This window comes from Abramis brama, assembly GCF_963993115.1.
Source record: "Abramis brama genome assembly, chromosome: 23".
In the NCBI taxonomy this organism is placed as follows: Eukaryota; Metazoa; Chordata; class Actinopteri; order Cypriniformes; family Leuciscidae; genus Abramis; species Abramis brama.
This window is the reverse complement of record NC_139985.1, coordinates 25,987,024-26,092,987: the sequence shown is the minus strand read 5'-3', so window position 1 is coordinate 26,092,987 and position 105,964 is coordinate 25,987,024. Positions and strand designations below refer to the sequence as shown.

The window sequence follows — 105,964 nt, the reverse complement described above, 5'->3', positions numbered from 1 at the left end:
CACTATATATATATATATATATATATATACATATGAACAGTACAAGGATAGACATGAAACTGCTCTTTTAATCCTTTCAAATACACGATATTAAATTTCATTAATTATTCTTGAACTGATCAAAGTATTTAAAGGGAGAAGGACATTAGACGTTACAATATTCAATCCACTATTGTTTTGTTCTAAAGCCTGTCTATACAGCATTTAATGCAATTAGTTCAAAAGTAACTACAGTTCAGAAAAATAGAGTAATTCCTTCCTTTACTTTTTCAAGGGAAATGTGATTAAATTACAGTAATTGAGTAATTACTTTGAAATGCACTACACACTGCATTTTTATGTATTTGAACATATTCACTTATATCAACAAAGAGATCGAGGGACAGCAGGAGAGATTTTTTTAAACAAACGTCCCCATCAGCACATCCTGAGCTCTAAGGAATAAGGATATCGGATAATTCCAGCTATTAGATCAAATTCTGGGAACAGCGAGTCAGACAGACATAACCCCGCCTCTATTACCTGATTCAGCGATGTCTGTCCTCTGATTGGCGCAGAGCTGTAGAGTGTCCGTGACGTCAGTCGCGCGCTGAGACTGGGTGAGCGCGAGGAACCAGCAGTCAGTCAGATCTCTCTCTGTCTGCGAGTGACTCTAGCGCGAGCGTGAACGCGTTCATATTACAGCACGAGACGCTCCTCACACCTCTCCGACACACAGCACAGGTACCCACATTTACAATTGACTTTGTATTTCACACGTAATGTTCAGGACAGCCGTGCACGATCGATAACTGCTGCTGTTTTTTTCGCTGTCTTTTTAGTAGCCTGTAATGCTGGTTTTATGTATTGATGTCATGTAATGTATGTATGCATGCATGCATGTGCACAATGTGCATTCAACTTTTAATATTATTAATAATGATGCACATTAATAATAACCCTGCACTTCGCAAATGCAGGCTGGTCCACCAGATTAAGAGCTTACAGTTTTGTATTAGAGCTGGTTGACTTTATGATGCGTTATCTCACTCTGTCATTCAGAGGGTGGATGTGGTTTACCACTCTTAAGTCTTTGAACGCACTGAAACTTTGACAGCTGATTGCTTGAAAGAATACCAAAGAAAGAAGAACAGAAACAATAAACGGTTTTGATTAAGTTGTCATATGAGGCATCAAATGCTCTTTTTTTTCCCAGATAAAAAAGATTTTACTATTGTATTGAATACTCTGCAAGTTTAAAACTCAAAACATATCCTCAAATAATTTTTTGTTGCAAAAATGACTCTTTTGAACTTCCGCAGCATTGTGACGTCAGACGAATGAAGATTCAGCAAATTATCATTTGCGTTTATCAGCCAGCATGCTTTGTTGTTAGTAGTATAAAAACTGATTTGCTGACAGTCCATGTCATTCCATGTTGACATCTTAGCGGTTATAGTTTTCATAACACCTAATATTACGACAACCATATTATGACACCTAATGCAATGTCAAAGTCGCTGGTTTGTGAACAATGCTTTATTCCTAATATCAGAATAGGCTAACTAATAATAACAATAAAAGTAAAATGTGGGACATGGTCATATTTTGTGCTGTTTCTCGCACCACACATCCTTTTGAAGAATCACAATGGGAGAAATATATCCTGACAAGCCAGACCCACATCAAGATGTTGGGTCTGGGAACACACCATTGGCAGGGCTCAATCCGAGGGGCGGATAAATGGTTGTCTTTCAAATTCCCTCTGCACGCAATAGGACAGCGCTACAACCAACCAGAGCGTTTTCCCACCAGCGGAGCTAGTTGATAGATTAAACTTTGCCGTATCCGTTTTTGGTTTTGGTCCGGTTTTGGTTTTGGCAAAACTCCGAACACATCTTCCTTTTTTAAGAATGACTTAAGTGCCGTTCTTTGTTCTTTTCTCAAAGAAAAGCTTAACTCCAAGTCTTCCAGAGTCGCGGCCAAAGCCGATTGGAAAGACCCGTCGTCTTTGTTTTCAAGTAGCAGGGAATTCACGCGGAACCGTCGCAACTCTGCCGTCATTATGTTAAGGCCGCCCACCGACTCCATACACGATGTGATTGGCCTGACTAGACTTTGGTTTTTCCAGCTCACAAGCCAACGGAGAGTTGCTAGACCACCCTGGCTGCAAAATAAAATTTGCTGCCGCTAAGGTGCGTCTAGATTTCTAGGCTAGGAGAAATAAGCAATTGAAGTTATTTTTAGAGTTGAACAGTTTGAGTGGCACATTTCTTCACATTTTGTTTTTCCTTCAAAAATGGCGCAGTTAAAATCTATATCCAACTCGACCGCAAACCCACAGCACAGTGCTTTATCTCTTCACATTTGACATTTACAAAGAAACCTTAAAGACAAAGCAGCAAAAATGGACTGTTCCTCTCTAAAAGTTAGAGAGATACTAAAATATTAGCGGTGCATCGATAGGGAACTTTTGGTTGATATGATAACCAATCATTCTTTATATTTGGAAGCCAACAGACGATATATACACCGATAAATATTTTTTTTATATTACAAAACAAAAGGCTCACATACCGCAACAGCATAATGTCCAAGACTTCAAATTATATCAAACATATAGTGTGTACTACTGCCTTTATTTGGAAATCTTAACAGCAAAAAATATTTTTTATATTTTCTTTTTACAAAATTTTTTTTTTTTCACCCCAAAAAATATTTGACCTAATGTAGTCTATTTGAACCAGTTAAAGATTTCTTAACTTTTAAAACTCTTCTAATATATATCAACCTAATTTAAAAATATTAAACATTAAATATATATATGCGCCGATACCAATATGACCACCAATATATTGCTCATCCCAATAAAAAATGAATTTAGAAGAAAAGGGAAATAAAACTGTATTACATGACTTCTTTAAAATATATGCACCGTACTGCAGTTTCTGACCATAAAAGGACAAACTTAGCTTGTAATAGTCTGAAACGGCTTAATATTTTGGTTTCATTACTGTTATCTTATCTCAACATAGCATCTGTGTCTTTTAAGCAGTCATTCAAGTGGTTCCACATGTGTGCACTTTCTCTTTCCGCCTCTTAGCATTTCTTTCTTGTTTTCTCGTGCTATTTCTTCCTCTTTGCCACACAGCACAGCCAATGCTGGCATTATTTAGAGCACTTTGGCTGATTGATTCCCTCATTTGCACGTTTTTAGGGATCAGACAGCCCGTCGGTTTTAGCAATTCATTATATCACATGTAGTCAATAACAGTCTCTTGTTTGACCAGTTTCTGTACGAGAATAGATCTCGTCTTTATCAGCTGTTGTGGGCTGCTCTGACAGTCAGAATGTGATTGTGATGTGTAGATGCGTTAATGTGAGGGCTGGTTAGAAGGGACGTCTTCCTCTTTGCAAAGCCTTCGTTTGCATTGTCATGTGTGCAGTTCTGTACTAGGCTGTAGAAGGAAATAAAGTCATGCATTTTAAGTGTTCTGAAACTATAACAATGTGGCAGTTGAACTTCCCTGTGCTTTCACATTGCATGCACTTCCCTTTAGTGTCGTGTTGAGGGTGCCGCGCTTCAGTGGAAGCCTCTGGGAGGAAAAAATAAATGTATAGCTAGTCGTGATGGTGCTGTGAAGCTGTGCTGGATGGTGCCGTGAAGAGCTGAACTTTGAACCTGTCTGCAAATAGCTTGTGGATCACACACTTGATAAGTTAACTGTCCCAAGCAACCATATGGCATTTGTGTATCTGTAAGCATCTCAGCCATGCTTAAAGAGACAGTGCATCAAAAATGAAAATTGTGTAATTATTTTCTCACCCTCATGTCATTTCAAACCCGAATTACTTTCTTTCTTATGTGGAAGAAAAACTGTCTCAGTGTTGTTGTTTTGTTCTCCATATAATGTTAAATCATTGAGATCCAATGAGTTTTGGACCCCATTGACATTCAATGTATGGGCAAAAACAGTTAAAACATTTTTTAAAATATAATTTATTCCAAATAATTGGTATGTAGCAGTGCTGGGTATTGATTGTATTTGATTTCAATTCACAAACTCAATTTGATTCTGATCTCAATTTGATTAATTTGGATAGTTTTTTAAGGGGGAAAAAATTTCTTTAATCTGAATCAGTGAGCTATACAGGGAACCCTGCCAGTTGGTACATTAATATTGGTTCAGATTAGTCCAAACTACTAATTCAACTGCTGTTTATTTTTAAATATAATAATCAACAATAAAAGATTGAGTTTTATACAAACATTTAAATGGCACATAAGGCAGTTTCTAAATGTAAAATTTCAACTCCATTAATATAATCATTTAAACACTAGCTATGTTTCCATCCACACGTTTTGATCAGAATTAAGTGATATCGAATGAAAAATGCCTTATGGAAACAGTAAAATTCGATTGAATTTCATGAATATCGACTCAAATGAAATGCGTTCGGTCTCATCGGATTTTATCTTGATCGATATACGGCTTATGCGATAAACGCTGATGGAAACGTTATTTGTATAAATCCATTTTGTCTAGCAAAACTTTGTTCGCAAATGTTTGCTTGAATGTTGTGCGATTCATTGCGAAAATGAATGGAAACACCTTAAAATGTCTCAAATCAATTCGATATACCAATCTGATCGCAAAACAGCATGTGACGTCATTACGCACAGGTTTTTATTTGCTTTAAAGCCATTGGATGGAAACACACTTTCACCAGCTTTATTCGCATGAGTTTTTTTTTTACCAAACTTCAGATAATTCGATTGAAAAGTGGATGGAAACTTAGCTACTACTGTCATAAAAACGTTGGAAAGATGGCTTTCCTGAGGTAAATGTAATATTATGTGACATTGTTCACAAGCTTTTTTTAATGACGTCCTTCTGCTTTTGAAACACTGATTGAACGATTACATGAGACATAGTACATTTCAGTTTTTCAACATACATTCTGATGTTCATTCATGTGTATTTCGTGCTGTAACTAGTAAAGAGGAAGAGATTATCAGTTCTGAATCTGCCACTTGATCTCAGATGGCCACATCGATCTGTCACAACAAAGGAAACGCCACAAAACGTCATTTACTGTTTAAATGTCATGGTAAAATTTACATAATCTGAAAGCTGAGACTTTGTTCCATATCGGAAGTGTAAAGCGCAAAGCTTATTGTGATTAATGGATGACTGGCACGCTACAAGTAATGTTTAGTGAAGTTTTTAAAACTGCATGAAAACGGCGATTGATTCTTGGGATTAAATCATTGATATCAGTTCATCAAAATGTAGTTTGATTAAAATTATGCAGCTTCATTGTTACACTCTCAGAAACTAAAGTACATAATTGTACCATTAGGGGTACAATGGCTTGTCACTGGGGCTGTACCCTCAAGGGTACAATATTGTACCTTAACCTTTAAAAGAAACGGTACATGTACCTTTTAATGCTTTTTGACCCTCAAAAAGGTACATATATGTACCTTGAGGTCCAATAATAAGCCCTATGGGATACGTTAGTGTAGATTGTACCTTGGGGGACAGAAATGGACTCCTACTGTACCCCTATTTCTGACAGTGTGCCATGTCTATTAAACTCCATACGACTTATGATATTCGCGTAAGGGAACAGGCCAAAACTTGAGTTATTATTCACAGATAATCTTCCCCAATTTTCAGGAGTATATTCATTGGTTTAATTTCTCACTGATCACTGTAGGTTTCGAAAGCTTATAAACAGAAAGACTGAGTCATTCCTGTAGCCTGATTTTGCACATCCTGTAGTGGAGGCCTTTTTCAGGGTGAGAGAACACTCGCTTCGGTTACCTCCATGTGTGTATATAAGCTCTATACTTCCTGAGTTTGAGTTATGGTGTGGTTAGATAGCTCACCTTTAAAGGGGAAGCACAGTTTGTGGTTATGAACACCCATGACAGACTCTGTCAGCACGAACCATGAATCGTTCTGAGTGTGATGTGACCTACTGAAGGTTTAGGTGTCACTCTGTATCTCTTCTGTCCTCTTCTGAGCAGCCATGGGAAACCAGTGAGTATCTCCATCGTCTGTCTGATGAACTCAAAACATTATGAATGCTGCATGATGATCTAGATGGTAGCGTTGTATGGATGTGTCTGTTTTCAATACTTCAAGCTTGCCTTATGATTCTCCTCCTTTGTACGTGGGTTAGTTTATAGCTTTTCTACATCTATTTCCTGACCTCTATGTGGTTCCTCACTAACAAACGATGAATTGAAACCCCTTTCTACTGCTGGACCTGCATGTGTAGTGATCCAAAATACCTACCGGGCCTTTGTTATGATATAAGGTGCCTATGTATACGACTCTTAAAACTTCTTGCCTGAGATTTTGGATGCCTTTGAGTCTTTGGTGTATGTTCATATTTTGCTTGCCTGGAGAGCATTGGATGAAGTTTAGTCTAACTCAGTGATGTGACTGGATGCTCCGGTGATTCTCAACGAGAAAATAAGTTTGTAAATGGAGGGAATTTAATGTCTCCCATCTCCTTTGCATGTGTTCATGTTAGATGTCAGCCCGGTCATCACGTTTAATTCCTGCACTCCTTCTTTGCTGTTTTGAGCTTGCCATCTGTCTGTAATGCAGAAGTTTTAAGGAAGTATACCAGTCCGGTTTTAAAAAGAAATTTCCAGCATTTACTTAAATGAACATTCTTGGTTCAATTCTATTGACAACTTTTGTGATATGCTTTTGATTACAGACGTACTCATACCTTTGTTTGAGTACGATCATTGTACCACTACATTAATTTATATCTGTTTTTATACACTATGTAGCCCATTTAAATGTGGCCATTAGCTAATTGGATTTCTTGGTTTTGATTAGACCAACAAAGTCTTCCACAATAAAAGGATCCATTTATATGATGAATGTTAAAGCAAAATTGCACCATTTATAAACCAATTTGGATTTCAATTATTATGCTAATGTACTTTGTGAAATCAATATTTATTGAGTCTGTTTAGTTATGCAGTGACTTCAAGTATTTCCTAATATACCAAATCCTGCGGTCTACTGAATAATGAATGTTCAGTCTGTGAGGATCCAGATCCAGATCCAGTCCAGTGAACTAAAACAGAGCCTTCCATGGAAAGCTATGGTGCAACATACAATTATTATCCTATAAACTTTAGGGAAATCTCTTTTAAAAATTTTTGGTGTGTTTTTGGGTCAGGATTTTCTAGAAGAAAAGAAAAATGGTCAAAAAGATGTTTTTTTCAGTCAAAAAGGTGGTCAAAAGGGTGGTTTTTCAGTCTAAATGTAGAGTATAAAAAATATTTGATGTAAAAAATAACATATCCTCACATTTTGAATACATGTGAATGCTGGGTTGTTTTAACTCAAATTTGGGTAAAATGTGGACAAACCCAACCGTTGGGTTAAACATTTAAAAAAACGACTGGGTTTGTCCATATTTGACCCAAATTTGGGTTGAAACAACCCAGCATTTTTTAGAGTGCACATCTTAATCATTATTTTTATCATGAATTATTATTTCATAAATATCATTACGTTTTTTGAGGGGTTGTAGCATATACAATATGCAAACCTGAACTTATTTTGCACTGTCATATAAAGTTCAAATGATCAGATATTTAGGAGAACTATTGTCCATGAGGGCCATAGGATGTCCTCATCTCGATTACAAATTTTCTGTTTTACGTTTTTATTTCCTGCATGTTTTTGCACGTTGGTTGCATCACAGGACTTTGTTGGTCACAACACATTTCCCATTGCATGATTTGGTGGGGTGGGGTTGGGGGGGCTGGATGGTTTTTAAACATTTGCTTCACTATAAAAATAAAAGACCAAACATTTTCTTTTCAGGTATTTTTTTTCTTTAAACAAGGCTTATTTTCTTCATCTTCATGTCAGGATAGTGTTGGTGACATATTTGACTTTATGCCTCTTCAAAATTTGAATTCAGAAATGAAAAACATTTGCATCATAAAAGAGGTGTCTATAATTTGAATGTATGAATTGCATGTTAATGTATTTTTAAATACAATAATGGATTGGGATGAAAATGAGCTTCATGTCATTGACATTTGTGTAAGGTGCTGGTCTATTTTCTGTGGTAACGCACAGCAAGCTACAGTTGCTGTCGATAGAGTTTAACTTACTGAACCCGGAACATTCTTTTATGTAGGACAGATTTAGCTATATGACTTTATGGCAGCAAACTTTAAATGTTCAGATGTCTGATAGGTGTAACATGGCTGTGACATTGCTCAATATATTGCTACAGTTTTGCAACACTTCTGTTTTAGGAAAGAGGAAATGTACTATCTCCCGATTAAGAATCAATTAACACAGAGGTTTACTGGTGAGACAGCCTTCCCTAAACACAAACATTCAAACAGTTTAGAGTGTTTACCCAAACTGAACGCCTAAACCACCCGAGATCCCAACGCAGCTGCTCTGTTAGCTTGCCATTTGGATCCAGACGCACCGTGGATCACCGGGTTCCCATGGAAACATTGTCATCACATAAAAAGAATACAGTAGACCACGTAGCCAAAAACAGCACAGTAGACGGTTATGGTTGACATTAGGTAACAAGTTTTGGCATGAGCCATCTCCTTAAGTTCCTTAGATAAAGGACAAGTAAGCTGGTTGTTTCAGACCACAGAGCCTTGATTGTTGTCTATGAGAGGCATGTAGTGGGGTGGATTGATGGTGGCAACACTTATCATGAAGAAATGCTTTTGCACTGACTCTCTAAATTAGACAAGACTTACAGGGCCACCGTTTGTCCCTAAGGCTGTTTGGAGTAAAAGTAACATTCACAAAAGCTGTTTGGTGACTTGTAAAGCGTACCGTTGAAAATCAAATGGCAAAACAAAACGGTATTTAAAGATTTACAAAGTCACACATTTTACGTTTTATGAAAGCCATATTTCTACTTGTACTATTTCAGAATTGTTACATTGTATCTTTCCAGTGTAATATTGTAAATTAAAGCTGGATATTGAAAATATTTTAGGGATGCGATACTAAAATGTACTCTAGCCTATTTTGTCTAAATAAATTCTAAAAATGTAAAATGATAAAATAATAGAAAAAACTAAAATCAGTTGTTACAAGTAAATTTAAGCATCAGAAAATGTTCGATGATGGCAATTTAATGGTTATCTAAATATAAAATGAGAGCAAACTAACAATTAAATGTCTTGATATCTAATGGTGGATGGCAAATTATATAATTATAATTAATGTTATTATTATGGCTGTCGAGCGATTTCAAATTTTTCATCTAATTAATTTTGCTGATTAATTAATATAATTAATCACAAATAAATCACACATCGAGTTTGGCTGAGAAATTACCCCCAAAAGATCATTAAAGTTATTATCGTGTTAAATGGGAAAAGCATAATAGACATTATAGATTCAACAGAATTTATTACACATAAACTTTTAAGCTTCAACGGCCATGAGAGTAAATGATGACAGAATTTAACTTTTTTTGGTGAACTATTCCTTTAATGTGGTTTTTTTTTATTAATATGGAAATATGAAATAATTTTTAATGAAACAATACTCTAAATAAGAAACTAAAACTGCCAATAGGTGGCGGTAAATGTCTAAATAAGTAAGTCATTGGGCCCTATTTTAACGATCTAAGCGCATGGTCTAAAGCGCGCGGCGCAAGTGCACTTAGGACGTGTCTGAATCCACGTTTGCTAGTTTAACGATGGGAAAAATGGTTGGCGCTCCCGGTGCATGTTCTAAAAGTAGGGCTGCACGATTAATCACAATCAAACCGCACGCAATTTGGTAAAGGCTGTCAGTGCAGCGGCTGATCGGTAGTAAATGATTCTCCAACTCAACACCAGATGGCGTCTCACGCAGACACGCCAAATATGCCCCGCTGCAGAAGTACGATAACGCACATCATTCCAGGAAATCCCTATCCTTGTAGCTGAATAAACAGATTGAAACGCTTTGATTGATTAAACATGACTAATAAACACACGACTGCCTTATTCATCTGCCACATCATCTCACAGAAGGATGCTCAACTGTCGTTATGAAGTGAGTTTGGAGTAAAAGCATGTTAGTAAATGTTGTCTTTTGTTGGACAAGAGCTTCATAAATGCTTCTTGTGTTTGGAAAGATGTTTGACGTGTGTTGCTTTTTAAAATGCACGTTATAAGTGATAAGTTATAGGTTATAAGTTTCAGATGGAGCAGCGTTTACAGAGCCGTACATCAATGACAAACTGCGCATAAAAAATAATCGCAGCCTTTGCAATTTCATAATCGCTATAAGCCAAATCGGTTTAAGTGCGATTTCATGTAAGTTGTGATTAATCATGCAGCCCTGTCTAGTGGTCGACCAATATATCGCCAAGGCCGATATATCGCCAAGGCCGATATATCGGCCGATATTTGGCATTTTTGAAATATCGGCATCGGCCGATAAGTTTTTCTTATTGGCCGATGTGTTGAAAGCGGGACTTTTATTTTGACGGCGCTCCAGACTTTTATTTTGACGGGCGGCGCTGAGAGAACACCAGCGCCAGAAGAGAACGGCAGCTCCTCAGATGATGTCAGATCAAACAGCGCTCACTCACATTCTATTCTCCGTCTTCATTAATTTACGATCTCTGTCATAGGCCGCTGTGCGTGAGCTGTATCGTTCAGTTTCGTTCCGACAAACGAGGCACTACTTTTTCTTTTGCTCAATATGTTCAACGTTAATATCCAAGCAAAAAGTTCTCCACGCATTATCCTGCAGTTAATGAGAAAAGTGTAATTTATTGGCGCACTATATTGACTGCGTATTGAGACATATAACTGTTTAGCTAGATTTTCAACCAATCAGCATCGAAAATGTAAGTAGGTCAGAGCCGAAATCAAGCCAATATCACTACGCACATGTAAACATGGAGGAGGACATAAGCAGCGCATCTTCATCTGATAGCGGCGATCAAGGTCGATTAACACCCGTAAAGTGTATTCTTCATGTCGGAAAAGATGGTGGGAAAGGTCCGCAGCCCTTTACTGAAGTCCGATGGGAAAAAAATCAAGCATTGTGCGTAGGAATGGCTCAAAACGTCGGACACTACGGAGCTAACGTTAGCTATTGCTAATAAACATGTTGCCCTCCTGGACAAACCGGTCTCTGATGTCCCAACAACTACGGGTTTCACCCGGCCTGCTATCGGCGTTTTATAGACAAAAAACGCTTGACTTGTGTGTATGTGTGTGATGGGTAGGTTTAGGGGTCGGGTTAGTGTGTGTGTGTGTGAGAGAGAGAGAGATGGGTAGGTTTAGGGGTCGGGTTAGTGTGTGTGTGTGTGTGTGTGTGAGAGAGAGAGAGATGGGTAGGTTTAGGGGTTGGGTTAGTGTGTGTGTGTGTGTGTGTGTGTGTGAGAGAGAGAGAGAGATGGGTAGGTTTAGGGGTCGGGTTAGTGTGTGTGTGTGTGTGTGTGAGAGAGAGAGAGAGATGGGTAGGTTTAGGGGTCGGGTTAGTGTGTGTGTGTGTGTGTGTGTGTGTGTGAGAGAGAGAGATGGGTAGGTTTAGGGGTCGGGTTAGTGTGTGTGTGTGTGTGAGAGAGAGAGAGAGAGAGAGAGAGATGGGTAGGTTTAGGGGTCGGGTTAGTGTGTGTGTGTGTGAGTGTGTGAGAGAGAGAGAGAGAGAGAGATGGGTAGGTTTAGGGGTCGGGTTAGTGTGTGTGTGTGTGTGTGAGAGAGATGGGTAGGTTTAGGGGTCGGGTTAGTGTGTGTGTGTGTGTGAGAGAGATGGGTAGGTTTAGGGGTCGGGTTAGTGTGTGTGTGTGTGTGTGTGTGTGTGAGTGAGAGAGATGGGTAGGTTTAGGGGTCGGGTTAGTGTGTGTGTGTGTGAGAGAGAGAGATGGGTAGGTTTAGGGGTCGGGTTAGTGTGTGTGTGTGTGTGTGTGAGAGAGAGAGATGGGTAGGTTTAGGGGTCGGGTTAGTGTGTGTGTGTGTGTGAGAGAGAGAGATGGGTAGGTTTAGGGGTCGGGTTAGTGTGTGTGTGTGTGAGAGAGAGAGATGGGTAGGTTTAGGGGTCGGGTTAGTGTGTGTGTGTGTGAGAGAGAGATGGGTAGGTTTAGGGGTCGGGTTAGTGTGTGTGTGTGTGTGAGAGAGAGATGGGTAGGTAAATAAATAAATCAAAATTAAATCTTGTTTACAATAATCATTCCTGTGAATATGTACATGTAGTGCAGTTACTGCTCGTGTATGCAAATTAACAATTCACCATTAAATGTGTTATTTTTAAAAGTGTTTTTTTTTTAAACATATATATATATACTTTTGAGTTTAACTTGGAGTGAGATTTGGGGAGATTGGGGGGGTGGTTGCAAAAAAAACTTGCATCACAATAAGTGTATTGTGATTGTCAAAACATTTTAGTAACTAAACTGAATTTTATTAGGTTTAATGACATGTTACAATGTTTATATGGTACAATTTCTGGTAAGCTACGTTTTTTTTTTTTTTACAAATTTTTTGAAACAAATTTCACGATTTCAATTCAGTTCTTGTGATTTGATTTAATATTGACTCATTTGGATAAATATTAGGTACACAAGATAGGCGTTCATTTTTCTCAAGAAAAAAAAATACATAGGCTACATACAGCCCTATCAGCTGGTAGTATTATTTAAGGTTAAAAATAACTCAAATTAAATATAATGCGTTTTTTATTATAATAACAACTTTAAATTTAATGATATAAGTACAAATATAATAAATATGTAATATAGTGCACATATTTAGCAAAATACTCTCTATAGCTCTTTTTCTAGCCAACTAAGTAACGTGCCTATATTATGGTCATTAAATGGCTTTCCTGAGGTAGGCTAAATGTTACGTGACATAATTGTTCTCCAGCTGTTTTATTGACCCCTTTGTTTGATTGATTGATCGATATTATGTATGAAGAATATAGGCTACATTTCGGTAAGCTGTACTGTTTCTTTCAACATTGTTCATTCGTGTTTATTTACTATTAGCTAGTAGAGATGATCGGGTCACGTGCGCTAGGGATCTGTCGCGTCACAATTACAAGCGCCAAAACGGTATTTATTGTTTGAATTTCGTAATAAAATTGACAGAATCTGAGAGCTGAGATTTTTTTCATATCATAACTAACCTGCTCTGTCTAGTCTGTCGGTCTCCATGTCCTCTTTGCTTCGCGATTTTTCTGTGCGTGAGAAAATGGATGTGTGGCGTGAGAGCGTGTGAAAAGTGTCAATAGCGTGAGTCTCACGGTGAATGCGTGAGAGTTGGCAGCTCTGTTATTATATTTTGGCTTAATTCTATTTGTTATTCAGATTTTACCTCAAATATTACCTTTGAATTGGAACAACATAATGAGAAGTAATTGGGATGTTAATGCTACAGTAGAAGTTTTCTTGATAATCTTATCATGTTTACTGTCCCTAGATAGCAACTTCAGGTATATCACACATTTCAAACTGGTTTATTTTGTACTTCAAGTGGTAATTCGGCATTTTTGGGTTTATATGATAAACAGGTTTGAAAGTGCAAAATTCCCTATTTCCCTTTTTTTCAAAATGGGCACCTTTAGCATCATTTTTCTCAAAAACTGCAAGGTTGTGTGTGGAGAACTTTTTCCTAAGGAATCTCTATATATTTCTGATGTTAAATATAAAAAAAGTAGGTAGTGCCCCACTTGGTGGAACGAAACCCTATTTCTAGGCCTCTTTTAGGCTACCGACAGCGGCCTATCAGTCATATCTAATACTTTGTTAGACAGAACTGGTAAACAAAGTAAGTAAATGGTAACTTATGCCAAGTAAGTAAAGTAAAGCGTTTGCTTTTATATTATTTGTAACAGAAAAGGCAAACAATCAGGCTAAAATACTTTCTCATTTGCCGTCAACATTCAGCAAATGCGCATCTACGTAATTTAAACGAATCTCTGAATATCTAATAAACATTTAATTTCACAAACCTTGCAGATTTAATCGAATCCAGCTGTGATATCTTGTGAAGTGTGCATTACTGTCAGCAAGTGACGGTCGGTCCGTGCGAAGTGAGTGAATGCGAACAGAAGATCAGCTTCACAGGAGACGCGATCGAAAAACTTTAAATCCTTCATTTTAAAATATGCTGATATATAACCAGTTGCCAACTGTGTCATATTCATATCATTTTCACTGTGCTGTATGTAAAATTAGCATTACCTTGTCTTTATTTGAAAAAAATATGATTACCAGCACGAAATTACCAGAATACTGAGAGCCCTGTTATAGTGTTTACTTTCTTTTTATTCACATATTCATATATTTCTAAACAATTACTTTGTGAAAAATACTGTAATAGGATTGCAAATTTAAGAAGTTGCCATCTAAAGTATAAAAGCATGTTTATTTTAAAATTTTGTTTTATAATTTATTAAATATTGATTAAAATAAATATATATAAAAAATATCGGCTTTATATCGGCCATCGGCCACCCTGCTCTCCAAGATATCGGCATCGGCCATCAAAAAACCAATATCGGTCGACCACTAGCCCTGTCTAAAAGGGTTGTCCCTTTTCTCTTAATGAGTAATGGGTGTGTTTTGGGTGTAACGTGCAATAAACCAATCAGAGTCTCATCTCGCATTCCCTTTAAAAGCCAGTTGCACTCGCACCATGTTGGATTCGCTATTTACATGCCAGAATTTGCAAGCGGAAAAACTGAACGCTTCGAGCAGACCATCTACGGGACAGTGTACGCACGTTGTGGACCTGACTATAGGCGCACATTACTAACGCGCTCTTTAAATAAAAAAATATATATTTCAGTTGCCTCAAAATAGCAACGCGCCAACAATGCGCCTGAACACAACCCATTTTCAGACCAGCACGCTCATGGCCGCACAAATGGGCGCAAATGCATTTGCTATTTAAACAACGTGGCACAGGACGTGAAAATGATAACTGCGTCGGGCTGAAACTAGCAAAAAACACTTGCGTCGCGCCTGGCGCTGGGTGTATGATAGGGCCCATTGATTAATCGTGCAGCCCTATCTAAAAGGGTTGTCCCTTTTCTCTTAATGAGTAATGGGTGTGTTTTGGGTGTAACGTGCAATAAACCAATCAGAGTCTCATCTCCCATTCCCTTTAAAAGCCAGTTGCACTCGCGCCATGTTGGATTCGCTATTTACATGGCGGAATTTGCAAGCAGAAAAAATGAATGCTTCGAGCAGACCATCTACGGGACAGTGTACGTGTGTTGTGGACCTGACTATAGGCGCATATTACTAACGCGCTCTTTAAATAACAACAAAAAAAATTCAGTTGCCTCAAAATAGCAACGCACCAACAATACGCCTGAACACAACCCATTTTCAGACCAGCACGCTCATAGCTCACGCTATTTAAACAACGTGGCGCAGGACGTGAAAATGATAACTGCGTCGAGCTGAAACTAGCAAAAAACACTTGCGCCGGGTGTATGATAGGGCCCATTGATTTTTCACTCATTCATTCGATTCGTTCAAACAGCTGATTCATTCAGGAATTAAATAAATGGCTCTCTTTATGAATGGAGAATTGAATCATTGGTTCACCCGATTGATTCGCTCAACACCATACTGACATGGAAAGAGCCTTTTTTGTTCTGGTGGAAGCTTTGATCAGGTATAGAACAGGTAAGTTAAATAACTTATGTTAAGTCTTAAATAAACACATGGTGAGAATATGTCAGACTTAATAATTCATTACATTTCCGCCATGCTTAAGCAACTAAGCGACAAACTTTCCTATTTGTCTTTGTACAAATGAACAACCTATTAAAAAGCACTTTCTCTGTTAAGATACACCCATGTGGACAAACAGGTGTTGCAAGATTCTTTAAGTAACTGCGGCTGTCTCAATTTACATTCTCATGTCTTATTGAAGCCTGAGCTAAATGAAACTGGCCTGGCTGATATTGTTAGTGTGTTTTCAGACCCCTTGCTTTGAAATGCTCAAGGAAAAACTGACAGCTGGGGAGAACTTGCTGTGACATCATGGTGTTTTAATAGTAATCTCAACTGACACATAGTAAAAGGTCTTAATTCATAAAAGGCACATCATGTGTCTTCATGTGACTTATAAATTATACCACAGTCATTTAAGCCTGAAGATTTCCACATGGCGAGGTCAAGGTCCAAGTGAATAGCCCTATACGTCAAAGGTTTAAAGGATTCAGCTGAAGATCAGTTAGTTTCCGGTTAGTTTCCCTAAAAATCTTTAGGGATGTTTTGCATAGCCTTTATTGTATAGTAATTGAATGGTTTCCTCTTCCTCTCTCAGTTTTTCCATCATTGACCGCAGCAAAATGCCATTGGGAGAGGAAGGACACTCTTGGAAAAAGAAAACATCGCACATCAAGGAAATCTATGACTTCAAAGATGTTTTGGGAACGTGAGTATAAGAACATTTTACTTCCAGCTCAGCAGCTACAAAGATACCGCTGATGTTTGCATTTCTGCTGATGGCAGCTGTTTCTTCCTGACATTAATCATATTTATATGTAGTCAATTATGCTACAATTTTGGGCTGAGGATCTTTTTGTGTTGACCTATGTGGACGTGGCACTTCCCTTTGATTCCAAGTGCATGTTCATAGAAAGTCAAGCTTTTAATGGATTTTTAATGGGGAACATTCAGTATTTAGTGACTTGGCCCACCCTGATGAATACTGTACGTGGAAATTAGCTGCCATAACAGAGATCATTTACGAATAGAAGTCTTAAAGGTACAGTAGCAAATGCAGGCTTTTTATTTCAAAGGTTTTGGTGTAAGAAACCTTGATGAACATTTTTTCAGAGATAAAGACAGAAAATACTGTAAATTAGGGGTATAACGATATACGATTTTTTACGCATCGATTACAAATCCTGCCGATGCATATTCATCGATCTTGAAACATGGATTGTTAAATCATGAATAGTTTGTTTAGGTCAAAGAAAAAAATTTTTTTACTGAGTAATGTTAATTAACTACATGTACTTACTATCGGGTTAGGATTAGGGTTTGGATTCGAAAATCAAAGGAATTGTAAAGTTTACTGTAAAGTTTAGTTTACTGACTCATTAATTAAAATCGAATCAAATCAAATCTCATTGTGAATTGGACTGAATCTTTCTGAATTTGCAAAAATCGTTCCTGAATTGAAAACCTGTGAATCATGAATCAGTTCGATGGCATCAAATCCTGTCTACCCAAAGATACACACCCCTACTAAAATATGTAGAATATAGCTCTTTTAAACAAACCAGATATTCAGATTTCAACAGGGAACAACAACAATTCCTACAACTTCTCACATGTGACTGTCATTCCAATATGAAACTGTCCAGGCCATTTTACGTTGAGTTCATGTTACTACAAAGATGCTTTCTGGACTGGTTATCCATTATTCTGGTTCTGATCCTTCTTATTGTTTTGGCTCTTAAACTATTTAATTAAAGGGATAGTTCACCCACAAATTAAAATTCTGTCATTAATTTCTCACCCTCATGTCGATTCAAACCCGTAAGACTTTCGTTCTTCTTCGGAACACAAATGAAGATCTTTTTAATGAAATCTGAGAGCTTTCTGTCCCTCCATTGACAGCTACATAACTACAGTTTTGACTCTTCAAAAAGTTAATAAAGACATCATAAAACAAATTTTCTGAAGAGACACAATCGCTTTATATGATGAAAAGATTGAATTTAGGCTTTTTTTCCACATTTAAACATTGATCAGTGAACATAAACAGAAGCTCAACCGAACCTGCTTGACATGCGAGAACAAACCTCATTGGTTCTTGCTGAAGCTTAAACGTGATGCGTAACACGAGAATGAACCTCATTGGTTCTTGCTGAAGCTTAAACGTGATGCGTAACACGAGAATGAACCTCATTGGTTCTTGCTGAAGCTCAAACGTGATGCATAACACGAGAATGAACCTCACTGGTTCTTGCTGAAGCTCAAACGTGATGCGTAACACGAGAATGAACCTCATTGGTTCTTGCTGAAACTCAAACGTGATGCGTAACACGAGAATGAACCTCATTGGTTCTTGCTGAAGCTCAAACGTTATGTGTAACACGAGACTGAACCTCATTGGTTCTTGCTGAAGCTCAAACGTGATGCGTAACACGAGAATGAACCTCATTGGTTCTTGCTGAAACTCAAACGTGATGCGTAACACGAGAATGAACCTCATTGGTTCTTGCTGAAGCTCAAACGTGATGCGTAACACGAGAATGAACCTCATTGGTTCTTGCTGAAACTCAAACGTGACAAACCTCATTGGTTCTCACACGTCAAGCGAACATGCTTGAGCTTACGTTCTGTGAGTTGATGAACGTTTATATGTGAAATAAATAAATACCTAAATGCAATCTGTTCATCATATAAAGCGATCGTGTCTCTTCAGAAAATTTGGACTATACCGTTCGATTCATATGGATTAGTTTTACGATCTCTTTATGAACTTTTTGAAACATCAAAGTGGTAGTTGAGTAGCTGTCAATGGAGGGACAGAAATCTCTCAGATTTCATCAAAAAGATCTTCATTTGTGTTTTGAATATGAACGAAAGTGATATGAGGGCGAGTAAATGATGACAGAATTTTCATTTTTGGGTGAACTATCCCTTTAATAAATTAGTTTAGTCCCCTTTGAAAAAACCCATTCCACATATTTGGTGCTATCTACTAAACAAAATAACTGCTATTTTCTATATATGTATCTTTAACTATGAACAACAAGTCAGTTATTACAATCTTTTGAAGCGCAGATTCATTCACATTCAAATTCTTTGTCCATTTTGTGTTGGACTTGATGAAATAAAAATTTGCTGATTGGTAAAGAAAAAATTGGTAAGATTAGAACCATTTGATGCGGCTCACAGGAGTAATTTGTTCAAACTACACCACATGCAAACTGTATGTTTTTTGTTTTTCTGTAGCACTGTAGATTGAGTAGCAGACGGTGCAGCACTGCTCCCAAAACATTAACCATTTTTTAGAGTCGGAACCGGATCTGAACAGGAACACATTCTAAATTCCAAACTCCAGACCCTCATTAAACACTTCCACATGCTTTACTCAGAGCCAGTTTAAAGGCGGCTATTGTTCGGGCTATAGCGGCGGCTTGCTTCGATTTTGTGTGTGTGAGATGACCTTTGGCCTCTGCTCACACAGTGCGAGAGTGGGAATACTCAGGGCCCATATCCTAGGCCTGGACTCAGTGTTAATGGAATCTTCAGTGACATCATGTCTGCAGGAACGGTTTGGGACAGAGAGAAGGGGAAATTGTGCTTTCATTTATTTAACTAGAGTTTTAAGATGGTCTGGTTTTCTCTGTAGGTTTAATGCAGGAAGACATTATGTTTTAAACAGTCCCAGAATCCAATTGGAACAAATGTTAAAATAAGTCTTTTTTGGTACTGCAAATCTCAACAAGATTCTCTTTCTCAAGATTTCAATATTGACTAAACTCTATTCGTAAGGTCAGTTTTGTATGTTGTCCAGGCTTGTTTGGGGAAAGATCAACAGCTCTCTACATCGTTCAACTGCGAGCTCATCGTGGGTTGGTTGTCTTGGCAACAGGAGGAGACACTTTCCATATGGACTATTACTGTTGCTATGGAAACAAAGTTTTTATTTTCTATTAATAATCTGCCGAGTAAATGTGTAAGGATTGAGAGCCTCAATTTTCAGTCTAGTGGAAAAGATTTTTGGGGGCATTTTGTCCAGTCGTGATGCTCTGCTGAATTTCCTTAGGCTTTCCCATGCATGTTTGACTTTGTGCTGCGGTGGACGGACGCTCAGCGCTCTGAGGGATGTTACACTGATCCTCATAAAACCTCATCAACCTGAACAAACTCTTTAAACATACACTCAGCCAGCCTCATAAAATCTAGTTCATAAACTGGAGAACATGTCGATACAATGGCAAACTGTTAATGTGCTTCACTAAAACCGCTATTGATTAATTGAGCAAGTGAGAGACTCTGGAAATGTAAGTTGATGCATCTTTGAAAAACCAAAGCCATTTCCTTTGGCATGGAGTCAAATTAGCCTACTGTAAAATACAACTTATGACCATCAGGATCAAGCTGGAAGGCCATTTTTGACAAGCAATAAACCAAGGTGGTTAAGCTAAATTTATGAACGTGGAAATGGCCAGCTAGAAACCCGCTAAAATGCTCTAAAACACAGCTAGCATCAACCTTAAGATGCATTTTCCAGCAGGCAATTCAGTCAGCCTGAAGTTCATGGATATATGGTTCAGTTGAGTCCATTCATCATTCATAGTTTTTATTTAGATATTTTCCAGATTCTGCAGTAGCACAGTGGCACATTTAACGTTTGCGGTAATTTCGGTTACACTTTATTTTAAGGTGTCAATGCATTGTAATTATGCATTTATGTACCGGGTAATAATAATTAATAGGGCTGGGTATTGACACAAATTTCACAATTCAATTCGATTTCGATTCACAAGCTTGCAATTCGATTCGATTCAATATTGATTATTTTGGATATCAAGTACAATACATGGCAAATTTTCTTAAGGAAAACAAATCTCTTAACTAATGCTGTAAACTATGGGAGTCAGTTGTAGCCTATAGGCTTCATTAGCCTACTATAATATTGAAGGTAAAAATTAACAGATTTTTTTATACAAACACTTAAATTACACTTTTATTTATTTTTATAATAATAAAGTTATGTGAAATATAAACATTTAAATGGTGGCTGTAATAAAAACCTGCCAGATTTATCCAAACATAAAAATTTAAGAACATTAAAAATTATAATGATTATGTAATATGGTGCATATATTTAGCAAAATGCTCCTCTGTAGAGTTTTCTAGCTGACTAACGAGTTTATGGTCACTGGATTGAAATGTGACGTTACATGACGTTGTTTACAAGCTGATTTACTGACGTCTTTCCACGGTTGAAACACTGATTGATCGACTCCATGTCACATGATACGGATTTCGATAAGTTGTACTCTATCTTTTAACACACTTTCAGATGCTCATTCGTGTTTATTTCGCGCTGTAACTGGTATTAAGGCGGAAGAGAAGATCATGTGCTGCTGCTTCTCTAGAGCTGAGCCAGAGCGATCTCACACCACAGCGCCAAAACGGTAATTATGTTTTTGAATTTCGTAAGAAAATGGACGTAATTTGAAATCTGAGACTTTGTTTCATATCAAAAGTAACAAAGCACAAAGATTATTGCGATTTATTGGATGGGATGCACGCTACAATCTTACATTAATTCATCAACTGAAAACAGGATGACTAATCGATTCTTGGGATTAAAATCGAGAAATCGATATTTTTTACCCAGCCCTAATAATTAACTACATGTACTTACTATAGAGTTAAAGTTAGGATTGGGGTTTGGTTTAGGGTTAGTTGCATGTGATTATGCATAATCTATGTGTTATTTCCATGTAACGTGTAACAAGGACACTGTAAAATAAAGTGTTACCGTAATTTCATGCATTTCATCACTATTTACTTTGAAGCAGTTTTACAGTGTGTATTTAATCTGGTGGACCATAAAACAAGAAGAAATCCCATAGACTTAAGGCCTGTTCACACCCAAAATTATAACTATAACCAGGGCTTGACCTTGACTTTTTTGCTCAGCAGCCACTGTTGCTAGTGGTTTTTCAAAGTTCTAGCCACTCAGCATTTTCACTAGCCACAATTTTGACATCGATACCATGGGGAAAAACTGCCATATAGATATTTTTAATATTATCTCATAATTTGGCAGCAGATATATTAGGCTGCTGTCACTTTAAGACCTGACACACAGATCCATTATACTGTTACACATGCGTTTTCTTTCTCAACTGTTTACGTTCACTTTAAATATAACTGTTTATGTGAATACTCTCGCCACGACGGGCATTTTGACATTATTATGTGTGTATTTGACTGCTTAAGCACAATAAGATACTAGTGGGTCAGTAAGCAAACACCCAGAACACCTTAGCAACGGCATAGCAATATGCTAGAAACCATAGTTCTGATATCTTTGTGGTTTCGTCTCCACATCTGTTGTGCTTTTATTTGAGGACTCGATTCTGATCAAACAGGATCTTGACGCATTTCACACGCTTACGTTGGCATGCAATACGTTACAGATATATTTCAGCACGTTACAGATATGTTACGGTATTCCTGATGTATTCCGATTCTCATGAAAGCGATGTTTGTTGTTTGATCTGCTTGTATCCAAGAGCAACAGACTGTGTATTTAGCTTTTGGGTGGACGCTGTTTGTTCCATGTTGATTTAACAGTTGTTGATGTGTTCAGTGCTAAAAAACCGTCATGCTTCGTCACCCCCACCCAATCCCTCATGCCCCTGCTCTCACGTAGTTACTCTACGAACTCTGTTTATCAACACCATAATAACTTCCTTTAGTAAATGTTTGACAAAGTGACTCCTGTGGACACTCTTTCAGATTAAACAGACTGTTTTCTGAGGATGTCATTAAGAGGGTTGGGTAATCTTCGATAAGTACACATAATTGCAATGCTTAGCAAATGTACATTAGACTTACATTTTTGTCACGGCAGTGTCAGTGTGTATGTGTGTTATTCAAAGTTCCCGAATACAGTTTCAGTTACAAGGGTGCATTTATTTGATTCAAAATTATAAGTAAAAATATTAATATTGTGAAATATTATTACAATTTAAAATAACTGTTTTCTCTTCAGTTATATTTTAAAATGTAATTTATTCCTGTGATCAAAGCTGAATTTTCAGCATCATTACTCCAGTCTTCAGAGTCACATGATCCTTCAGAAATCATTCGAATGTGATGAGTTGCTGCTCAATTATTATTTGTAGGCCTACTGAATGGTTCTTCTTATTATCAATGGTTCTTATATTATCTGTTGAAAAGAGTTTTTGTTGCTTAATATATTTGTGGAAATCATGATATATACGTTTTTTTCAGGATTATTTGATGAATAAAAAAAAAGAAAAACAGCATTTATTTAAAATAGAAATGTTTTGTAAGATTATGCACTTTTGTGTCTTTTGTTCACAACTCAATTCAATTCAACTCAACTTTTTTTTTTTAATTTTGATGGTAGTGTATCATAGTTTCCACAAAAAATACTAAGCAGCACAACTGTTTTCAAAATTGATAATAATAAGAAGTTTTTTGAGCAGCAAATCTTCAAATTAGAATGAAAAGTGATCTCTATTTTTACATCTTTGTACATTGTATCTTTTACATTTGGCTTTCTTTTCTTTTGCATGATTTGTTCCTGGTTTGAAAACCTGAAAAACCTAAAGATTTTAAAACAATGTTCCAAAAATAGGTGGTGTAAATAGGAAGTAAAACTGTGACTGAAGCAGTTTTCCATTAACTAAGAGAGAGCCGCTGGCCAGTAGCCAGAGCTATTTTTGGTTAATAGAGTAGGGTTGGCAGTTTTTGAACCACTAATCAAAAGATTTATTTACACAACATTTTTATGTGAAAGGATGCTGTGCAGGACATATTTATATAACAGCCTAAAATAGAATAGGTGGTGGGAGCAAATGCTTTGGGTTGTTACTATAGGGTCTTCTGGGCCAAAAAGAGCCCAAGAGTCTCTATGATATTGGGATCCCTAGCTATGGCTTTTGACAATAAAACAGGTGGAACGTGCTTAAGTTAATACTACTCTTCAATAGTTTGGGGTAGGGCTGTAGTACTCGAGTCCGGTCTTGGACTCGAGACCGCTTTTCTATGGTCTCGGACTTGTCTCGGACTCGCTGGTATTCGGACTCGGACTTGTCTCGGTCTCGGCCACTGGTCTTGCCAAATATGGCTTTTGGTCTCGACCGAGTCCAGGTGTCTTTATTATGTTCCCAGTAATCACACATACGTCGCCGCGATATTAAAACAAAATATTATTGGAGGGAAAGTGAAACACTGGCCACCTAATAACTATGGGCATTTCGGCTCTTTTTCGTGAGCCGGTTCGTTTCACTCAGCTCACTGAAAGAGCCGGCTCTTTTGACTCATAAACGGCTCTATAAAAAATAAATGTTTAAATAAACTCGCTGAAAGTCCACCGCTAGTGCAACGTGAATATTCACATTTTTAATTGTCCATAACACCCTGAAAACTAGCCTGCTTGCCTTGCACATCTAATTAATGGGCAAAGGTTTCCTACTTTTTTTCTTACCTTTCTTTCTTTGCCTATTCCACGAGTGGTAGGCTAAAATATTATTTTTCGTCACGTCATCCGCCTGATCCGCGGTTTATCCGCATCTCTTGTGTGTGTGTGTGTGTGTGTGTGTGTGTGTCTGTGAGTTGTCTCGGTCCTCCCTCATGCAGTTTAATTGGTTGACATCGCGTGTATGATTGACAGGAACAGAATGTAAGGCTGATCAGACAGTCGAAACGAATGTGTGTGCTCCTTTAAGCCTATATAATTATTTTTTTGTTGTTCTTTGAATTAGTCAATTATTTGAAATAAAATTAAAATTATTCATTATTTCATTATTACATGATTTAATTTCTATAGGCTAGCCTATATTTTTTTTAGCAGACTGCTTTTTTTTTTTTCCTGTCCTGGACTCGGTCTTGACTCGGACTCGAACCTCTTTGGACTCGGTATTGACTTGGACTCGACTAGTCCTGGTCTTGGACTTGTCTTGGACTCGACAAAGGTGGTCTTGACTACAGCCCTAGTTTGGGGTCTAAATTTTTTTTAAATGTTAAGTCTATTTTACTCACCAAGGCTGCATTTATTTGATTGAAAATACAGTACTATTGTGAAATATTATTACAATTTAAAATAGCTGTTTTCTATGTCATTGAAATGTCATTTATTCCTATGATGCAAAACTCCATCACGAATGCATCATTACTCCAGTCTTCTGTGTCACATGATCCTTGATATATGGACACATGATACATGGTCACATGATATATATATATATGACCTCAAACTTTTGAACCTTTTTTTCACCTGCTTTATTTTCTACATTAAGTTACTAAGTTAGCCTAATGTTTTTGACTTTGTGTGTTTTTTTTGCATTTCATTCTGCTCCACAACATTCATGCCCAACCTTATTAGTGGCACTGTGCGAACTATGACTCTTCCCAGCGTGCTTTGCGGGGGCTGGTGGTTTGTGGGCGCTTTAAAAAGCACTGGAATAATCTAAAATCAATTGGGAGTATGGATCGCCTGTGCCCGCTTCTGCTGTTGCTGCTGACCCCGTGCTCTCTCATACTCTCATTTCAGTGATTGATAGACAGTAAGAGCACAGGACGGTCAGCAGTTTGACAAATTTCTGTCAGGTCAGCATAGTTGTGCGAGATCTGCTTAGCTTTATGCGCCTCTGGACAAGCAAGACTGCATTTGGGGTTTCTCAGGAAGACATATGGCCCTGTTTCCTATAACATGAATCGCACTCGTTCTCCCAAACGAAAGAGTCACACCGGGGCACAGCAGGAGGTGGCCTGTTTATCACCAGGTCTACAGGACACAGTGAAGTGTGCTCCGATGTCTTACAAACGTGCATGGAGGTCCATTCAGCTGCTGTCCAATGCCAGAAGTCCATTAAACCATTGTGAAAACTGATCATTCAATGAAAGAGCCGTATAAATATTCAATTTAAATGTACCACATCAATGTTGATGGTCAAAACATTACTTTCTAATAATAAAAAAAAGAAAAGAAAAAAAAAGTATGCTTTCTTTGAAAATTAAACCCATTTCATTGGGATTACTAGTACCATCTGTATTGTCTTAGCTACAAGAAATGTTGGTGCAAATGCAGTGTCCCACTCCCAAGTCAGTGTTATTTTAGGATTATTTGTATGCTAAAGGGGTGTGTGATATACCAGTAGACATGATTGACCCGGAGAAATTTGTCAGCCGGTTAAACTGTTAAATACACTTACCAAATTGTGTTAAATACACTTACCACTTGTGTGAAATTGACCATGTATTTGCAAGTAAACACAGTAATTTATGTCTTAAGTGAACGTAAACAGTAAACAGAAAGAAAACACACGCGTGTATTCGGTCTTAAAGTGACAGCAGCCTAATAAACCTGCTGTCGTTATTGATGTTAATCAAACAACAGCATCACAACAAGAGAAAATCTCTCTCTACTCTTGACTGAATAACTTTTGCAACTTTAATAAGAATAAATGTATATTTAATTTATACAGTAAAGACTACGCATTTGTTTTGTTTTTATAAATTTGACTTGTCATTGTTCTATTGTAGTTTGTTTTCTTTGCTCTTTCTTTATCACTGTTTATTTTTCTTCAATAAGCTTGAGAGTTTTTTTTTTAGGCTAGTATTAGTTTTTTAAATGATATTGAAAAGGGTTAAAAGAATTATGAAATTTCAATGGAATCAAAAATCTTGACCTTATTTAAAGCAAAAATAACTATATACTGATATATATCGTTATCGTGAAATATAAATACTCATATCGTGATATAAGATTTTATTATTATATTATTATTACTATTAACTATTTTATGGTCCACACAAGAAAGTCTATAGCAGACAAGGAAAGTCCATTTCGTGTTTGTCCATGCTTTTAAGAGTCCACAAGAAAAAGAAAATCGATTCTGAACACTGTAGTCCAGTGTTGTTTTAGTATTATTTATACTGTATGGTTATTCATATTTTGAATTAGCTGCTTTTTATTTGATATATTCAGCTTTAGTTTAATTTTTGTTTAAGTTTTAGCAATTTTGTTATGTGCTTACTTTAGTTTTAGTTTTTATTTAATTTTCATAATTAGCTTAAATTTATGTATTTCAGTTTTAGTTTTATCAATTTTAGTTCTTCAACTTATTTCATTTCAGTTACTCGACCTTGGCAACATTTCTAATTTTCTTTTAAATTTTTCAATTATTTTATATATATTTATAACAATATATTTGATTTTTTTTTTTTTTTTTAGGTTTCAGTTTTAGTTACCAATAACAATGCTGATCTATATAATATAATTATACAACAATTTTCTGTGATTAATGTTATCAGAATCAATGTCTACTTTTGAATAGCCACAGAAACATAAAATTCAAAGATCGCTCAATAAGCCACAGTGTACTTAGTTAGGGGATTGTTCAAATTCCTTACACTAAGTATGAGCAATAGTAATAATGATGCTTGTTTTCGCTTTGTTTTGCTATACTGTAACATTATCCTGTTTAACAGCAGAATGTTTCGGTTCTGGGATACCCAGTTATGAGGCACCGTTTCCTCCAGGTATACTTGATTTGATTATGAAGAACCCATAATCCCTCAGAAAAGGCCAAATCACTGCTGAGTTGCCATAGCGATTTAATGGTTTCCCTTTCATTGATGTGAAGCACACTAGGGCATGTTGAATTTCCATTAGCTGCTTATTAGCAGATGCAGTTACAGGCTGTTGTGAGTGTTGGTTTAACCCAAGACGAGATGAGCATGGCGTGTCATCCGGAGTGTTGTCAGAGCAGTTTAGGTGGCAGCGCAAATATTTAAAGTGAAAGCCACATGCTTGGGATTAATGGTAATTTGACATTGACGTTTGATGTTTGTTTTTCTCTGTAAAGAGAGAAAAAATTAAAGGGATAGTTCAACTAAAAATGAAAATTAGCCCATGATTTACTCAAGTCATCCTAGGTGTATATGACATTCTTCTTTCAGATGAATACAATCAGAGTTATATATAAAATTGTCCTGGCTCTTCCAAGCTTTATAATGGCAGTGAATGGCCGTTTCTGTTTTGAAGTCCATAAAAGTGCATCTATCCATCATGAAAATACTCCACACGGCATCGGGGGGTTAATAAAGGCCTTCTGAAGCAAAGCAATGCGTTTGTGTTAGAAAAATGTCCATATTTAAAACTTTATAAAGTAAAATAACTAGCTTCCGGCCAAACGAACATACGGATTCGACTTAAGTACAAGCGCAACTTATGCGAGTAATGCGCCGTACTGCTGATATTTACGCTACGCCATGACACACTACGCTACTTCTGACGTCACAAGTTGTGCTTTATACGCAAGTAAACTGCATATGGCCGTTTGGGTGGAAGCTAGAATTTTACTTTGTAATGTGTTAAATATGGATATTTTTCTTACACAAACACATCGCTTCACTTCAGAAGGCCTTTATTAACCCCCCGGAGAAGTGTGTAGTTCGTTTATGATGGATAGATGCACTTTTATGGACTTCAAAACAGAAACAGCCATTCATTGCCATTATAAAGCTTGGAAGAGACTTATCCCTTTAAGTCTTCGATTGTGTCGCGTGAACACTTTGTTATTTACATTTTTTCAAAAACAGATTGCACAGTCTGGGTTTTAATTGTTTGTTATGTTCTAGTGGAGGTGTGGACGGTAACTGAAAGTGTGTGTGTGTGTGTGTGTGTGTGTGTGGGAGAGCAGGTGTTTCTACCAGGCTGGTAAACACCATGAGGTGTCCCTGTGCATTTATTATTCAATCACCAATCCTTTTGCACACACCCATACACACACACACACACACATTTGCAAGCATATACACCCACAAACACAATCGAGGTGTGTCTTCTGCCGCGTTTATGCCTGGAATGAAAGGTTAATCTCCTGATTGCTGTCGCTTGTCATCCCCCCCCCCCCCCCCAAATACCCATTTCACAGGAAAGATGTTTCTACTCTTGTTTTTCTCACTGCAAGTGATGATTTGCAGAGAGTAGAGTGTGCTCTTCATATCAGCCATGCACATCCCACCCACTGCATCTTGTTTTTAGGCCCCTATTTTAAGAACTGTGAAAAAACAAGGTCTAGAGACACTTTTTTTTTTTTTTTGTGCAAGGTGCCGCAAAAGACGCAAAATGCATGCACAGTGTTCAAACACGTCAATCTATCACATATTTACATGGGGAAACAATAGAAAAGCACTGTAATGCAATGCAAAAACGCATTGGCTTGAAAGGCAGCTGCAACTTAAACTGCTTTTTAACTTAAAAAAGTAAGTTGCCTGGCTGCCTTAAAATTTTGAGTTCATTGAAATTAAAATTTTGAGTTAATACTATGAAGGAGATTGGTTTAGCTCAAAATATTATGTTATCTGAACCACAATATATATGTATAAGTTGAATTGACAAAAGATAAAAAGTTGTGATAACAAATCATGCAAATAATTGTTTACAGTGAAAGGTAGCTCACTAGTTTTTGGAACAGAATAAATGTGCCTTGTTTGTACGTATAGGTCATTACGACTTTATTTTGAATAGTAAAGTTACTTTTTTTGATTGACTGTTGTAAATAAAACAAATGTGGTTTACAAAAACCTGAAAATGTCAAAAATTCGGAATACTTTTGAGATTAGTAATGAGGGTTTTGAAAGCCAAAACCTTTGCAAGGTATCACTACTCACATCATGTTATGATAAAACGAAATTTTGTGGCAAAAAATATCCAATATCAAATAGGTAATGTTATCTCAAATAATGAAATTCGGACGATCACTTCATTAAAGGCCATGTGGAAGTGAACCTCTGTGAAGGGTCCCTATACAAATAGTGTTCTCTTTCCACAGTGTATAAATAGCATTTGGAATTGGCTGTTAGTGTGTCACATCTCTCTATCTAGTCTTGTAGTCTAGTCATCACAGATATTGTCTGTTCATGTTGAGTGGTATTGTCTGCAGGCTATCCTCCGGGCTCGGCCGACGGCCAGGTGTGAGGTCGCAACTCCTGCTTTGGAAACAGAAATATCCCAGGAGATCAATCAGTGCTGCTGTTTGAGCATGTTTGTGCGCGACCCTGATCGACCACATTATAAGTGCTCTTCTCTGAATCACATGCCTAGTGGAACTGTTCCCATCAACTGTGTGCCAGAAACGTATAGCGACACTATCGCAAAACAAGACAAAACTTGACAGGCGTCTGCTTAGAAGTTCCCATAGCACCTCTATGCTAACTTGATGGATAGTGCACAAACCAATCAGTAATTGTGTGCATCGTATTTAGCCAATTTCCAACAAAAGTGTGTTTATGAATTGGAGTTACATTACAGCTGTATGATTTCCATCTTGTTGCAAATTTTCTTTTTGTAAATAATGTTTTTATTGTTAACTAACTATTAAAAATGTTTATATAAAATGTGTTTATATAATATGTGGGTGTATATATATATTGTGTGTATATATATATATATATATATATATATATATACACTGAAAAAATGATTTGTTGAATTTAATAAATTTTTTATCGTAAGTGGTTGCACAAAATTGATTTTAGCTACATTTAAACAAATGCATTAAAGTTGAACAAAAATGTATTAAGTTCAACTTAATGCATTTGTTTAAATGTAGCTGAAATCAATTATGTGCAACCACTTACGATAATTTTTTTAATTAAATTCCACAAATCTTTTTTTCAGTGTATATATATATATATATAATATATTATATAAACAAAACTTTTTATGCTTGTTGCGATTAATCTATTTGACAGCCATAATTAAAATGAAGCTGAAATAAAATAATAATAATATAATATTAGACAAAAACGTTAAAAAAAACTTTTTGCAACTAACTAAAAATTAATAGGTACTAAAATGACTAAAACTGAAATGAAATAAATTAAGGCTAAATAGAAATATTTTAATAAACAAAAACTAATAAAAATTACAAAAGCACATAACAACATGACTAAAACTTGCATATAAAGAAAAAATAATTCTAAATGTTAATAAATACTACAATAACATAAAATATTTAAATAAAAACATATAAATACAATTTTCCATTTAAGGAAAAATATTAATATTTTTAGCAAATTTAAAATCTTGCTAAAATTTAAAATGGATCACTCTTTTGCGGTGTGGACAGTGAAACAGGCCATTTGTTAAAGAAGACCTAATATTTAATGAAAATATAATTTTTTCTAGCAAATACAGTGTTTGGTATTCTAACATCAGTTAACATGGTTAAGAATCAATGCATTTTACAAGCAAACATGTTTATGCAGGAAGTCCCTACTTGTACTGTACTGTAAATAATTTGTTCACCCAAAAATGCGGTAAAGAACCAGTTCACCAATATGGCATGTTTTGGATCAGTCTGCCTAGTCCAAATCCAGATTATGATGTTAAAATGTATAATACACAATGCTGTTCTCAGATCAGCTGATAAGGCAGCTATTAAGGGTAGCCTGAGTTAAGCTGAGATATATTGCATCCGTCCAGAGACACTGAGCCATCTGACTCGATTCACACAACTCTGACTCAGTCTGGCCTCCAGCACATGAGCTGCACCTGCTTTTTGTTTATTTTAGGGAACGTTACATAATGCAGTCCGCAGAAATGACGGTTCCGTGTCGACTCTGTGGGACCTGCGCTAACCTGAATTTAGGCTGAGCACTGCCTCAGGAAGAAAGATGTCATGTGGCGTCGGTCTCTTGAGAGATGAATTATTAAATTGTTTGTGGTATTTAATTAGACTGAATTAATAGTTTTCTAAAGAATGTCACACCCTGTGTAATTTGTTTGCCTAAGTGCTCTAATTTCAATTATACTACGGGGCGGTTGAATGCTTGAATCTGATTGGTTGATGAACGTTCTAAGGTGTGTGATTATTTTCAAGGAAATGCATGGCTAAAGTAGTTCCAGGCAGGTCTTGACCGCATTACAGTTCCATATCACTTTGCCAAATGATTTTAAAGATCCTCACACAGCCGACAACAGCAAAAGAACCAAAACCCACAACGACACTGACCAAGCAAATAAATATAGTACATAATAGGATAAAAATCATATATCATATATCATATCAGTCAGTATGTAATTCTGATTCCCCTTCAATCAGACTAAAATTCTCTAATTATGTTGTACATTAAAATGAATTGATATCTGCAATACATTCATGTTGGTTCTGTTCTGTTACCCTAAGGAGGGTTATTGTGCTCTCCCTGCTCTTATCCATGCTAGGCTGCTAGGATGCGCAGGCGCAGATGTCTCTTCCACTCAAATGCACAGAAACACACTCGCACAGAAACGTGTTATCAAAGCGATTTTATCAGTAAAAGAGTTTAACAACTTAAAAGCTACAAGACATTTCTCACTAGCGATGTAAAACGGCTATGTTCTTGAAGCAAATAAACATTCGCTATTAGTAGAGATGCTGCTGCCGAACACTGTTGAGAAACGCACTGACTCGGGTAATTCAAACATGCTTAATTTCTCTCTCTCTCTCTCTCTCTCTCTCTCTCTCTCTCTCTCTCTCTCTCTCTCTCTACCTAATAACTGCATTAGTCTGTTAACAGCGGCTCAAACCTCCGTTACTAGCTCTAAAATTACGTTTTTTTTATTAGAAACGGAGGCTTGGGATTTAATGCGTAAGAATTTTGTCCTACACACAAGAGCGTTTTAAGGACAAAAACTGTCAAACTTCTGGAAATACATAATCTGAACAATGTACCGTAGTATAAGCGGAATAATTAACTCTGGGCCATTGAATTATTGAAAAATAATTAACATCCGAGGTGTAACATTACCACCTCGGGTGTGCATTATTTTTCCATAATTCAACGGCCTGTCATCAATTATTCCTTACATGACTTAGAATTAGTTCACTCAAAAATGAACTCAGATGAAGAAATCTTTAATAGTGGTGCAAAAATGGCGCAAACACTAGTAAATTGACTAGCACAAACCTTAGTAAATCACATTACATGATTCATTTAAATATTCAAATTTTTTACTGCGTGTCTTTAGGAAATCTTTACATAACTTTTTGGCATTAAAAAACTATTTGCGCTGGCGCAAGCTGTTAGTAAATCTGGCCCATAATTCCCTGATATACTTCAAGCAAACAAAGTACAAAGTTGTATGATGTCATTTTGAAAAAAAATCGGGCTCTCATTTGGAGCTTTCCAAAGCGAACTTGAGGAATATTTTGCTCTCTCTAGTAAACACCTTCAAACTACCATTGGTCCATGGGGATTTCGTGATAGGTAGATGTGCTCTGTGGCTCCGCCTCCTTTGACATGAAAATCTTCTCCGTTTTCTGTCTTCTGTTCAGTCCATCGAGGTCAGGCACGAGCAAAAACATGAACACACTGAAAAGTAAATTTTAAGTTATAATTCTAAATGAAAGTGACACTGACACTGTTTTAATACCGTAAAGCTGCTTGCTTTAAAGCAATTTGTTGTATAAAGTAATATATAAATAAACATGATGTGACTTCACTGGAGTGCCTCATTGCAGAACTAGTGCAAACATCCACGTCACTGTGATCAGATGCTTTCTTAACTGCTGTTTTCTCACGCTGTCATTTTTGTTGTTTATTTTGTTATTGAGAGGAAATCACATATATTTGCATATTCATCTAAACAGGATGTTCGCTAACAGCACATTACTGCTCAGGCCTTTCTTTTTACCCCTAAGTGAAGAACATGAAGGGCCATTACATTTCCAGAAGGACACCAAAGCACCATAAATGTATCATACAATTAGCCATATGATAACTTGGTGAAAATCTTTTTCAAAGAATTGGTTAAAAAAATGACTAATTGGACTGATACAGTTCTGACTCCATGATCTGGTTGCAGTGGTTATTGAACTATTCCTTTAAAATGTCTTTCCGAGAAGGCTTTCTCTTCTAAAGTGAGATGTGAGAGTCACTCGCCCCTCTGCATTGCTCCTGACCTCTTGTTTCCTCTCAGGGAAACCACAATTTCTCCAGCGGCCAAACCAAGCAAAAGTGTGTTTTTAATGGTACATGAGAAAGAAGGAGAGAGAAATGGAAAGTGTGTTAAGGGGAAAGAGTGCTTAATGGAGGAAAAGAAAAGATAAAGGATAGAGAATGTGACAGTATTATTGACATTATCACGATGTCAATGATTGTTCCTAATGGTACTCAGAAACATAATTCAATTCAAGAGTGCATTGTGACAAGCTTGGTGAACAAATGACTAAAATAAACTGGCTTATTTTTCCAATAATGAAAAGTGCAGCTGACAGTCAATCACGAATTGGGTTTAGCGTTAATCAAAATGACATTCTTTCAGGCATAAAGTTATAATTCCTGATAGATCATGTTTTGGAGTCCATCTCTGCCCCCAGCGTCCCTCTCTCTGTCCTCTTTGTATTTCGGAAAATATAATGAGGAAGCCACAACAGACAGCCTGTGTTGTAATCTAGTCCACATCCCCTGGTTCCAGCAGATGGCCGTCCTCTTGTGTCTCTGACCGGAGAGGAATGTGCTGCTCTGCCCCAGTTCCCCAGCTCTGAACTGTTGCTCTTACTGAAGGCAAGGATCACTAAAACTAATAATCATACTTACAGGCTCTTTTGACTTGGACTAGTAAGCAACCTCCTAGCAATAACCTAGAAACTGTGTAGCAGGCAACACACTAAATAATAATTGATAATCCCAATAAGGTGATGATTATTTTCATGTTATGTCTAGGGCTGGGCAATATGCCCAAAAAATTAAATCTCGATTTTTTTTTTTTCTTTTTCTTTTTCTTTCAGAACGACTGATTTGTTTTATGTTTAACTAGTCAACTTAAAAACGTTACTACAATATGATTCAAGTAGCATTCTCTTCATTAACCATCTGGTTAAAAATGTTCTATTCCAAGTGGACCACACCTGAAGTGATCAGCATGGTGTAAATGTATAAAATATACATGAAATATAAAAGGCAAATATTGTATAAACGTATCCTATATACTCAGAAATAATATAAAATAAAATAAAACGCTAAATATTTCTTAGCCAAAAAGTAATTGCAATAAATAACAGCAGTATTAGGCTATTATAAACAGCAAATGCTTTGTAAAACTGAAAATAACAGCACCTTTCACCTTTCATGCAAACATGAGATATCACACATACAGTAGTCGTTCTTTACAGGTTTCCATTGCGCTATTTTACTATGGATGCAATGATATGAAAATTTTGGCCGAGGCCGATAACCGATAATTATTTATATTTGAAAGCTGATAACCAATGTATTGGCTGATAAATCTAAATCCAGATTTTTATATAAATTTTGAGAGCCTGATTACAAAAGCAAAAATCTCACCATTAAAACCAATGTCCTAAGCACACAATTATAACGTTCTCATTTGTAATTTTATGTAGCCTATATGACAGACTTGCGCTGCACATGTTGCACTTAACTGTATTTTCCTTTTTTGAAGTGATTTCAATCATATTTCAAGCAATTCAGTATCGTCAAAATTTTCTTATCGGGCCGATAACGATAAGATTAAAAATGAACATATATCGGCCACCATATCAGTATCGGCCGATATATGTTCATTTTTTATGTTATCGTTATCGGCCCAATAAGAAATTTGGACGATATTGAATTGCTAAGTTCCTATATTTTACCTATTGTTTTTATGTTTGGCGGAAGTGTTTGGCTGTTGCACTCGTGTCTCGCGTCTTTTGCAGCGACTCACCCATGAAACTGCATTCTAAAAATGTGGCACTCAAGTTAAAAAAGGTTTAACTCGCATCTAATAACTGAACTTTTTTCCCATTCCACTGCTCGCGTCTTATTTCTTTCAAAGCAATAACGCATTTCTCAGTGAAGCCGCTTAAGACTAGCGATGTGTTCATAATGTGGTCGGATTTTCTTGTCTTAACTGTTATCAAAGCTGAATTGTCAACATGTCTAATTGTAACATTTGCCAACGTTTTCATTCAAAACCGCAATTTCTCGATTTAAAAATAATAAAATCGTGGCAAAACATTAAATTCGAATTCATCTAAAAAAAAACGTGAAAATCGCCCAGCCCTAGTTACGGGCATTAAAACTGATAACAGCTCTTCCGAGCGTCGTTCACATTTGTTCACTTTCATGTTCTCACAATTTTGCATTGTTAGAATTCATAAAATTGTTACTGGCCAAATGGCAGTTGACTCAAATACTCACCAACACCGATTTTAACTCTCATTTGGCGCTTGGCGAGTGTTCATTTTAGGCCCTGCCTGCATGTGTTAGTCGTGTGCATTTTCTTACAGTAGAGCGACTGATTCCAGTTGTCGAACCACATTGAGTTTGATGAGGTCACATTACATGACTGAAACAAAGATGTCTGACATATGCACTGTTTGCCGTTTTACGCTTGTCATGCCAATATCTGTGTGCCATGTTCAGTTGTGTGTGAGCACTAGTGTGGCATTGCTGTACTCGAGCGTGTGCATGGGCTGATGGGATATGTTGTGAGTGTGTCCTCTCAGGGTCAGCGTCAGCGGTTTAGCCCACAGTCTTCCCCTGTCCTCTGGTCATGTGCCGAGGACACGCGTACGTGTGCCGGCTTAACTATGCATCATATCAGTGTTTGTCCTCCATGAGCTCTCTGGGATAAGGTTGCCTGGCCGGATCTGTGCCGCTGAGGAGTGATAATCACATCCTGTTTAATAATGAGTTTGCTCTTAATCTTCATTCCATTCTCAAATATTGAGCAGGCTGGGTGGTTTGCTGATGTTATCAGTGCTTTTAGGCCTGATCACAGATCCTCTGTTCATTATGTCTTGTGACTGGATCTCTGTGTGCAGTGGTATAAAGCCAACTGAAACAACTGAAGTTGAATCGACACTCAGTAAATCATTTTTCATACCTTTTGGCTTGCTTAGTTGGGGTTTAAAAGACAATTAATGTTCAGTAATATCATCGGTTTGACTGCACTGACACTATCGGATGAGTGCAAAACTTGAACTGAATTAAGCTGGATGATGACATCCCTGTCTTCTGTAGAGCTGTTTTATAGCTCAATCAAATTTGTTTCATAATTGACTCGAGATGAATAACGACACTGTTGTCTTCTGTAGAGCTTCTTGGAGATGAATTGATCTCATTTCATAATTGATGAACTTTACACAGTTACTGAACTGAATAATGACACTATTGGGTAACACTTTCAATTTCAATGGTCCACTTTAGACATTCTACTAACTATAAGTAACTTTGCAACTACATATCAACTAGCAGTCATTAGAGTATTAGTAGACTGTCTGCTTAATATCTGTTAACACTTTGGGCCCTATTTTAACGATATGAAATGCAAGTATCAAGCGCGAAACGCAAGTAACTTTGTGGGCGGATCTCGCAAATCTAAAATGGGTTGGTCTGAAGTAGCTTCATTACTCATAGGTGTGGTTTGGGCGTAACGTGAAATAAACCAATCAGAGCAACATCTCACATTCCCTTTAAGAGCAGGCGTGCTTGTTCTAAAGCGGATTCCTATTATAACGGCGGATTTGCCAGACGCGCGCCAGGAGCGGTTCACAGCCGAGGAGACCGACGTTCTCGTCAGGGCCATAAAACACAGAGAAGTGACATTGTATGGGGATGGAGAAACACACCCAAATTAGCTTCGGTTAAACAGGCGTATGATAATTTGGGTAAATGTGTAAGCTAGATGTATCTATCTATCTATCTATCTATCTATCGTAATAATGTATGATTTGCAAAAATGAAAACTGCTGCTTCTGTGTAGATGAGAGAATCAAAGTGTATGCGCGTTGTGCACACGCTACATTGATTATGGCCCTTAAAATAGCATATGAATAACATGCGCAACGCGCCACTGACTTTAAACTGTTTTTTTTCGGTCAGTGGCGGAATTGTTTTCTAAACCTGCAAAATAGCATGAGGGAACGTTTGCGCCGGAACACGCCTCCTTTTTGCGCTGAACCGCCCCGGGAGCGCAAGTGTATTTCTTAGTTAACCGACGTGCGTCTGTGGAGGGAAAAGTCCGCTTTGCACGGGTGCAAAATAGGAATGACACATGCGTCGGTGTACAAAGTCAATTGCGCTGGGTGCAAGATAGGGCCCTTTATTTTGATGCTCCCAACAGACATTCTACTTACTATAAGTAACTTTGCAAGTACATCTACTGCTAGCTGACATGTAGTTGCAAAGTTACTTATGTGAATAAAAGCCTAAATGAAATCTATTCATCATATAAAGTGAACGTATCTCTTCACGGTTAAAACACTTGATTTATATGGATTTGTTTTATGACACCTTTATGACCTTTGGACCTTCTTAGGTTTGATTACCTGGACATAAACCTCTCAGGTTTCATTTAAAATGACTGTTTCTAGGATTAACCAAACTCGTACGGGTTTGGAAGAACATGAGGATGATTAAATTGAGACAAAGTTTTCTTTTTTGGGTGAACTATCCCTTTAATCTCTTCTAGAGAGCTCGCTGCCTGTGCTGTTATCCTTTCAGAGGAAGTTAACATCTGCTTCCTGTTTTCCTGCTTTCACCGGTCCACTATAGTGGATGCTTAATGTGCAGCTATGTGCAGCGGTCATGTGCAGTGAGATTTCTCTGTGGGCAGGGCCTCAGAAACTAAATATTGTTGTCGCATTCACAGTTGGAGATAAGGGCTCAAATTTACATGGAAGAGCTTTTATTGCTTGCCATTATACCATGTTGTGTGTGGTTAGCTCTTGTTAAGACAAGTCTGTTTGAGAACATGTCAACAATCGACCCATCTGTGACTTGAACTGTGTTTGTCGATCAAATTACTAGTGAAATGACAGGAACGCTGTCCCAGCATAATGTTAATCCTGCCAACAATTTTAGGAACTTTGCCATTGTTTTAGATAGTGGCTGCCAACTTTTTCTGACCCAGGAACTAATGATATTTTAGTACTATTTATATAATATTATAGCATATATTAATATTTTGAATTAGCTTTTTTACATTTTCTTTTCTTTTTTTTTAGTTTTAACAATTGTGTTGTTTTTTATATATATTCCTATGCAGCTTTAATTGATTTTTATTTCAGTTTTAGTGGTCACACTTTATATTAGGTGTCTTTAACTATGCACTAACTAACATAAAAAAAAATAAATAATTAGGTACAATGTACTTATTGTGTTGTATTGAAAAACACTTGTGCTGCTATTGAGGTGGGATACGGGTAAGGTTAGGGATAGGTCTGGTGGTATGCTTAGGTTTAAGGGTGGGTTAAAGTTTAATATAAAAACATGTATGTACACAATCAATTAATTGTATAAAATGATTAATGTAAATGTTATTACATAGTAGTTAAAGACACTTAATATAAATATACAATTTTGGTAGTTTAACTTATCTATTTCAGTTAGTTGTCAGTGAAACATTTAACATTTTTAACGTTTAACGTTTTTAAATGTAATGCAATATGGATATTTAATTTAATTTATATTTCAATTATCAAAAATCTTGGTAACACTTTACAATAAGGTTAATTTATTAAAACATTAGTTAATATATTAACTAACATGAACTAACCATGAGCAATACATTTGTTATTGTTTTTGTTAATCTTTGTTAACATTAGTTAATAAAAATACAGGCATTCAATGTTTGTTCATGTTAGTTCACACTTCACAGTGCATTAACTAATGTTAACAGGATTTTAATAAAGTATTAGCAAATGTTGAAAATAACATTAACAAAGATTAACAAATGCTGTTTAAGTGCAGTTTATTATTAGTTCATGCTAACTAATGTAGTTAACTAATGTTAACTTATGAACCTTATTGTAAAGTGTTACCAAAATCTTTAATAGTTGTAAGTTGTTGTTTTTTTGTTAATTATTATTTTTTTATACAATAACAATATGGCCTGGAACCCCCAATGGTCCCCCCCCACATTAATTACATACTTAACAATATACATACTTAGCACATATCATTATTTAACATTAATTTATGTAGTTAGAAATGCTATGAAATGTATATGCTATTTATAGTCTAAATATTTTGTATATCTGTCCCCATAGGACCCTGATGGACCCCTAATGGTCTTTTAACCCCTGGTTTTGCTGTATTCTGATTGGTTATATGGATTTTGTCTTACAGAGGGGCTTTCTCTGAGGTGGTGCTCGCAGAGGAGAAGAGGACGAGAAAACTAGTGGCGATTAAGTGCATCCCGAAAAAAGCTCTGGAGGGGAAAGAAAACAGCATTGAAAATGAGATCGCTGTGCTCCACAAGTGAGTCATTGAAACAGCTGTTTTAGTTCACTTACAGATGTATATGACATACACATGAAATATCACACCCTAGCTGTATGAACACTATGGCCCAGAGTTGTAAAGTCCATGAAGGTCTTCATCTATATGTAACAGCCATGTTATCTCAGGGAGAGAGGACAGCAAGTGATTTGTGTGTGTGTGTGTGTGAGTGTGTGTTAAGAATCTAATGTTTAAACCGCTGGAATCATAAAGCTTTGTGGGAATGACTGAAGCCGGAGCAGCCGACGCTATTTTTAGTGGCTGGGTTGCCTGGGTTACCACAGGCAAAGAGGCACAGCGTTCACAGAGATATTTGAGGCAACGTGTGAATGAGGAAGCACTCACAGTCTGCTGGAAAGTCACATTTCTCAACAATGCTGCTGGCACCAGTGAAATGGCCTTAGACTTAAAGGGTTAGTTCACCCATAAAAGAAAATTCTGTCAGTAATTACTCACCCTCATGTTGTTGCAACCCCATAAGACTTTCATTCATCTTCAGAACACAAATTAAGATATTTTTTATTAAATCTGAGAGCTGTCTCACTTCTACATTGGCTTCTATGTAATTGAAACTTGCTGGCCCAGAAAGTTAGTGAAGACAATGTTTAAAATAGTCAAAGTGACTACAGTGGCTCAACCATAAGTTTATCAAGCGACGAGAATACTTTTTGTGCGCAAAAAAAACCCAAATAATTTTCTTTGTGTGGCCTCTGAGTGAGTTCACGTAGTGTAACAGCGCAGCGCTTCTGGGTTGTACGTCAAAAGTAGGCTCACTATTATCCAGCATCACACGCATCACACACATGACCAGCGTTGGCCAATAGTGAGTCTACGTTTTGACGTACAACCCAGAAGTGCTGCGCTGTTACACTATGTGAAAAACTAGGGTATTAAAGAATCACATGCATCCTCATTCATTTATTTAACTACCTAATGAGCTGCCCTACTTAGACAGCAATTTAATGCATCATAGGTTTTAATGTGATGACTGTTGCAAAAGGTAGGCAGCAACATTTTGTTGCCTTGTAAGGTACCTCATTTTTGGTGAAAAATCACATTAACAGAAGAACAGAATGCACTGCTGCTACATCAACTACATCAGTTAAGAAAATCCATCCAAGATGGTGAATGAATTAAATAAAATGTACTTTTCAGTCAGCACCAAATAAAAGCTCAAACAGTTTAAACATTTCATACAATATTTGTGTGTGCCATGTATTTTTATGCTTATTAAAAAAAGCAATATTACAGAAGTATTGACAGATATTTTCTTCCATACTGTGACGTATATGAATGTTTCGCCAATCATCATTTCATATTCGGGGCTTTAGCGACCCGGATCTATATCTAACACAGATGGATCTCTCCCTGTCACGATATTTGAGCATAATGTTTTATACCATCATCACTGTCCTCAACAGAGTTAATTTTCCCAGTACATTCAACATTCACTCTATCAACCATATTCTCAAAACTAGCATTTTCAACAACTTCAAAATCACTATTTTCATCACTGACAGCTTTTTCACCAGATAAACCATCAAATGACACTGACACTAATATTTGATTGTGTTCAGTACTTGCTCTGCAGTAAATCGCTGAGCCATTTCAAGTTTTGCTGATGATTCTTCCTATTCTTTTGCTTTCTGCCTGCGGTAACTATGAATGAAACGTCACTTCATTGTGTATCAGACATCGCCAACTTTAATCAAAGATTAAATTATTGTTGTGCAGAAAAAATATACTTACACTGTTACACACCTCGGGTCGTTAGCAACCCTATACAATTTTTACAAAAAATGAATGGGGAAACAGGCATTCTTTTATATATATTTTTTTCTTGTCATATTGTTTATAATGAATTGATTGAGGAAGACCAAGAAGGTTGATGTCTAACTTTAAAAACTGATTTAAGAGGAGGGTAGTGAATGATGTCCCAATGCGTTTAAGGGATATCCCGAATGAAACGGATTATCGGAAAAGAAAAAGATTGTAGGGTAGGGAATTGGTTCTGTCCATTGTTTGTAAAGTGGGTGGAGTCTGATCTGAACGAGAAGGCTGGGAAAGCTGCCCATGTAGTGCATAGACAGCGAGGCAGCTCTAGGTTTTTGAACAGCTCAAGTCTTTATTGTCTCAAATGCCCTTGTGGCACAACTTTATATCTTAACTGAACAGATTAGCATGTTTTTTGTTCAAAGCAATTCACAGTAATCTACTGCAGGGACAGTCCCGCGGTCTTTGTCACCCACAGAGATGATACAGCAGGATTGTGATGTCAGCGTTGTGTAAGATGTCCAGATTATGTCACTGTGAATCCGACAGGGCGTCCTCAAGGGAAGACGGGCTCAGTGACCTTACTGTGCACACCAGAACGCAAGGCACCCTGGGACAGATTGAGGAGCGAGTGCAAGTACTTTGTACTTTTCAAGCAGGGTTATAATAGTTTAGAAAAAGTTTCGATACACTTTATTTTAACCCTTGTGTGGTGTTCATATTTGTGTTACTCAGCCAGTGTTCGTGGGTCTGGTGGACCCGCTGCATTTTTGGGTTTTTAATTCAACACAATCAAAAATGTTATGTTAAAATACTCAACAGATGTTTACTTCATCCCAATTACAAGCAATATAAACAGCATATGGTTAATATTTTCTCTTTACCTTTGTTAGATCACATTTAAGAATTGCAACCTCGTGTGGGAATGGCAGGAGTAGAAACACAAAACTCACTCTTGCACTCTTTCACACTTACACACAATCTCTCTCTCACACGCACCCACACACACACTCATGCACACACATACACACACCCACAACACACACACCCACAACACACACACAGACACACACAAAACACACACCCACACAAACACACACACACATACACATACACACACACACACTCACTTGGATATGTGGTGTACGGTCACTCTCCATAGGCATAATAGTTTTTCTAATGTACAAACTGTATAATATATCCCCTACACTAACCCTACCCCTAAACCTACCAATCACAGAAAACTTTTGCCATTTTTTGAATTTTAAAAAACACCATTTAGTATGTTTTAGTATGAGGACACAGATGTCGTCATAAACCATGTTTACGTTGTAATACCCATGTCATTATACACATTTGTGTCCTCATATACCATATACAAGAACATACACACACTAACAGCAGGCCCTGACAGGAGGAGGACAGAGTAAAGGTACACAGGACCTACAATTTCCACACTTTTATTAGCTCCGGGTCCAGTGGACCCGAACATCCTGTGTGTAATATAAATGTGTAGGGGGGGTGTACAGTGTGTTTTCATTAAAAATGTGTTCTGATATATATTCCTCACAGAAAATGAGCCAAGGCCAATGAGTCTCAGTTTGAAAAAATAATTAATTGTATCATTTTTCTTTTGATAAAAAATGAAAACGGGTCCAACAGACCCGAACACCATACAAGGGTTAAAGTGTCATTGTTAGAATGTAATTATATATTTAAATTCTGAGTAATATTAATTAACAACATATACTTACTATTGGGTTAGGGTAGGATTAGGGTTTGGTTGAGGGTTAGTTGCAGTTGCACTGAAAGTTGCACATTAAATTTAAGTTCAGCGTTATACAGCATTCCATACTTGCAGGTATGTGCTATAAATACACCATGACTTCTACATTCATAAGGTAACTGTGACTACCATCATACTGGAATCTCTGGGGAATTTATGATTCAGCCGCACAGACTGGATCTGCTCAGATCATCTGTCAGATGGCCAAACTGGAAAACAACTAGTCTGGATTTGCCAAAGTTAGCGAAGTTCACAGTGTGGAATCTTTGAAATTTATTTTGAGTTCTGTTTGGATAAACTAAACAATAGTTTCTCTGTAACACTTTATTTTACAGTGCCCTTGTTACTTGTATAACTTGTACTTACTATAGTAATAGTAAATTATGCCTAATTACAAACATGTTAAACATGTTAAAATACATGTTAATTAATGTGTGTAATTACACTGTAACACAAAAACCTTAAAATAAAGGGTTACAATTTATTGTAAGGTGTCTGTGTTACAGTGTAATTAATTATACATTTAAGTCCTGAGTAATAATAATTAACTACATGTACTTACTATATGGTTAGGATTAGGGTGTTATAGGGTTAATTGCATGTAATTATACACAATTTATAGTAATTACTATAGTACCTACATGTAACTTGTAAAAATGACACTGTACAATAAAGTGTTACCAAATAAATATACTTAAATGTATTGCATATTATAGAGCATTTTATGGAGACAGAGATTAACTACTCTTATTATCATTGTAGTTCACACAGTATGTATACTGTGCATATTTCTTGTATGCATAAAATGCCATAAATGGCCCGTACACTGCGAAGAATATTGTATCCAACAATACAGTGTACTCAACATGACCTTCTATTCCAGCATGACAATAAGAGTAATTCGCCATGATTTATAACATGTTTCTTGACTCATTATTTGATCAGACTTCCAAATGTTAAAGGCCCATTCACACCAAAAACTAACTATAATGAAATCTATAACAATAAAGTTCTGTTTATTATAAACTTGCACTGCAGTTATGTCATCTGCCACTTTAAAGGTGCTGTACTTAAGCATAAAAAAATAACATATAATGTTTGCAGATATTTAGAAAACATGCTAAGTTCACATGCTTGTTTCTTCAAAAACAATGCTGCAGCATGTTATTCTGTTTCGAAATGTGAGTTCCATGTCGGATTGTCTGTTTTTGTTTTGGTCTATGTGATCCCGCCCACTGCCAATTTACCCAATAGTATTAATTTCGACACCCCTGGGTTGCCAGCTGGCAGAAAACAAAGCTTATTGCAACCATGGACGCAAGCAAACGAACTGGGTCAGAGATTGCATATTCTACCCAACCTAAAAAACCTCAGCATCCATCAGTCCAGAGACATATTCAACATGGATAAATCAACTTAGTGTAAGGCTCGTCGCCTTCCATTGTCAATTGCGCTTGTTCATGTTTCTTGTTCTCAATTTGGCAACCCGCGTGAGCGTCAAGTCTGAGGATTTCCCATTTCAACCACTAGCTGTTAATATTACACACTGCACCTTTAAATAATCCAGCTCTTTAAAGCAGGATAGATTCTGATTGGCTTTAAGTGATCCAAATGATATTGTTTCTCTGTGCTGTTATTGTTATAGCTGTGGTGTGTCATTCACATTTACATTTAGAATTTTTAAACTAAATCTTTATCATTATTGGTATAGATATTTTCATTGGTGTGAATAGGACTTAAGGTATTATTACACAAAATAAAAACACAAAATAATTTTGATTTTCAAGATGATAACTGGACGCCACACACATGCATTCAAGACCTATTAAATCAGCATTAATTTCAAAGACAACAATTTAAATTATTTTATCACATTTATACTTTTTGATTTTATATAAGTGAGAATTAAATAGTTAATCATTTATAATAGCAATAGTTTTCATTGACAATAATACTCTTGTTGTGGAATCGTGCCTGCCCACAGTTGTGTGGGTCGGAGCGATGTGTAGTTTCTGAAGGAGGCAAAGACGAGGCCACCGGTATGCCTGAAAGGAGAGAAGGCGAGAAGGGGAGTGGGTGAGTGTACATGTTGCTGAAGGGAGAGAAAGAATGAGAATGAGTGGAAGAGATCCTCAGTGACTCATTCAGGTGCCTCTGTCGTGTCGTATTGCCAGTGGGGAGGTGTGTGGGATTCCACCGTTCAGCTCAATTAGAGCCCCCGCATGTCACACACACTCACGCAGTCCTTCTGTAAGTCAATGAAAATCCGCTGGACTGTTGGCTGTTGTGGGGGCAGTGAAGACTGAGAGTCAGGGGTCACGGAGGAAGATGCGTGGCATTAGTTGATACAATTTTCTTTAACTCTTCTTTATTATGCACTAGACCAACACAAAATCCACCCCCTCATAGACTTTAGTCAGAATAGACGGCATATTTAATTTGAATGAACTCAAGGCTGTGTGGGAGGGAAGTACAGTCTGTTCAATATGTCACAAGCTGCGTTCTGATTCTCAGGGTTCCTACGCAGTGTTCACTGCTGCCTGTTTCTAGAAGAGTTTACTTCATATTATGCGATTCGTTTATTTGGACTTCCCCGAATCGCCATCAAACAAAGATGAAACTTGTGTCAGACAGATTTGGGATTGAGTATGATGATGACATCTTGTACCTATGGAACCACGTAAAATACGTAAAATAAACATTTTCATATGTGGATACATATAATACACCTATGTTCAGGGATTGACATTAACACCCACCATCCCGTCAAATGTGGGTGGGTTTCAGAAGTGGCGTGTAACGCAGTCATTCCTACTAGCCACTTTGGTGGGTTGAATTTTATATATAATACTGTATATACATTTTTCAACTGTAGTCTTTTAAAACAGGATCTTATATAATAAAATAAGTGCAATGTAATGTTGTCAAAAATATAAATGTTTCGATACATAACGATACTGAAATATCTGAAACACTTCCAATACTCATTTTCAGCAGAATAGATACACCATACTAGCTGCGCTTTCTCGCTCTCTCATCTCTCTGACAGCGAGTGACACACAAACCCGCCTCTCCTCACTCACTCGTTTCATTTGCTACGGATGAATATTGTTGGTGTTACAGGGCTTGAATTTCAGTGTGGGATTTCGAGTATTGCGCATAATTGTACTAATTCCCACAGATTTTGTGCTCACACCCAAAGTGCGTGCAGATAAAGCCGCCTCTCAGTACAAAATTTTGTGTTTTTTTGCTGCTTATTGCACTTAAATACACAAAATAATGTCATAATGCCGGTCTTGTAGAGTATTCATGTAAACACAGTCAGTTATGTTTTAAGTAAACGTAATTTAAACGTAAAAAACATAACAGTTTAGAAATAAAACGAATGTGTAACAGTATAATGGATCTGTGCGTCAGGTCTTAAAGTGACAGCAGCCTAATATATCTGCTGCCAAATTATGAGATAATATAAAAATGATGAGTGGCTTGTAACTTTGGAAAACCGCTAGCAACAGTGGTTGTAGACTGGTACGCAAAAACGTTACTGTCAAGCCCTGCCTTTATTAATTTATATAAAAATATACACTACCATTCAAAAGTTTGGAGTTGGTAAGATCAAGTCTCTTATGCTCAGCAAGGCTGCATTTATTTGATAAAATACAGTAAAAACAATAATATTGTGAAATATTAACTCTTTTCTGTTTTAATATATTTTAAAATGTAATTTATTGCTGTGATGGCAAAGCTGATTTTTCAGCATCATTACTCCAGTCTTCAGTGTCACATGATCTATTTTAAAAATCATTCTAATGTGCTGATTTGGTGCTCAAGAAACATTTATTATTTTTAGCAATGTTTAAAACAGTTGTGTTGCTTGATATTTTTGTGGAAACCATGCAAAAAAAAATTCCAGGATTCTTTAAAAGCTTGAAAAAATCAAAAGAACAGCATTTATTTGAAATACCGGTAGAAATGTTTTGTAACATTATAAATGCCTTAACTACCACTTTTGACAAATTAATTTGAACTTTTATGCTGAATAAATCTTAAAAATCAGACTTGAATCAAATGTCTAATGTAATCTAATGAATCTTGCAGTCCCAAACTAAATAATGTTTTAATCAAAAATATAAATTTAAAGTTTCAATATTTTGTCATTTCTGATTCAATTCCATAATTCCCAATGAGTAGTTTAGTAGTTCATTCCTTAATAATAATAATAATAATAATAATAATGTTTAGTTCTTTTATGTTATCCATTTTTCAAATACTTTTTTTGCTCAAAATGAAAGTTTGTGATATTGTGATTAGTCTTGTAGCTTTGGTTGATTGTAACTCTTTTTGAAGAATGTTTTGAAATCCCTGTGGAGAAGAAAATGGATAGGAAAAATTCTTATAGAACCGCTGAAGGCCGCTGATCAAATTAAAGATGAAACCCTGTTTCTCCATGCTTTTGTGAGATGTGCCTGTTGCCTTCTTGCTACGAGTGTCTCACTGTGCCATCTGCTCTGCAAATGTCACATTATGTTGTTGTGAGTAACATGTCCTACAGTATGTTTGTAATAGGCATGAGACATTTGATGAAACCCTCTGTCTGGTTTTCCTCTCACTCTCTTTTTCAGGATTCAATGCACTCAGACCTGGTTTCATATTTACATTGCGTCTCAGGGTATAGACAACTAGAAACCTGATTCCAGATCCCCTGGGTAAATATTTATGACGCATCTCTGGGTCAGTTTAACGGTCTAGAACATTGTGGCAGAGATTGGTCTGGACGAGGAGAGATCTGGGGTCAGATCAGCTTTCATGGAGACAGACTTATTACACCTGTTAGTATGCGCTGTGAAGCACTAATTAAAACGAAGCATTAATTTGACACTTTCGCCTCCACCCAAAAAGATTTGCATATAATGCTCTTGGTTTTGTGCCTGAAAGGGATAGTTCACTTTAAAATGAAAATTCTGTCATCATATAAACACCCTCATGTTGTTTCAAACCTGTATGAATTTCTTTCTTCTGCTGAACAGAAAGGAAGATATTTAGAAGAATGTCAGTAACCAGACAGTTTCTGGTCTCATTGACTTCCATAGTATGTTTTTTTTCCTACTCTGGAAGTCAATGGGACCAGAAACTGTCTGGTTACTGATATTCTTCTAAATATCTTCCCTTCTGTTCAGCAGAAGAAAGAAATTCATACAGGTTTGAAACAACATGAGGGTGTTTATATGATGACAGAATTTTCATTTTAAAGTGAACTATCCCTTTAAAGGAATAATTCATGCTCAGTACAAGTTAAGCTTGGTTGACAGCACAAAAATTCCTCACTGTTTCAAAGGTATGCTACAAGACAGAAACAGCATGTCAACATGATTTTAGTGTGATGAAGTCACTTAACTAACCTTTCCTGTGTAAAGTTATATACAATCATAGAACTTTTTGTTCAATGATTGTATATCATTTTGGTCTCTGATGCTACTTTTTATTCTGGAAGTATAAGCACCAAGTACTTAGACTAGATATTTTGCCTTATCTCTGGGTTGACATGTTTTTTTTTCTTCTTTTTTTCCCACCTTTCTCTTTCTCTCAGGATTAAACATGCCAACATAGTTTCCCTGGAGGACATCTATGAGTGTAAATCACACCTCTACCTTGTCATGCAACTGTGAGTGATTGATCTTTTATTTTAACTTTGCTGTTGTCCCATATTTCCAGCTTTCCACTCAGAGTACATGAGCCGACCTCCAAACAATTCAGCTATTATCTTAGTGCAGCTGCCATGTGCTGGTTGCCGTTTTTAGCTCCTTATCTCGAACTCATTCATTTCCGTGACTTAAAGGCTCTCCAAGTTTAGATATTGCATGGCTTTTATGGTGAATCAATCCAAATGCAGGCCAAAAGCTGTATTTTAGAGCATTTGTACAGCACAAGACTTGCAGGAGAGATGCAAAGGTAGAGAACAGATATTATTGCATTTATTATTATTGCTACCATACATAAATGTAGACATTTAGACCCAAAATATTCTCTACATAAGTACATGAACACATGTGTTCTAATTGTGTTCTAATTGTATTCTAAAATATGTCAGAACTCTTCCATAACACAGTGTAAGTATATGTTACATTCTCAGCCAAAGGAGACACTATAATGGCATTAGCGGAAATTGCTATGATTGCAATGCACTGGTTAAGCTTTGACATCATCACATTCGCGTACTTGCGTACTTAATTGTTCGATTTTCTGCGTTTTTCGCATCAGTAGCAAGCATTTTGAGAGGTGTTTTGACAATTCAGAGCCACTGAATGACGAATATGAAAAAATCAGACTCAATGTGCAAGGACCTTAAGTTTTAATTATCTTTTGTCATGTTTTAAAGTACACTTATATTGATGTCCTGACTAACATACTAAAAAGTATGTGTATAGTACTTGATTATAATTTTAACTGTAGTGTGTTATTTGATATTACATTTAGAGCTAATAAATGTTAATTTGTAAATTGCAGCTTGATCATTACAAATGTGTTATTACAAATATTTAAATACATGATTTATACATTTCAATAAAAATTACATTATAGTTTAGTTTACCATAAATGCTTGTCAGGACATTCAGCAGTACATTTTAACCAGATTTCAAAGACAATAAAAGTACTTTAACTATGAAATGACATACAAAAATGGACCTAAGTCCTACTTTGGGGCTCAAAAAAGCTCTCTTTAGTTCAACTTATTGCATTTAATATAGATTTAAAATTTGTATTGTATTTTATACATTTTCATTTCATTATAAATAACATTCAGTTAAAGGTAGGGTAGGCGATTTTCAGAGAGGCTAGCAATAGCGAGCTAGCTTTGAAAGCATGAGACCACGCCTCCTTCAAAACACATGAACACACACATCAGGGAGCAAACAAAAGCATCACGAGAGACGGCGTTAAACTACCTCATGTCTCAAAGCACATAACGTTACAATAATAATGAACATAAACAACTAAAAGAGCACTGACCTGTACCACCTGACTGCTGCAGTTTAATTTCGGCATTGATAGTGTTGCCATTGAAACGCATAAATTCAAGTCACGGGTATTCATCTCTTTGAAATTACAGTAGTAATGGCGTAAACACAGCATAAGCCTGTTGTTTTGGTTCAGGAGAAACTGTAAATGGTGGCTGTTGTTTCGGTTGCGCTGCTCAGTGACTGACGTCTGTCTAACTCTGCATAGCATGAAACAAGCTGACGACGTTTGATATCTGCGCGAAAAGGTGCGTGGAGGTATGGAAATACATACATTGACAGGCAGATAGGACATTGTATCATTGCATTCGGACTGAATTCAATGATTGGACGAACATTTTATGGTCCTACGCCTTCCACAGACGATATATAGACACATAAATACATTTAGACCTCTTAACTTAGTGATTGCTATCAGGATGTGAAGACGCTTTCAGCCAGCATAACCACATTCCACAATGAGTAGAGTAGGTTTATGACGTTATTGTCATCTTCAAAGTTGCATGTCAAGAGTGAGCCAAAATAATAGTGCAAAAAGTGTCATTTCCTCTGAGCTCAAGATCTACTAATGCCGCTTTTCCACTGCATGGTACGGTACGGCTCGGTTCGGTACGGCACGCTTTGGCGCTTTTCCACTGCATGGTACGGTACGGCTCGGTTCGGTACGGCTCACTTTTGGCGCATTTCCACTGCATGGTACGTTCTGTACAACGACGTATCTGCTTAACTACCATAGTATGATGCATTGTTAGGGAAATTACTTAGTCATGACTGTTATAACAACTTAATAAAGTTATAATAAAGAAAAAAAAATATATAATAATAAAGAAAAATAAATATAGATTTCTTTATAATAAAGAAAAATAATAAAGTTCCCCAGACTAGAGTACATACACTCCTGCGTACACCTCGAAAAAAGTTTTCAAAAGATGTAGAATGAAATTTGAAATATATACGGAATAAAAGACATAGAATGCACTGCATGTTAGCTTGCTTATTGTGAGCATGATCTAGTTAAGTCCACGTCACACTAACAAGAAATGATGGTTCTAACCACGGGTTGAGAGCTGGAGTTTCATCCACATAAATTTCAGGGTTAAGTTTTAAAAAGTATTACATTTGATTCAAAAATGTAAGGTCATAAAAAGTCTTATTTTTACTTATGAGAGATCTTCAATTTTAGATGACACTTTAACTTAGTCATATCTAAATACTTAAGCAAATTAAAATGATCTAATTAGCGTTGTATGATTTTTATTATTCTTTCTTTGTGGTTTGCTTGTTCACTTGACAATTGACAGCATTTACACAGCGTATTACGTACTGTCTCAAAGTTCAATTGTAAGTTCATTCTTTGTGTGTAGGGGTGTGCGATACGTATAGTCTATGATTATATCGTAATTATTGTTTTAACGATGTGCGAGCTGACATCGAGTTTGTCACTTACGCTCTCACTGCATGATGTATGCAGTTATATGCCCCCAAATTTCAAGATACACGGGCCCCAATTTTGCCCCAATGAGTTTTTGTCTTATATTTATATCATATGGTGTAGTTATATTACAATATCACACGAGCTAGAGTGCCACTTTCCCCAAATATCATCACGATTGCAAATGTGAGATTTATTTTATACAACATTTAAATGAACAGTAAATTAACATTGTGAGTTACATTTTAGACAACTCATTGTCAATGATGCATACATCTAACAATTTTAGGGGAAAAAAAGCCCTTACATAGGTAAAAATGCCCCTGGAAATCAATTTACGGTGGCAAATATTGCCCTGTAATAAAAAAAGTAAATTTCTGTCACTGCTGTGAACTGACCACCGCAATAATATGAATGTCTTTGTGAGTCAGCTGTCAATAACAGGCCTAAACCAGCCATGGTACCAGCACAAAAACACACTCAGCAAAATATCATCTAATTATTGTTCACTCACCAAAATATCATCTAATTATTGTTATCAATGAAGTCTTTGAAATTGTCAAGATATAATAATTTTGTCATTGTTGCACACCCCTAATATACAGTATTATTTTATATCTTCAGATCTTAATAAGGTCTTAAAGAGCCTGACATTTTCTTTAAAAAAATGCGACTCTGTTTGCAAATGTTCATATGGTTTCAGAAAACACTGAATCTATGTTAATAACGACATAACTTGAGATCATAGTTCTTAGGGAGACATACCCCTGGTCTGGATGCTCAAACAAACAGAGAAATGATTTGAAAACACCTCAGAGACTTTAGAACTTTTGAGGGAAATTAACCGACAGGGAACACATGCTATAGGACCGTTCGGACAGAACGATACGATTGAACAAACATTCTATGGTCCTACACCTTCCACAGACGACATATATTTATAAAAAAATACATTTAGACCGCTTAACAGAGTGATTGCTATCAGGATATGAGGAGACTTTCAACCAGCATAACAAAAAAATGTTTCTGCAGAGAATCACCTACGGCATCGAAACATCGAAATAATGACACACTTCATCTAGATGAACCCACAGGAGACACACGACACAATACTAGAATATATCGTGTGTCTTTCTAACAGGCCCCATAGAGCTACAGAGGAGCAGGTAATGCATGACTCTGTGTCACCCCCCTCGGCTCTCTCTCGCCGTGTCATAGTGTCAACCTGTTTTAATTACTTATGTGCCAGAGAGCTTCGCTATTGTCTTTTCCACTGAGAAATCAAGGAAAAGGCTGAACAACCACACGCACACAGGAGCATAAGCTGAACGGAGCCAGGAAAATATGCTCACACCTGCTTCTTCACACCCACCATCCGAAATGTCAGTAGAGAGAGAGTTAGATGTGTATATAGAGAGGAGAGACAGATTATATCACGGGTGACAAAAGATGGAGAGAGAAACACAGCAAAGGGTCGGTTTCCACTACAGCTGTGTTAACAGAGAGATCAAGAGCGACAGAATGACAGAAAAGGATGCGAGAGATGTTCATTGTCGTATTTTCCGGGTGATGGCAGCTCTGCATGCAGACAGCAGGACTCCAAGCTTGCCAAGGCTTTCAACTCAGCGAGACATTAACTCTGTATGTGTGCGTATATATATATATATATGTGTGTGTGTGTGCGTTAGCACCCACAGTCTTGATGCTTCAAATACCACAGACTATGAAATCCCACCCTCAGCATTGCCTTCATCCTACACACGCGAACAGACAAAACACTCACTGCTGAATAATGTGTCACTGTAACCTGACACGCACATAGACAGCGTGTCTCGTCCATTCCACAAGTGGGTGAATCTCACAGAAATGCCCAGATCATATTTCACCCCAAAATCTAAAGAAATTATATTCCTGTTACATGTCTTAAAGAAGTTATACATTTCAGGACCAATGCAATTGATTGCATTGTGAAATTATTTTCATGACAATTAAGCACAATTTTCATTACCATAATGTGAAAAACTTCAAATTCTCATTACTATAAAACAAAACAAACAGATCATTCTCATTACTGTAATAAGTTTTTTTTAATTAGTCTAAATTATATTAATTACAACAAATACTACCATAAAGTATACCAAAAATGTTACTTTACAATGTAAGTAATGTCATTGTTTTTCCACAGTACAAATCCAAAACGAAATCGTCGTTTTCAAATGTATCCGGATTAATGTAGAAAGCGAATAGCACATAACAGGCACAATAGCGGTATAAACAAGAATATGGTACAATGTGCGTCACATGATGAATAAACATGAGTCATCGTTTTCAAATACCTCAGTTTTCACAGTCCACACTACAACGCGGAAACGCCGTTTTCAAATTTAAAAAGCTTTGTTCAAAAAGTCTCGAAACGGAGAGAAAAAGGTGCATTTTCAAAAGAAAACGTATTAGTGTGGACAAGGCTGGAGAAAGGAGATGCAAAATGTGCAGTGTTGGGGACTCCAGGAACCCTGTTATAGAGAAGGGGATGGTAATTATAATTGGAAGAGAAAATGTCACATGTAAAAAATAAAAACAAAAACCTGCATGAAAAATAGTACTTCTTTTGTTTTTGTTCTTTTGATTTTTAATGTGAAATATGACCTGGGCATTTTTTGACATGTCCATGAAATTCACTCAAATAGAAAAAGCAAATAGTGTTTTAGGAAGGGTGGAGAAGCTCTTCCTTTAAATGTTTGTTTTATTATTATTATTTTAATTAACTATTTATAATAATGCTATTGTTGTCAAACCTAGATCATCCTTACAAAAGAATAGTACTACTGTATCACATGGTATTTTACTTTGATTTATACCAGTAACTGGCATATTAAAATACCATGGAATTTACTTGCTCTTCCAAAGTACTTTAAACAATAATAGGCTACCTTGGTAGATGCTACATGTCCAAACTTATATTATATTACCATAATATTCATAGGGCAAGAGAACAATTATACATTTCCTTAGTATAGGTAGTGTCACCACTTCTGAGGAATAAAATCGACTTCTTACTACCGCACTTTTAATGAGTCATCTTTGATGTTTACCACAATGAGATTGAGCAAGTAAATGTGTAAGAGAGAGAGGGAGAGTGACTGCCTAGTCTTTCAACATAAAATGAGTAAAACAGCTTCATCTGGTGGTTATGATGCGCTACAGCATCAGCATGTGGTTCTGCTGGGATCCTGCTGTGCGCCAGTCTGTCTCGGGTAAAGAAACGAGAGAGAAGTGAGCATGTGCGTTGGTGTGTGTGAAAGACGGCTTTGCAAGCATCTCTCTGTTTTTCCATTGGCAGAGTGTCCGGTGGCGAACTCTTCGACAGGATTGTGGAAAAAGGATTTTACACTGAGAAAGATGCCAGTAAGCTCATCCAGCAGATCCTGGACGCTGTGAAATACCTGCATGACATGGGCATTGTGCACAGAGACCTGAAGGTGAGGCGGCAGTTGGCAGATCAAGCAGATTAAAGCAACGGTTCAGTGTCAGAAATCTGTTCTGAAAGTTTAAAGTCTCCTTTTCTCTTCCCATCCAGCTTTATCATTTCATTCAGGAGTCCTTGATAGTGCTCTTGATATTAATAGTTGGGTCTTTGCCCCTAGAGAACAGGAAAGTAGTTCTAGGTAAATGGATCAATCAGTGTCTCCGGTCCCATTTTGAAACTTTAGAATAAGTTCAAAATGAAGGATCTGTACTGCATTTCATCTTAAGAATTGTCATTTAGGTCAGTGTCGTGGTCTAGTGGTTGACTCATTCACATTGAATCCTGGTTCTCATTTGGGAGATGTGAGTTTGAGTCCAGATAGTGTAATTCCTGGTGCCCCCCCCCACTCCCCCTCCACCAATATACATGCATTATTTATACTATATTTATTCAACAGTTTATGTTTTTTAATGTATTTATTATGAGTGACTCAAGCCATATTTGGGGAATTTGGCCAGTAAATATCCAATAAAAAATCACCCTGAACCACATAGTAACCACCTAGCAACCACCTGAACACCCTAGAAACCATGTAGAAATATTTAGCTTTTTATTTTCATTTACAACTACCGTTTAAAAGTTAAAGTAATATATATTCTTTAATGTTTCGGAAAGAAGTCTCTTATGCTCACCAAGGCTGCATTTTTTTAATCAGAAATACAGCAAAAACAATAAACCTGTGAAATTTTAAATATCTGTAATATATTTTAAAATATAATTTATTCCTGTGATGCAAAGCTGAATTTTCAGCATCATTACTCCAGTCTTCAGTGTCACATGATCCTTCAGAAATCATTCTAATAAGCTGATTTGCTGCTCAAGCTACATTTCTGTGACTTTTAGTCAATTTAATGCATCCTTGTTGAATAAAAGCATTAATTTCTTTAAATATAAAAAAATACTGACCCCAAACTTTTGAACAGTAGTGTAAATGCACTTTTTTATGAGTTTTGCTCATATACATTGTTATCCACAAGAAGTAAATTTAATAGGGTTGATCAACCCTTAAAATTTTGCAACAGTTAGTTATTATCAAACAGTATTTCTAACCAGCCACTTTCCTTCATGGTTTCTGGTGTTACAGTTAACATGAGTTATGCTAGTCTTTATGCAAAGTTTGTTTGTTTGTAACCAGTGCAGTGAAGGATGTTCAGTGTGATTCTTGCCTGGGTTAGTTTCGTCTCTCTGCTAACACGTGAATACAAAGAGAGAGAGAGAGTGTGTGTGTGTGTGTGTGTGTGTGTGTGTGTGTGTGTGTGTGTGTGTGTGTGTGTGTGTGTGTGTGTGTGTGTGTGTGTGTGTGTGTGTGTGTGTGTGTGTGTGTGTGTGTGTGTGTGTGTGTGTGTCTGATCACTTGACCCAGTGTGACAGTAAACGTCCATATTAACGTTAACTAATTTTAGTGAGATTTTATATTTTCATAATTACCGTCTACTGTAGCTACGCTGTAGCAGACATATTTGTATTTACATGCAAATTCTTAAAAAAATTGTACTCTCCCTAGGGTGCCACTGTACATCTGGCAAACAGGACTACAGATGAAAATTAGCCACTGGCTAACTCTGGCATGTTACAGGCATACTGTTGTTAATATGCATTGTCCTGTTAAATAAAAATAAAATAAAAAAAAAATTACATTTTCTGTGTGTTGTATATACCACTCACACAAAAGTTTCAATCACCTTTTTGTGTCTGTTTTCTGATTCAGCCAGAGAACCTGCTGTACTACAGTTTGGATGAAGACTCCAAAATCATGATCAGCGATTTTGGCCTGTCAAAGATTGAGGGTTCGGATAGTGTGATGAGCACAGCATGTGGCACTCCTGGATATGTAGGTAAGACACGCCTCCATATGCAAATATGCAAAAAGTACGGTATATGTATCTGGATGAAGGATTTGAACACTATTTGTTTCTGACTTGAAGGGAATAATACACATAAAACAACTGAGAATATCAATGAAATGTTCTGTCTGGACATGTAGTTCAATTCCAGGTGTAAACTTGGTCTAACATCAATCTTTTCTGATAAAATGTGCAGATAAAATGTGTGTTGTAAGAACCTCTGGTATACCTGTATGCCCTCAGTTGCTGACCTTATCTCTTGGAAGTTTTCATAGCTTTAGAAATGACTGGTTGAAACTGGTTCCATGTGCACCCAATTCTAAAGAATATCCTGTATGTGTGTCAGGGAGATTAGATGTAGGTTATTTATACAGAAGAAGTGAGAAGTGAACTTGGGTATAAGTCTCTTTGCCAACTATACATGGATGACTGCAGAGGAGCAAGCAACAACATATCTAAAAATGTGTCTACAACCACAACCAGTATTCTCATCTTGAATACTACCAGTTTTTCCCCAACAATAAAATTAACATAGTTGTAAAATCTAACAGGGATAACCTGAATATGATAGGAAACATGTTTTTTGTCACACTACTGGAGCCTTTGTAATTTGTTTCCATGAATTACATTGTGATGACGATTATCCTTTCTCGGGTTTGAACTTACAGCCTTTGGGTTTCCAGCCAAATAATGTCCGTCAATCGATTAACAATTTTAATTAGTAATTAATAAATAATCAATATAATTTATTATATTCAATTGATTGTATTATAATAACAAATTGATTATATGATATACCAATTAATTAAGTGCACATAGCAATATTTGAAGTGAGGTGGTACCTCAATTATTTGCAGAAATCACAAATGGGTCAAGGGGAATGATTAATAAAACGGATAGTTCTGGTCCTTGATTCTGATTGGTTGAGCCGCCACCTGTGACCGCATTACATTAGTGTTACTGCGCAACTGCCGTTTGTGATTCTTTGTTGCTGCATGTGTTGCTTTCGCCTGGCTCCGCCCTCCGACCTCTTTGGAACTGCATTGCTTGGCGGAGGAATAAATGTGTAATAACGTTATATTTTTTGTTGCTGGTGTTTATTTTATGAAAAAAATAAATATTGAAATGAATATTTTTATGGAGTAATCGTTTTATAAAAGCAATAAGTCCCGCAAAGTGAATACACTGTAAAACACGGCTTCAAGGGGCTTATTGCTTTTATAAAACGATTACTCCATAAAAATATTCATTACAGTGTATTCACTTTGCGGGACTTATTGCTTTATTTAATCAAAAATAGTCCGTTGTGAAGTTTTTTGACCCGCTGGGCTGAATGGATAAACGTGTGAATTGATGTTTGATCTTATTTACCCTGATCTTCAGCTCCTGAGGTTCTGGCACAGAAGCCGTACAGTAAAGCGGTGGACTGCTGGTCAATCGGGGTCATCGCTTACATCCTGTGAGTGCCACTACTGCTGCTGCTTTTACTGTGTATTCTTACATTTTTACATCCTATCTCTCCTCTCTGTCTCTTCAGCTATCATTTCCTAATGTTGTACCTGATGAACTGAATTTGTTCATAAGAATTTAACTGGGCTCACCATCTGTCTGTCTCTTTTCAGTTTATGTGGCTATCCGCCATTTTACGATGAGAATGATGCCAAGCTCTTTGAGCAGATCCTGAAGGCGGAGTATGAGTTTGATTCGCCATACTGGGATGATATCTCTGACTCAGGTATAGCACAAACTTTTTCTGTAATGTTACATTTTCATAAGTTTATTGCTGATTAAACATTTTCTTTTATCAAACTATAATGGCTGTCAAATATATTTGGAGAGTCAAAATATTTCTTTTTTTTTCTCTGACATTTCCTTTGTTTCTCAATGACATTATGGAAACAGTTATGTTCTTAACTTTAACAATGTGCTCTTTTCTCAGCCAAAGATTTTATTGTGCATTTAATGGAAAAAGATCCCAACCAGCGTTACACGTGTGAACAGGCTCTTCAGCACCCATGGTATGAGTTCAGACTCCACACTGAGACTGATCTTCAACAATTATACTGTAAATCTCACATATAGCACTTTAATACTTTGTGTTTTACAGTCTCTTTTATAGCAATTAAAAAAAAATGACTGCTTACATACAGATATTTATTGGCATAACTATTACCAGATGTTGTGGTTTTACTGCCTGAAAAGGCAATCAGACATTGTCATGAACCATCACCTTTCAAACATCTGTCAACGGATCCAAGAACACAATGAATACCTTTCCCTGTTACAGATGATGTAGAGCTTGTGGAATTCTTTCCATAAGCGTCATTTATTCACACTTGTGTCGTTCCAAAACCATATAACTTTCTTTTATGAAACAAAAAAGGAATAATTTGAATATTGTTTATGCTGCTCTTTTCTCTACAGTGAAAGTAAATAGAAAGGTGGATGCTGTAGAGCTCAGAAAATGACAAAAAATAACCATAAAGAAACACTACATGTTACACGTCATCAGAGAAGAGATGTTGTTGCGAGGGAGTGTTAATATTTGATTAAATAGTATGAGGCTGTATGTTAAAAAAATGAACATTGCAAAATTACATTATGCTTTATACATTATAATTTTATGCCGTTATTCACTGAAAATCTGCTACAGCTTTAACATCTCATTAATATATTTGAATACATATGAAAAGTTGTTGAGCCAGGCCTGTCATCAATGATGTCGAATACCATTGGTTTTCACTAATGTCGTAACCAATCATGTCATATGACGTTTGAGCACACAGAAGCGACGTTTGAGAGCTGTGGCTGATGGGAAGATTTTCAGTAAATTGCGATTGAAATTTTGGCCCCTTTATTCAGGACCCTCATAGATATGACACATTTAAATTTTGTTCACTTTACTTCAACATATTTATATTTAATGAGTCTAACATAAAATATTTAAATAGTGTCATCTATGAAAATTAAGTTTGATCAACTCAATTTAGCTAGGTTTAGGAAAGAGGAGTGTTTTATATATATATATATAGAGAGAGAGAGAGAGAGAGAGAGAGACAGACAGACAGACAGACAGACAGACAGACAGACAAAACAATGTTATAGTTTTAACACAAATGAATTAAGTAACACAAATGAATTAAGTAAAGTTCAATTTTAAATATATTAGGTTGATTGAACACATAAAAATTATGTTACTTCAGCTCATTTTAATTAAACTGAACAAGACTTGAGTGCATGTGCAGAAGGCACTCCTCTTTCCTAAATCTAGCTAAACTGAGTTGATCAAACATAAATAAATTACATAGATGACACTATTTAAATATTTGATGTTTGACTCATTAACTATAAATACGTATTACTGCTAATTAGATATGTTTAAGTAAAGTGAACGAAATTGAAGTGCGTCATAGGGCCTGAATAAATGTATTTATTTATTTTTTTGAGAGTGTAGGCATTTTGGTTGACTATCTACTGTACCTTCATAAGAGTTAAACTGTAGTGAGAAAGTGAGCATTACAACTTTGGAACAAAGGTGGGAATAGATAATGACATAGCTTTGCGTTTTGGATGAACCGTTGCCTTAAAACAGGGATGGGCAACTTCGGTCCTGGAGGGCCACTGTCCTACAGAGTTTAGCTCCAACCCTGAAAAAATCACCTGCCTATAATTTTCTAGTAATCCTGAGGACCTTGATTAGCTTGTTCAGATGTGTTTGATTAGGGTTGGAGCTAAACTCTGTAGGACAGTGGCCCTCCAGGACCGAAGTTGTCCATCCCTGCCTTAAAACAACAGATTGGCTACTCAAAAATATATTTTGCTTGTATTGGCACATATACAGCCAGATGAGACATTGTAAACTTGAACATAAATGTGTTTTGTACTTCAGGATTGCTGGAGACACAGCGTTGGATAAGAACATCCATGAATCTGTCAGTGCCCAAATCAAGAAGAACTTTGCCAAAAGCAAGTGGAAGGTAAATCATTGCATATGAGAGTGGAAGGACCTCATCTGAGACAGTCTGTACTGCAAAGGTGTAAAGCGTGGTTTCTGATTTCAGTGGCTATCTTTCTCTTGCTATCATTCACAGCAAGCATTTAATGCCACAGCTGTAGTTCGTCACATGCGCAGGCTGCAGTTGGGAACCAGTCAGGAGGGCCAAATGCAGTCCACCCTGCCCAGCCCGTGCCATGGACACCTGCTGCTGCCCGAGGGGGACGAGGAAGAGAGCTGTCAGTATCCAGACATGTCACATTTACATTTCCTATTGTGTTTTTGCATACCCTTTCATTCAGACAGACACTATCATCAACTGCCGGTCATAATGAAGCAAAACAAATATTTACACAGTCTGAACTTGAAACCACAATCATATATCTGTCCATCATATCTGTCCAACATCTGTATGTTTCAGTATTTAGTCAAGCCAGAACAAATTGCACCCCATAATATAAAAAAAGAAAGACAGAAATTATATTTTACATAAGGGGACAGCAAAGCCTATTTTAGTACCATTGATTTTTTTGCATTATTTTTTAAACTAATTTTAATTAAACATTTTTTTTTTCCTTCACAAAGTTTCATAACTGTAATGTTAAAAAAATACTAGTGCTGTCAAATCAATTAATCGCGATTTAATTGATTCTAAAATAAAAGTTTGTGTTTATATAATATATGTGTATATACTAATATTTATATACATGTGTGTGTGTATGCATATGTATATATACTGTATAAATATATATATATTTATACACAGGCACGCACACGCACTATATAATATATATGTATATATATGTATATATATATATATATATATATATATATATATATATATATATACTGTAATTACACACATATAAACACAAACTTTTATTTTAGAATCAATTAATTGCGATTAATTCATTTTTATTATTGTAATGTATTAAAAAAATCTCTCGTTAGAGGAATACAGTATTGAAAATCGAACCATTTTTTTTATTTAAATTAGCATAAATTAAATAAAGTACAACACATTCAACCATAATCTGTAAATATTTTACCGTTTAAATAATATATAATTCTATTAATTTCAATTTATTTTTGCAGTGATGAGGATGACTCTTTTTTTATTTAAATGAGGGCTAAGCTTTCTCTCTCTTTCCCAGCCCTGCGGAGGGAAAACAGTGGCTGTTCTGAGGGTGTCGGTGAAGGGAACGACATCCAGAACTGCACCTACCATGTCCATCCTACTAGTCGGGTCTGAGTGTCAATCATCCTGCAGTAACCAATGACTGACTGTCCTGTTTTTCCACTGGAGTCCTGCCACACCCCCAGTCTGGCCAGGAATACTGAGCAGCTCCAGCATCCACTTGGAGGCACTGCAGTGTAAAGAACCCAGGTGGGAATGTGGTCACTACTATTCCAATGGAGGGATTCTGTTTAATGAGAGTTGGAAAAGAAAAGAGACGAGAAAAGATTGCAACAGGCGCTGCATGGGTAATATATGCTTTTGTGGGAGCTGGATAGAGATTGGACAGTGTTTTAACTCACTTTTTAAAACAACACCGTCTACTTTCATTTTTCTTTTCTTAAACTAAAAGTATGCAGGCCTGTTTCTCCTTTCATTCAAAATGCAAACAGTGGCTGCTGGGATGTTGCCTAGTTTAATACACATCAATTTTAGATTTTACACAACATTTTATTCGATTGAGAACTTTGGCGTTGGGTTATGGTAACATTGTCCATTTCAAATTCACACCTTGAATGTTATATATTCTTTCTTTTCAACTAAGGTACGAGCAGATTTTAGATCCATGTTGCCACATCTCATAAGAAGCGCTGATTAAGTGTAAATGATATTTTAGTTTGTGTTTGAAACACTTTTTTTTTTTTACATTCAATGTCTTTTTGCACACTAAGTCTACTCAACCGATCATGAATTCATTGTCAGTATGTTTAAGAGCGTCTTTCTCGCTTCAAAATTCTTCTGTGGTGCCTTCATGGATTCAGTATCAATGTTTTACTTTTTTTATTCGTTCAAACATGTTTTGTTTCATCTTTTCATTTGGGAATGTTGGAAGCTGTACACGTTAAAACATAGCTGTTTACCATCAAATTCACCTACAAGGCATATATACGGCTATTCTAAGCTATGCACTGTCGGTGGACGCTTTGTTAATGTCTAATGTTTAATGCTGCCATCCTGTAAATACGGCAAAGCTTTTGTTTTGTTTTTTTGTAAACCCCTTTCTATTACAACATTAACAGTACTCAGGGGAGGAAATATTTAGAAGTATATAGAAATCAGAGAATTTTGATATATTAAATGGTTGTTTTACAAGGACTATAGGATATGAAAACATGTCACTACGAGGCTGTGGTCCAAATTACATAACTATATTTGAAAATTTGGATTCTTTTCAATGTTGGAACCTGTATGAAAGTAACCTCCATTAAATGACATGAATGTGTGACTTGACTCCAATTTTATTGTTTTGTTTGTTTCCATTCACTCCCATCCAGAAGTTTTAAAAAAAACAAAAACATTAGATGGAAAAACTGTTTCATAAAAGTCACATAATTGGGATCTCCAGATGTTTGCGGAAAGAGTTTCCCACGGGTTTGTTGGAAGATGGTGGTTTTCCATAATGCACTGGAAGACTTCTCTAAGTTTTTGTTTTTAGGGAATTTGAAAACACTATTTTCAAAAATGTAATATATATAGTGCTAAATTCTCAAACGATACCAAATGTTTTGGATTTATTGATATTGTAAAAGTACATACAAATATCATGCAAGTCTGATTTGTGACAGCAGTTTCATAGACCCCCTGTCATCCGTCTATAATGATCAGAATGGTTGTTGGAAGGGATAAAATCTTCATTCTGGTGCTGAACGGCTTTCAAGGATCTGCGTTTACCAATAGATAAGAAAATGTAAGGTTGAAAAAAAAACAACATTTAAATAAAACCCAAGAATTATACATTTTAATGAACAATATAAGATGAAAACAAATGGTTCATTTAATTATTGATTTTGCTCTATCTGTATCTGCTTTCTGAATTTATTTTAGATGTGTGATGAAAAAGGATGAAATTAAAGTAAAAAAAAAAAAGTACAAAACAGTTAATAGTGAAAGGCAACGTGAAGAACATCCTGTCATGTGATTTTGCCTGCAGTGTTGCTTGCGCAGACCTCCTGTATTGATCAAGGTGCCATTGTGCGATGGTGGGTCAAAGAATAAATTCAATTGAACTAATCAGTTGTTGCTGTGGTAGTAGCCCTTTACATGCTGTGACGTTTTCACAAATATATGTATGATTGTATTTTGCACAGATATTGCATTAGTAACTGTGGTTGAGACAGTGGAAATGAGGATTTACCATAAATATATATGTTGATATAGTCAGAAGCAAATGATTTAAGCATGTTGTGGTGATTTATGTACATACATAAAAAGATTATTGTAAATACACAGATAAATATGTTTTACTCAGAAATATATGCTATTGTTAAATGTAAAGTGCAAAAAATTTAAGTTTACTAGTTCAATTTAAGGTCAATGTAAACCTCAAAAAAATGTTCGCCATGGAACTAACGACAGAGACGGGGTCATGATTGTCATAAAACTATGTTCAAGTGTGCTGTGTAATGCATACTGCACATTATATAGGCCTACTATATACTGCCCCATAATTTAAAATGTTTTTTAAATGAAGTTTTAATGACAAGATTTAAGACGATAGCGTCATTCGGAATACTGTTGTATTCCGCACACACCGCACTCAGTATGCACACTGCACAAATAGTAAGAGTAGTATGGTAGTATGTCATTCTGACTATCCCTGCTCTCCTTGATAAAGAGTTGATAGCTACCTCTCTGGCTTCTGAATGCTTTCTGCAGAAGTTGTGGTTTGCATTTGTTCATGTCTTTTGGACAGTGTTTTTGACAGTATCTTGGAAGAAGTTTGGGAATGAACACGGTGTGAAAATGTACCAACATAAACCAACTCAGGATGGCAACAATATTAGATTTACAATCTGCAAAAAGTGCCCCATTTTTCCACACTCCTAAAATATATTTGCAAACCCAAACATTTGTATCATTGGCCTTAGTAATTATGCAAAATGAATTTCAAGGGCTTGACTCTTTAAAACAAACGTCTTAAAACTGAAGTCATTTCTCTTTCTAAACCAAAATGAGATGTCAATTTCCCTAATGTGTTTAAATTGAATTTCACCGTAGTCTTTGATTTGATTTGAACTAAAATATTAATGACAGTATGTTGTATAAATATGTATAACCATCAGAATATACATACTGTGTTTAGCCTTTTTTGTAAGACTTGTAAAAGCTGTTTTGAGCCACTACTTGTATGGATGCAGTGCATCATAGGTATTTACTGTATTTGTAATGGAGTACTGCTCGATATTGACGCCAATGATTTGTATTTTTAAAACATTTGTAACTGTAAAGTGGATTAAACTTTCCTTGTCTATGCACTGTTTCTGTGTGCTGTCTAGCGTGTTGAATAAATGAGAGAGAGAGATGAGTGGAAGGATATGGTAGAAGTGAATAATAGCAGGTTATGGTAATAGTCCTACTCAAACATGTTTTTAAAGTGGGATTTTTTGGGGTTTAGTATTTCCTGCACCACAGTGGAAATTCTAGGGAGTTCTTGGCCTATGCAGAATGTCAGACATGTTATATAAAAATCACTTAATACATGCAATTTATATATTATCTGTGTGTGATATTATTTACATACATATTTAAAATGCATAAATGTAATTGAATTAGATACAACATATATTTATTGTGTTTCTAACATTACTCTGATGCTAGTTTAAAGGTCCCCTGAAATAAAAATGTAAGTTTTTTTAGCTTTTAGTATGAATATGTTTGCCTTAAGGTTATGAATAAGCTGGTATGTTCCAAAACAATGACAAAATTCACATTTAGGAGATATAAGCATTCAAAACTTACAGTCTCTCACTTCCGCTAAAATGGATAACACATTTTTATGACATCACCGCGAACTTCAGCTTCTCATCACATCCTCTGTCCAATCACATGCTCTCTAGAATCTAAAGCCGCCTGGCCAAAGCAACCGTTGACACGTCATGGAGCAATATGGGTCGGACGTGTGTGTTCGGTTGCTCAAACGCTTGAGTTTTATTCTGCGTTTCCAACTGTACGTTGGTTAAGAATGACATGGCTAGGATTTATTCGCACCTCTACTATTGAATCCAACATATCATCAGTGCTCAGATTCACTCCCATTGTGCTGTCAAGTACAACAAGCAGTCTGTGAGGTAAACTAAACGCTATTGGCTATTTGAAAAGGGGGAGGAGCCATTCAATATGTCCCACCTTGCACCGTACATCAACACATCATGCAAAGCTGCGCGTTCCCTCTTGAACACAGCCGCATCCAAGTGATCTGAGGGTGCGGGCGGGTATAGATATATACACTAGATGTCGCCTTGGCTACTGCAGTTCATTGGAACGAAACCGTAGCCAAGGCGACATCTAGTGTATATATCTATACCCGCCCGCGCCCTCAGATCACTTGGCTGTGTTCAAGAGGTAACAACAATATAAATACTGTTCGTTTTCTCACACAAACCGCTCGTTTCGTGTCTTAGGCCATCAATGTGTACTTACGATGGGGAATTGTTTAATTTGGACGATGGGGAATTGTTTTAATTTGGACTCTGTGCATGCTCTTTGAGGTGGTGACCATAGACCTGCATTATATGACTGACAGACAAGAACGGTTTGACCTAAAAATATCAAAATTTAAACTACTGTGGAAAAAAAGACACCTACATCTTGGATGCCCTTGAGGTAAGCTAAAACATACCAAAATTTAATTTCAAAGTGAACTATCCCTTTAAATCTTTCGAAAGATTTCATTGCTTTAGGCTAAAGTTGTTATTATTCACTCATTATGTTGTATGTATGTATTTTTTTTTATTATCGGTTTTCCATGGGACTGAGAAAGATTTTTTTTCTTTCAGAATGTCCAAGCTGCAGCTCTATAAATAACAAAAACACCATAAAGGTAGTCAAATATAGGTCCAAACACTTTCGCCGTTGTCACACGGTGGTTGCGGGGTAAGTAGGAACAGAATCCAAGTGCAACAGTAAAAGGTTTATTTACAATGAACACGGAACAGAACAACCATCCAAACGCAACGGTAACGGACAACTAAACTGAACCAAACACAGGGCTCAAATACACAGGGACTAATCAAGGAAACGAGACACAGCTGACAAGACTAACGAATTAATTGATGAACAGGTGACAGGAAGAAATCAATGAGACACACTGGGAAACTGGATCAAATACACGGGCTCACATTGCAAACATTAACTGCACTCAATGAAAACTTATTACAAAACTCAGACATGAAACAGAAAAACACAAAACGTGACATCCGGCCACTGTGTATTAATTAGTGTGATGTATAACAGTATATAAAGGACCCTCTACAGTAAGCATTAAGCAATGAGATTCAAGGATCATATAATTTCTCTAAATTATATGATGGAAAGTTATAGAAAGTTAGGACACAGAGTTCACAGCCTCACACCAGCGATTCTGTTCCAGTTCGTGTCAGTCAACACTTCCTGCTGGAGGGTGATGAAAACTGTTCTACCTCATTTCTTCCAGTCTACTCATTCCCTCTCCCCTGCTTGGTGTCGACCCCAAGAGACTGCAACTAGTGTTTTCTGACAGGCTATCAGACCTCTGCATAAACGCTTATCTGAATGGAGACCACCCTGTAATGGCCATATATTACAAGCTTTTTCAAGAGCTCTGGAATGGATTGTCATCCTCTTTGTTTTTGTCACTTGCTTCTTGATGTCAATCTTTATATTTTTGTTGTCAGATTTTGGGACCATTGCATCGCCCTTTCTTATCAAAAGCAAACAAAGTTATTCATCAAAACATTGCCTCCCCCTCATGCAGTTTTCCCTTGTTTTGTGTCCAAATTCCCTACGCTGCCTTTTAAAGCAATGAATCCTCATTTTCCTGTTCGACCTGACCACTAAACTGTTGTGTGATATAAGCTGGCCAAACTAAGAAGACTGGAGACACTTCTTCCGTCTCTCCAACCACTGCTGCACAGGAACACATGGTGGAAGATCTGAGAAAAATGATGACGTGTGTGGAAAGTCTCCTCCTCAAACTCCCTTTGTCTCCCATTAATATTTTTAATGTTTTATTCTTCCTCCGCAAGAAACAACTATTGTCATCAAAGAGTATAAATAAAGATTACTGTAAATAAATATTTGTAAATATTTATGGTCAAACTTTAGATCAGGGTCCAACTACAACTTTTGCCTCAAGAAACTCCTAGTTTGTGCTTATTAATAGTTAGTACGGTAGTTGGTAGTTGTTAAGTTTAGGTATCGAGAAGGATTAGAATATGGTCTAATATGTGCTTTATACGTACTTATAAACAGCCAATATCCTAGTAATGCATGCTAATGAGCAAAAGGCACAATATGAACGTTTGTCCGCTAGAGTCACTTATTCAAAACAAAGGCGTAGTTTGATGACGCCGTGAATGAGCGTGGGTTCTTGGGAGTTGTCGTCTTCACCTCCACAGGCGATGGAAAAGAATCCGACGGACTCGGGCAGAAATCATGTCCAAGGAAGTTTTAGTAACATTACTGTGATATGAAGCAGGGTGGGCCGAGAGCTGTGGGAACGTATGAGGCCGGTAAAGTGAATGCTAATGAGAGACACCTACGATACATATGAGTCCATCGGAGCTTTTATTATGCTTGTGCTGCAGTTGGCCACTTACACTCTTTTCGTTGCGAATGTGGGGTAATGCAGCGTATATTGTATATTGTATGATGGAGAAAGCTCTATGTAATTAATAGTTACATAGAGCTGTGTTAGCCACTTGGCAAAATAGTGTTATCTCTGAGGCATGGTAACAACATGGCACTCGTGGTAAATCAAGAAAACAAGTGATTCAAACAATAAGACTAACCGTGTTGAGCTATATAACAATGATTAGTTTTCTGTTGATGAATTTATCCAAACATTTGCTCACCTGTCTAATAAAACACATAAGCTACTATATTAAAGTGTCTTTGGTGATTCCATGGTTTTTATAAAAGTAAAACAAAAAATTGAGGCTAACGTGGATATGACGCAATGACACAGTCCGTGTCAACAAAGTATATAACATTGTTCTAGTGGTTTTTGGATATTTTAATCTAAAAGTCTTACATATTGTGTGAAATGTTATATGAAATGTTAAATGAATGAAATAGAACATCTTATTATTATAAAACATTGTACACTAATCTACACTAGTTTAATGTTGCTGTGGGACAATGTGAGAGACACCTATTAACTTAAATATTAAAATATTATAATTACTATAGTGGAACAACAAAACACAATAGATGGTTTTATCTGAGTGCCTTAGATAAAGGCCTTATCTGAGTGTCTGACCTTCAACCTTTAACCTCTTCATTATTTGTTAGACTTTCAAAGCAGTTGTGGACAGGGAATCCCAGACTGTCAATCCATGAAGCTCAAATGATCACAGAAGTTTATGCCAGCAATGATGACAGCTCCCATACAAGTGTAAGAAAATAAAATGATGACTGATGTCAATGTTTTGCATTGTCTAGGTCACAGTAGGTCACATTTGTCTAGGTCACAGTAAACATGCAGTCACATTAGTGATATTTCAGCTAAAGTTCAAGAGCAAAAAAGTCCACTGGCCTTTGTCAATAGTGTAGCGATGGGTGAATCACTTCTCGCACAAAAGTCACTTTCAAACCAAGCAGCTTATTATTGATAAATGTGGTGAATTCGTGTGACCTGCTACCGGCTGTGAAATCTGCATGGGGAAATCATCCTCACGCAAAACTCTTGAACACATGGTAAGGAAAATGGTTGAAATGACTGGATATCACCTGTGAAACTATGGGTGATTGACCACACCTTAAGGGAAACTATGTTGGGTTGAGTTGTTTATGTTATCCAGGTGTGTTTTTTCCAATAGCAACATACTGATATACTATTTAAGCTTATTCTTTATCAAATTAATCTATCTCAAAACCGCCTAGCAATGACCAAGAAACACCTCAGAAACTAGAACACCATAGCAATACCTTAGCAACCACCAAGTTCTGTTGCAATTTCCTTCAAAATATCCTATGTATCAACCAGCAACCATTGAGATAATCCTAGCAACTTCTAAGCAACATATACAGCTTAACCAAACCCTTGCTATCTTTCTTGCTATTTGTTTTAAACAAAAAACGTCAAGGCTTTTTAAAGTTTTAGACTTTGTCATGCAAACATAAAAGTTTGTCTTGAACATTCTGAACATTAGAATAAAGGAGTATAAGGGTCTTTCTGGATTGTTTCCATAGTCCTCTGTCTTCACTATGTGTATCATAGAGAACCATGCAGCCATGACAGAGACTACAATGTGATGAATGTTTCCAGAATTAATGAGTGCACACACTCAGCGGACTTACCTTTCAACAGCAGCACATTGTGTGTGCGTCAGTCATCAAGAGTCTGTGTGGTTACCAAATCCATCAGCATGGAGGTGATAGCTGTCTAACACAAAAGACCAGTGCCCTCGATTCAGAGGTTACATCTCACCACACTCTGAAAAATCTCAGAATTTCTTATTGTTTCTGTTAGCAGTGAGATCCTTTCGAGGATAAGAGGAACCTTGCTGGACAGTTATCAGTGGTGTTGGGGTGATTGGTGCAGTGGTGATTCCAGGTATTTTGTATTTTTACTCAAAAATATACAAGACAATTCAAATACAAAGTTCTGGAGGACTGGCTGAGCTCTGTTGTGATGGTGATGCAACCAAACTTGAGAGGATGACTGTAATTATGACGCAGTCCACACAGGTTAGCATATTGTTGTCCTTACACAGTGGTAGGTCTGATCAGTCTGATGAGTCACAGTTGTCTATGAACAATAAAGATGATTCAGATACCGGGTGGGATAGGGTGGGTTGACAAGTCCCCATCGAAGTCTATCAGCTAGTCCTCCGATTCCGTTCCCTCGGCCGCTGGTGTCACGGGCTCACACCCCTGGTCAGAACCCCACTGGTGCGTCACTTCCAGGGCGATGGTAAGCTCTGTCCTCTTGTCCATGGACTCTGGCTCACTCGTTGTGGCAGGTGGTGCCGCTCAATCTGCGGGGGGCTCACGTGACTTCTCCACGTTCGTTGGTGTAGAAGTTGGCTCTGGGTCTGGCTGGGTCTTGGATCGGGACCAGACGCTCTCCAGACACCTGATGATGGCTTCTTTCTAGTTCAGGCCGGAGGTGTCTGGGAGGTCAACGGGATAGTGATAGTTCGCCCCGATCCGAAAAATTCCAGAAAAAGACAAAAAATTGGTGTTCTCATGAGACACAGCAGTAAAACGTGCTGCATAATCCATTTGTGGTTCGGTCTTCTGTCATGGGTGCTTGCAGGAAGGCAGAAGAGGATGAAGATTTAGTTCCAACACAAAGTTTTAATGATGAAGATGCAACGAATAAACAAACAGGCAGGGCAACACACACTAAAGCCAAGTAGACAGAACGGAGAATGAATGTGAGGGATCAACTTATATAGCAACACAAAGATAATTAATAGAACACAGCTGATACAAATGAACTAATAATGAGTAGCGGGAAAACTGAACAAAGGAGCACATGATGAGAATGTTCGAATCCACACCGTCACATAAAATATTTGATTTTATCGATTGTTTCGTTTCTAAGTTTGATTTAGAAAGCAATGTGTGTATTTGATTTTATTGATTGTTTCATTTCTAAGTTTAATTATTCTTTTTGGAGTAAACCATTTGAATAGATGACCAATTGACTAAGATAGTCATTTTTGTCCAAATGCATTTATTAAGGTAATAAATTAACCTTATCACCCTACCATATCACCCTGCCATATCACCCTGTAGCCAAATCACCCTGTAGCCCAAGACTGGTTGCCCACTGAAGCTAAGCAGGGTTGAGCCTGGTTAGTACCTGGATGGGATACCTCCTGGGAAAAAATAGGTTGCTGCTGGAAGAGGTGTTAGTGAGGCCAGTAGGGGGCGCTACTCACCCTGTGGTCTGTGTGGGTCCTAACGCCCCAGTATAGTGACGGGGACACTATACTGTCAAAGAGCATCGTCCTTCGGATGAGACGTTAAACTGAGGTCCTGACTCTCTGTGGTCATTAAAAATTCCATGGGTAGAGTAGGAGTGTAACCCCGGTGTACTGGCCACATTCCACCCATTGGTCCTTACCAATCATGGCCTCCTAATAATCCCCATCCACTAAATTGGCTCTATCACTCTCTCTCCTCTCCACCTATGGCTGGTGTGTGGTGAGCGCACTGGCGCCGTTGTACTGTGGCTGCCGTCGCATCAACCAAGTGGATGCTGCACACTCTGGTGGTGGTTGAGGAGAGATCCCCTGATATGATTGTAAAGCACTTTGGGAGTACAGTAGTACATATGAAAGCGCTATATAAATGCCTCATTCTATTCTATTCTATTCTATTCTATTCTATTCTATTCTATTCTATTCTATTCTATTCTAATCATTTCCTATGGCAGTAGGGGCAAAATAACCCCCATATTACTGTATTCACACTATATTGTAATATACTATTTCATTCAGAGTGAAAAGGAACAGCTACTTGACACTGAATGCAACTGTACACTGAATTTCATTACATGCAATAAAACAAATAAATACAACACACCAGTCTTCATAGAGAAATAGATTCATTAACTATATAACTATTTAGAAAAATGTGGAAAAGTACTGAATTCACCATATGAAAAAAAAGAACACAAACATAAAAATAAGTTTAAAAAATAAGAATTTATGTACAGTCTATTTAAAATAAAAGTATATAAAAATATATGTTTGTGCACTGTACATAAATAATAGTTTAATGTTGTTTAATTATATATTTCCATATGTGTTATAGTGTCAGTATGCATCCTTTAGATACTCACACATTTTTGTATTTTACTTAATATTGTTTTCATAATAATAATAATAATAATAGAACATAAAAAAGTGCACAGTAGGCTATAATATTTTAAAATAAATATGGCTGGAAGATAAAAAACTGAATGAATCACACAGACACACAAGTGTTATTTTATATCATATTCTGTAACTACTGCTCTGTAGTAATTGTTTGTTTATTTGGGAAAAATATTTTGCCTTTGTAGCTACTGGCTATGGCCAGTTTCTTGTGTACGAAATTGGCCACACTTTCTGCGCGTATTTGCTTTTAAGTCAAGTCACCTTCATTTATATAGCCAATATGAATTGTTTCAAAGCAGCTTTAGAGTGATAATAGGAAATTACAGTAACAGAGATTGTTTTGGCTTTAGCATCATGGATAAAGTTATTGTCCAGCTAAAGTTAGTTTTGATTGATTGACTCGCTTCCATTGCGAAGATCATTAGTTATTAACTTAGGGGTCGTTAACACGACACCGCTCTAACAGAAAACCCTTAATGCGCTCCGGCCGCCCCTTCCGCACAAAACAATGTCTGGTGGCTCGAGAACGCACTCCCGGAAATAGGCTCCAAAGTGCAAATGATTATCAGTTATCTCTGCGCAAACACGCATCACGTGTTCAGTCCATGGGTAAGCACATTTTTATATATATGTGCGCAGAAGTGTAGTTCTTTACAACTACTTATCTGGCCTTAAAAATTATAATACAGAATTATTTATCGAGTCCACGTAGCCATGTGGGGACTCTGTACAGATAAAACGACAACGTTTTATATAACATGTGACCATGTTATTCGTACATGCTGTGACTATACAAATCACAACATGTAAATAGGAAAAGGTTGAATAGGAATTTTTTTGTCACTTATTGGGAGCAGTATGCTAGCTGGAGCTGTTTAACTCCAGTCTTTGTGCTAAGCTAGGCTAGCGGTGGGTGCGTCAGACAGAGTTACAGCACGCACGGAGATGAAAAAGGTAAAAAGTCGGTGTGTTCCTTTAAGGGTGAATGACTAAATGAGAAACAACTGGTCTAGAAAAGGAAATTTTACCATTGCTGAGGGCACTGGTGCAGCTGATGGAGACTGGACACCGGTACTGGTGGAGCCTGGAAACAGGGCAGAGGTGCAGCTGGCAGATCCTGAATGTTGGGCAGCGGTGCAGCGGAAGGAGTCTGGACACTGTGCACTGGTGGAGCCTGGACACAGGGCAGCGGTGCAGCGGAAGGAGTCTGGACACCGGGCACTGGTGGAGCCTGGACACAGGGCAGCGGTGCAGCGGAAGGAGTCTGGACACCGGGCACTGGTGGAGCCTGGACACAGGGCAGCGGAAGGAGTCTGGACACTGTGCACTGGTGGAGCCTGGACACAGGGCAGCGGAAGGAGTCTGGACACTGGGCACTGGTGGAGCCTGGACACAAGGCAGCGGTGCAGCGGGTGGGACTGGTGGACCTATAAGGAGTGAGTCATCTAATGCCACAAGATTTGTCACTGTGGCTTCCTCTCCCAACAAATCAATGAAACCCTCATCCTCTTCCCCTTGCTCCTCCACATCTATCTCCTCCAGCAACTGAGAGCTCCTATCGGAGGTAGGGCATATGTCCTCCAGGGGCTGACTATTCTGCCTCAACAAATATTGCACTCCAGTGAAGCTCACCTGAGGAAATATTGGGAACAGGAAACATTTTTAAAGGAAATTAATCAGAAAGTTTTAATGAAATGTAGTAAATCTTTTTGTTGTCAGCTTGTGCATGAACAAAAAATATGTAATTCAGAGGGCATCATAAAAAGACAGGGTTACTCTATATTCTAGTATGAATTTTATTTTCTGCCCTGACACCTAGGACAAAGAATCCAGTGTACAAACATTCTGGTAGTATTATTTTTCTCTGATCTGTCAAAAATTACATAATTTTTGTCCAGAAGCATTTGTAATTTTACCAAAAACATTGTGAACTGCATTTATTAAAATATACAGTATGTGTATACTGCAGGTGGAGTGAAGCTAAGGACCAATTTCCTGCCATATGGGACTGTTTCTGGGGGTTCACTTTTTAATTTACCTACCTTTTGTCTTCTGCATTCTCTTTACCATTGTCTCCTGTTCTTCCCTCAGACTCGTCCCCCAGAAACAGTCCCACGGACCCAGCCCCAAACCCCATCTCTGCAATAATAATTAATAAAGGCTGGTTTAAAGGACTTCTTCCTGCCTCTATTTAGTATTTTACTGTTATATGTCAACAAGATTCAACAAGACATTTTCACCTGGCTAGACCCAATGTTTAGATCTGTTGTGGTATTTATGCAAATTAGCACGTAATTAGATTATGCACGTTTGTCCATGTTAACAAACAATTTAAAAAAACTTGTAATACATTTTTTGTTTGTCTTGATGTAAGTAATCAACTCAGTCATTTTCATGGTGATATCTAAAGGTCAAAATTTTTACCCTATTCACGTGAGTAAAAGAATGAATAGCCGTATGAATAGGCTATATTTGGGTCTTTTTCGAAACTTTCCCCTTATGGGATTCTTCGGGGCTTTTTTTCCTTACTTAGGACATATTGAGGATACAAAATCAGTTTGCTTCTGTTGCAATTTGTTCAACCATTTTTTCATACATTTTTTCATTTTTTCATAAAATGACTGGACTATATAGCCTATAATAAGAACGTCTACCTATGGCGCGACGTTGGCCACATTCCACACGTGACGCCACAGTGTGTGACGCCACAAACATGCCGCTACAGTCTACAACGAGTCAGTGACTTTAGTGCTTCAGTAACAACTTCACCGACCTTTACCAGCAGATACAGTGGAAAATTGCTTTAAACAAACGTCAAGACCGACAAAGTTCTTAATAATACTTGTAAATTGCTCGTGTTGTGACTATACTTCTACTCCGCTAAAAAGGAAGCACGAGACATAATCAATGACAGCACAAAAGACCAAAGTCGTGCTGCTGGCATGCGGGTCCTTCAACCCCATCACAAACATGCACCTGCGAATGTTCGAACTGGCTCGAGATTACCTTGAAGACTGGTAAACTTTCAATAAAACATGTATTAATGTAAATATATACTTTTACATAGGCCTATATTTAACACATAACTTCATATTTTTGTATTTCTTTGTTGACTCAGGAAGATACACAGTGGTGAAAGGAATAATCTCTCCAGTTGGAGATGGGTATAAAAAGAAAGGTCTGATTGAAGACATCGGTTAGAGATGGCTAGACTGGCCACGGAGAACTCCGAGTGGATCACTGTGGATGACTGGGAGATTCAGCAGCCGGAGTGGGTGGAGACAGCCAAAGTACTTCGGTGGGAACATCTTAAAATCATGTGCTTTCAGTGAATGTTTCGTTTTTGGTTGACGTAAAAGATAATGGCACAACCTTTTTGTTTTGCACCTATTGTAGTGCTTTTTACCTTTGCATGACTTCCATGTCACAACTGATAATGTCATCTTGTGTGGTTGGGCCGGACGTCATATCTGATGTTCTACTATGTCAAAATGATCAAAGTTTTATGCAAAATTGACATTGAATCAGATCCTTCTTCTTCTTTTTTTATTTATTTTTATTTAGGCACAATCATGCAGAACTAATTTCCAGCTGTGACAACAACAGTAATAATGGGTACACAGTGAGGTGTGGGAAGAGGAGACAGCTGGAGCAAAATACAACCATCTGTCAGATCAGTTTTTCTTTTAACAAAAAAGCAGGTATGGAAAATAATCCACAGCAGTCCTTCATAGGATAAATGTTCCTACTTCTCAGTGCATTTAAAGTGGTGTTTATAATGTCACTCTGTCACAGTACCTGACAACAGGCAATAAAATTAACGGCTGATGTGCCCTCGGGACAGTAGAGAAATTGTACAGCGAGTTATATTTGTGTTTAGTTGATAAACTCCAAAAACAACATCCTTTTTTATGTATTATATATTTAAAATATTTTATATGTAAAAATATAAAATAAATATTAAAATTGTAAAAATATAAACTGTAATTGAAATATACTCTACTGTTCAAAAGTTTGGGGTCTGTACAGTAAAACAGTAATGTTGTGCAATGATATTGCAATTTAAAATATCTTTTTATATTTTAAGCTTGATTATTATCATTGAAAACAGTTGTGCTACTTAATATTTTTTGTGGAAATTATGCTGTTTTTTTTCTTTTTCTCCCAGGATTTTTTGATGAATAGAAATCAGAATAATTGCATTTATTTTAAATGGAAATATTTTGTAACATTATGACTGTCTCTACTGTCACTTTTGATTGATTTAGTGTATCCTTGTTGAATAAAGGTGTTAATTTCTTTTTAATAAAAAACTTGTGACCCCAAACTTTGGAACTGTAATTTAACTTTTTAAAATATAAGTTAAAATCAAATGTATTTTCTTCCGGCCTTCTAGAATGTTCGACATACTCTGTCTTCATGTTTTAATATTTAGTTGCAGTACAACAGCATAACCATAATTAACAAATAGTGTTGGCTTGTCCATGTGGCTTTGGATAGGAGCAAGTATTTCAATTAAATCATAACTTTTATAACAAGATGATTGTATAATCGTGATTAAAGCAGTCAAAATAACTAATATATGTCTATATATATATATATATATATATATATATATTTTAGACACCCCTCAATTGAAGCTGTTGTGTGGTGCTGATATGCTGGAGTCATTTGGAATCCCCAACCTATGGAAGCCTGAGGACATTGAAGAGATAGTGGGGCGTTACGGTGTGGTGTGCATCACAAGATGTGGCAGTGACGCTGAGAAGTTTATCAATCAGTCTAATGTGCTGTCCAGACACCGTAAGAACATCCATGTGGTTCAAGAATGGGTGACCAATGAGATCTCAGCCACCCATGTGCGCTGTGCACTACGCAAATGGCATAGTGTACGCTACCTTGTGCCCGACCCTGTGGTGGGCTATATTCAAGATCACAGTCTGTATAACGAGGGCGACCTGAAGAATGCTGATGACATCCTCGCTCCTCTTCAGAGATACACCAGTGCCAACTGTGCCAGCAGCAGTGGGATCGATCAGGGTGGCATGGATGCTTCTCCTGAAACCCCTGAGGAGAACAGCCCAATAGGTGAATGTCAACAAAGTATAATTCGTATATATAATAAGTTGGACCAATTATTCATGTTTAATCTGTGGTTGGAGTTTCTAATAACATGCTATTTTGTTTTTCTTCTTTTTTCAGAAATGCCCAAAGTAAGGAAGAACAAAATTAGTGCATTCTTCCAAAAGCTAGTTGGGATTTCAGCATGGCCTAAGACGGACCCGACTGTTTCAGAGCCATTGTATGTCCCAGATGCAAGTGCTCTCGAGCCAATATCTCAAACGGATCTTTTTGTTACTGAGCAATCAAGCGTCCCAGTTCCAAGCGTTCCTGAGCCGGAACCTGAATTGGATCTGGTTAATCCAAACGAAATGGGTGTCCCAGGTCTAAGCAGTTCTGAGCTGGAACCTGTGACCTCAGAAGGTCTGAAGGTTGATGTCAACAATGCCATTTCAGAGTTGAAGAGCCCTACGCTGATGTCTGAAGATCTGACTGACCCAGCAGGGCCTTCAACAGAAGTGGCAAGGAGCAGCAGTGTGATTGATCAGGATGGCATGGATGCTTCTCCTGAAACCCCCGAGGAGAACAGCCCAATAGGTGAATGTCAACAAAGTATTTATGATGCAATATTATAATTATATGCAAAAAGAAATGTCTTACAAGTTGGACTATTATTCATGTTTAATCTGTGGTTGGAGATGTTTTTAACCCTTTAACTGTCACCCCCCTTTTTGAGAATGGACATTAAAATGCACTATTCAAGCTTAAATGGTTGTAATTCAAGAATGCTTTGGAGTATAGACCTAAGTTTAGTCTTGTTTTAAAGGGAAAAAATAGCAGATTATTGCTGAAGTGAAAGCACTTCAAAAAATTAAAGTATGAAAAAGTTATGGAAGTTTAAATTTACATTAAATCAAATATAATTTAACATATTTGTTTTTCGTCTTTTTTCAGAAAATACCAAAATGAGGAAGAAGAACAAAATTAGTGCATTCTTCCAAAAGCTTTTTGGGATCTCAGATGTGAACGCTCCTTAGCCTACATCTAAAATGGATCTGGTAGTTCCTGAGCAATAAAGTGTCCCAATACACTGCCAATGTAAGTCCATTGTAAAACTGGAGTATGAACAGGAATCAAACAATTATATTTTCAGTGTAAATCCTCTTTAGTGAAAGACTAATCTAGGCTGTTGTGTTCTTGTGCAGAAAGACAACACATGGAGCTAAACTGAAGGAGATGAATCTGCAGCAGTCAGGTGGTACAAGTCTGAGCTCTGTAAGATGTTTAAGTTTATTTTTATTGTAATGTGACAAGAGATTTAATGCCGTCTCTCATGAAGCTTTGCAGAATCTGCTCTGGCTGTACGCGTTAGGGCTGGGCAAAATGGCCTAAAAAAAAAATCCCCGATTTTTTCACAAACTGGATTTAAAACAAACTCTGAAAAGTACTATTGTTTACACAACAAGCAAGTGTGTTGGTGTTCTTGGGGGAAGACCTCCCAGTGTTGGTGTTTCTACAGTGTGAGTGCAGCGGTGATCGTGAACTTCTCAAGCTCTCAACTGCTGTTTTAACAGCATCAGATTTCTATTTGTTTGTGTGTTTGATGGTCGGTTAGAGGGCGAGAGGTGAGTGCTTCACTGTTTCAGTTCGCTCATTCAGTTTTGCCGCAGTCATTCCCTGTGTGCTCTAGCACTGGTGACGGTCACATTTCCTAAAAGAGCAACACGGGTGCATTTGCGTCTTAAAAAAAAAAGAAAAAAAGATGTCATTCCGCCCGTGTGTTTTTGGATGCATTCGTTCCCTGTCTCTCTCTGAAACGGTCACAATTGTTGCATCACGTGTTTGGGCTTACAGCACGCTGAAGCAGCTTTTGTGGACAGTTCATGTTCCCATTGCGGGAATATGACGGTGTTGAGGTCGAGACTCGCCTTCGTCCACGAAGCGCGAGTCCCCATTACTATGCCCCGCCTTCGGGTGCTGCGTGGGGTGGGTGATAGGAGGATAGTGTTGGATGTCTCCCCGGTAACCATTCCCTGTGGGCTCCTCACTCCTCCCTTCCACCGCAACTGGTGGAGTCCCCCTTGGAGCGTGCTGGTCCATCTGTAATGGGTGGACCAGCCATTTCACCTGGGGCTCCCTCAGAGGACAGGACGCCGATTGCAGCATCGGAGGGTGAGCTGGCCTCTGGAGATGATGACTTGAATGAGTTATCTCCCTCTGGGAGCGTAACGTTGCCCGAGCTGGATCCAGAACTGTCAGCTATGTTGAATTGGGCCGCCAAGGCTGTCGGGCTCGAGTGCTGGTTCTCAGCCCGCCGCCCCAGTGCCCTTCTTTCCCGAAGTGCATGGAGAGCTTACTAGGTTGTGGACGGCACATTTTACTGCCGAAAACTGCCTGAGTGGTTCTTCCCCCCTCGCTAACCTTGAGGGAGGAGCGGTGAAGGGTTATGAGGCTATCCCTCCAGTGGAGCGGTCTGTTGCGACACACCTGTGTCCAGCGGCCGCTGCATCTGGGGGATCCTTGTCTCCCCTCACAGGCCTGTGAGCTTGCGTCAGGTTTGACGGTCAGAGCCTACAAAGCTTGCGGGCAAGCCGTCTCCTCTTTGCATGCCATGGCGTTGTTGCAGGTCTATCTGGCCAAGACACTCATGGACCTGCACCAGGGTAGTCTAGACCGTGTGCCCATGAGTGAGCTCCGCACTGCTGCTGACCTTGCCCTCACGGGCACGAGCGTAGCAGCGTGCGTGATCGGTCTAGCGATGTCCACCCTAGTGGTCCAGGAGCGCCATCATTGGCTCACCGGCACCCAGGCCCCAGCGTAGAGCCAGCAGCAGGCATGGATGGGGGGACGAGCTCTTCAGACGGTTCCTGTTCCGCCACTGGCTCCCCGGAGTCCAGTGGTACCCGAATTGTTAAAAATTCCTCCGTCCCTGGGCCCCAAGAGGGCAAGACTGGCGGTGTGCGACCCTGTAGGACAGCCTTGCACCCCTCAGCCCCCTGTTGTTCATCAGCCGGCAGCATGGTGCGTTCGTGGACCCGGTCATCCATCTTCTCACGCATCCCCTGTTGCTCCGGGGAGACAGGTAAGTGTTGCACCGCAACACTCAGACCCTGCTTCGGGCCGCCCCCGGGCCTTCCGAGCCGGGTCCCTGTCCTCCACCTCGCTGCCCCACCTCGGGTACGTCTGTGGTCTTCTGGGTCTGGTCCTGGTTCGTAGAAGCAGAAAGAGCTTCCCAACCGGTCCAGACCAGACTGTGACCATCAGACTCGGCTATGCGATTCATTATCGCTCGGCGCCCGCTCAAGTTCAGTGATAATCATCACACCTAGTGTTGAGCAGTGCTCCTGTCTTGGGCGCGCATGTCGCTGTCCAACTGGCGAAGGACGCGATATAGCCGCTCCCTCCAGCCGATATGAAGGCCAGTTTGTATAACTCGTTCTTCATGTACCTAGTATGTGGTGGGTCGTGACCATCTTGGCCCTGTGTCACTTGAAACGGGCCCTTTCTCGAAAGCCTCCGTCCAAGTTGCTACACATAGAGGCATTTTTCAGAATGCCCCGCCCCCAAGCTTGGTCTGCAGCGTTTGACCTGAATGACATGTACTTCAGATCTCTAGCCTTCCGCACCACAGGCCAACCTGCGTGTTGCGTTTGAGGGCTCGAAGTATCAGTACAGAATCCTACCCTTCGAGTGCTCCATAGCCAGTTGGGTCTTCAGGTCAACTGGGAGAGAGTATTCTCGCCCACGGGCTGAGTGTCTCTTTTCCGGTATGGAGATGGACTCGGTCCAACATGCCTCTTCAAGGAGAGTGTGTCTGGTCGGTGCTATACAGAAGTGAGAAAAGAATTTTCAGAGGCTCCTGGGGCATATGGCAGACGCAGCCGCATGGCTTCATCCATATGAAGACCGCTTCAGCACTGGCTTAAGGTCGAGTCCCGAGGTGACCGTGGCAGAGCGGCACGCCCTGTGTGACAACAGATCACCACGGCCTGCCGCCAAACCCTCAGCCCGTGTTCAAAACTTTCGTTTCTCCGGGCCAACCGCTCATAGAACAAGGTAACACCGACTGAGGGGCTATGTACAAAGGGCATGCTTTAACGGAGGCCTGGGCGACCTCCGACTGCATTACCTCGAGTTGTTGCAGTTCACCTCGCTTTGAGCCACCGCTGCTCAGCGAGCTGGTACTGGTCTGAAAAGACAGCATTGCGACCGTTGTGCTAGCTTCCTTCGCATGTCACAACTCGCCCGTCAACTCCTCCTTGGAGTCAGAAGCGTCTGAGGATCGCTTCATTCCACTATTCTCCTGGTCTGCTCAATCGTGCCTCCACGAGCCTCATGACAGCCTTTGGCCAGGGAGAGTGGAGACTCCATCCCCGGGCGGTACAGCTGGGCAGGGACCACTTCGGGGCCGCGCGGTCGCATCTGTTTGTCTCTCCGGATTCGTTCCTCTGCCAGTTGTGTTATTTCTGTCCGAGCGGACAACCCTTGGACAGACACTGGCTCTCAGCTGGCCCCGGGGCCCCGCAGAAATGCGTTCCCCAGTGAGCCTTCTAAAAAAGCAGCTATGCGATTCATTGTCGCTTGGCACCCGCTCAAGTTCAGTGATTTTCATCACACTCAGGTGTTGAGCAGAAATGCTCCTGAAGCTCAGTGATTTTTCTTCACACCTAGTGTTGAGCAGTGCTTCTGTCTTGTGCGCGCATGTCGCTTGTACGTACTCTGCTAGGTCAGGAGTGGAGCAGGTCTTGACAGTTGCCCCTTATTGGCCCAACCAGACCTAGTTCCCCTCGACAGCCCTTCCTGACTTTCCCCTGAGTACATTCTCAGGGACGGGGCATGATGGCACCTGCGTTCAGACCCCGGAGAGATTCCAGGCCGGTCCTAAGAATGGACGCGGAGGTTCTGGTGGCTACCGCAAGAATATGTGGTAGTCACCATCACTTCTGTGAGAGCACCCCCTAAGAGGACCTGTTACTTACGCCAAATAGAAGTGGAACCTATTCGTTGAGTGAGTCTTCTCTCCGTGAGGAGATCCTGAAAGACATCCGGTCATTTCAGTGCTCTCTTTCCTGCAAGATGGGTTGGAGTGAGGGCTGTGTCCTCCACCCTCAAAATGATGTTGCCTCTATTTTTTCTATTGACGCACATCATGATGCAGTAGCATGGGAAGCACGTCCTGATCGTCAGGTTCCTGAGGGAGCAAAGGATTCTGCCTTGTGTCCCTCTTTATCCTCTTGGGCTTTATCACTGGTGCTACTGCACTGCAGAGACTGCCCTGAGCCACTGCAGGCAGTGAGTTAATAATTCTGTTTTTAAAGAAACAGTTCTCTTGCTCGCGTGGTCTCCACTAGAAGGTAGGAACTTGCTCGCTTTCGGTCAACGAGTTGTGCCTGGAATTGCCTGGATATGTGCCCAAGGTTCCCACCTCTCCCTAAAGGTGGGACCAGGTGGTGAGCCTGCAAGCGCTGTCCCGGAGGAGGCAGACCCAGCCCTGGCTTTCTCTGTCCGTCCGCTTCATTGCGGTTATACGTGCACAGAACGTAAGCCTTAGGACCTCAGAGCAGCTCTTGTCTGTTAAGGAAATCAGCTTGCTCGCTTCCCGAGATGCACGTGTCCACTTAGGTGGTGAGCTCCTCTGAAGTGAGTGTGTGCTCCCGCCCAGGCGTTGACACAGAGTGCTTCGCTGACAGATATTCTAGAGTTGGGGGCTGGGCGACACCTATAGTCGAACCGCTGCTTTTCGTGGGCTCCCTTCTCATGAAGCCAGTTTCACTTGAGCCCGGTTCGAAGTGTCGTCTTGCTGCGCCATTCCTCTCCTATGGACTGGATACGTGCGTGTAAGGGTGGATTCCTGCAGTGGTTCAAGCTGCAAGACTGCCGAATGACTAAAGAAACGTTATTAGCAAGATGGTAGAAAACTGCACATTTCTTGTCTATTCCACCCACTGCCACTTATACCAACGATGGAAATAAGCGCAGTTACAATAGCTTAATATTTGTGGGAGAGCATTGCTATAGAGAGTGACGATATTGTATTGCAATATGTAGCACTTCAAAGTCAATACCAATTCAAAACTAGTTAGCACATTAGTTGTAATTGAAAAGGTTTATTGACAAAATATGGTTATGGTTACACTTAAAATAGTTACAAAATAGATGTATGAGATGATGATAACTTATGCCATTAATCTTACCCAGCATGTAAAATGTTACCAGAGAGAGAGAGACAAAGAAAAGAGGAGGCAAAAGGAGAGAGCCCCAAGAATAAGAAGAGAGCCCCAAGAATAAGAAGAGAGCCCCAAGAAAGGGACCCAGAGAAGAAGAGAGCCAGAGCATCAAAGAGACAGAGCAACAGTTTCAATCTTCTTTTATCCTTTCCCTGACCATGTGACTAAAACCCAGATGTGAGACATTCAAACTGACCAATCAGATAATTACACTTCCCCCTCCGTACTAAAGGTTTGACAATTCATCGACCCCCAAAGTACAAACATATTGGCCTACAGGCCTAGATCTCTATCAGCCCATCTGTGCCTTTAGGAACTCCAAATGGTCCTTGTGGTAGAAAGAGGGGGTGGAAACAGTAAAGCAAATGTCTTTGTTCATTTCAAATATCTTGGATTATTTTCAATCCTACACACACATTTTCAATTGGCCACACACATGGAGTCCAAAGGTGACACAATCCATAAAGACATGCTCTCTGTTGTGTATAGTTGCATCTTCAGACTTTTCGTCCAGGCTTGTTCCAATAGCAGTTGGTCAGTCTTCAGTCTTTGTTCTCCTTTCAGCCCTGCATGAGGAGGCTCCATCAAATCGTGTTGCACCGTTCATAGATATGCAAATCATCCATCCATCGAACACTTCACACATCCACAAGAACAGGCACTGAATCTGTGAGCAAACGCTGGTTCCTCTTTCTGAGACGGGACACAGGATGTGAACTTTGGTTGCAGGGGTCCTGTGATCTTAAAAGAGCATATAGCACAACAAACAGCAAAAGCAGACACATGGCATTTGTCATTGGTCAGAGGATTGATATGGTCAAATTAAAATTAGTCTCTGGCAAAAAGCCCTTAAATTGATGTACTTAAAAATATAGTCAAGGGAGAATAAAAGAAGATCTTACAAGCTCTTACACTGTTTCCGGAACATTTCAACAAAACAATAAATGCTGGTTTAAAACCCCATTTCATGAAGAATATCAGCAAAATATTCAGTGTAACCAAACACAGAGATTCAATTGAATTAATGTCCAAAAACATTGTTGCAAGTAAAATGGACAAAATACAAATGAGCAGAAATAGTTTCAAAAGCATTAATAAGAATACAAATATTTGTACTTGGGTAAAAATGAGAAATACTGACATACATTTTAAAATTGAACTTGGTGAGACAAATGATTACTTAAGTGATAAAGTAAATCCAAAGAAAAACAAAACAAACAATTACTAGATGCAATTCACAGTTATAATTCAGTCTAGATGTAAAGACTTAACATTGTATGCATTAATTTTGTGAGGCAGAATCAGATATATGCAGATTTGACTTTGTGTGGAGATCAAATGGTGGCTGCATTTAGCTGTGGCTATGTGTAAATTCATCATGCCCCAAAACAAAGGTGAGGAGGTTTTACAATTGTGATGCAAATTTGGTCCTGTTGTTGTAACAGGGAGCCATCCTGAGAATGTGAGTATGAGGTGTGATCTGACTCAAAATCTTCCCACTCCAATGTTTCAGTTAAGGAGCATGATAAAAGTGCAGAGTTACTGAATCCTGTTGTGAGGAAAGCATTTTCATGGTTAATGCAAATTGTGATTAACATTGTAGCCACATGGCGATTCTATGCTCCTTTACGTGGTTTTACTACAGCTATATGGAAAATAGCAGAGTTTTCCACTAAGGAGACAAACAAATTCAACATAGTCACACGTGCAACTTGAAATTGCTGTGCAATTCCAGTGCAACAATTATTCAGTTTACACAAGATACATGGCATAGGATTCATATCATCTTCAACCTTTTAACCTAAGTGCTTCATACAACACTTACAGTAAAGCAATCATGGGTTTTAAAGAATAATAATTAGCCTATGTGCACATGTAGTAGCACAAACAACTATAAAGTGTGTTCTATGAGCACAATGGCCCTCATTTATCATTCTTGCGTAGAAACGGGCGTATATGTTGGCGTAAGATTATGCTTACACTCCTCTCACCGCCTGATTTATGAAGCTGTGCGTACCTTTGAAATCCAGGTGTACGCAATACCTGCCCTTGATAAATGCCGCGGCTGAAAACGATCGTCATTAGAATAACACGCCCCTATATATTCAAGTCTCCGCTTCCCCCACGCCCTCATTTTACGCCATGGACACACGGAAGACGGCAAAGAAGAGAAACTTGGATGATGACCTATCACAATGCATTATTTTACAGCACTTGTTTTGAAACAATTAGCATTTAATTTCGTATCACGTCACATGTATTGGGGTGTACAATAGTGATGATGATGTGATGTGGAGTACCATTCATTCACATTAATAATTGCATGACAATTTGTAATATTCTTATTATTATTACGATTTTTATTATTAATGACGCTTATTGTTATTTAGAAGAAGAATGACGTTATTATTATTTGTATTATTATTATTATTATTTAAAAGAAGAAGAATGTCATTTTTATTATTTTGTCAGTCTGAATTATTTTTTGGTCATTGAAAGCCTTTCATTACTGAACCCAGTCCGTGCTCACCTGCCGGGTGTTCTGTAACCATCGTTTCAAAGAATAGTACAACGGCGAGCGTGTCGAGTAGAAAAGCCTCGTCGTTTGGGGAGGTGCGCGCGCAGTCTGCGGAGACTCGCGCTGCGGAGCCATGCGAAAGTATAATCAAGGCTTGAAAAGTCAGGTAAAGTGCACAGGCTCGCAACTGAAGGAATACATATGCCTACAAATCAAATGCTTTGGTAAAGTCACACAAATTAAACACTGAAGTCCATGTTGCACAAAAATAAACACTGAAGTTTATAATTACTATGCTGTTTTTTTTTTTTTACAGTGGGTCATAATATATCATATCTTTTAGTTTGTCAGTGCGTTTTGTGGTGTTAGGAATTGTTTTTCTGCGCATTTCCGCACTAACTCAAAACGTGCGTACACCACCTCCTGAGCTGGCGTAGGATTTGAGCGTGCCGTACGCCAACGTCCATATTGATAAATCTCAAAGTCACCGTGGTTTTGGGTGTACGCCAGGTGTACGCTGGAAATTTGGTGTACACACTTTTGATAAATGAGGGCCAATGTGTTTTGCACAATTACAAATTTGAAAATACAAACAGGATCATTGCAATTAGGATGTTTAACTATTAAACTTGTTGCTATTGGGCTACTAACCCACTAGCAAGTGAAGTTAATAGCTGAAGGCCTTGCATGAACAAAGCAGTTAACTCACTAAGAGTTTTACCTGTACGTGCAGATCGCTGATTTTTGCCCTTAGAAAGTGGTTTGCTATTTTTCTGAATATAAGGTGGAGGTCTGCCCCTACCCAGTGACCAGCATTTTTCCTCTGTATGGCCTATTTTCTGACAGGAACTGTAAAACCTGCTTTCTTTAACATAGGGATGTTTGCTACGTTCTCCTGGAGTTTGAGGATTTTCAAGACTCTCTAATGCTTGTACACCATGCTTTCTGGTACATGACTCTGTGCTATTACGGTGTTGCATCACCTTAAGAACTGAAATAGGCACACTTTCTTGGACAGTTGCACATTCATTTTCTGAACTAAATGTTTCAGATTCATTAGAGCAAGTCACCTCCTCTGAGAAGTGAACATGCTTTTTAGTACCATCACTGTTAAGTGCGATGGATAACTTTTTAGCATTTAGCTTAGCCTTGAGATCTGCAATGGTCTCTTTGTGATTTTTACACTTTTCAGTCAGGGCTAACTGCTCAGCTAGTAATTTATCTAGCTGTGTTTGAAGATCTTGAATCTTTGCCTCAGACTTTTGTGCCTCTGCATTTTTAGATTGCACTTCTTCACATTTAGCATCTATACTTGAAGATAGACACGTTGTTAACTCACGTAGCCGTGTAAAACTTATGAAGTTTAAAGCCTCAATTATTTCACCATGTTTTGATTTCTTTTGATGTTTGCCAATTGTGTCCCACCATTGGAGCATTTCCTTATCTGGACATTTAATTCCAATGTACTCTTTCTTGAGTTTACACAAGGTAGGCTCAACTTTTTTGCTCCATAAAGCAAACAATACATCACTGTTATCAGAATTTTTCCCTTCCATCCCCGAGGAGATCTGAATATTCACAATATTCACAAATTATACAGTAATGGGACTATTAAAGCTATTCAAAACCTTCTAAATTCTGTTTCATTCAATTCATGCAAATGGAGACTTTTCCATGATCAGAAGGTCAGCTTTAATCCATTCACAAAATCAGCTGTGAAAAAATGTCCTCATTCTGATGACCGATCAAAGTAAAATTCAGAAAACTCACTGCAAGGGATCCCGGGTTTCGGCACCATCTGTAAGGGTGGATTCCTGCAGTGGTTCAAGCTGCAAGACTGCCGAATGACTAAACAAACGATATTAGCAAGATGGTAGAAAACTGCACATTTCTTGTCTATTCCACCCACTGCCACTTATACCAACGACGGAAATAAGCGCAGTTACAATAGCTTAATATTTGTGGGAGAGCGTTGCTATAGAGAGTGACGATATTGTATTACAATATGTAGCACTTCAAAATCAATACCAATTCAAAACTAGTTAGCACATTAGATGTAATTGAAAAGGTTTAATGACAAAATATGGTTATGGTTACACTTAAAATAGTTACAAAATAGATGTATGAGATGATGATAACTTATGCCATTAATCTTACCCGGCATGTAAAATGTTACCTGAGAGAGAGAGAGAGAGAGAGAAAGAGAGAAAGAAAAGAGGAGGTAAAAGGAGAGAGCCCCAAGAATAAGAAGAGAGCCCCAAGAAAGGGACCCAGAGAAGAAGAGAGCCAGAGCATCAAAGAGACAGAGCAACAGTTTCAATCTTCTTTTATCCTTTCCTGACCATGTGACTAAAACCCAGATGTGAGACATTCAAACTGACCAATCAGATAATCACACTTCCCCCACCATACTAAAGGTGTGGTAATTCATTGACCCCCAAAGTACAAACATATTGGCCTGCAGGCCTAGATCACTATCAGCCCATCTGTGCCTTTAGGAACTCCAAATGGTCCTTTGTGGTAGAAAGAGGGGGTGGAAACAGTAAAGCAAATGTCTTTGTTCATTTAAAATATCTTGGATTATTTTCAATCCTACATGCGCAATTCTTGCTCCAGTAGAGTTCCCTCTTAAACCAAACCCTGTTGAGTTCCTCCACACCCTCCGGTGACGGACGCGGCTGAAGGGACTCCCCCCCTGAAGGAGGGAACGGAGGACGTAGTCCCCTCGCCACTACTGCTGGACCACCGCTGACTCCGGGGGCCACTCGGCTCCTCAGTGAAAAAGCGACTGGTGCGTGCGTCCACTTCCGTGTTTATACACGCGCTGCGGGGCAGAGCGCGTAATCACGCACGCCAATGTTGAATTGGCTTGATTAAATAGTAGTACGAAGAAGACAGGCTCCCTAAGCGTGATCCCCATTCAGTCGACGTCAACTCCTCCTTCAGGGAACGGTGGGTTGCATACGCAACCAGGACGTTTTTATTATCGCTTGACACAAATTTCACAATTTCAATTCAATTCAATTCTTGTGATTTGATTCTCATCTTGATTCAATATCGATTCCTTTGGATAAATATTAGGTACAGTAGATATGTTAATGTATTATGTTAATTTTTCTCCCAAAAAAACCCTCACCTAATGCTGTAAACATACAGATCCCTGTCAGCTGGTATTATTATTAAAGGTTAAAAATAACATCTCAAATGAAATATAATGCGTTTTTTATAATAACATATATATTTTATAATATTATATTATAATATTTTAATGATATATATAGGTGAAAATATAATAAATATGTAATATAGTTATCATATTTAGCAAAATACTCCTCTCTATAGCAAATTTTTTAAAGCCACACCGTGTAACTTTTCAACCTTCATAATATATTTCCAAGACCCTTGTGATGGTACATCGACTTACAATAGGTTGAATGACACGTCTGCCAGAGCCTGACGGGGTCTGTATCGCTTTTACTGGCACTATGTAACTTCAGGGTTCGGGTAGTAACCAGAGCACAAAAAGAACTACAAAATTCGACTGCTTTACGGCATACGTCACTTCCCCCACCACTTCCTCAAATTCGGACGTGAGCGTTTATATACTATGGACATGAGATGCCAACCAGCGTTTGTTTTCGGCTTTCGTGCGTATGTTTTTGTCATGGGGGCTGTTGTGTTTAGACCTGGCCACTTCATGCGTTTTCTCATGAAAAGACCAGGTGTAAATGCCCTCCGAAACGCATTCAAGACGGATTTGAATCCGATCGCTCAAACCACTTCAGGAGGAGGTCTGAGACGCATTCCAGACGAAACTGGACAAGTGTGCATCTGGTTGTTGAAACCACATATGCAAATTGTACTCCTCCCAAAAATGCTAAAAAATAAATAATAAAAAAAAACAACGTGTGAGAGCGTGTTATAGGCTATATGTTATAGCCAGATATGACGACGCGCTGGAACACGCATCACCGCAGATGAGAAGCTGAGCATCAATTCATCAAGCCAACGTGCAAACTATCGCAAATCAAAGTGAAAGTAAGTCGCAGATGCTTAACACACAATCATCATCATTAAAAGTAAAGAAATGAAATGATCTTACCAGGGCTGTTACTGCTCTCTCTTATTGCGGTCTTTGATTTTGAAATTTTAGCTGATGATCAATAAAATGCAGCTCATATCTGTTGCTTTCGGTGACGTGCACTCCATTAAATCTGCATATAGCGTGGGAATTGAAGATCGGATTTAAATCCGTTTCGCAAAAACACATTTATGTGACCAGGTGTAAATAGAATTGTTTTGATAAATCTGATAGCTATCTGATCTGAGAAAACGCATGAAGTGGCCAGTAAATAAATCTCTTATTTGTAAACTTGTTTGCATTCTATGTTGTATGTTGTTGCGCTTGCTTGTAGTATGTCATTTTTTTACATGCTGTTCATTCATCCATTGCTGATAATTAGACCAGTCCAATAATTTCCACATATGTCTAGCTAGCTTTCGATTATCAGAGCTGTTAACAGACAACAAACACTCGTTCTCTTACGTGTTTTTTGTGTTGTTTTATTGCCTAGCTTGCCTCACGAACTAGTTTGCCAGCTGAACTCAGGTGTTGTGAGGTGTATTTATCACGTAGTCCTGAGGGATATCAGACGACGCTGTTGACGTTGATTCCTGCGATTATCATGAGAACAGTTTTCAATATCTCACATAAATATCAGGACATAAATAAGCCTAACGTAGAGGTTGTAAATAAACAAGCACAATTTGCAAACTATTATGATAAATTGCAATAATCATGTCTTCGGAGTCTATGTGTGCCTGTTCCATGCCCTACGCAGGTACCGGTGTAGGGTGGGAGGTAGGGGGGTGGAGGAGTATACGAGAGTGCAAGTATTCCACAGCGACTCTAGGGGTCGCTGTTTGACAAAAACACAAATTCTCCACAGTGTGCCTTTAAGTCCAACTAACATACTATGGTCATAATTGGCTTTCCTGAGGTAAATGTAAGGTTATGTGACATATTGTTCTCCAGCTGTTTTATGGACCTCTAACCGCGGTTGAGAAACACTGATCGATCGATTTTATTACATTTCGGTAAGTTGAACTGTATCTTTCAAATTACCTATTGATCATTTGTGTTTATTTACCATTAACTAGTAGTAAAGAGATCTGTCAGCGATCTGTCACGTCACATTTACAAGCGCCAAAACGGTGTTTATTGTTTGAATTTCGTAATTAAATTGACAGAATCTGAGAGCTGAGAATTTGTTTCATATCAATAGTAACCTTCTCTGGCTTGTCTGTCGGTGTCCTGTCAGTGTCCTCTTTGCTTCGCAATTTTTCTCTGCGTGAGAAAATGGATGTGTGGCATGAGAGCGTGTAAAAAGTAACAATTGCGTGAGTCTCAAGGTGAATTCGTGAGAGTTGGCAGCCCTGCTGATTCAGTTTGTAAATGTTTTTGGCGGGTGTGCTTGTGCTGCCGCGGTCTTGTTCATTTGCCATGTTGTTTGTGTATCTCTATGGCAAATGTTGAGCCCGTTCGGAACTACGGGAGCTCGGAGGGGAGCGTCGGCGGATGTTAAAGAGAAAACGTCTCCGGTTACTATCGTAACCTCGGTTCCCTGAGAGGCGGGAACGAGACATTACGTCAAAGACGTATATGGGAACTCCCTTCCTCCTCATTTTCACTGAAATCTTATAGGCTAACGCCAGCTGGAGACAGCTGGCCAATTGACGCGAAACATGCAAATGCTGACCGGTCCGCGGGCAGTATAAATAGCATGGGCGCGACAATTACGTCAGAATCAAGACTGAACGCTAGCACAGCTGATCAAACGGCGAGCACGGCGGCTGACGTAATGTCTCGTTCCCGCCTCTCAGGGAACCGAGGTTACGATAGTAACCGGAGACGTTCCCTTTCAAGGCGGTCACTTCAACATTACGTCAAAGACGTATATGGGAACTGTATAGAATCCCGCCGTGAGAGCAGTGAAGATAAGCCCTAAACGGGGTCAAGCTACACTCCCACGAGAGACAACAGTTCTAAGCCAGCAGCGCCGCTAGGAGCACTCGAACTGATGGCGAAACTAGACCAAGAAACGTCTGTTCCGACCTACCAAGTTGCATATCCAATGCAATGAAGCGAAGGCTGCACTGGAGGGCAGCACAACACCATAAGCACTCAAGCACAAGAGTTAACACAGTGTCGACGGCAATAGCGGTGACAGCTGCATAACCTTATAGCCATACACAGAGTTAACAGAAATTGAAAACTACTGTGTAATGCGGAAACAGCTATGTAACATTATAGTCATAACACAGAGTTAGCAGCAATGGTAACTCTGCATAATGCAGACTACTGCACAGCTGGTGGAAACAGTTCATGAGTACATTAATAAAACTCACCGAACCCACGACGCTATAGGCAGTGCATAAAACTTGAACCCCTGGCGAACGTGTTCTGAGAAGACAGCCAGCATACCTATATCCCGTAGGCATTAAATCACATGAAAAGCGTCAAATTCAGTGAGAAAGTCTCAGTCCCTAGTACCATCCACCAAGCACACAACAGCTAGTCAGACTGCTGCCTGGTGGTCCACGTACATCCGCAAAGCCCTTACAAGGCTAACAGCACTCTGAGCATCAGCATCATGTGAGGCTGACAGCTTCAGCAGAAGGCGGGCAAGGATAAATCTGTGCTCTGAACGGTGTAAGCGTCTTCGGAACGCAGTTTGGTATCGGACGGAGAGTGACGCTGCAGTCACTAGGTCCGAGACAATGTAACATCATTCAATAGAATGAGCGTAGGTCTCCAAGTGCTTCGCTGGGGCGAGAACAGGTGGAAAGGTCCTTCTCAAGGAGATCTCTCAGCACTTATTAGTGTGAAGTGTCTTGCTCAAACGAAGGACCCAACAGCGGACACACAAGAAGGTTCCACAGCTTGGGGCTGGGGTGCCAATCGTGCCGATCGCCTGTAGAAGCAGGACCTTACTGAGGGGGATTGTCATGGGGGGGGCCCCATAACTCTCTCAGGTCCGTGAACCGGGGATGATAGGCCAGCAAGGGGGTCACGAGGAAACTGTCACTCCCTTGTAGAACATAGTCCGATGTTCTATAGCCGATGTACAGAAGTGCAATTTAACACATAACTGAATGTACATAAACACAGTGCCAGTGGCCGTAGCGACAACAACTGTGAATATACGCAGTTAGATAATAGCCCCATAATAGCATAGCACCTCAGAAGTACACAAACACAGTCGTAGCCGTAGCTAGAACTGTGAGTATACGAGTTAGTACAGAATAGCCAGTTGCAGTGAAGGAAACGGGGCAACATAACAGCGTAGCACATGTACGTAACAGCATCGGTCGCTGTAGCGCCAACTATACGCAGTAGCTCAGTATAGGCACTGAAGGATACGGGGCAACACCGCAGCATGAACACATCCATGTGCAATAATGCAGCGCAGGTCGCCGTATCGACAGAGACTGTGAATATGCACAGTTCGACTGGGATAGCTAGTTGCACTAGATACAGGGCAACATGACAGCATAACACAAGTGCGTAAGAATAGTGCATCCATGTATGTACATAACGCAGCGTAAGTCACCATAGCTGAGATGCACAGTTAGATCAGGATGGCTAGCTGCACTGAAGGAAACAGGGCAGCATTACAGCCTAACACATCCGTGCACGTACATATATCCAGAAACTGTGAATATGCACGGTTAGATTAAGATAGCTAGTTTTGCACTGAAGGAACAGGGCAACAAAATAGCAAAAACACGTCCTTGTACGTACATAAGTGCAGTGTAGTCGCCGTAGCGACAGAACTGTGAATATGCATAGTTAGATAGGACAGCTGGTTGTTGCACTGAAGGATAGAGGGCAACATAACAGCATAACACATCAGTGTGCACATTTAAAACATCTGTGTGTATAATGCAGCGCTAGTCATCGAAGCGACCGAACTGCATGAACAAGCGCAGTTCAAACACAATGGTCAGTTACGTTGAGGGCAACATAACAGCATAACGCTTCAGTGTGTACACAGATGCAGCGCAAGTCGCCGTGGCGACGACTGTGACTATGCACAGTTAGATAGGATAGCTAGTTGCACTGAAGGATACAGGGCAACGTGATAGCATAGTTACATTGATGCTGTACAAGCACAGCGTCAGAGGCATAGCGACATCGACGTCGTTAATCAGAATAGCCGATTGCACTGAGGATACAGGGCAATATATAACGGCATAAATCATAGACACATATCAATGTACATAACACAGCGTCAGTGGCAGCCCACAACAACTGTGAATACACAGTAATCAGAGTAGCCAGTTGCACTGAAGGAACAGGGCAATATATAACGGCGTAATTGTAACACATATCAGTGCGTAGTGTGTACACAGCGTCAGTTGCGTCGCACAGCAACTGTGAATACGTAGTAATCAGAATAGCCATATGCACTTTAGGATACAGGGCAATATATCACGGCAAAAATCATAACACATATGAGTGTGTAGTGTGTACGTAAACACCGCGTCAGTCGCATCGCGCAACAACTGAATACGCACTGTGTAATAATCAGAATAGCCATTGCACTGAATGATACAGGGCAATATATAGGCTAATGGCATAAATCATTACACATAGAGTGCAGTGTGTACAACACAGCGTCAGTTGCATCGCGCAACAACTGTGAATACGTAGTAGTCAGAATAGCCATTTGCACTGAAGGATACAGGGCAATATACAACGGCAAAATTCATAACACATATCAGTGTGTAGTGTGTACGTAAACACAGCGTAGTTGCATCGCGCAACAACTGTGAATACGTACTGAGTAGTAATCAGAATAGCCATTGCACTGAATGATACAGGGCAATATATAATGGCATAAATCATTACACGTAACAGAGTGCGGTGTGTACATAACACAGCGTCAGTTGCATCACGCAACAACTGTGAATACGTACTGTGTAGTAATCAGAATAGCCATTGCACTGAAGGATACAGGGCAATATACGGCAAATTCATAACACATATCAGTGTGTAATGTGTACGTACAGCGTAGTTGCATCGCGCAACAACTGTGAATACGTACTGAGTAGTAATCAGAATAGCCATTGCACTGAATGATACAGGGCAATATATAATGGCATAAATCATTACACGTAACAGAGTGCGGTGTGTACATAACACAGCGTCAGTTGCATCACGCAACAACTGTGAATACGTACTGTGTAGTAATCAGAATAGCCATTGCACTGAAAGGATACAGGGCAATATACAACGGCAAAATTCATAGCACATATAGTGTGTAGTGTACACATAAACACAGCGTCAGTTGCATCGCGCAACAACTGTGAATACGTAGTGGTCAGAATCGCCATTGCACTGATGGATACAGGGCAATATACGGCAAATTCATAACACATATCAGTGTGTAGTGTGTACTTAAACACAGCGTCAGATGCATCGCGCAACAACTGAATACGTGGTATTACGTGCTGTGTAGCAATCAGAATAGCCATTTGCGCTGAAAAATACAGGGCAATATATAGTGGCATAAATCCTAACACAACAGTGTGACGCGTGTACGTAACACAGAGTCAGTTGCATCACACAACAACTGTGTCTTCGTAGTAATCAGAATAGCCAATTGCACTGAAGGATACAGGGCAATATCGCGGCATAAGCATAACACACACATATCAGTGTACATAAACACAGCGTCAGTGGCAGCACAACAACTGTGAATGTTGTAATCAGAATAGCCATTTGCACTGAAGGATACAGGGCAAAATATAACGGCACAAATCATAGCACATATAGTGTGCAGTGAGTACATAAACACAGCGTCAGTGGCGTAGCGACAACAACTGTGAATACGTAGTTGAATGGCCAGTTGCACTGAAGGATACAGGGCAATATAACGGCACAAATCATAGCACATAACAGTGAGCAGTGTGAACATAAACACAGCGTCAGTGGCGTAGCGACAACGACTGTGAATATGTAGTTAAATCAGCATGGCCAGTTGCACTGAAGGATACAGGGCAACATCAGCTGTAAGCACATCAAAATGTAATGTTACGTAGGCCCAGCGTCAACAGCATAAGCGGTAACGACTGCGCAACAACACTCACCGGATTGCGGCTGTGCACTTCCATTGTCAGAGCGAGGCGGCTAGAGACCTCTCTGCTAGAGATCTATAGCATCCGTACTTTTTTTCCCTTTTAGACACGGAGCCATGGCCTTTGCCTCGTCTCTCTAGACGCGCGTCTTGCGCACGACTACCAAAGGACGCCGTGGAAGACGGAGTCTTCTTGAAGTAGCCTGGCTGAGATACCGAGCTGAAGTATTCCTATCAACAGGGGCTATCGCGTCGAGTCCTTCTAGCGAGCCCGCGAAGAGGACCGGAGTGGCGACGGGCAGCGTACTCGTCCTAGGGCGGGAGAGGGCCCACCAGCGGCCTGCTGGCGGCAGTGGGCCTCATCCCCGCGGATGCCCGGGTTTATTCCCCTGAGGGCGCGCACTGTCCGGCACATGCCCGTCGTCCGTGAGTGCGGCCTCGGTTGAACTTGTTAGGGTAGAGCGAGTCGATAGGACCCGCACATATCTGGCATGTAAGTTAGCAGCCATCGGATGCGGGGAGGAAACATGGTGAGTAACCTCTATTGCAACTTCCACGATGACTTCAGATAAGACTTCTAGCGTGAAGAAAGAGATTCTGACGTAATTGTCGCGCCCATGCTATTTATACTGCCCGCGGACCGGTCAGCATTTGCATGTTTCGCGTCAATTGGCCAGCTGTCTCCAGCTGGCGTTAGCCTATAAGATTTCAGTGAAAATGAGGAGGAAGGGAGTTCCCATATACGTCTTTGACGTAATGTTGAAGTGACCGCCTTGAAAGGGAACCGATTTTCATTCAAACAAGTCGACATAAACTACACATTCGAGGTAATCGACAAAATCGATTTATTGCCCAGCCCATTTTTTTTCAATCTGTGCACTTTTTAAAAGCTGAGCGCAGATCAAAAATAAAATAAAAAATCTAATTTTATGCTCTGTTCTTTCAGTGCAGTCTTTTTAAAAACGTGAAAAAGGGCACAGACAAAAATAGAGCACAGATGGAAAAGTGCTGTTAAAAACAAAAGCACAAATAAAAGAAAACAGCTCAGATAAAAAATGTGCAAAATAAGAACAGTCATAAAATACAATCATAAGAACAATCATAATTACAAATACAGTAAGGTACAGAAAAATAAACCTTAAACCTTTGCCAAATTTAATATTTTATTCAAATTTATGTGCAAAGCATTGTTGTATTTAGTGTTCCTAATTTCTGAATAACATCATTCCTTAATCTACTTGTGGTATGTGTTTGATTTGATACTGTCTTTACGTAGAATATCATGTTTTTAACTGCTTTTTCCCCTTGTCATTCTCATTTGATGCTTATACATTTTTAATATGACTTCTGTGTTTATTATGGATACTTTATTACTTGACTGATATGATTTTGAGTATTACCAGAGCCCGTCTACGGAGAGCCTTGGCACTCCCTATTAGCCCCATTGTATAGATCTTGTTTGCAGTTCCATTAGAATTCCACTGGAGGTGATCGCGGGCGAGTGCAGACTGAATGGGAGTCTATGGGGCTATACGGCTAAATGTGTATCTTTCACCCGATTGCCGTTGAGAAATCTCAGATTTTATTGTAGGTTTTGCAAGTTCAACATGGGTTATAGGTCGAAAGTTGAATGAACGAGTACTTATGTCCTTTCGATTTCTTACAGGTTGAGTTGTTGTTGCCCATAACACGCTAGCATTCTGCTAATGAACGCTGATTGGTCAGTGAAGGACTGATTACGACCAGAGATACCGCTTGATGGCATCGTGGCATCCGAAGCGGGACCAGAAACAAACAAAACAAAAACTCTTCTAGCACGTGTATTTACCTGTGTCAGCTGTGTTGTCGATGCCTCGAGTGAAAAGAAAGTGCAGAGCGCGAAAGCACCAAAGTGACTGAAGGATTGCCGTAAAGCTGTATGTCTGGTCGTACGATGTGTGTGACGTCATTGACATTTTAAAAGACTTTTTAAAGCAAATAAGTGACTCTAAAAAATCTAACACCCAGCAATGTGTAATTTCTTTGCATCTCCTTTCGAATACAACATTCAAATTACTAGACAAAAAATTATATCCTGAGAAAAGTGGATTTTGAGGGGTATTTCGCCATAGACCTCCATTCATTCTGCACTCGCCTGCGAGCGCCCCCGCATGGACAGAGACGTGTTACTGCAGCCAGTCTAGAAACCGGAAGTAAGCAGAGAGTGCCAATTCTCTTCCTATTAGACATTCTCTGGTATTACTCAGTAGCGGCTCCTGGCCATAAATTTAGGTAGGGCAGATTCTGAGCCTTAGCGCTACTTTATGATAAACATTTTGTAAGCTTTATATTCTAATCGCTGAACACATCAGACACACTTTTGACAGAATTCTATTGTCCTTGCGTTATTCAGCCTGAGGGTGACGCTTGACAGACTTTAGTACACACGACAAATGCATAGAATGCCATCTTAGAACTGCCTTAATGTAGTATTTATTGTGTCCGAATGTTGTTTTAGAATGTTAGGAATTCTAGTAAGGAAAACAAAGTCATGTCTAACAAACATAAAAAACCCACAACAGAACTACTGTATATAAAAGATATTCACCTGAGCACGTTTAAACTAAAGAGTTTATACTTTCATTAATTTGATACGCTACTCCACATTGGAAGAACAGATGTCAACTTAGTTACTGACCTGATGCAGACTAATACACACATAGCTGAAGCGGACTGATATCATCTTGGTCTGTACAGTTGCATGGTTTACTTTAGATAAGGTCACATGAAAATAAGCGGGGCAGCCAGAAATCTGCCTTAATGGCTCTCTGTGAGAGCGTGCTGTAGTTTCATTTTTCACCACAGATTTACATTGAAAATTTGTGGGGCGCTGTAGAGCTAGGTAGGGCTCCGAGACCGGCTGCCTGCCGAATCCATGCGCTACATTTTAATATATCCTGCTCACTTTACCCTTGGGAGATATTATTAGGAAGCATGGAATTAGCTTTCACTGTTACGCTGATGATACTCAGCTGTATATTTCTTCGTGCCCTGACGAAACTTACCAATTCACAAAATTAATGGAATGCATAGCTGATATAAAAAACTGGATGACTAGTAATTTCCTACTACTTAATTCCGAAAAAACAGAGGTTCTAATAATTGGACCAAAAACCTCCTAGAATAACCTAGAATGGATGTCAAGTCTTCGTCGTCGGTTAGGAAGCTGGGTGTGCTCTTTGATACCAATCTTTCATTTGAAAGCCACGTTTCTAGCATCTGTAAAACTGCATTCTTCCATCTTAAAAATATATCTAAATAACGACATATGCTCTCAATGACAAATGCGGAACAGTTAGTTCATGCGTTCATGGCCTAACATTGTCTGGGAAGCAGACACACTCTGTCCGTTTAAATCTAGACTAAAAACACATCTCTTTAACCCCAATAGCGTCTGGCTGCAGACTTGCACTTGCACTCTCAGACTTCCACTCTCAGACTTCCACGCTCAGACACCAGTGCTTCCCAGTGCTTCCAGACACCAGTGCTTCCTTATTTATTGTGTCCGAATGTTGTTTTAGAATGTTAGGAATTCTAGTAAGGAAAACAAAGTCAAGACTTGCACTTGCACTCTCAGACCTGCACGCTCAGACACCAGCGCTTCCACTGCCTGTGACGTCACTTGCAATCGACACAAATTAACCGGAAATATGTTTCCAGCAGTTAATTCACATTGTATTGACGCTGTTAAAGCACTTACATGATATAATGCCACCGAAATTTTCCCCCAAAAGTTATATTTTGCAGCTTGCGTTCATCGAAATATTGTTATATTATTTATTTGGCATTCAGGTGGGCAAAGACTGTTTTAATATAACAGCAAAGCTAATGACCATCAAAGATACAAAGGAACTATCAGGTCTATACAATTTTAAAAACAAACAAACAAACAAACAAAACATTAAGATGATGCAATTTTTTTCTTTTTATTGTAAATGTCAATATACATTTAATACCCCTTCCATATTTAAAAACAAAAAGCAAAAGACACATTGGCACATTATGTACTTTCCTCTGCTGCAGTTTGACAGTTTACCTTTAGTTTCATGACATTAACTACATGTTCAAGAAACATTTGCATGTCACTCATTTCCTACGGTGGCCGAGAGAGCTCAACGCGCTGCAACTGAAGAAAACTCATGCAAATAGAAAAAACACCCGCAAATTAAGAAAACATCTTCATCAGTTTCACAACACATGTGTGCTCCAAATACTGACAACACAACCAAATACAGAAACGCGCTGCAAATAGGACAGAACACAACGGAAATGTTTCCGGGGAACCCAATAAGTGACGGACGGACGGCTGGGACGTGCTTATTGCTCGTGAGCATTACCTATGCCCTACTCTCTTAAAAGGGCAGACGGCAGAGCCCTTGAATTGGGCACTTTGGAGGGAGCGGGGCACTTGTGTGCCATTATGTTGATGAAGGGTGCAACGAAAGACAACGTAATTTCCTCATTATTTTCACCTGGGATGTTCCCATGACAACGCAGCGCGTGTCCATCAGCTGAATAGCTGTTCTTACCAGAAAAATAGTATTATTGCTGTTAACATAACTGTTGCAAATAAATATATATTTTATACAACAAAGTTTTTAAAATATGCGTTATATCTGTGTGTGAGTGTCTCAACTTTAAAACTTGCCGTCTCATATTTGGACCCTAGCTGCATTCTAACATTTCTTATGAAACTTATTTTAACATAACATGACAAAATGTGTACAATGTAACTGATGTATAGATTAATGTCTTTCCCTCATGTTCTTTTTCTCTATCTTTTTTTATTTATTTATTTATTTATTTTAGTCTTCAGCTCAGTGTTCTTTTTAGTATTCTTATGACATTGAACATATTGTAAATACATTTTGTATATTGTATACAAAGTTGTATGTCATAAACGTGTCATCTCTGTATGTTTTGCAAAAAAATAAATAAAAATAAAAGTAGACAGCTGTAAGCACGTCCCAGCCGGGTCCGTCACTTATTGGGTTCCCCGGAAACATTTCCGTTGTGTTCTGTCCTATTTGCAGCGCGTTTCTGTATTTGGTTGTGTTGTGAACTTTTGCAGCGCGTTTCTGTATTTGGTTGTGTTGTGAGTATTTGGAGCACACATGTGTTGTGAAACTGATGAAGATGTTTTCTTAATTTGCAGGTGTTTTTCTATTTGCATGTGTTTTCTTCAGTTGCAGCGCGTTGAGCTCTCTCGGCCACCGTAATTTCCAGAGCATCGATTCTGTCCTCTGGAAACTCAGCTTTCTCTAATCTGTCCATGTCTGCAGTGATATAAAGTGCAACATGATGTGCACTGTGGTACCAGGGGGTTTTCAGAAACTAAAATTATTGAATGGTGCATGATGCATCTGTAATGAAACCAATGATAATATTGATATTAGAACTGTGTACAGGAAATTACATTCGAATGTTAATGAGCTAAACTGAGACGCAAGGTCGAAACATGACCGAATATTGCATGTATTTTACAATACGTTTCACAGTACCTATTTTACTAAAAATGTTTTCACCGTAAAAAAAAAAAAAAAAAACGACGGTAAACCTACAGTGGTTTCAACGTGCAAGCCATGTAAAGACAGTTTATATACCACTCTATTAAATAGTTTATAGTCAAATAGTTTGTGTATTTAAGACCGCGAGTGGTTGTCTTGTTAGGCCTAATATATTTGTATATCAGAGATTAAAAGTCGTGTAAATTAACGTAAAACGTATTATCATATATTGAAAAAGCATATATATTTATTTATATGTATATATACTCACAGAAACAATTTTTGAACGACATTGGGAGCTGTTCTCAATCCGACACGAGCCACACTATGCGTCGATTGCAAGTGACGTCACAGGCAGTGGAAGCGCTGGTGTCTGAGCGTGCAGGTCTGAGAGTGCAAGTCTGGGAGTGCAAGTGCAAGTCTGTAGCCAGACCCTTCTCCTTTAACCTGGCATACACATAACACATTATCAACTTCTGTAATTCAAATCATGTAAAATGTTAGGCTGCATAAACTAGGTCAGCTGGAACCGGGAACACTTCCCATAACACCTGATCATAAGAAGAATGGCGTCTACGCTAATATTAGTCTCTCTTTTTATCCCGAGGTTTACTGCAGTCTGCCGGATCCAGGCCGTATCCAGATCTGATGAAGGACCTGCGCCTAGACACAACCACAATGCAGCCCTGAAGTGTCAACTTTGTCTCTCCCCTGTGAAGGCACTCCTCGGCACTCCTCAGTAGGGGGTGCTGCTCACCCTGTGGTCTGTGTGGGTCCTAACGCCCCAGTATGATGGGGACACTATCCACGACTTTCCCGAACTCTGACCTTTCCCGTGATCGCTATGGCAACGTAGAACAAGCCGGTAACGAACTTCCGGTTTACGTTAGCCTGAAGATACCGCTATCAGAGAGCCTCAACAAGCCCAAACAATTTGCTTGGATAATGAGGAGTAGAGCTTAGATCGGGCCCAAAAAATCAAGCCCGACCCTACCTGAGCCCGTTGTGTCCGAGCCCGGCCCGACACATTAACTGTAATTATGAGCCCGAGCCCAATTTAGACCCAATCATTTTTAATACGTGGGCCGTTATAACCAGGGGCGGCGCCAGATAATTTTTTTAACGTGTGCTGAGGGGGTGCTATATATATTATATATATAAATACTTTTAATAAATGAGCAAAAATTGGCCACTTAATTTTAATATTAAATTATTTTAATGATCACAATTAAAGTATTAATTTTATTAAATTGAACAAGCACAACATTCGGCATTCAATCAAATATTATTAAAGATTTATTATTATTAATAATGTTATTTCAACACAATATCTCGTTATTTCGACATCATATGTGTGCCGAGTGTGCGTGCAATAAGCAAGATGTGCATTTGTAAATCCAGTGACGCGTGCATTGATTTTTATTAATAAACTAGTGTTTTCTGTCAGTGTCTGCTGCAAAGATGAAGATGATCATGGTGTTCACTTTTCATAATCAACATAGATGGAAAAAATTACATTATAATATATGAACAAATATGAAACTAAATGCTCTTATTTAATGGCTACAACAAATATAGTAGGCCAACATACTCTCTATTTGTACAAATTGCTGCACATTCAAGTTAATTCTCAAATTAATTTTCAAATTATTGAAAACAATAAACATACCACTTAAAAATATATATATACAGTTGTACTGCAGTTTTTTCTAAGTAGCGCTACAAGAAATTTATTTCGTATTGCGTAGAGGGTCCGTTTATGTTGGAAACAACTCCCATTCATAAAATCCTTCAGTTTTCAAGTGTTGTTTGTGCACCTGACAACGGTACACGTTGAGCCACAAGGAGCCATTGCTTATCTGTCAGCATTACTACTTGTCAGTAATCAGTTTCACGCGTTTGTACCGCGACGCAAGTATCCCTTGTGTGCAAGCTTCATTAAGCGTTACGCTAAACCGGAACTGAGATACCGGCAACAGGAAGTATCGAGTGTCATGGCGACGCCCATTAAGACTCGCAGGAAAGTTGTGGATACTGTCAAAGAGCACCGTCCTTCGAATGAGACGTTAAAGGGGACATATCATGCTAAATCCACTTTTTTAGCCCTTAAATGCATTTTGTTGTATATTTGGAGTGTTTAGAAGTACAGAAAATTTGAAATTATTCTCTTTAGGTGCTTCATTGATATCTTCATATTCTGTTTTGGTCATATTTTTCAACCTGTTCCGATTTTTCTGTTCTCTATGACGTTTTTTGAACTATTACGTCACAGTGTTTGCAGCGGAACTGCCAAATAAGGACATTGACTTCCGGCCCACCACTTCGAGAAATCCGCCATTTTTATTTCTCGCTGCAATTTTGTAGTCCAAGCTAAAGGATGCAGAAGTTACGAGAGGGTAAGTTAAAATGTTTGGTTGTTGGATGTAGTAACCCACACGCTTCATTACACCGTCTAATGTAGATGAACTGCTGCGCTTGTGACAGGGCCATAAACTGTAAAAAATAGGACAGGGCGCATGTTTAACTGAAAGAACGAGCAGAGAGAGAGACCCGGTTGCGCGCGCGCGCACTCTCTCTCTTCGGAGCCAGGCGAAAGTGTAAACAAGACTTCACCGTCTCCAAACTAGACGCTCTCTTGCTCTCTCTCCCTCGCACATATTAATCAAAATAAATCGACACAGTGGTAAAAGGTTGGAAGACCAAAGTTTCATGTGTAAATACAGTAACACAGCATTGCGATACATCCATATGAAGACGTTGTTCTGCAGGTTCGTCGTCTTCATTTTCATCTCGCTCCGGCTCCGACTCTGGCTCGAACATGTAAGGCTGGCTGGACAAGTCTTCCGTTGTTGACATTTTGTTAATAACGTGTGAAGAAAACGTTTCTGTGCCGCTAGATAATCGTATCTCTGCTATCAAACTACAAAAATGGCCGAACGGGGTGGAGTTGAACCGAGTGTGGGCGGGGTATGAAGTGTCTCAATTGTATTTAAAGAGACCGCACCAAAACGAGTTGCTCTCAGACGCACATCAGAAAAGGGGTAGAAAAGGG

The 105,964-nt window shown here is 38.6% G+C and overlaps 1 protein-coding gene across 2 annotated transcripts; it reads left to right on the top strand.

Moving 5' to 3' along the window:
* The first annotated feature begins 469 nt into the window (after positions 1-469).
* On the top strand, positions 470-63,829 carry camk1b (calcium/calmodulin-dependent protein kinase Ib). 2 transcript variants are annotated; one of them, XM_084101369.1, is made up of 12 exons: positions 470-723; positions 16,304-16,414; positions 39,847-39,978; positions 49,146-49,220; positions 55,347-55,485; positions 57,241-57,367; positions 58,760-58,835; positions 58,999-59,111; positions 59,316-59,394; positions 61,266-61,353; positions 61,468-61,609; positions 62,525-63,829. In XM_084101369.1, exons 2-12 carry the CDS (start codon positions 16,329-16,331, stop codon positions 62,620-62,622), a joined length of 1,155 nt encoding a protein of 384 aa, XP_083957495.1. In that variant the 5' UTR covers positions 470-723; positions 16,304-16,328; the 3' UTR covers positions 62,623-63,829. The 2 variants fall into 2 exon arrangements, with proteins under 2 accessions (XP_083957495.1, XP_083957494.1); XM_084101368.1 differs by lacking the exon at positions 470-723 and adding an exon at positions 5,854-6,029.
* Positions 63,830-105,964: the final 42,135 nt, after the last annotated feature.

Bases quoted from the DNA above. Each gene is read 5' to 3' on its own strand.
- camk1b (XM_084101368.1), top strand. The intron at 55,486-57,240 runs GTGAGGCGGCAG...TTTCTGATTCAG, and splicing joins TTGTGCACAGAGACCTGAAG to CCAGAGAACCTGCTGTACTA. The intron at 58,836-58,998 runs GTGAGTGCCACT...GTCTCTTTTCAG, and splicing joins GGGGTCATCGCTTACATCCT to TTTATGTGGCTATCCGCCAT.